The 144,179-nt window shown below is 47.2% G+C and overlaps 14 non-coding genes across 14 annotated transcripts; 12 read left to right on the top strand and 2 right to left on the bottom strand.

The window, feature by feature from the left end:
* The first annotated feature begins 43,663 nt into the window (after positions 1–43,663).
* On the top strand, positions 43,664–43,736 carry trnar-ccu (transfer RNA arginine (anticodon CCU)). Its single transcript has one exon. It is a non-coding gene; the product is annotated as a tRNA-Arg (tRNA).
* Positions 43,737–50,188: 6,452 nt separating this feature from the next.
* trnar-ccu (transfer RNA arginine (anticodon CCU)) lies at positions 50,189–50,261 on the top strand. The gene has a single exon. It is a non-coding gene; the product is annotated as a tRNA-Arg (tRNA).
* An 8,174-nt stretch (positions 50,262–58,435) lies between these two features.
* On the top strand, positions 58,436–58,508 carry trnar-ucu (transfer RNA arginine (anticodon UCU)). The gene has a single exon. It is a non-coding gene; the product is annotated as a tRNA-Arg (tRNA).
* Positions 58,509–68,326: 9,818 nt separating this feature from the next.
* trnar-ccu (transfer RNA arginine (anticodon CCU)) lies at positions 68,327–68,399 on the top strand. Its single transcript has one exon. It is a non-coding gene; the product is annotated as a tRNA-Arg (tRNA).
* A 4,426-nt stretch (positions 68,400–72,825) lies between these two features.
* trnar-ucu (transfer RNA arginine (anticodon UCU)) lies at positions 72,826–72,898 on the top strand. The gene has a single exon. It is a non-coding gene; the product is annotated as a tRNA-Arg (tRNA).
* A 5,427-nt stretch (positions 72,899–78,325) lies between these two features.
* On the top strand, positions 78,326–78,398 carry trnar-ccu (transfer RNA arginine (anticodon CCU)). Its single transcript has one exon. It is a non-coding gene; the product is annotated as a tRNA-Arg (tRNA).
* Positions 78,399–81,862: 3,464 nt separating this feature from the next.
* trnar-ccu (transfer RNA arginine (anticodon CCU)) lies at positions 81,863–81,935 on the bottom strand. The gene has a single exon. It is a non-coding gene; the product is annotated as a tRNA-Arg (tRNA).
* A 6,674-nt stretch (positions 81,936–88,609) lies between these two features.
* trnar-ccu (transfer RNA arginine (anticodon CCU)) lies at positions 88,610–88,682 on the bottom strand. Its single transcript has one exon. It is a non-coding gene; the product is annotated as a tRNA-Arg (tRNA).
* Positions 88,683–105,283: 16,601 nt separating this feature from the next.
* On the top strand, positions 105,284–105,356 carry trnar-ccu (transfer RNA arginine (anticodon CCU)). Its single transcript has one exon. It is a non-coding gene; the product is annotated as a tRNA-Arg (tRNA).
* A 5,343-nt stretch (positions 105,357–110,699) lies between these two features.
* On the top strand, positions 110,700–110,772 carry trnar-ucu (transfer RNA arginine (anticodon UCU)). Its single transcript has one exon. It is a non-coding gene; the product is annotated as a tRNA-Arg (tRNA).
* A 5,432-nt stretch (positions 110,773–116,204) lies between these two features.
* Positions 116,205–116,277, top strand: trnar-ccu (transfer RNA arginine (anticodon CCU)). The gene has a single exon. It is a non-coding gene; the product is annotated as a tRNA-Arg (tRNA).
* An 8,944-nt stretch (positions 116,278–125,221) lies between these two features.
* On the top strand, positions 125,222–125,294 carry trnar-ccu (transfer RNA arginine (anticodon CCU)). Its single transcript has one exon. It is a non-coding gene; the product is annotated as a tRNA-Arg (tRNA).
* A 12,609-nt stretch (positions 125,295–137,903) lies between these two features.
* On the top strand, positions 137,904–137,976 carry trnar-ccu (transfer RNA arginine (anticodon CCU)). The gene has a single exon. It is a non-coding gene; the product is annotated as a tRNA-Arg (tRNA).
* An 886-nt stretch (positions 137,977–138,862) lies between these two features.
* Positions 138,863–138,935, top strand: trnar-ucu (transfer RNA arginine (anticodon UCU)). Its single transcript has one exon. It is a non-coding gene; the product is annotated as a tRNA-Arg (tRNA).
* Positions 138,936–144,179: the final 5,244 nt, after the last annotated feature.

The following is a 144,179-nucleotide window of genomic DNA, read 5'->3' as shown; positions in this document are numbered from 1 at the left end:
ATCCTTGAGAGATACAAAGATTGTCTTGAAGACGTACACGGGGCAAAAAGTCTACCCCAAAGGAAAAATAAGGGTGAACGTTATATATAACGGCAAGGAAACACCAAAAATGGACCTATATGTATTGCCAGATGGAGGACCACCACTATTAGGATGTGAATGGATCCGGAAGTTACAGCTAGATTGGCATTCCATACAAGCACTGACTGTAGATGCCAAAAAGGATGATGACGTCACACCTGGACGACTGTCAAAAATGCTAACTGACTCACAAGAAGTGTTCCAGCAGGGACTTGGAACACTTAAAGGCATAACAGCGATGATCAAAATAGAGGAAAATGCAAGCCCAAAGTTTTTTAAGGCCAGACCGGTACCTTATGCGATCCGCCCAGCCGTCGAAGCAGAGCTGGAAGGTTTGGAACGTTCAGGAGTACTGTTCAAAGTGGACTGGAGCGAGTGGGCTACATCCATCGTTCCTGTAATGAAGAGGTCATTGAGTAATACGCCTGGGGAACCAAAGAAGGTTCGCATCTGTGGGGACTTTAAGGTGACAGTGAACCCAGTCCTTCACACTGTACAGTATCAGCTTCCGCGGATTGAAGATATTTTCGCCTCGCTATCAGGAGGGAAACGCTTCACTAAGATTGATCTGGCCCAGGCGTACCTGCAAATGGAGGTAGAAGAAGCCTCGAAACAGTACCTCACGATCAACACTCATAAAGGTCTCTACCAATACAACCAGCTGGTGTTCGGGGTAGCATCAGCTCCGGCTATTTGGCAAAGGGCAATGGAACAAGCCCTGCAAGGGATTCCAGGGACCCAGTGTTATTTGGACGACATCCTGGTCACGGGCGAAAATGACAGTGATCACCTCGCCAACCTGGAGCAGGTGCTCACTAGATTGAAGGAATATGGGCTCCGAGCTAATCACCACAAATGCGAGTTTTTCCAGAAGCAGATCTCGTATTGTGGCTGCGTTATTGATGAAGAGGTGTTACATAAGTCCCCTGAAAAGATTGAGGCAGTAGTCAAGGATCCAGCACCAGAAAATGTGTCACAACTGAGGTCGTTCCTCGGGCTGGTGAACTACTACCATAAGTTCTTGCCGAATTTTTCTACCGTACTACACCCACTGAACACCCTACTGCAAACGGGTGTACCATGGAAGTGGAGTGACGAATGTAAACGAGCTTTCCAGAAGAGCAAAGCATTGATCACATCAAAAGAGGTGTTGGCTCATTTCAACCCAGCACTACCAATTCGGTTGGCGTGTGATGCATCACCCTATGGCATTGGAGCGGTGCTGTCGCATAAATTCCCGGATGGCTCGGAGAGGCCAGTAGCCTTTGCGTCTCGGTCACTAACCTCAGCCGAGCGTAACTACGCCCAGATTGACAGGGAGGCCCTCAGCCTAGTGTGGGGAGTGAAAAAGTTCAATCACTATCTGCACGGGCAGAAGTGCACCTTGCTGACTGACCACCAACCACTTGTCTCCATCTTTAATCCAAAGAAGGGCGTTCCGGTGATGACTGCACAACGGCTACAAAGATGGTCCCTTTTTCTAGGGGCGCACCAATATGAAATCGAGTATAAAGGCACGAAACAGCATGGAAACGCTGATGGGCTATCACGCCTGCCACTGCCTACTGCGGAGGAAGCACCAGCAGTGGATCCTGCCGAAATATTTCATTCGACTATAATTGAATGCTTGCCAGTAACTAACGCTGGTATAGAGAAGGAGACCCGAAATGACCCGACACTGTCTCGGGTATATGATTTGATGGTGAAGGGATGGCCAGCACATGGCGACTCACTATTGCCAGCATTCTCATCCAGAAGAGAACAGCTGTCAGTATGCCAGGGGACCTTGATGTGTGGATCCCGAGTGGTAATTCCGCCCAGTTAAGGGAGAGAGTGCTCAATGAGCTTCACGAAGGTCATCTGGGAGGGGTGTGCACCTGGTAATAAACCCGAAGTACAGATTGCGTCTACCTCAGAAGCAGTGGTATTGGAAGCTGACGAACCAACCAATGAGAATGAGCCAGAATCGACTCCGTCGCAAGAACAGGATACTCGAGAAAGGCGCTATCCAGCCAGGATCAGGAAGCCTCCTCAAAGACTGAACTTATAAATGATTAGTTCAGTTGATGTATATAGTACAGAGAAAATTGTAATTGTAATTAGTTATTATTTAGTTGCTAAATGAATGTTAAGTACTGTTTATCTAAAAGGGGAGGAATTGTTGTGTATGTACCTTTAAGGGGAGAACTACTTTATACAGCTCCTGTATACTGTAGTACCGGCAGTGACCACACCTGTATATAAACCCTGAGTAGTGATCTGTAGAGTTAGTTCTAGAGTAACCCTCATTCAGTAAACACCTGTTGAATCGTTCCCTGCAGTCTGGTTGTCTAATTATTGAAGGACACAACATCAAGATACACGGATCTAACACTGGTCACCACACTTTAGGAAGCATGTGAAGGCCCTTGAGAGGGTGCAGAGGAGATTTACCAGAATGGATGGGGGATCTTAGCTATAAGGACAGGTTGGAGAAGCTGGATTTGTTTTCATTAGAGCAAAGGAGGTTGAGGGGTGATTTGATAGAGGTGTACAAGATTATGATGGGTTTGGATAGGCTAGTCGGGGAAAGGCTCTTCCCACTAGTTGATGGCACAAGGACTAGGGGACACAGATTTAAGGAATTGGGCAAGAGATACAGGGGGGATGTGAGACAAAACTTTTTTACACAGTGAATGGTGATGACCTGGAACTCGCGGCCGACGGAAGTGGCGGAAGTGGAGACACTCAATGTTTTCAAGGGGAGACTGGATAGGCAATTGAGGGAAATAAACTTGCAGGGCTATGGGAATAAAGCGGGGGAATGGGACTGACTGGATTGCTCTACAGAGAGCCGGCACGGACTGGATGGGCTGAATGGCCTCCCTCTGTGCCGTTATGACTCGATGACTCTACAACTCTATTCATGAAGCCCAGGATCCCGTAAGCTTTTTTAACTGCTCTCTCAACCTGCCCTGCCACCTTCAATGATTTGTGTACATACACCCCTAGTTCTGTCTGTTCATGCACCCACTTTAGGATTGTACCCTTTAGTTTATATTTCCTCTCTTCATTCCTTCTACCAAAATGTATCAGTTTTCTGCGTTAAATTTCATTTGTCACGTGTCCGCCCATTCCACCAGCCTGTCTATGTCCTCTTGAAGTCTATCACTATCCTCCTCACTGTTCACTGCACTTCCAAGTTTTGTAATTGTGTCCTGTACAAACTTTACTCTGGCTGTGCAGTTTGGGTTTGATTGATTACCTACCGTAGTATTCGGGCCACATGGGAAGAATGGGGTGAATCGATTCAGTAGCCTCCCAACAATGTGCATTTTAAATCCTAATCAAAGATTTTCTGTGTGCTGTGACAATAATTTGCCCTGTAAATAATGATTTGGCGGTCACAAACTGACCCTTAAGTCTCATGGTTTTCATCACTTTCTGTGCAGCCCCAGTGGCCTAATGGATAAGGCACTGGCCTTTTAAGTCAGGGGTTGTGGGTTCGAGTCCCATCTGGGGTGATGTATTTTTAAGATTGGCCCTATGATATAGCCGTCAAGGCCCAGAATGTCAATGCAGCCATCCAGAATAAACTCGTAGATGGTCAGGGCAGTTTTCGCAAGTTGATAGACATTCTGAAGGGATTTGGGAGGGCAGAGTTACCGAGAGGTTCGCTGGAGGTATTTCTGTGGAAATGTGGAGAAGTATTGTGTGGCCGAAAGCGCTGGTGAAGTTGGAGGCCACCATAAGATCCAGAAATGGACGTCGACCCAGGAGAGTGAATTTCTGACCAGGAACCCAGACAGCAGCAAAATGAACCAGTGGGACAGTCACAGACTCAGCAGGTGACAGCAGCGATGGGGGATGGGCTGTGAACTTGACAAAGTTACCTTCAAACTTAAGCAAGTGAATAGAAGATCTGAGTATTCCAGTGGAGTCCAGTGAAGCAGAGAAGGCCAGGAATTGGTAATCAAATTTGAGCAAAGTTCCAGGGCTCACTGATGAAAACATAAGAGCAGGCATGGTCGGAGAGTGGGCAGTGTGGCACGGTATCTCCCTAAACATCTCCGCCTTGCTACCTCTCTCTCCTCCTTTAAATGTTCCTTAAAACCTACCCCTTTGACCAAGGTTTAGGACACCTGTCCTAATATCTCGTTATGTAGCTCCGTGTCAAATTCTGTTTGATAATCGCTCCTGTGAAGCACCTTGAGACATTTTACTATGTTAACGGTGCTATAGGTACTTGAGGGAAATAAACTTGCAGGGCTATGGGAATAGAGCGGAGGAATGGGACTGACTGGATTGCTCTAAAGAGAGCTGGCATTGACTCGATGGGCCGAATGGCCTCCATCTCTACCGTTATGACTCGATGACTCTACGACTCTATTCATGAAGCCCAGGATGCCGTAAGCTTTTTTAACTGCTTTCTCAACCTGCCCTGCCGCCTTCAATGATTTGTGCACATATACCCCCAGGTCTCTCTGTTCATGCACCCCCTTTAGAACTGTACCCTTTAGTTTATATTTCCTCTCCTCATTCCTTCGAACAAAATGTATCAGTTCGCTCTTTTCTGCGTTAAATTTCATTTGCCACGTGTCCGCCCATTCCACCAGCCTGTCTATGTCCTCTTGAGGTCTATCACTATCCTCCTCACTGTTCACTGCACTTCCAAGTTTTGTGTCATCTGCAAATTTTGAAATTGTGTCCCGTACAAACTTTACTCTGGCAGTGCAGTTTGGGTTTGATTGATTACCTCCCGTAGTGTTCGGGCCACATGGGAAGAATGGGGTGAATCGATTCATTAGCCACCCAACAATGTGCATTTTAAATCCTAATAAAAGATTTTCTGTCTGCGGTGAGAATAATTTGCCCTGTAAATAATGATTTGGCGGTCACAAACTGCCCCTTAAGTCTCATGATTTTCATAATTTTTTTTGCGCAGCCCCTGTGGCCTGATGGATAAGGCACTGGCCTCCTTAAGCCAGGGATTGTGGGTTCGAGTCCCATCTGGGGTGATGTATTTTTAAAGAATGGCACTACGGTATAGCCGGCAAGGCCCAGAATGTCAATGCAACCATCCAGAATAAACTCGTAGTTGGTCAGGCAGTGTTCGGAAGTTGTTGGGCATTCTAACAGGAGTGGATTTAGGAGAGCTGGAGGTATTTCCGTGGAAATGCTGCAGAATTGCCGTAGGGCAGAAAGCACTGGTGAGGTTGGAGGCCACCATAAGATCTGGAAAGGGCCGAGAAATGGACGTCAGCCCAGGTGAGGGAATTTCTGGTCAAGACCCATGTAGTGTCCGGGTATTAATAATACTCGGACTGCAGGAGAACGATAAAACAGGTATTTACTGAACAGAGGGGAACTCAAGACTGAAATACAGAAGCCTGCTGTGGCTTTATATACAGGGGTGGCCACTGCCGGTACTGCAGTATAGAATCAGTTCTTCTCTTAAAGGTACATACACAACAATTCCTCCCCTTTTAGATAAACAGTACATAACATTCATTTAACAGCTAAATAATAACTAATTACTATTACAATTTTCTCTGTACTATATACATCAACTGAAATAATCATTTATAAGTTCAGCCTTTGAGGAGGCTTCCTGATCCTGACTGGATAGTGCCTTTCTCGAGTATCCTGTTCTTGCGGCGGAGTTGATTCTGGCTCATTGTCATTGGTTGGTTCGTCAGCTTCCAATATCACTGCTTCTGAGGTAGACGCAATCTGTACTTCGGGTTGATTACCAGGTGCAACTGCTCGTGGTATGGGTTTGGCTTGTTCCTGTGACTCTAGAATCTGGTCAGCATGGCGTCTCACGATGCTCTCTCCAACGTCCACTGTGTACATTAGTGGTCCCTGCTGTGTGTATATCGTTCCTGGCTGCCATTTTTCTGTTCGGTAGTCGCGGGTCAAGACTGGTTGCCCTATCTTGAAGCTCCTGGTTGGCTTCTCATTTATGTGCTGGAATTGCTTATCCTCAACATCTCGTCTTATGTTTGGTTTGAGCAAATCCAGGCGACATCTTAGCCTTCGGTTGAAGAACATTATGGCTGGAGCTTGGTTGGTGACTGCATGTGTCGCATTCCGGTAAGCAAACAAGAAATTATCCACCTTGTGTTGTAGTGGTATGTCGTCAGTATGCATTGCCTTTAAGGCCTTTTTAAAGGTCTGAACAAACCTCTCAGCCAATCCATTTGTGGCTGGATGATATGGGGCAGATGTGTAATGCTTCACCCCATTATTCCTCAGAAACCTCCGGAAATCCTCTGACACAAACTGTGTCCCATTGTCGGAGCAAATCTGTTCTGGCAAGCCATTCCTGGCGAAGATGGTCCGTAGGACTGCAATAGTTTTCTCCGTGGTGGTGGAGGACATTTTGATGACCTCTGGCCATTTCGAATGGGCGTCCACAGCGATTAGGAACATTGAGTCCATAAATGGACCAGCAAAATCAATGTGTACCCGTTGCCATGGAGATGAGGGCCACTCCCATGGATGTAGCAGGGCCTGTGGTGGAGCGTTTTGGACCTTCTGGCATCCTGCGCATCTCTTGGTCATATCCTCGATTTCTTTATCGATTCCCGGCCACCACACAAACGACCTGGCTAGGCTCTCATTTTTACCCCTCCCAGATGACCCTCATGAAGCTCATTGAGCACTCTATCTCTCAACTTGGGTGGAATTACCACTCGGGATCCACACATCAAGGTCCCCCGGCACACTGACAGCTGTTCTCTCCTTGGCGAGAATGCTGGCAACAGTGAGTCGCCATGTGCTGGCCATCGGTTCACCGTCAAATCATAAACCCGAGAGAGTGTCAGGTCATTTCGGGTTTCCGTCTCTATACTTGAGTTTGTAACAGGTAGACATTCGACTATGGTCGCATGGAATATCTCAACAGGGTCCACTGCAGGTGCTTCCTCTACCGTAGGCAATGGTAGGCGCGACAGCCCATCAGCGTTTCCATGCTGTTTCGTACCCTTGTACTCTATGTCGTACTGATGTGCCCCTAGAAATAGTGACCATCTTTGCAGCCGTTGCGCCGTCATCCCCGGAACGCCCTTCTTTGGGTTAAAAATGGAGGCCAGGGGCTGATGATCAGTCAGTAGGGTGAATTTCTGCCGGTGCAGATAGTGATTGAACTTCTTCACCCCCCCACACCAGGCTGAGGGCCTCCCTGTCAATCTGGGCGTAGTTACACTCGGCTGAGGTTAACGAGCGCGACGCAAAGACTATTGGCCTCTCTGAACCGTCAAGGAATTTGTGTGACAGCACCGCTCCGATGCCATAGGGAGACGCATCACACGCTAACCGAATCGGTAGTGTTGGATTGTAGTGGGCCAATACTTCTTTTGAAGTGATTAGGCAGTTACATTTCTGAAAGGCACGCTTACACTCATCACTCCATTTCCATGTTACTCGAGTTTGCAGCAGGGCGTTCAGTGGGTGCAGAATTGTAGATAAATTCGGCAAGAACTTATGGTAGTAGTTCACCAACCCGAGGAACGACCTCAGTTGCGACACATTTTCCGGTGCTGGAGCCTTGACTACAGCCTCAATAATGTCCGGCGACTTATGCAACCCTTCCTCATCAATCATGTGGCCACAATACGAGATTTGTCTCCTGAAGAACTCGCATTTGGGACGGTTGGCTCGTAGTCCATATTCCTGTAATCTTGTGAGCACCTGCTCCAGGTTGGCAAGGTGTTCACTGTCATTTTCGCCCGTAACCAGGATGTCGTCCAAATAACACTGGGTCCCTGGGATCCCTTGCAGGACTTGTTCCATCGCCCTCTGCCAAATAGCCGGGGCTGATGCTACCCCGAATACCAGTCGATTGTAATGGTAAAGGCCTTTGTGAGTGTTTATCGTGAGGTATTTCCTAGATGCTTCTTCCACCTCCATTTGTAGATACGCTTGGGCCAGATCAATCTTTGTAAAGCGTTTCCCTCCAGATAGTGAGGCAAAAATATCTTCCATCCGTGGAAGTGGATATTGTACTGTGTGCAGGACTGGGTTCACAGTTACCTTGAAGTCCCCACAGATGCGAACCTTCTTCGGTTCCCCAGGCGTGCTGCTCAATGATTTCTTCATTACAGGAATGATGGGTGTGGCCCACTCGCTCCAGTCCACCTTGGACAGCACACCCGAACGCTCCAGACTCTCCAGCTCTGCTTCAACGGCTGGGCGGATCGCGTAAGGTACCGGCCTGGCCTTAAAAAATTTTGGGTTTGCGTTATCTTCGATTTTTATCGTTGCCGTTACTCCTTTTAGAGTCCCAAGTCCTTGTTGGAACACCTCTTTCGCGTCAGTTAGAATTTTTGACAGTCGTCCAGGTGTGACGTCATCATCCTTTTTATCAGTCACAGTTAGCGCCTGAATGGAATGCCAATCCAATTGTATTTTGCGGATCCATTCACGTCCCAATAATGGTGGTCCTCCATCTGGTAGTATATATAGATACAGTTTCTGTGTTTCCTTGCCGTTGTATTCAACTGGCACCCTTATTTTTCCTCTGGGGTAGACTTTTTGCCCCGTGTATGTCTTCAATACAATGGACGTGTCCTTCAAGGGTATGTGTGAGAATAGCCGCTCATAGTCTCGTCGATTCATGACACTTAGGGCTGATCCTGTGCCCAATTCCATCTTTACTGGGAACCCTGCTATCATGAGGGTGACCCAAATGGTTCGGTGATCCTCCTTTGCGATCACGTTGTGTAACTTTAGACAACTTAGTCTCCTGCTCCCGGAGTCCTTATCACTCTCCTGATCTTCCGAACTACTGTCTGTCAATTTCTTTACTTTCTTGTACTTTTCCTTAATAGTTCTTGTAGTGTTGGTTTTCTTTCCCGACCTGCAGACTCTTGCTATGTGTCCCATTTTCCCACATTGCCTGCATACTTTGTTCTTAACCCAGCAGTCCTTCTGATCATGGGTTGTTCTGCCGCAGCGATAGCACTTTTCTGCTCCATAGCGCGGCATCCCTGTGGTTTCTGTTGCATTTCCGCAGCTCCCCGTGCTGCTGCTTCGTAGGATACTGCCACGCTGAAAGCCTGTTCTAGCGTCAGGTCCTTTTCCGAAAGTAGTCGTTTCTGGGTTCCTTCACTCTGGAGCCCGCAGACAAACTTATCCCGCAAGGTGTCTGCCAGTCCTGCTCCGAACTGGCAGTGCTTCGATAACTTGCGTAGTTCCGTAAGATAGTCAGCATTGTTCTCATCTTTGTGCTGGTTTCTTTTATGGAACTTGAATCTTTCTGCTATCAGCAGCGGTGTAGGGTTTAGGTCTTCCTGTAAGACATTAACAATCTCTTCAAAACTTTTCTCCATTGGTTTAGCTGGGGTAATTAAATTCCACAATAGGCCGTACGTTCTCGCGCCCATCAAATTTAATAATACCGACGCCTTCTTTCCATTGGCCACCTCATTGGCATTGCAGTACACTTCAATTCTTTCCACATACGTGGTCCAGTCTTCTACCTCGTTGTCGAAAGCAGTGATACTGCCACTCTTCGGCATCTTGGCTGATTTAAAATGGCGCCCCCCTGCGCTTTTCCTTCTTCCCCAATGGATTAAAATGGCGCCTCCTGCGCTTTTCCTTCTTCCCCTTGCTGCCACGCTGCTCCTAGCATTCTACAGGGTAATGGCGGCGACCCGCGGCTTCGGCGCATCTCACTTTTCCTTCCCCGCGTTCTATCCTCTCCACGCTGCCCTGTTCTTGAGCACCGACCATGCCCTGTGCGCTCCACCCTCTCTCTCTCTCTCTTCCTCCCGACGACGCTGCACGGCCCCTTTGCAGAGCCGCTCGATCGAGCCCGAGCCCGCCGCAGTCCGGAAGGGTCAGCGCACTACCTGTTACCAGCACGACTTGCTGGAACAACTCGACTGGGGAGCCAGGCCCAGCTCTCCACAGCCTCCCCTGCAACTCTCCGATGGATCCCTGGCCGGTTGCCCGCGGTCGACGCCCGCCGTTCTGACTTCGACCTCCAAGAAGCTTCTCTTCAGGGAAAAGATCCCCGTGAGGTGATGCAGTACTGCAGGTGAGTTCAAACCTGCCTGTCGCCAGTGTAGTGTCCGAGGATCAATAATACTCAGACTGCAGGGGAACAATAAAACAGGTATTTATTGAACAGAGAGTAATTCAAGACTGAAATACAGAAGCCTGCTATGGCTTTATATACAGGGGTGGTCACTGCCGGTACTGCAGTATAGAATCAGTTCTTCTCTTAAAGGCACATACACAACACCAACAACCAAAACGCTACGCAAGATAAGGTATCCTGGGGTTGGGGTAATATATTAGCATGGATAGAGGAGTGGCTAACAGACAGAAAACAGCGGGTAGGGATAACGGGTCATTTTCCAGTTGGCAGGCTGTAACTAGTGGGGTGCTTGGGCCTCAGCTATTTACAATCTATATTAATGACTTAGATGAAGGGACCGAGTACAATGTATCCAGATTTGTGACGATACAAAGCTAGGTGGAAAAGTAAGCTGTGAGGAGGGCACAAAGTGTCAGCAAAGGGATCTAGACAGGTTAAGTGAGTGGGCAATAAGGTGGCAAATAGAGAATAATGTGAGGAAAGGTGAGGTTATTCACTTTGTTAGGAAGAATAGAAAAGCAGAATATTTTTTAAATGGTGAGAAACTATTAAATGTTGGTGTTCAGAGAGATTTAGGTGTCCTTGTACAGGAAACACAGAGAGTTAGCATGCAGGTACAGCAAGCAATTAGGAAGGGAAATGGCATGTTGGCCTTTATTGCAAGGGTGTTGGAGCTCAAGAGTAAGGAAGTCTTACTACAATTGTACAGGGCTTTGGTGAGACCACACCTGGAGTACTGCGCACAGTTCTGGTCTCCTTATCTAAGGAAGGATGTACTTGCCTTAGAGGCAGTGCAACGAAGGTTCACTAGATTGATTCCTGGGATGAGAGGGCTGTCCTATGATGAGAGATTGTGTAGAATGGGCCGATACTCTCTGGAGTTTAGAAGAATGAGAGGTGGTCTCATTGAAACATATAAGATTCTGAGGGGGATTGACAGGGTAGATGCTGCGAGGTTGCTTCCCCCGGCTGGAGTGTCTAGAACCAGGGGTCACAATCTCAGGATAAGGGGTCGGCCATTTAAGACTGAGATGAGGAGGAATTTCTTCACTCAGAGGGTTGTGAATCTTTGGAATTCTCCACCCCAAAGGGCTGTGGATGCTGAGTCGTGGAGTATATTCAAGGCTGAGATAGACAGATATTTGGACTCTAGGGGGAACAAGGGATATGGGGTCGGGCGGGAAAGTGGAGTTGAGGTTGAAGATCTATCATGATCTTATTGAATGGCAGAGCAGGCTCGAAGGGCTGTATGGTCGACTCCTGCTCCTACTTCTTATGGTGATGGACATTGAAGTCCACCTGATGGCATGAGAGTTCATGGGGTCAGCGTTGAGGACTCCCAGGGCCACTCACTCCTGTCTGTGTACCACTGGGCCGCCACCTCTGGTGGGTCTGTCCTGCTTGTGGGAGGGGACATACCCAGGGATGGTGATGGAGGAGTCTGGGACCTTGGCTGATAGGTATGATCCTGTGTGGTTGCATTCTAGCCCAAGCTACAAGTTTAAAATTACCTGGGCCCACTGACCAACCGCCTCTTTGTTTACATCAGTCAGCCCTGGAAATTTCCACGGAAATACCTCCAGCATACCTGTTGGTCACTCAGATAAGCAGATATTAGGGCAGGTGTCCCAAACCTTGGTCAACAAGGTAGGATTTATGGAGCATCTCAATGGAGGAGAGAGAAACTTTAGGACAGAGATGAGGAGGAATTTCTTCACCCAGAGTGGTGAACCTGTGGAATTCTCTACCACAGAAGGCAGAAGAGGCCAATTCATTAAATATATTCAAGAAGGAGTTAGATATATTTCTTAAGGCTAAAGGGATCAAGGGATATGGGGAGAAACCAGGGACAGGGTACTGAATTTGGATGATCAGCCATGATCTCATTGAATGGTGGAGCAGTCTCGAGGGGCCGAATGTCCTACTCCTGCTCCTATCTTCTATGTATCTATGTATCTATGAGAGAGGTAGTGAGGCGGAGATGTTTAGGGAGATACCGTGCCCACTGTTCATTCCCCAACCCTGCCCGCACTTTGGTTTCATCAGTGAGCTCTGGAACTTTGCTCAAATTTGATTCCCAATTCCTGGCCTTCTCTGCCATCAATACTATGCTACTCCACTAGACTAACTAGTGGGGGGGAGGTTCCTAGAGAGCAAATAATAAAAATGACAACAGAGAAGGTCATAGACTTAGGTAGCAGTGGGTAAATTAAAAACCAGAGCGTGCCAGGAAGGGGCAGAAGGTATGGAGTAAAAGGTAAAGTAATAAAAAGGGCAAAAGCAGGAACTAAGTGTCACAAAACATCTTTGAAAGTTCTCTATCTGAATGCACGTAGCATTCGTAACAAAATAGACGAGTTAATGGCACAAATAACTGCATATGGGTATGATCTTGTGGCCATTACAGAAACATGGCTGCAGGGTGACAATGCCTGGGAATTAAACATACCAGGTTATTTAACGATCAGGAAGGACAGGCAGGAAGGAAGGGGAGGTGGGGTGGCTATGTTAATAAAGGAAGGAATCACTGTAATACAGCGAAATGATATTGGGTCAAAAGATCAGGATAATGAAACAGTTTGGGTGGAGGTAAGGAATAATAAGGGGAAAAAAACACTAGTGGGCGTAGTCTATAGGCCTCCGAACAGTGGCAACTCTGTTGGACGGAGTATCAATCAGGAAATAGTTGAGGCTTGTAATAAGGGAACACCTATAATTATGGGGGATTTTAACTATCATATTAATTGGACAAATCAAATTGGGCAGGGCAGCCTTGAGGATGAGTTCATTGAGTGTATTAGGGATGGGTTTCTTGAGCAGTATGTAACTGAACCGACCAGGGGGCAAGCAACCTTAGATCTGGTCCTGTGTAACGAGACGGGATTAATTAAAAATGTCCTAGTAAAGGATCCCCTTGGAATGAGTGACCATAACATGGTTGAATTCCATATTCAATTAGAGGGTGAGAAGGTTGGATCTCAAACAAGCGTGCTAAGCTTGAATAAAGGAGACTATGAAGGTATGAGAGTGGAATTGAGTAGAGTGGATTGGGAAAATAGATTAAAGGGTAAGACGATACATGATCAGTGGTGTACATTTAAGGAGTTATTTTACAACTTCCAAAAAAAATATATTCCACTGAGAAGAAAAGGGTGTAAAAGAAAAGACAGCCATCCGTGGCTAAGTAAAGAAATTAAGGATAGTATTCGACTAAAAACAAGGGCATATAAGGTAGCCAAATCTAGTGGGAGGATAGAGGATTGGGAAAACTTTAAAAGACAGCAAAAAATAACAAAAAGATTGATTAAGAAACGGAAGATAGATTATGAAAGTAAATTAGCAAAAAATATAAAAACAGATAGTAAGAGTTTTTATAGTTATATAAAAAGAAAAAGGGTGGCTAAAGTAAATGTTGGTCCCTTAGAGGATGAGACCGGGAAATTAATGGTGGGAAATATGGAGATGGCAAAAACACTGAATGAATATTTTATATCAGTCTTTATAGTAGAAGACACTAAGAATATCCCAACACTGGACAAACAGGGGGGCGATGGGGGGGAGGAGATAAACACGATCAAAATCACTAAGGAAGTGGTACTCGGTAAAATAATGGGACTCAAGGCAGATAAATCGCCTGGACCTGATGGCTTACATCCTAGGGTCTTGAGGGAAGTGGCGGTAGGGATTGTGGATGCATTGGTAATAATTTTCCAAAACACTCTGGACTCAGCAAAGGCCCCGGCAGACTGGAAAACTGCTAATGTAACACCCTTATTTAAAAAGGGCAGTAGACAGAAGGCTGGAAACTATAGACCGGTTAGCCTAATATCTGTGGTAGGTAAAATTTTGGAGTCCATTATTAAGGAGAAAGTAACAGGACATTTGGATAATCATAATTTAATAGGACAAAGTCAGCATGGTTTTATGAAGGGGAAGTCATGTTTGACAAATTTGCTGGAGTTCTTTGAGGAAGTAACGTATCGGGTGGATAAAGGGGAACCAGTGGACATAGTGTACTTAGACTTCCAAAAGGCATTTGACAAGGTGCCACACAAAAGATTATTGCTTAAGATAAAAAATCACGGGATTGGGGGTAATATTCTGGCATGGATAGAGGGTTGGCTATCTAACAGAAGGCAGAGAGTTGGGATAAATGGTTCATTCTCAGACTGGCAATCAGTAACTAGTGGTGTTCTGCAGGGGTCAGTGCTGGGTCCCCAACTCTTTACAATCTATATTAACGATTTGGAAGAGGGGACCGAGTGTAACATATCAAAGTTTGCAGATGATACTAAAATGGGAGGGAAAGTAATGAGTGAGGAGGACATAAAAAACTTGCAAGTGGACGTAGACAGGCTAAGTAAGTGGGCAGAGATTTGGCAGATGGAATACAATACTGGAAAGTGTGAGGTTATGCACTTTGGCAGGAAAAATCGTAGAGCAAGTTATTATCTTAATGGCAAGAAACTGGAAAGTACTGAAGTACAAAGGGATCTGGGGGTCCTGGTGCACGAAACTCAAAAAGTTAGTATGCAGGTGCAGCAAGTGATTAAGAAGGCCAATGGAATGTTGGCTTTCATTGCTAGGGGGATAGAATATAAAAATAGGGAGGTATTGCTGCAGTTGTACAAGGTATTGGTGAGACCGCACCTGGAATATTGTGTACAGTTTTGGTGTCCATACTTAAGAAAGGACATACTTGCTCTCGAATCAGTACAAAGAAGGTTCACTCGGTTAGTCCCGGGGATGAGGGGATGGACATATGAGGAGAGGTTGAGTAGATTGGGACTCTACTCATTGGAGTTCAGAAGAATGAGAGGCGATCTTATTGAAACATATAAGATTGTGAAGGGGTTGGATCGGGTGGATGCAGCGAAGATGTTCCCGATGATGGGTGAAACTAGAACTTAGAATAAGGGGCTGCTCTTTCAAAACTGAGATGAGGAGGAACTGCTTCGCTCAGAGGGTGGTAGGTCGATGCAATATGCTGCCCCAAAAAGCTGTAGAAGCTACATCATTACATAAATTTAAAACAGAAATAGACAGTTTCCTAGAAGTAAAGGGAATTAAGGGTTACGGGGAGCGGGCAGGAATTTGGACATGAGTCTAGGTTCGGATCGGTCATGGCCCTGTGGGTAGCGGTGTGGGCCCAGGGGCCGTGTCGCCTGATCCTGCTCCTATTTCGTGTGTCTAATTCTGTTAGATTCAGGAGATGGTTCTGTGATAGTGGATTGGCGGTTAGGATCAGATCAGCCATGATCTTATTGAATGGCGGAGCAGGCTCGAGGGGCCGATTGGCCTACTCCTGCTCCTATTTCTTATGTTCTTATGTTCTTATGTAGACTCCACTGGAATGCACTGTAAGACTCAGCTGCTGTGACTCTGATCTTCTATTCAGTTGCTGCAGTTTGAGGGTAACTTTGTCCAGTTTACAGCCCATCCCCCATCGCTGCTCTTACCTGCTGAGTCTGTGACTGTCCCACTGGTTTATTTTGCTGCTGTCTGGTCCTGACCAGAAATTCCCTCTCCTGGGCCGACGTCCACTTCTCCACCGTTTCCGGATCTTATGGTGGCCTCCAACTTCACCAGTGTTTTCTGCCCCACGACAATTCTCCACATTTCCCACTGTGATTATTTGCACGAACACCTTTCCGGCCTTCTGCGCACATGCGCCGTATACCGGAGCCGTGCATGTGCGCCCGATCCCTGCCTGCACAGGTGCGCTGTATCCCGGAGCCTTTCCTGTGCAGCATCCAACGGTTGTGGCCTGCACCGTGGGCCCGGCGTCCCTCGGCTCCGTGCGGAGAAGACTACTCAGGGGAGCCGCTGGTGGCCGGGGGAGAGGGGGGTGGGGAAAATCGAGGATCCAAAGGGGAGAGAGAGAATCGATGGGGGTGTTATGTATTGTGTGTTCTCCTTCCACCTGTGGTGGCGCTGTCACAGGAGATAAATGGCTGGGTGTTCTCGGTTAAGTTTTGCTCTCTTTGTTCGGAACTTTCCAGAACTTCCTTTCCTTCCAATAAAGCACTTCATGTTTGAATCTCTGAGTTCTGAGTCCTAAATTGTGTCTAGGTAGAAAGGTACCGACACAACAAGTGGCGACGAGGATCGGATGAATCTGTGTTGTGGGAACTTTCTTGTTTTCGACTACAAAACACTCGGAACAGAGACGGGTGCAGTGAGTAAACAGAAATTTTAATTTGAAATGTGAGATGGCTACTATCTTAGGAAACATCGGTGATTTTGATGAAAATGTGGAATAATGGAGCGCATATACGGAACGTTTTGACTATTTTTTATTGGCGAATGCGGTGGCAAATGAAAAGGTCATGCCTACCTTTTTGAGTGTAATCGGGCTGAAGACATTCAATTTTCTTCGCAGCCTCGTGCAGCCAGATAAGCCAGGAACTAAAACATATAAGGAACCAGTGGAAATTCTTGGAGCACATTTTTCACCAAAACCTCTGGTTATTGCTGAGAGATTTAGATTTCACAAACGGAATCAAGAAGAGGAGGAATCAGTGACGATGTTTATTGCTGCTTTAAAAAGGTTATCAGAACACTGTGAGTTCAAGGAGGTGCTGAAGGACACCATTAGAGACAGACTCGTGTGTGGTCTGCAAAATGCAGCCACACAGAAGCGCCTTCTTACTGAGGACAACCTTACTCTTGAAAAGGCCATTGAAGTTAGTGTCTCCATGGAGATGGCGGAAAAGGAGGCTCACCAGTTGAGTTCAACAGGGAGAGTTCACAAGGTGTCGTCTGAGCTTAAAGGTGCGCGGAACGGCACATGTTACCATTGTGGGAAAACGGGCCATCACGCTAATGACTGCTGGTGTACGGAGGTGGAATGCTGAAATTGTGGCAAAAAGGTTCACATTGAACGCACCTGTCGAGGTAAAAAAAGAACAGACAGAGCTGGGAAGCATGGAAGCAAAATGTCTGTATTTGGACAAGAGAGGAAAAAGAGTGTTCATTCAGTGCAGTATGATGGAACAAGCAAAACAGAGGGGAGCGACACCTCTGAGGAGGAAGAGGTGCACATACTGACGGTTGCAGGTGATTCAAATGGCTACTGGGTGTCACCACTGGTGGAGGGACAATCAGTGCGGATGGAAGTGGACACAGGCGCGGCTGTGTCCCTTGTTTCGGACACTGTCTACAACAAAATGCTAAAGCGTCTTACCCTTCAGCCAACAAAAATTGTGCTAAAGACGTATACCGGCGAACCTGTGGCCATGAGGGGCGCCATTGAGGTGACAGTTAAATTCAACGGACAGACTGCAAAACTGCCACTATATGTGGTAAAGGGAAATTACCCATCGCTACTGGGACGTGCGTGGCTAGAGAAAATCACGCTGGACTGGCCTGCAGTCCGCATGATGTCAAAAGGGGAGTCAGGTCTGTCTGCAGTGTTAAACAAACATGCAGAACTCTTCAATGGGGAACTTGGGAGCATGAAAAAGATCAGCGTGAGACTGGACATTAAACCTGACAGCAAGCCGAAGTTTCACAAAGCCCGACCTGCACCCTATGCAATTAGGCCAAAAGTTGAGGCCTTAGTCGAGAATGGAGTCCTGGAGCCTGTGAGCGTGAGCAAATGGGCCACACCCATTGTTCCTGTCCTGAAAAAGGATGGATCTGTTCGAATCTGCGGGGATTTTAAAGTGACTATTAACCCGGTGCTGTCTGCAGAACAGTACCCTCTTCCCCTCATTGAGGATCTTTTTACGGTCCTGGCTGGAGGGCAAAAGTTCAGCAAAATAGGCTTATGCCAGGCTTATCTACAAATGCATGTCGATGACAAATCAAAGGAGCTGCTGACAGTTGTGACACACAAGGGGCTATACAGGTACTGCCGCCTTCCGTTTGGAATTACGTCGGCCCCTGCTCTATTCCAAAGGGCATTGGATCAGATTTTGAGTGGACTACCAGGAGTCCAGTGCTACCTGGACGACATCCTTGTCACTGGGACAAATGAGGAGGATCATCTTCTGAACTTGGATGCGACACTACAACGACTGAAAGAGTACGGACTCAGAGTTCGTAAAGACAAATGTGAATTCTTTCAGTCTTCAGTTGAGTACCTGGGGCATGTGATTGACGCTACTGGCCTGCATAAGGTGCCATCAAAGGTGAAGGCGATCGTGGAGGCCCCCAGCACCCCAGAATGTGAGCCAGTTAAGTTCATTTCTGGGGCTACTTAACTACTATGGGGAGTTTATTCCAGACTTAGCAACATTGCTGAAGCCGTTACATCAGTTGCTATGTCAAGGCAAAACATGGAAATGGACTGAACTGTGCAACGAAGCTTTTGCCCAAGCAAAGAAAGCATTGCTGAATTCGGAGGTCCTGACACACTTCGACCCAAAGTTACCCATGCAGCTAGCATGTGATGCATCACCATATGGTGTGGGAGCAGTCATATCCCACATCATGCCTTCGGGTGAAGAGAAACCTATCGCCTTCGCATCACGCACCTTGAACAAGGCCGAGAGTAACTATGCGCAGATCGAGCGCGAGGCCTTGGGAATCGTTTTTGGAATTCGAAAATTTCATCAGTACCTGTTTGGGAGAAGGTTCACACTCCTGACGGACCACCATCCATTGACTTCAATCTTCGGGCCCCACACCGGAATTCCGTCTCTCGCTGCAAGCAGGATGCAAAGGTGGGCTTTACTGTTGTCAGGACACACATACGACATCAAATATCGCAAATCAGACTTGCACGGCAACGCAGATGGTCTCTTGAGGCTACCCTTGCCTGTTACTCCCCCAGAGCCTCGTCAGATAGACATCTTCTACTTTAGACAAGTGGAGGGAACACCTGTCAGTGCAGTTCAGGTGCGAAGGTACACCCGCAACGATCCAGTCCTGTCTGAGGTAATGGACGATGTCATTCGAGGGAGAGCTATAGGATATCCTCCTAGTTTGAATCCTTACGTTTCAAAAAGAAATGAGCTCTCCGTCCAGGCAGGTTGTCTTCTTTGGGGACGCCGTGTCATCATTCCGCCACCTCTGAGGGAACCTATACTGCAACAACTTCATACAGGCCACAGTGGAATGGTTCGGATGAAGGAAATGGCAAGAAGCTACTTCTGGTGGCCAGGTCTCAATGGGAATATTGAGGAGAAAGCCAAAACATGTTCCCCATGTCAAAGGGTCCGGAATGTTCCACAGCTGGCAACCCTACACCCCTGGGATTGGCCTGCAGAAGTGTGGCAGCGAGTACATGTGGACTTCGCCGGTCCTTTCAAAGAGAAGATGTTTATGGTGGGTGTAGATGCTCGTAGTAAGTGGCCTGAGGTCGCTGTGATGAGGTCTACCACGGCAGAGAAAACAATTGAGAAACTTGGTGAGATGTTCAGCCGTTATGGCTCACCGGAACAACTCGTAAGTGACAACGGTCCACAATTTGTATCACAGGAGTTTGCAACCTTCCTGCATGTGAATGGTGTCCAACACATCAGGTCTGCACCCTATCATCCCTCTACTAATGGCCAGGCAAAAAGGTTCATGCAAACTTTGAAGCACGCCTTGAAGGCATCGCAAGGTCAGGGCTCAATCCACCAACGTCTGAACAGCTTCCTGTTGCCCTACAGGAACGAGCCGCATGCCACAACCAAAACTTCCCCCGCTTCGCTCATGATGAAGACGCAGTTGCGGACAAGTTTTGATTTACTCAAACCTCCAAGGGCAGAGCAGGTTGTCCATCATCAACAACAAGCTCAAGTTGAAAAGAGAGAGAAAAGAGCCAAGGAGAGACGGTTTCATCCGGGAGAGCACGTCCTAGCTCGAAACTACAACACTGGACCGAAATGGGTTCCTGCTACGGTGATCGCGCCGACGGGCCCTGTGTTTTACACGGTTGAGGCTGCTGAGGACGTCGTCTGGAGAAGACACACAGATCAACTGTTGCTAGGAGCAGAGACAGCCACAGAGGCTCCAACGGCTGGTTGGCCTGAACTGTTTCCGGATGATACCGCAAACCAGCATCCTTTGCCACAGTGCTCTTCTCCAACACAGGAAGTCAAAGAGACTGTTCCACCTGTGCAAACTCCTGACTTTCAACTGACACAGGCACCTTCTCCATCTCGGCCTGTGTCAATGCCTACTGCTGTGGAAGCCAGCGATGACCGCCGGTATCCTGTCAAGGAGCGGCGGCCTCCAAGACGCTTGGATCTGTAGGCTTAGTGACTTACCCACAAGACTGGGGCAGAATAAACCCCAGGGTAAAGTCAGGGTTTGAGGCAGTCTACCTCTACCCTAGGTTAGTTGAGTGTATTGAAAGTAACTTACTTGTTGAGGAATAATGTGGACCTTCCATTTAAGAGGGGAGGAAATGTTATGTATTGTGTGTTCTCCTCCCACCTGTGGTGGCGCTGTCACAGGAGATAAATGGTTGGGTGTTCTCGGTTAAGTTTAGCTCTCTTTGTTCGGAACTTTCCAGAACTTCCTTTCCTTCCAATAAAGCACTTCATGTTTGAATCTCTGAGTTCTGAGTCCTAAATTGTGTCTAGGTAGAAAGGTACCGACACAACAGGGAGGAGAGAGAGATGGGATGGAGAGGCGAAGTGAGAGAGGGTCGAAGGGGGAAGAGAGAGAAGAGATTGGAGGAGAGAGAGAGAGAAGGGAGGAGAGAGAGAGAGGAGATCGGATGGGGAAAGAGAGGAGAGGGAGAGAGAGAGAGGAGTCTGGAGAGAGAGAGGAGATCGGAGGCAGAGAGAGAGAGAAAAGAGAGAGAGGAGATCGGAGAGAGAGAGAGAGATCAGAGAGAGAGAGGGGAGAAGAGAGAGGAGATCAGATGGGGAAAGAAAGGAGGGGGAGGGAGAAGAGGGGAGAGAGAGAAAGGAGGAGGAGATAGAGAGGAGAAGAGAGAGAGATCGGAGAGAGAGAGGAGATCAGATGGGGAAAGAGAGGAGGGGGAGAGAGAGGATGGGGAATGAGAGAGAGGAGATTGGAGGGGGGAGAGAGGAGATTGGAGAGAGGGAGAGATCAGAGAGAGAGGAGGAGGAGAGAGCGAGGAGATCAGATGAGGAAAGAGGAGGGGGAGAGAGAGCAGGGGGAGTGAGAGAGAGGAGATTGGAGGGGGGAGACAGGAGATCGGAGAGAGGGAGAGATCAGAGAGAGAGGAGGAGGAGAGAGAGAGGAGATCAGATGAGGAAAGAGAGGAGGGGGAGAGAGCAGGGGGAGTGAGAGAGAGGAGGGGAGAGCGAGGAGATCGGTGGGGGGAGAGAGGAGGGGGAGAGAGAGGACGGGGAGTGAGAGAGAGGAGATTGGAGGGGGTAGAGGAGATCAGAGAGAGGGAGAGATCAGAGAGAGAGAGGAGGAGGAGAGTGAGGAGATCAGATGGGGAAAGAGAGGAGGGTGAGAGAGCAGGGGGAGTGAGAGAGAGGAGATTGGAGGGGAGAGAGAGGAGATCGGAAAGGGGGAGAGATCAGAGAGAGAGGAGGAGGAGAGAGAGAGGAGATCAGATGAGGAAAGAGAGGAGGGGGAGAGAGCAGGGGGAGTGTGAGCGAGGAGGGGAGAGCGAGGAGATCGGTGGGGGAGAGAGAGGAGGGGAGAGAGAGAGGAGGGGGAGAGAGAGAGGAGATTGGAGGGGGGAGAGAGGAGGGGGAGAGAGAGAGAGGAGATTGGAGGGGAGAGAGAGGAGATCGGAGGGGGGAGAGAGGGAGATCGGAGGGAAAAGGGTAAGGAGATTGGAGGGGGAGAGAGAAGATCGGAGGGGGAGAGAGGAGATTGGAGGGGGGAGAGAGGGAGATCGGAGGGGGGAGAGAGGGAGATCGGAGGGAAAAGGGTAAGGAGATTGGAGGGGGAGAGAGAAGATCGGAGGGGGAGAGAGGAGATCGGAGGGGGGAGAGAGGAAATCGGAGGGGGGAGAGAGGGAGATCGGAAGGTTAGAGGAGATCGGTGGGGGAGAGAGAGGAGGGGAGAGAGAGAGGAGGGGGAGAGAGAGAGAGGAGATTGGAGGGGAGAGAGAGGAGATCGGAGGGGGGAGAGAGGGAGATCGGAGGGAAAAGGGTAAGGAGATCGGAGGGGGAGAGAGGAGATCGGAGGGGGGAGAGAGGGAGATCGGAGGGGGGAGAGAGGGAGATCGGAGGGGGGAGAGAGGGAGGTCGGAGGGAAAAGGGTAAGGAGATCGGAGGGGGGAGAGAGGAGATCGGAGGGGGGAGAGAGGAGATCGGAGGGGGGAGAGAGGGAGATCGGAAGGTTAGAGGAGATCGGAGGGGGGAGAGAGGAGATCGGTGAGAGAGAGAAGATCAGGGAGAGAGAGGACGAGGAGAAAGAGAGGAGGGGGAGGAGGGAGAGGAGATCGGAGGGGGAGAGAGGAGATCGGAGGGGGAGAGAGGGAGATCGGAAGGGGAGAGGATCTAATGGGGGGAAAGAAGGTCAGGAACTCGGAGGGGGGCAAAGAGCACGGAGAGCAGAGTGGGGATGGGGGAGGAACGTGATCCCGGTCGAAGTCCGGAAGTCCTGACACTGTCATTCCCTGAAATGAATATTTATTTGTACTGATACACAAATTAGCATTGATCCATTTGTCCTTTGTACCTTACCCAAACTTTACTCTGGCTGTGCAGTTTGGGTTTGATTGATTACCTACCGTAGTATTCGGGCCACATGGGAAGAATGGGGTGAATCGATTCATTAGCCACCCAACAATGTGCATTTTAAATCCTAATCAAAGATTTTCAGTCTGCGGTGAGAATAATTTGCCCTGTCAATAATGATTTGGCGGTCAGAAACTGACCCTTAAGGCTCATGATTTTCATCACATTTCGTGCAGGCCTAGTGGCCTAATGGATAAGGCACTGGTCTTCTAAACCAAAGAGCGTGGGTTCGAGTCCCATCTGGGGTGATGTATTTTTAAGATTGGCACTACGGTAGAGCTGTCAAGGCCCAGAATGTCAATACAACCATCCAGAATAAACTTGCAGATGGTCAGGGCAGTGTTCGCAATTTGATGGGCATTCTAACGGGAGTGGATTTGGGAGAGCTGGAGGTATTTCTGTGGAAATGCTGTAGAATTGCCGTGGGGCACAAAGCATTGGTGAGGTTGGAGGCCACCATAAGATCTGGAAACAGCCAAGAAATGGACGTTGGCCCAGGAGTGGGAATTTCTGGTCAAAGACCCAGACAGCAGCAAAATAAACCAGTGGGACAGTCACAGACTCAGCATCGATTAGGGATGGGATGTAAACTAGATCAAAGTTACCTTCAAACTGAAACAACTGAATAGAAGATCAGAGTCACAGCAGCTGAGTTTCACAGTGTATTCCAGTGGAGCCCAGTGGAGTAGTGTAGTATTGATGGCGGAGAAGGCCAGGAATTGTGAATCAAATTTGAGCAAAGTTTCAGGGCTCACTGATGAAAACAAAGAGCGGGCAGGGTCGGGGAATGGACAGTGGGCACGGTATCTCCCTAAACATCTCCGACTCGCTGCCTCTCTCTCCTCCTTTAAATGTTCCTTAAAACCTACCTCTTTGACCAAGGTTCAGGACTCCTGTCCTAATATCTCCTTATGTGGCTCGGTGTCAAATTCTGTTTGATAATCGCTCCTGTGAAGCACCTTGGGATATTTTACGATGTTAACGGCGCTATATAAATGCAAGTTGTTGTTGTAGGTGGCTCTGGTATGGCGCGAGCAGTGACAGATACGATGGGTGAAAATAGCTTCCATCTCTGCTTAACTTTCAAAGACTCTGAAACTGAGGCAGATGTCACATTTCGGAGCGGTCAATTGCCCTCAGGCGGGTTACATTGTGTATTCAGCCCCAGTGGCCTAATGGATAAGGCACTGGCTTTCTAAGCCAGGGATTGTGGGTTTGAATCCCAGATGGGGTGATGTGTTTTTAATGATTGACACAACGGCGATTTAGGCGGGGCAAGTGGTGGAAGGTGCTGCCAGGCGGGGAGGCTGCATTAAGGAGGATTGTATTATCACCTGTAGCCAAGATTCCATCAAGGCCGTAAGGTCAATGCAATCATCCACAATAAGGAGGGAGAGAGAAGACAGGCCAGTTAGCCTGACATCAGTCATTGGGCAAATGTTGGAATCCATTATTAAGGGAGTGGTAACAATGCAATTAGAAAATCATATGATTAGGTTTTTGTGAAAGGAAATTGTGTTTAACAAATTTATTGGAGTATTTTGAGGATGTAACTAGCAGGGTAGATAAATGGGAACCAGTGGATGTTGTATATTTGGATTTCCAAAAGGCATTCAATAAGATGCCACGTAAAAGGTTTTATTTTTATTTGTTCCTAGGATGTGGGCGTCGCTGGCAAGGCCAGCATTTATTGCCCATCCCTAATTGCCCTTGAGAAGGTGGTGGTGAGCTGCTGCCCTGAGGAACTCCTGTAGCGATGTCCTGGAGCTGAGGTGATTGACCTCCAACAACCACAACGCTACGCAAGATAAGGTATCCTGGGGTTGGGGTAATATATTAGCATGGATAGAGGAGTGGCTAACAGATAGAAAACAGCGGGTAGGGATAAACGGGTCATTTTCCGGTTGGCAGGCTGTAGCTAGTGGGGTGCTTGGGCCTCAGCTATTTACAATCTATATTAATGACTTAGATGAAGGGACCGAGTACAATGTATCCAGATTTGCTGACGATACAAAGCTAGGTGGAAAAGTAAGTTGTGAGGAGGACACAAAAAGCCTGCAAAGGGATCTAGACAGGTTAAGTGAGTGGGCAATAAGGTGGGAAATGGAGAATAATGTGAGGAAAGGTGAGGTTATTCACTTTGTTAGGAAGAATAGAAAAACAGAATATTTTTTAAATGGTGAGAAACTATTAAATGTTGGTGTTCAGAGAGATTTAGGTGTCCTCGTACAGGAAACACAGAGAGTTAGCATGCAGGTACAGCAAGCAATTAGGAAGGGAAATGGCATGTTGGCCTTTATTGCAAGGGTGTTGGAGAACAAGAGTAAGGAAGTCTTACTACAATTGTACAGGACTTTGGTGAGACCACACCTGGAGTACTGTGCACAGTTCTGGTCTCCTTATCAGAGAAAGGACATACATGCCTTATGATGCAGTGCAACGAAGGTTCACTAGATTGATTCCTGGGATGAGAGGGCTGTCCTATGATGAGAGATTGTGTAGAATGGGCCTATACTCTCTGGAGTTTAGAAGAATGAGAGGTGATCTCATTGAAACATATAAGATTCTGAGTGGGATTGACAGGGTAGATGCTGAGAGGTTGTTTCCCCTGGCTGGAGAGTCTAGAACCAGGGGTCACAATCTCAGGATAAGGGGTCGTGCATTTAAGACTGAGATGAGGAGGAATTTCTTCAGTCAGAGGGTTGTGAATGTTTGGAATTCTCTGCCCCAAAGGATGCTGAGTCGTGGAGTATATTCAAGGCTGCGATTGATAGATATTTGGACTCTAGGGGGAACAAGGGATATCGGTTCGGGCGGGAAAGTGGAGTTGAGGTCGAAAATCAGCCATGATCTTATTGAATGGCGGAGCAGGCTCGAAGGGCTGTATGGCCGACTCCTGCTCCTACTTCTTATGTTCTTATGGTGATGGACATTGAAGTCCACCTGATGGTATGAGAGTTCATGGGGTCAGGAGTCAGCGTTGAGGACTCCCAGGGCCACTCCCTCCTGTCTGTATACCACTGGGCCGTCACCTCTGCTGGGTCTGTCCTGCTTGTGGGACGTGACATACCCAGGGATGGTGATGGAGGAGTCTGGGACCTTGGCTGATAGGTATGATCCTGTGTGGTTGCATTCTAGCCAAGCTACAAGTTTGAAGTTAGCTGGGCCCACTGCCCAACCGCCTCTTTGTTTACATCAGTCAGCCCTGGAAATTTCCACAGAAATACCTCCAGCAAACCTCTTGGTTACTCGGCCCTCCCAAATCCCTGCTCCCACTTCCTCGAAATGTTGATCCACTTGTCCACAAGGCCCTTACCACCCTTGAGCTTATTGCGGATGATTGCATTGACATCATGGCCTTGACGGAAACTTGGCTCACAAGTTACGATTAATGCAGCCTCCCCGCCTGGCTGTGCTTTCCATCACTTGCCCCGTCTAATCCGCCATAATAAATCATTAAAAACACATCACCCCAGATGAGACTCAAATGCACAATCCCTGGCTTAGGAGGCCAGTGCCTTATCCATTAGGCCACTGGGGCAGAATACAAACAGCACCACACCTGAGGACAATTGACCGCTCTGAAATTCCTCACATTTCCCAAATCCTGAAAAGTTAAGCATAGAGGGAAGCTATTTTCACCCATCATATCTGCCGCTGCTCACGTGCCATGCCAGAGCCATCTACAGCAACAACTTGCATTTATATAGCGTCTGTAAAGTAGTAAAACGTCCCAAGGGGCTCACAGGAGCGATTATCAGACAGAATTTGACACCGAGCCACATAAGGAGATACTAGGACAGGTGACCAAAAGCTTATCATAGAATGGTTACAGCACAGAAGGAGGCCATTCGGCCCATCGAGCCCATGCCGGCTCTCTGCAATACCACTTCAGCTAGTCCCACTGTCTCTGCCCCTTCCCCGTAGCCCTGCAAATGTTTTTCCTGCAGGTACTTATCCAATTCCCCTTTGAAAGCCGTGATTGAATCTGCCTCCACCAGCCTTCCAGGCAGTGTATTCCAGATCCTAACCACTCGCTGAGTGAACAAGTTATTCCACACGTCGCCTTTGATTGTTCCGCCAATCATCTTAAATCTGTGTCCTCTGGTTCTCGACCTTTCCGCCAATGGGAACAGTTTCTCTCTATCTACTCTGTCCAGGCCCCTCATGATTTTGAACACCTCTATCAAATCTACTCTCAATCCTCTCTGCTTTATGGAAAACAACCCCAGCTTCTCCAGTCTATCGACATAACTAAAGTCCCTCATCCCTGGAATCATTCTCGTAAATCTTTTCTGCACTCTCTCTAAGGCCTTCACATCCTTCCTAAAGTGCGGTGCTCATAATTGGACACAATACTGCAGTTGGGGTCGAACCAGTGTTTTATAAAGGTTCATCATAATTTCCACGATTTTCTACTCTATACCTCGGTGGCAGGACATATTGAGAGAGTGGTTAACAAAGCATATGGGATCTTGGGCTTCATAAATAGAGGCTTTAGGTTTTGAGTACAAAAGTAGAGAAGTTATGCTGAACCTTTATAAAGCGCTGGTTGGACCACAACTGGAGTATTGCATCCAGTTCTGGTCACCACACTTTAGGAAGGATGTGAAGGCCCTTGAGAGGGTGCAGAGGAGATTTACCAGAATGGTTCCGTGGATGGGGGATCTTAGCTATAAGGACAGGTTGGAGAAGCTGGATTTATTTTCATTAGAGCAAAGGAGGTTGAGGGGTGATTTGATAGAGGTGTACAAGATTATGACGGGTTTGGATAGGCTAGACGGGGAAAGGCTCTTCCCACTAGTTGATGGCACAAGGACTAGGGGACACAGATTGAAGGAATTGGGCAAGAGATACAGGGGGATGTGAGACAAAACTTTTTTACACAGTGAATGGTGATGACCTGGAACTCGCTGCCGACGGAAGTGGCGGAAGTGGAGACACTCAATGTTTTCAAGGGGAGGCTGGATAGGCACTTGAGGGAAATAAACTTGCAGGGCTATGGGAATAAAGCGGGGGAATGGGACTGACTGGATTGCTCTAAAGAGAGCCGGCACGGACTGGATGGGCCGAATGGCCTCCCTCTGTGCCGTTATGACTCTATGACTCTACAACTCTATTCATGAAGCCCAGGATCCCGTAAGCTTTTTTAACTGCTTTCTCAACCTGCCCTGCCTCCTTCAATGAGTTGTGTACATACAGCCCTAGTTCTGTCTGTTCATGCACCCACTTTAGAATTGTACCCTTTAGTTTATATTTCCTCTCTTCATTCCTTCTACCAAAATGTATCAGTTTTCTGTGTTAAATTTCATTTGTCACGTGGCCGCCCATTCCACCAGCCTGTCTATGTCCTCTTGAAGTCCATCACTATCCTCCTCACTGTTCACTGCACTTCCAAGTTTTGTGTCATTTGCAAAGTTTGAAATTGTGTCCTGTACAAAGTTTACTCTGGCTGTGCAGTTTGGGTTTGATTGATTACCTACCGTAGTATTCGGGCCACATGGGAAGAATGGGGTGAATCGATTCATTAGCCACCCAACAGTGTGCATTTTAAATCCTAATCAAAGATTTTCTGTGTGCTGTGAGAATAATTTGCCCTGTAAATAATGATTTGGCGGTCACAAACTGACCCTTAAGTCTCATGATTTTCATTACTTTATGTGCAACCCCAGTGGCCTAATGGATAAGGCACTGGCCTTCTCAGTCAGGCATTGTGGGTTCGAGTCCCATCTGGGGTGATGTTTTTTTAAAGATTGGCACGATGATATAGCCGTCAAGGCCCAGAATTTCAATGCAGCCATCCAGAATAAACTCGTAGATGGTCAGGGCAGTGTTCGCAAGTTCATAGACATTCTGAAGGGATTTGGGAGGGCAGAGTAACCGAGAGGTATGCTGGAGGTATTTCTGTGGAAATGTGGAGAAGTGTTGTGTGGCAGAAAGCACTGGTGAAGTTGGAGGCCACCATAAGATCCAGAAATGGACGTCGGCCCAGGAGAGTGAATTTCTGACCAGGAACCCAGACAGCAGCAAAATAAACCAGTGGGACAGTCACAGACTCAGCAGGTGACAGCAGCGATGGGGGATGGGCTGTAAACTAGACAAAGTTACCTTCAAACTTAAGCAAGTGAATAGAAGATCTGAGTAGTCCAGTGGAGCAGTGTAGTATTGATGGCAGAGAAGGCCAGGAATTGGGAATCAAATTTGAGCAAATTTCCAGGGCTCACTGATGAAAGCAAAGACCAGGCCGGGTCAGGGAATGAACACTGGGCACGGTATCTCCCTAAACATCTCCACCTCGCTACCTCTCTCTCCTCCTTTAAATGTTCCTCCAAACCTACCTCTTTGACCAAGGTTTAGGGCACCTGACCTAATCTCTCCTTATGTGGCTCGGTGTCAAATTTTGTTTGATACTGGCTCCTGTGAAGCAACTTGGGATATTTTACTAGGTTAAAGGTGCTATATGTTATGTTCATTAATAACTAGTCGTTTTTATTAAGAACTGCTAGCTTTTGCTAGACACTTTATTGAGCACATGTGGACTAGGCACAGTATCTGTAGAGGCCTCCATCTTGACTGCTGCCTTGTGGGTAGCCTAGTGCATCATGGGTAGCCCACTCTTATATACATACAGCACCACCTAGTGTACCATTCCAGAATGACAGGTCACTGATCATTACATCCCCCTTTCTTTGAGGTTAAACAAAATCAGTATCAATCAATATCAATCAATAACAACATAAACATCTTCAACAGTCAATGCATTTTCAATGTAGTTTTCTTTGTACTCAAAAATTAAGTCTATCAGGCTTTTTTACTTCACGTGTGGATCTTCTCAGCACAGGTAAGTCTGATGTGTTTTCATGAGAGCCTGTATGTGTATTTATGTTTGATTGTTCTGGTGGTGAGTGACAAGATTCCGTTGTGGCATTGTCATCGATTTGCTCTTCGATAGTCTCTTGTTTTTTTGGAGGGAACGGCGGTTCCTCCTGAGAATCTGTCCTTCCTCAGTTCTAACAGTGTAGGACCTTGGTCCTACTTCCTCAAGAACTGTAGCTTCCCTGTTCCATGCATCTGGATCCTCAATCCTGACAACATCATCCCTTGTCAATGGTTTCAGAGTTTTGAATGACTTTTCATAGTGTGATTTCTGCTTCAGCTTTAACAGTTGAAGTCTCTGTCTCAGTTCCTTACTCTGCTTTTCTTTTGCACAGCAGGGTAGCGTGGTACGCAACTTGCGACCCATTAGGAGTTCAGCAGGTGAAGAACCAGAGTCTAAAGGTGAGGCTCGGTAGCTCAGCAGGGCGAGATAAGGATCAGACTTGCTTTCTGTCGCTTTCTTCAGTAGCTGCTTGAGAACTTGAACACCTTTTTCTGCCTTACCATTCGACTGAGCATACAAAGGACTGGATGTGATGTGTTGAAAGTCATAATGTGCTGCAAACTGTTGCCACTCCTTACAGTTGAAGCACGGACCATTGTCGCTAACGGCAATCCTGGGAATTCCATGTCTGGCGAAGATGGATTTCACATGCATTATGACACTGCTTGCTGTGGTGCTTGAGAGCAGCGCCATCTCAGGATAGTTAGAATAGTAGTCAATCGCTATTAGATAGTCTTTACCATTTAAATGAAAAGGTCCATACCAACCTTTTGCCATGGTGCTGTTGGTATGTCAGCTACTATCATTGGTTCCTTTGCTTGTTTGTTTTGGTGTTTCTGACATGTCTCACATTTGCCTATCATGTTCTCAATGTCCTTATTTATGCCAGGCCAATAAACAGAGTCTCTTGCTCTCCTTTTGCATTTTTCAATTCCGAGGTGTCCCTCATGAATCCTTTTGAGCATGTCTTGATGTAGAGCCTGTGGAATGACTATTCTGTTCTGTTTTAGTAATAGTCCACTTGCGACACTCAATTCTGACCTTATGTGAAAATATTTTGGACAGGAACCTTTTGGCCAACCATGATGAATGTTCTCTATTACTGTTTGCAATACTGTATCTTTTACTGTTTCTTCTGCTATTTGCTTTGATTTTGCGTCTGACACGGGCAGCGCAGCAGTGACCATACTCACATGAACATCCACGTCTTTTTCAGTAGAGCTCACATGACTCATTGTGGGTGCTCGGGATAGTGCATCTGCTAACACTATGTATTTGCCTGGTGTGTAGATCAGTTCAAAGTCATATCCTTGCAGCTTCATCATGAGTCGTTGAATCCTTGGAGACATCTCATTCAGGTTCTTTTTTATGATGGCAACCAGTGGGCTGTGGTCTGTCTCAACTGTGAAGGTGGGAAGTCCATATATGTAGCCATGAAACTTTTCTAGTCCAACTACCAAGCCTAGACATTCCTTTTCAATCTGGGCGTATCGACACTCAGTATCAGTCATAGACCTGGAGGCATAGGCAACAGGCTTCCAATCTTCACCCTCTGCTTGTAGCAAGACCGCACCTAGGCCATCTTTTGATGCATCCGTTGACACTTTGATTCTTTTTGTTGGGTCAAAGAAGGTGAGTACAGGTGTGGTTGTCAGCACTGTTTTGAGGTTTATCCACTCTTGTTCATGTCTTTCTGTCCATGCGAACTCATTTGTTTTACATAGCAGGTCTCGCAGACAGGCTGTCTTGGCTGACAAGTTAGGAATGAACTTTCCAATGAAGTTTATCATCCCCATGATGCGTAGCACTCCTTTTTCATCAGTGGGTCGGGGCATTTTGAGTATGGCGTTTACTTTTTCCATATCTGGCTCTATTCCTTTACCAGATAGATTATCTCCTAGGAAAGTGACTTCCTGGACGCCAAACTGACACTTGGCTTTGTTGAGCTTCAGTCCATTCCGGCGTATGCTCTGCAACACTTTAGTCAGTCTCTCATTGTGTTCTTTCAGTGTGGAGCCCCAGATGATGATATCATCAACATAGACCCGAACTCCTTCCAGACCTTCAATTATGTGTTCCATCGCTCTATGAAAGATTTCAGATGCAGATATTATCCCGAAAGGCATTCTGAGGAAACAATACCTGCCAAATGGTGTCTTGAAGGTACAGTATTTGGTGCTCTCTTCATCCAGTTTTAGTTGCCAAAATCCTTGTGATGCATTGAGCTTTGAAAAGTATCTGGCACCTGACATTTCACTGGTGATTTCTTCTCGCTTGGGAATCTGGTAGTGTTCACCTTTTAGGTTTGCATTTAAGTCATTTGGCTCCATGCATATTCTTAGATCATTGTTCTTTTTCTTTACACATACCATGGAGTTAACCCAGTCTGTTGGCTCTTCGACTTTCCTGATGACTCCTAGTGTGGTCAGTCTGTCCAGTTCATTCTTGAGCCAGTCACGCAGGGGTGCTGGAACTCTTCGTGGAGCATGTACCACTGGCTGAGCATCCTCCTTTAGCTGGATCTTGTAAGTGAATGGTAGAACTCCAAATCCTTTGAACACATCCTGGAAATTATTTACTACAGAATCCACTGAGTCATCTGGTTTGCTTATGGCACAGTTTATACGGTATACTCTCTTGACCAGTTCTAAGTCCTCACAAGCTTTGTCACCCAGTAGTGAATCAAGTCCTTCAGCCACAACAGAAAACATGAGATGATGCACTTTGTCTTTGACTGTCACTTTAAGTCCGCATACACCTAAGCTATCTATTTTCTGTCCATTATAGTCCTTCAGTAGTACTGACTTTTTCTGTATTTTGGGCTTTTCTTTCATGTTTTTAATGTCACTCATAGTGATTACATTTGCTTTTGCCCCAGTGTCCAGTTTCAATGTAACTAATGCTCCATTTATCTGCAGTGGGATCATCCATTTGTCCTCTTTTACTGCATTAATTTTATATTCAGCATTGTCCATATCTGAGGGCTGCACATTTTCTGTATCATTTTTGACATTGTCACATGACACCATTCATACAAAAAATGTCTCACTTAAATCAGTGTCATCAATCACATTAACTCGTTGCCCTTTCTTTGTTTTCAGTTTTGAAAAGCATTGTACGGCAAAGTGATTCTTTCCATTACACTTTGTGCACATTTTTCCAAACGCTGGGCATTTTCTTAACTGGTGTTTGTAACCACAGCGTTTACAATTAAAAATTTAATCCTCCGATTGCTTTTCATTTCTGTTCTGCCCACGTTTCTTCCCCGTGTAGGACACAGCACCGACAGCAGCATTATCACTCATTACAATCGCATCATTATTGATTTCACTGAAAGTCTTCGCGTGCTTTCGAGCTAGCTCGCTGGCTTGGCATATTTTCACAGCAATTTCCAATGTTAGTTCGGTTTCTCTCAACAGACGTCCCCTGGCCTTTTTTATCATGAATACCAAACACAATCTGATCACGAATCATGGATGCTTTCAGCTCAGAGAAATTACATGTCTGTGCTTTCAGTTTCAGATCAGTTATAAAGCTATCAAAAGTCTCATTTTGCTGCTGTGTCTGAGAACAGAAGATGTACCTCTCATAGGTTTCATTCTTTTTGGGAGAACAATGTGTATCAAACTTCTTTAGCACATCGTCTAATTTTCCTCTGTTCTCCTCTGGATTAAATACAAATGTATTAAATATCTCTATCGCCTGTGGACCTGCAACCGTGAGCAGCAACGCTATTTTCCTTGCGTCTGGCTTCGTACCGAATCCGATGGCAGCAATGTAGAGTTCGAATTGTTGTTTAAAAGTCTGCCAATTGTAGTCGATATTTCCTGTGAGTTTCAAACGCTCTGGTGGCTTCAAATTCTCCATGTCGCGTTGCACAATATTCAGCAGATCTTACCAATCCTGGTACTGTTGTGGTTCGAGTAAATCGCCACTAAATAAAAGAGTTTAACTTCGACGAACTATAAATAAGTTGTTTATTTACCAGAACAGGATAATTACAGCAGGTAAGGTAGCAGGTAAGATGGCTGACTGCAGGAGCACCATGTTGTAGGTCTTGTCCCAGCGGGGACTCCACAAGGACTAAGTTCCCAGTCCCGTCGGGAGCGTCATGACCTCATTACGCTCTGCTCTATATTCCCGCGCTTTGGGCGTCACGTGACCGCATCGTGACGTCAGCACGTTCGCGTGCGTTTAGGCGGTCACGCGACCTGCGCCGTTGCATCGGTACATCTCCCCGGTACGGAGGCTGGCCTTTGAGGCCGAGGTTGCAAAGCTGGACTATGCCAGTACTTGCCGCGGGAGTGGAGAATCGCTTCGCTCCCGCCTGCTGGCCGATGCGGCCGAAGTCGCGGTTGGCCGGGCTGTGCCCGCGGCCGTCTAGGAAACCCGAGTCGGGCCGGTGGCCGACGCGCATGCGTCACGTGATGTGTGACGTCAGCGCGTTAGGTCGCCTCTTAAAGGGTCAACGGCCTAACAGGTAAGTTAAAGAGGCAACAGCCCCAACTGGTAAGTTATACAAATAAGTAAGTTAAGTACATACAGTTAAGTAAGTTATACATACATAAGTAAGTTAAGTTAAAGGGAATTATGTATCTCAATGTAAAGGACAACCAATGGGACCACCACAGTACCATGTTATGTTCATTAATAACTAGTCGTTTTTATTAAGAACAGCTAGCTTTTGCTAGACACTTTATTGAGCACATGTGGACTAGGCACAGTATCTGTAGAGGCCTCCATCTTGACTGCTGCCTTGTGGGTAGCCTAGTGCATCGTGGGTAGCCCACTCTTATATACGTACAGCACCACCTAGTGTACCATTCCAGAATGACAGGTTACTGATCATTACACTATATAAATGCAAGTTGCCGTTGTCGAGGGCTCTGGTATGGCGCGAGCAGTGACAGATATGATGGGTGAAAATAGCTCCTATCTGTGCTTAACTTTCGAAGACTCTGAAACTGTGAGGGAGATGTCACATTTCGGAGTGGTCAATTGTCCTCAGGCGGGTTACATTGTGTATTCAGCCCCAGTGGCCTAATGGATAAGGCACTGGCTTCTTAAGTCAGGGATTGTGGGTTCGATCCCTATCTGCGGTGATGTGTTTTCTAATGATTGATATAACGGTGGTTTAGGTGGGGCGAGTGGTGGAAGGTGCTGCCAGGCGGGGAGGCTGCATTAAGGAGGATTGTATTATCACCTGTCAGCCAAGAATCCATTACAGCCATAAGGTCAATGTAATCATCCACAATAAGGAGGGAGAGAGAAGATGGGCCAGTTAGCTTGACATCAGTCCTGGTTTTGGGAGATGCTGCCGAAGAAGCCTTGGCAAGTTATTGCTGTGCATCTTGTAGATGGCACACGGTGTGCCGGTGGTGGAGGGAGTGAATGTTCAAGATGGTGGATGGGGTGCCAATCAAGCAGGCTGCTTTGTCCTGGGTGGTGTCAATCTTCTTGAGTGTTGTTGGAGCTGTACTCATCCAGGCCAGTGCAGAGTATTCCATCACACTCCTGACTTGTAGATGGTGGAAAGGCTTTGGGGAGTCAGGAGGTGAGACACTCACCGCCGAATTCGGCGATGGTAATGCTGTTGAATATCAAGGGGTGGTGGTTGGACTCTCGTAAGTTGGAGATATTCGAGAATCAGAGGGCACAGATTTAAGGTGATTGGCAAAAGAACCAAAGACGACATAAGAACATAAGAAATAGGAGCAGGAGTAGGCCACACGGCCCCTCGGGCCTGCTCGGCCATTCAATAGGATCATGGCTGATCTGAATCTAGACCCACGTCCACTTCCCTGCCCTCTCCCCGTAACCCCTAATTCCCTTATCTGCTAGGAAAATGTCTATCTCCATTTTAAATGTATTTAATGTTGCAGCTTCCACAGCTCTCTGGGGTAGCAAATTCCATAGATTTACTACCCTCTGAGTAAAGAAGTTTCTCCTCATCTCAGTTTTGAAAGGGCAGCCCCTTATTCCAAGATTATGCCCCCTAGTTCTAGTCTCACCCATCAGTGGAAAAAACTTTTTTACGCAGCGAATGGTTGAGATCTGGAATGCGCTGCCTGAAAGGGTGGTGGAGGCAGACTCAATCTTAACTTTCAACAGGGAGTTGGATAAGTATCTCAAGGAAAGAAAATTGTCGGGCTACAGGGAAAGGGCAGGGGAGTGGGACTAGCTGAGAGCCGACGTGGGCCGAATGGCCTTCTTTTGTGCTGTAACCATTCTATGATTCTATGATAGTCACTGCCTGGTACTTGTGTGGTGCCAATGTTACTTGCCACTTATCAGCCCAAGCCTGACTGTCATCCAGGTCTTGCTGTATGTGGACATGGACTGCCTCATTATCTGAGGAGTTGTGCATGGAACTGAACACTGTGCAATCATCAGCGAACATCCCCACTTCTGACCTTATGATGGAGGGAAGGTCATTGATGAAACAGCTGCAGATGGTTGGACCTAGGACACTGCCCTGAGGAACTCCTGCAGCGATGTCCTGGGGCTGAGGTGATTGACCTCCAACAACCACAATCCAGAGTAACTGAGAAGTACGCTGGATGTATTTCCGTGGAAATGTTGGAGAATTGTTGTGTGGCAGAAAGCGGTGGTGAAGTTGGAGGCCAGCATAAGATGCGGAAACGGTGGAGAAGTGGACGTTGGCCCAGGAGAGTGAATTTCTGGCCAGGACCCAGACAGCAGCAAAATAAACCAGTGGGACAGTCACAGACTCAGCAGGAAACAGCAGCGATGGGGGATGGGCTGTAAACTGGACAAAGTTACCTTCAAACTGCAGCAACTGAATAGAAGATCAGAGTCACAGCAGCTGAGTTTTACAGTGTATTCCAGTGGAGCCCAGTGGAGTAGTGTAGTATTGATGGCAGAGAAGGCCAGGAATTGTGAATCAAATTTGAGCAAAGTTCCAGGGCTCACTGATGAAAACAAAGAGCGGGCAGGGTCGGGGAATGGACAGTGGGCACGGTATCTCCCTAAACATCTCCGCCTCGCTGCCTCTCTCCTCCTTTAAATGTTCCTTAAAACCTACCACTTTGACCAAGGTTTAGGGCACCTGTCCTAATATCTCCTTATGTGGCTCGGTGTCAAATTCTATTTGATAATCGCTCCTGTGAAGCGCCTTGGGACATCTTACTATGTTAACGGCGTTATATAAATGCAAGTTGTTGTTGTAGGTGGCTCTGGTATGGCGCGAGCAGTGACAAATATGATGGGTGAAAATAGCTCCCATCTCTGCTGAACTTTCGAAGATTCTGAAACTGAGGCAGATGTCACATTTCGGAGCGGTCAATTGCCCTCAGGCGGGTTACATTCTGTATTCAGCCCCAGTGGCCTAATGGATAAGGCACTGGCCTCCTAAGCCAAGGAGTGTGGGTGCGAGTCGCATTTGGGGTGATGTGTTTTTAATGATTGACACAACGGTGGTTTAGGCGGGGCAAGTGGTGGAAGGTGCTGCCAGGCGGGGAGGATGCATTAAGGAGGATTGTATTATCACCTGTAGCCAAGATTCCATCAAGGCCGTAAGGTCAATGCAATCATCGACAATAAGGAGGGAGAGAGAAGACAGGCCAGTTAGCCTGACATCAGTCATTGGGCAAATGTTCGAATCCATTATTAAGGGAGTGGTAACAATGCACTCAGAAAATCATATGATTAGGTTTTTGTGAAAGGGAAATTGTGTTTAACATTTTGAGGATGTAACTAGCAGGTTAGATAAATGGGAACCAGTGGATGTCGTATATTTGGATTTCCAAAAGGCATTCAATAAGGTGCCATGTAAAAGGTTTTATTTTTATTTGTTCCTGGGATGTGGGCATCGTTGGCAAGGCCAGCATTTGTTGCCCTTCCCTAATTGCCCTTGAGAAGGTGGTGGTGAGCCGCTGCCCTGAGGAACTCCTGCAGCGATGTCCAGGGGCTGAGGTGATTGACCTCCAACAACCACAACACTGCGCAAGATAAGGTATCCTGGGGTTGGGGTAATATATTAGCATGGATAGAGGAGTGGCTAACAGATAGAAAACAGCGGGTAGGGATAAACGGGTCATTTTCCGGTTGGCAGGCTGTAACTAGTGGGGTGCTTGGGCCTCAGCTATTTACAATCTATATTAATGACTTAGATGAAGGGACCGAGTACAATGTATCTAGATTTGCTGACGATACAAAGCTAGGTGGAAAAGTAAGCTGTGAGGAGGACACAAAGAGCCTGCAAAGTGATCTAGACAGATTAAGTGAGTGGGCAATAAGGTGGGAGATAGAGAATAATGTGAGGAAAGGTGAGGTTATTCACTTTGTTAGGAAGAATAGAAAAACAGAATATTTTTTAAATGGTGAGAAACTATTAAATGTTGGTGTTCAGAGAGATTTAGGTGTCCTCGTACAGGAAACACAGAGAGTTAGCATGCAGGTACAGCAAGCAATTAGGAAGGCAAATGGCATGTTGGCCTTTATTGCAAGGGTGTTGGAACACAAGAGTAAGGAAGTCTTACTACAATTGTACAGGGCTTTGGTGAGGCCACACCTGGAGCACTGGGCACAGTTTTGGTCTCCTTATTTAAGGAAGGATATACAGGCCTTAGAGGCGGTGCAACGAAGGTTCACTAGATTGATTCCTGGGATGAGAGGACTGTCCTATGAGGAGAGATTGTGTAGAATGGGCCGATACTCTCTGGAGTTTAGAAGAATGAGAGGTGATCTCATTGAAATATATAAGATTCTGAGTGGGATTGACAGGGTAGATGCTGAGAGATTGTTTCCCCTGGCTGGAGTGTCTAGAACCAGGGGTCACAGTCTCAGGATAAGGGGTCGTGCATTTAAGACTGAGATGAGGAGGAATTTCTTCACTCAGATTGTTGTGAATCTTTGGAATTCTCCACCCCAAAGGGCTGTGGATGCTGAGTCGTGGAGTATATTCAAGGCTAAGATAGATAGATATTTGGACTCTAGGGGGAACAAGGGATATGGGGTCGGGCGGAAAAGTGGAGTTGAGGTCGAAGATCAGTCATGATCTTATTGAACAGCGGAGCAGGCTCGAAGGGCTGTATGGTCGACTCCTGCTCCTACTTCTTATGTTCTTATGGTGATGGACATTGAAGTCCACCTGATGGCATGAGAGTTCATGGGGTCAGGAGTCAGCGTTGAGGACTCCCAGGGCCACTCCCTCCTGTCTGTGTACCACTGGGCCGCCACCTCTGGTGGGTCTGTCCTGCTTGTGGGACGGGACATACCCAGGGATGGTGATGGAGGAGTCTGGGACCTTGGCTGATAGGTATGATCCTGTGTGGTTGCATTCTAGCCCAAGCTACAAGTTTAAAGTTACCTGGGCCCACAGCCCAACTGCCTCTTTGTTTACATCAGTCAGCCCTGGAAATTTCCACGGAAATACCTCCAGCATACCTCTCGGTCACTCAGATAAGCAGATATTAGGGCAGGTGTCCCAAACCTTGGTCAACGAGGTAGGATTTAAGGAGCATCTGAATGGAGGAGAGAGAAACTTTAGGACAGAGATGAGGAGGAATTTCTTCACCCAGAGAGTGGTGAACCTGGGGAATTCTCTACCAGAGAAGGCAGTAGAGGCCAATTCATTAAATATAATCAAGAAGGAGTTAGATATATTTCTTAAGGCTAAAGGGATCAAGGGATATGGGGAGAAACCAGGGACAGGGTACTGAATTTGGATGATCAGCCATGATCTCATTGAATGGTGGAGCAGGCTCGAGGGGCCGAATGTCCTACTCCTGCTCCTATCTTCTATGTATCTACGTATCTATGAGAGAGGTAATGAGGCGGAGATGTTTAGGGAGATATCGTGCCCACTGTCCATTCCCCGACCCTGCCCGCACTTTGGTTTCATCAGTGAGCCCTGGAACTTTGCTCAGATTTGATTCCCAATTCCTGGCCTTCTCTGCCATCAATACTACACTACTCCACTGGACTCCACTGGAATACACTGTAAGACTCAGCTGCTGTGACTCTGATCTTCTATTCAGTTGCTGCAGTTTGAAGGTAACTTTGTCCAGTTTACAGCCCATCCCCCATCGCTGCTGTTACCTGCTGAGTCTGTGACTGTCCCACTGGTTCATTTTGCTGCTGTCTGGGTCCTGACCAGAAATTCCCTCTCCTGGGCCGACATCCATTTCTCCACTGTTTCCGGATCTTATGGTGGCCTCCAACCTCACCAGTGCTTTCTGCCCCATGGCAATTCTCCACTTTTCCCGCTGTGATTATTTGCACGAACACGTTTGTGGCCTTCTGCGCACGTGCGCCGTAGACCGGAGCCGTGCATGTGTGCCCGATCTCCGTCTGCGCAGGTGCGCTGTATCCCGGAGCCTCACCTGTGCAGCACCCAACGGTTGTGGCCTGCACCGTGGGCCCGGCGTCCCTCGGCTCCGTGCGGAGAAGACCACTCAGGGGAGCCGCTGGTGGCCGGGGAAGAGGGGGATGGGGAAAATCGAGGATCCAAAGGGGAGAGAGAGAATCAACGGGGGGAGAGAGAGATGGGATGGAGGTGCAAAGTGAGAGAGGATCGAAGGGGGAAGAGAGAGAAGAGATTGGAGAAGAAAGAGAGAGAGAAGGGAGGAGAGAGAGAGAGGAGATCGGATGGGGAAAGAGAGGAGAGGGAGAGAGGGAGAGGGGGCTGGAGAGAGAGAGAGATCAGAGAGAGAGAGGGGAGAAGAGAGGAGATTGGGGAGAGAGAGGAGATCAAATGGGGAAAGAAAGGAGGGGGAGAGAGAGAATGGGGAGTGAGAGAGAGGAGATTGGAGGGGGGAGAGAGGAGATCGGAAAGAGAGAAAGGAGGAGGAGATAGAGAGGAGAAGAGAGAGAGATCGGAGAGAGAGAGGAGATCAGATGGGGAAAGAGAGGAGGGGGAGAGAGAGAATGGGGAGTGAGAGAGAGGAGATTGGAGGGGGGAGAGAGGAGATCGGAGAGAGGGAGAGATCAGAGAGAGAGGAGGAGGAGAGAGAGGAGATCAGATGGGGAAAGAGAGGAGGGGGAGAGAGAGGACGGGGAGTGAGAGAGAGGAGATTGGAGGGGGGAGAGAGGAGATTGGAGAGAGGGAGAGATCAGAGAGAGAGGAGGAGGAGAGAGAGAGGAGATCAGATGAGGAAAGAGAGGAGGGGAGAGAGCAGGGGGAGTGAGAGAGAGGAGGGGAGAGCAAGGAGATCGGTGGGGGAGAGAGAGGAGGGGAGAGAGAGAGGAGGGTGAGAGAGAGAGGAGATCGGAGGGGGGAGAGAGGAGGGGAGAGAGAGAGAGGAGTTCGGAGGGAGAATGGGGAGGAGCTCGGAGGGGGAAGGAAGAGAGGAGATTGGAGGGGAGAGAGAGGAGATCGGAGGGGGAGAGAGGAGATCGGAGGGAGGAGAGAGGGAGATCGGAGGGGGAGAGAGGAGATCGGAGGGGGGAGAGAGGAGATTGGAGGGGGGAGAGAGGGAGATCGGAAGGGGAGAGGAGATCGGAGGGGGAGAGAGGTGATTGGAGGGGGGAGAGAGGGAGATCGGAGGGGGGAGTGAGGAGATTGGAGCGGGGAGAGAGGGAGATCGGAAGGGGAGAGGATCTAACGGGGGGAGAGAAGTTCAGGAACTCGGAGGGGGGTAAAGAGCACGGAGAGCACAGTGGGGATGGGGGAGGAACGTGATCCTGGTCTAAATCCGGAAGTCCTGACACTGTCATTCCCTGAAATGAATATTTATTTGTACTGATACACAAATTAGCATTGACCCATTTGTTCTTTGTACCTTACCTCAAACTTTACTCTGGCTGTGCACAGTTTGGGTTTGATTGATTATCTACTGTGCTGTTCGGGCCACATGGGGAGAATGGGGTGAATCGATTCAGTCCCCACCCAACAATGTGCATTTTAAATCCGAATCAAAGATTTTCTGTCTGCGTTGGGAATAGTTTGCCAGGTAAATGTAAATGCCACGACTGGAGAATTTTAGCTGTGAGGAAAGATTGGATCGGCTGGGGTTGTTTCCTTTGGAACAGAGGAGGCTGAGGGGAGATTTAATTGAGGTGTATAAAATTATGAGGGGCCCAGATAGGGTGGATAGGAAGGATCTATTTCCCTCAGCAGAGAGGTCAATATCCAGGGGTCATAGAATTAAAGTAATTGGTAGAGGGGATTAGAGGAGATCTGAGGGAAATTTCTTCACCCAGAGGGTGGTGGGGTCTGGAACTCACTGTCTGAAAGGGTGGTAGAGGCAGAAACCCTCATCACATTAAAAAAGTACTTGGATGTACACTTGAAGTGCCGTAACCTACAGGGCTACGGACCAAGAGCTGGAAAGTGGGATTAGGCTGGATAGCTCTTTGTTGGCCGGCGCGGACACGATGGGCCAAAATGGCCTCCTTCTTTGCTTTAAATTTCTATGATTCTAAATAATGATTTGGACGTCACAAAATGGCCCTTAAGTCTCACGATTTTCAGCAAGTTAATTGTAGCCCCAGTGGCCTAATGGATAAGGCACTGGCTTCCTAAATCAGGGATTGTGTGTTTGAATCCCATCTGGGGTGATGTGTTTTTAAAGATTGCCAGGGGCGAAAGGTGCAGCCAGGGGGGATTTTATCGGCACCTGTCAGCCAAGTTTCGGTCAATATCATAATATCAGTGTAATCGTCCAGAATAAGCTCGTAGATGGTAAGAGCCTAGTTTGCAAGTTGATGGGCGTTCTAAAGTGAGTGAGGATTTGGGAGGGCAGAGCAACCCAGAGTTACGCTGCAGCTATTACTGTGGAAATGTGGAGAATTGCCATGGGGCAAGAAAGCACTGGTGAAGTTGGAGGCCACCATAAGACCCAGAAACAGTGGAGAAATGGATGTCGGCCCAGGAGAGTGAATTTCTGGCCAGGACCCAGACAGCAGCAAAATAAACCAGTGGGACAGTCACAGACTCAGCAGGTAACAGCAGCGATGGGGGATGGGCTGTGAACTGGACAAAGTTACCTTCAAACTGCAGCAACTGAATAGAAGATCAGAGTCACAGCAGCTGAGTCTCACAGTGGAGTACTGATGGTGGAGAAGGACATGAATTGTGAATCAAATTTGAGCAAAGTTCCAGAGCTCACTGATGAAAACAAAGAGCGGGCAGGGTTGGGGAATGGGCAGTGGGTACGGTATCTCCCTAAACATCTCCTCCTCGCTACCTCTCTCTCCTCCTTTAAATGTTCCTTAAAACCTACCCCTTTGACCAAGGTTTAGGACTCCTGTCCTAATATCTCCTTATGTGGCTCGGTGTCAAATTCTGTTTGATAATCGCTCCTGTGAAGCACCTTGGGACATTTTACTATGTTAACGGTGCTATAGGTACTTGAGGGAAATAAACTTGCAGGGCTATGGGAATAGAGCGGAGCAATGGGACTGACTGGATTGCTCTAAAGAGAGCTGGCATTGACTCGATGGGCCGAATGGCCTCCCTCTGTGCCGTTATGACTCTATGACTCTACGACTCTATTCATGAAGCCCAGGATCCCGTAAGCTTTTTTAACTGCTTTCTCAAGCTGCCCTGCCACCTTCAATGATTTGTGCACATATACCCCTAGTTCTGTCTGTTCATGCACCCCCTTTAGGATTGTACCCTTTAGTTTATATTTCCTCTCTTCATTCCTTCTGCCAAAATGTATCAGTTTTCTGCGTTAAATTTCATTTGTCACGTGGCCGCCCATTCCACCAGCCTGTTTATGTCCTCTTGAAGTCTATCGCTATCCTCCTCACTGTTCACTGCACTTCCAAGTTTTGTGTCATCTGCAAATTTTGAAATTGTGTCCTGTACAAACTTTACTCTGGCTGTGCAGTTTGGGTTTGATTGATTACCTACTATAGTGTTCGGGCCACATGGGGAGAATGGGGTGAATCGATTCATTAGCCTCCCAACAATGTGCATTTTAAATCCTAATCAAAGATTTTCAGTCTGCAGTGAGAATAATTTGCCGTGTAAATAATGATTTGGCGGTCACAAACTGACCCTTAAGACTCATGATTTTCAGCATTTTCTGTATAGCCCCAGTGGCCTAATGGATAAGGCACTGGCCTCCTAAGCCAGGGATTGTGGGTTCGAATCCCATCTGGGGTGATGTGTTTTTAAAGATTGGCACTACGGTATAGCTGTCAAGGCCCAGAATGTCAATGCAACCATCCAGAATAAATTCGCAGTTGGTCAGGGCAGTGTTCGGAAGTTGTTGGGCATTCTAACGGGAGTGGATTCGGGAGAGCTGGAGGTATGTCTGTGGAAATGCTGCAGAATTGCCATGGGGCAGAAAGCACTGGTGAGGTTGGAGGCCATTGTAAAGTCTGTGTGTTATATGGCGAATTAATACACAGACTACAAGAGTAACTTTAACAGGACTTTACTATTCGAAGGTCAGGGCGAATCTGCCCAATAAATCCTTACACAGCACTTGTATACCGGTGTGGTCACCACCGGTATTACAGTATACAGTAGTCAAGATAAAGTAGTGCAACCCTTAAAATAGTTCTCTTAAAGGTGGAACGTTACATACACTACAATCCTCCCTTTTTAGGTTAACAGTATATATATATTCCCATTAATATAACATCATAACATATATACAACTTTATGTAAAACAGTTCACAGATTCAGTCTCTCTGGAGGCTTCCTGACTCTGTCCGGATAACGCCTTGGTGGTGTAGTAGTTTTCGGTGGTGTAGTAGGTTCTTCTGGCAAGGTCGATTCTGCTTGAAGGACAGTGTCAGGTTCATCTGATTCCAGTATTACCGGATCGGAGGTAGATGCTCTGGGTATCTCTGCTTCAACATTAGGCGTATAGAGTTGTGGAGTAGGTTGGCCCTTTGTGGATGACTCTATGATCTGGTCAACATGGCGCCTTATTATGCTTTCACCAATGTCCACGGTATACATCAGTGGCCCTAGCCTTTTTCCAATAGTTCCAGGCTGCCATTTCTCGGTACGATAGTCCCGGGCCAAAACTTGTTGACCTATCTGGAAGGTTCTAGTTGGCCTTTCATTCATGCCTTGAAATTGTCGGTTCTCTACGTCCCTTCTGACGTTTGGCTGAATCAAATCTTAGTCTTCTATTGAAAAACATCATGGCGGGAGTTTGGTTTGTGACCGCATGTGTTGCATTCCTGTACGCCAACAAGAAGTTATCTACCTTATGTTGTAGATTTATGTCTTCATTACCCATGGCCTTTATGGCCTTCTTGAAGGTCTGGACAAACCTTTCAGCTAATCCATTGGTGGCAGGATGGTATGGGGCGGACGTGTAGTGCTTAACCCCATTGCTTTTTAAGAAGTTCCTGAATTCTTCGGACACAAATTGCGGTCCATTATCAGAACAGATCTGTTCCGGCAGCCCATTCCTGGCAAATATGGTCCTTAATACTGTGATGGTTTTTTCCGTGGTGGTGGAGGACATCTTTATTACCTCCGGCCACTTGGAGTGTGCATCCACCGCGATTAAAAACATTGAGTCCATAAATGGACCAGCAAAGTCGATATGTACCCTTTGCCATGGAGATGAGGGCCACTCCCATGGATGCAGAGGAGCTTGTGGTGGGGCGTTTTGGACTTTCTGGCATCCTAGACAGCTCTTGGTTATTTTTTCAATGTCTCCCTCAATACCTGGCCACCACACAAACGCTCTGGCTAGGTTCTTCATTTTCACTCCACCCAGATGCCCCTCATGAAGCTCCTTTAGCACTTTATGCTGGAGTTTGGGTGGAATCACCACTCTGGATCCACACATCAAGGTTCCTCGGCACACTGACAGCTGTTCTCTTCTTTGCGAAAATGCTGGCAACATTGGTTCGCCATGTGCTGGCCATCCCTCCACCGTTAAATCGTAGACTCGTGAGAGAGTCGGGTCATTTCTTGTTTCCTTTTCGATCATAGAATTTGTTACTGGTAGACATTCCACTATGGTTGAGTGGAACATCTCCACTGGGTCCACTGTAGTCGCCTCTTCTACCACTGGCAACGGTAAGCGCGATAACCCATCAGCATTTCCATGCTGTTTGGACCTTTTGTATTCGATGTCATATTGGTGTGCCCCTAGTAACACGGACCACCTCTGTAGCCTTTGTGCTGTCATAGTGGAAACGGCCTTGTTAGGGTTGAATATGGATACCAACGGCTGGTGGTCTGTCAGCAATGTAAACTTCTTGCCCTGCAGGTAATGATTGAATTTCTTTACTCCCCACACAAGGCTGAGAGCCTCCCTATCTATCTGAGCATAATTGCACTCAGCGGAGGTCAATGATCGGGATGCAAATGCGACTGGCCTTTCCGAGCCATTTGGCAACTTGTGTGAGAGTACTGCTCCAATACCATAAGGGGAAGCATCACAAGCTACATGAAGAGGTAGCGTTGGATTGAAGTGAGCCAACACTTCCTCAGAGGTGATCAATGCCTTGCTTTTGCGAAAGGCCTTCTTACAGTCCTCGCTCCACTTCCATGGTACTTCTTTCCGCAACAGAGCATTCAGCGGGTGCAGCACCGTGGATAGATTTGGCAGAAACTTATGGTAATCGTTAATCAACCCCAGAAACGACCTCAACTGTGATACATTTTCCGGAGCGGGGGCCTTCACGACAGCTTCGATCTTTTCAGGTGACTTGTGCAGGCCCTCTTGGTCAATGACATGACCACAGTACGAGATCCGTTTCTGGAAGAACTCACATTTCTGGCGGTTAGCTCGAAGGCCATATTCCTTCAACCTGGAGAGCACCAGTTTCAAATTTGTGAGGTGTTCCTCCTCGTCCTCTCCCGTAATCAGGATATCGTCCAAGTAACACTGAGTGCTTGGAATACCCTGTAAGACCTGCTCCATGGCCCTCTGCCAAATTGCTGGATCCGAAGCCACTCCAAAAACCAGTCTATTATATCGATACAAGCCTCTGTGCGTGTTGATTGTGAGATACTGGCGCGACTCTTCCTCGACTTCCATCTGTAAGTATGCTTGCGCCAGGTCTATCTTGGTGAAGTGTTTCCCGCCAGACAATGAAGCAAAGATATCCTCAAACCGCGGAAGCGGGTATTGTACCGTGTGAAGCACCGGATTAACTGTGATCTTGAAGCCTCCGCAGATGCGGACCTTTCCCGGTCCCCCTGGCTTGTTACTCGACGAAGGCTTCATGACGGGAACAATGGGCGTGGCCCACTCACTCCAGTCCACCTTAGACAGTACCCCTGAACGTTCAAGCTCTTCCAGTTCTGCCTCCACAGCAGGTCGTATCGCGTAAGGTACCGATCTGGCTTTGAAAAATTTTGGGCTTGCATGTTCTGCAATCTTGATTTTTGCCTTAATTCCTCTCAGTATTCCCAGTCCCTGCTGGAATGCCTCTTTAGCCTCGTCCAATATTCTGGACAATCGTTCAGGTTTGACATCTTTCTTTCTGGAATCTACCGTCATTGTGTTTAGGGAGTGCCAGTCTATCTTTATTTTCCTGATCCACTCCCGCCCCAGAAGTGGTGGACCTCCCTCGGGTAGTACATATATGTCCATTCCTTGGTGTTCTTTGCCCTTGTGTCTCACCTTGACTTTTATCTTTCCGATGGGGTATACTTTATGCCCCGTGTATGTCTGCAATACTATCTCCGTATCCCGTAGGGGAATATGTTTGAATAACTTTTTGTAATCTTGCTTATTCATGACCGTCAACGCCGATCCGGTGTCCACTTCCATCTTCACTTGGACTTTTGCAATCTGTAGTGTGACCCAGATAGTTTGTCGGTCAGTTTCCTTACTCACATTGTGAATCCTCAGACTACCCAGTTCCTTGCTGTTGGAATCTGAATCCGAATTCTGTTCATCTGAACTCTTCACAGTCACCTTATGTACCTTTCTGTACTTCTTCTGCGGTGACTTATTGTTGCTGGTCTTCTTTCCTGACCGGCATACTTTAGCTATGTGACCAAGCTTGCCACATTTTCTACATTCCTGGTTTTTAAACCAGCATTGGTTCTGGTTGTGTGTTGTCTTCCCACAACGATAACATTTCGTTGTACCCGAAGTCATTTGATCCACGCTGAGTACCGCTGTCTTCAGCTGCATCTCCGCCGTGCCTCTCGCTGCGGCTTCGTGCGATGCTGCAATAAGGACAGCCTGATCAAGTGTAAGATCATTCTCTTCGAGCAGTCGCTTTTGTGTTTCTTCCTTCGACATCCCACACACGAACTTGTCTCTCAGTGCCTCTGTCAGATTTTCCCCAAACTGACAGTATTTTGCTAGCCTACGCAGTTCAACCAAGTACTCCACGTTGCTTCCCTCTTTTAGTTGCGTTCTCACGTAAAATTTAGATCATTCCGCTAACATCAGCGGTGTGGGGTTCAAATGATCCTTCAGGACAGCAACAATATTAGCGAAAGACTGATCCGCCGGTTTAGCTGGTGATAGAAGATGCTTCAATAGCCCGTATGTCTTCGCACCCATTGAGTTTAGTAAGGTTAGAGCTTTATCATAATTTGCTATCTTATTGACCTTACAATATATCTCGATGCGTTCTACATACGTGGCCCAATCTTCCACATCAGAATCGAAATCGTTGATGTTACCACGCTTAGGCATCTTCACAATCTTTCTGAGAACAACAACGAAATTTTTCTTTACTTTTTAACTTTTTTTTTCAAAAATGGCGGTTTCCCGCGCTTATCTTCTTCCCCGCCTCCGAGGATGGCGGTTTCCCACGCTTGTCTTCCTCTGGCGGGGGGTAAGCTTTGCCCTCGGGCGACGACCGCTGACTTTCGGGTTTCGCAGCCTGCGCGCCGGCTTCAGTTTATTCTGAAGCTCTCCCGCTCGCTCGGGCTCTGTCTCTCCCTCAGCGGCTTTCAATCGCGCCTCCCCAGCCCTCTCGCAGTCCGGTCCTTTCCTCCCCCGGCTGTGGCTGAGTTCTCCGCGGTTTTATTTATTTATTTCTTCCCGCGCCTTACGATCCCGGTCGCAGCGCTTCGCGGCCGCGGTAGCTGCCCGGCCTTTTTCGCCGGTCGCGGTCGAGCTGTCTCCCGACGCTGTTGCGTCTCCCAGCCCGCTTGTAGCCCGGTCTCTCACAACGGCTGCGTTCCCGCTTGTAGCCCGGTCTCTCACACCGGCTGCGTTCCCACTTGTACCGCGGCTTCCGTGCCCTACGAGAAGCAAGTCGGCCACGTTGACTGTGAGTAGGGGGGAAATAAAAAGAAACGGAGGATAAGGGCGGTGAACTCGACCACGGTCGGGGGAAAGGAGCCGGACAGAAGTCGGGGCCAGTGACGCTGAGACTGGGGCACAGTCTCAGCGTCACTGGCCCCGACTTCTGTCCGGCTCCTTTCCCCCGACCGTGGTCGAGTTCACCGCCCTTATCCTCCGTTTCTTTTTATTTCCCCCCTACTCACAGTCAACGTGGCCGACTTGCTTCTCGTGGCTGATCGGCTCACTCACCACCGTGACAGAAGGGACGATCACTGCCTGTTGCTGATGGAAGGCTTCATGTCTGAATTCTTCCTTCTTCCTTGCTCTGCAGACTCGAGTCTTCTCTCAGCAGAACGACGAGGGCGGATGCCTCTTCTCGACGCTCGTTAACTGCTTCGGATGTATCGCTGCCGCAGGGTAAGATCGAACTCGTCGCCACTGTAAAGTCTGTGTGTTATATGGCGAATTAATACACAGACTACAAGAGTAACTTTAACAGGACTTTACTATTCGAAGGTCAGGGCGAATCTGCCCAATAAATCCTTACACAGCACTTATATACCGGTGTGGTCACCACCGGTATTACAGTATACAGTAGCCAAGATAAAGTAGTGCAACCCTTAAAATAGTTCTCTTAAAGGTGGAACGTTACATACACTACAGCCACCATAAGATCTGGAAACAGCCAAGAAATGGATGTCGGCCCAGGAGAGGGAATTTCTGGTCAGAACCCAGACAGCAGCAAAATAAACCAGTGGGACAGTCACAGACTCAGCAGGTAACAGCAGTGATGGGGGATGGGCTGTAAACTGGACAAAGTTACCTTCAAACTGCAGCAACTGAATAGAAGATCAGAGTCACAGCAGCTGAGTCTTACAGTGTATTCCAGTGGAGTCCAGTGGAGTGGTGTAGTATTGATGGGAGAGAAGGCCAGGAATTGGGAATCAAATTTGAGCAAAGTTCCAGGGCTCACTGATGAAAACAAAGAGCGGGCAGGGTAGGGGAATGGGCAGTGGGCACGGTATCTCCCTAAACATCTCCGCCTCGCTGCCTCTCTCTCCTCCTTTAAATGTTCCTTAAAACCTACCTCTTTGACCAAGGTTTAGGACTCCTGTCCTAATATCTCCTTATGTGGCTCGGTGTCAAATTCTGTTTGATAATCACTCCTGTGAAGCACCTTGGGATATTTTACTATGTTAACGGCGCTATATAAATGCAAGTTGTTGTTGTAGGTGGCTCTGGTACGGCGCGAGCAGTGACAGATATGATGGGTGAAAATAGCTTCCATCTCTGCTGAACCTTCAAAGACTCTGAAAATGTGAGGCAGATGTCACATTTCGGAGCGGCCAATTGTCCTCAGGCAGGTTACATTGTGTATTCAGCCCCAGTGGCCTAATGGATAAGGCACTGGCCTCCTAAGCCAGGGATTGTGGGTTCGAGTCCCATCTGGGGTGATGTGTTTTTAATGATTGACACAACAGCAGTTTAGACGGGGCAAGTGGTGAAAGGTGCTGCCAGGCGGGGAGGCTGCATTAAGGAGGATTGTATTATCACCTGTAGCCAAGATTCCATCAAGGCCGTAAGGTCAATGCAATCATCCACAATAAGGAGGGAGAGAGAAGACAGGCCAGTTAGCCTGACATCAGTCATCGGGAAAATGTTGGAATCCATTATTAAGGAAGTGGTAACAATGCACTCAGAAAATCATATGATTAGGTTTTTGTGAAAGGGAAATTGTGTTTAACAAATTTATTGGAGTATTTTGAGGATGTAACTAGCAGGGTAGATTAATGGGAAACAGTGGATGTTGTATATTTGGATTTCCAAAAGGCATTCAATAAGGTGCCATGTAAAAGGTTTTATTTTTATTTGTTCCTGGGATGTGGGCGTCGCTGGCAAGGCCAGCATTTATTGCCCATCCCTAATTGCCCTTGAGAAGGTGGTGGTGAGCCACTGCCCTGAGGAACTCCTGCAGTGATGTCCTGGGGCTGAGGTGATTGACCTCCAACATCCACAATGCTACGCAAGATAAGGTATCCTGGGGTTGGGGTAATATATTAGCATGGATAGAGGAGTGGCTAACAGACAGAAAACAGCGGGTAGGGATAAACGGGTCATTTTCCGATTGGCAGGCTGTAACTAGTGGGGTGCTTGGGCCTCAGCTATTTACAATCTATATTAATGACTTAGATGAAGGGGCCGAGGACAATCTATCCAGATTTGCTGACGATACAAATCTAGGTGGAAAAGTAAGCTGTGAGGAGGACACAAAGAGCCTGCAAAGGGATCTAGACAGATTAAGTGAGTGGACAATAAGGTGGCAAATAGAGAATAATGTGAGGAAAGGTGAGGTTATTCACTTTGTTAGGAAGTATAGAAAAGCAGAATATTTTTTAAATGGTAAGAAACTATTAAATGTTGGTGTTCAGAGAGATTTCGGTGTCCTCGTAAAGGAAACACAGACAGTTAGCATGCAGGTACAGCAAGCAATTAGAAATGGGAATAGCATTGTAATGAAATCTGTTTGTCTTGATCCTGTATTCGTTTTGCACTCATGTATATTACCCTCCCCCACTGTGTATAGTTTCACTTCCTCTTTCCCGACTAACCTGGGAGGTTCCAGGTCTTGGCTCTTGGCTCCGCCCCTGAATTCTCTTACATAAACATCCCAGGATCTGTATGACTCATTCCTGTGAACCCGTCGGCGTATTGAGATGTTAGCTCTGATCTTAGTGATTAAAAGCCAACTTGTTTAAGTCTATAACTTCTTGTTTTGTGGTTATTGAAGGCCCATCAATTTTAATCACTAAGATAATCACCATGCTACTTCTGCGGCCAGGCCAAGCACCCCAGACAACGATGCCCAGCGAAGGACGCTACATGCTTGAAATGTAAGAAAAAGGGGCATTTTAGCAAAGTCTGCAGGGGGAATCCGATTTCCAACTCCGTCACCGCCTCGTGCGTGCCATGCGGGCCGCCATCTTGGGATCCGCCATCTTTTCCCGACTCATCGGCTGCCCAGGGCCCAACAGTGGCTTCGATCACGGTGGATCAATCCAGGCCACACCCGTTGACAAAATCCATGATGGACATACAGGTAAACGGGAATTTAAGGAAATGTTTAATTGACTGTGGGAGTACCGAGAGTTTTGTCCACCCTAGCCTGGTACAGCGGCACTCATTAACGGTAACCCCTACACGGAGCAGAATTGCTATGGCTGCTAAGTCCCACACTTCAGACATTTTGGGCTACTGTGTGGTAACACTGACTGTAAAAGGCACGGACTACAAGGATTTTAAACTCCTCGTGATGCCAGAACTCTGTGTTAATGTAATCTTGGGCCTGGGCTTCCAGTGCCACCATGAAAGTGTCACGCTAGCATATGGCGGGTCCCAGCCGCCACTCACAGTCTGTGGCCTATCAATCTTAAAAATCAGCCCGCCCTCTTTATTCGCTAATCTCGCTCCGAACTGTAGGCCCATAGCGACCAAAAGTAGACGGTATAGTCTGGAAGACAGACACTTTATCAAGGCGGAAGTGGACAGACTCCTGCGGGAAGGCATTATTGAATGCAGTACCAGCCCGTGGCGTGCCCAAGTAGTCATAGTTAAAAATAGCGAAAAGAAATGGATGGTAATTGACTACAGCCAGACTGTTAATATTTATACCCAGCTGGACGCCTACCCTTTACCCCGCATATCAGAAATGGTCAACCAGATTGCGCAATACCGAGTCTTCTCGACTATCGACCTCAAATCCGCGTATCACCAGCTCCCCATTAGAACGGAGGACCGCCCATACACTGCCTTCAAGGCGAACGGGCGCCTCTACCATTTTCTCAGAGTGCCCTTCGGGGTAACAAATGGGGTCTCAGTCTTCCAACGTGAGATGGACCGCATGGTTGACGAGAATAAACTACAAGCTACCTACCCCTATCTGGACAATGTCACTATCTGCGGGCACAACCAGCAAGACCACGATCGAAATCTTGCGAGTTTTTTAAAAACTGCCCTAAAGCTGAATCTAACCTACAACGAAGACAAATGTGTCTTCAACACAGCCCGTCTCTGTATCCTCGGCTGTGTGGTGGAAGATGGGGTAATTGGACCGGACCCTGACCGATTACGCCCCCTAAAGGAACTGCCCCTGCCACACAATCCCAAAGCTTTAAAAAGGTGCCTGGGATTTTTTTCGGATTATGCCCAATGGGTGCCCAATTACTCTGATAAGGCCCGACCCCTCATTAAATCGACGTCCTTCCCACTATCAGCTGAAGCTCGGGAGGCTTTCACTAGTATTAAACAGGACATTGAAAGGGCTGCAGTGTGTGCAGTGGACGAATGCATTCCCTTTCAAGTTGAAAGCGATGCATCAGACTTTGCCTTAGCTGCGACCCTCAATCAGGCTGGGAGACCTGTGGCCTTCTTCTCCCGAACCCTTCAGGGACCTGAAATCAGGCACTCTTCTGTCGAGAAGGAGGCACAGGCTATAGTGGAGGCAGTGCGGCACTGGAGACACTACCTAGCCGGCAAACGTTTCACCCTGCTCACCGACCAGCGGTCGGTGGCTTTCATGTTTAATAACAAACAAAGGGGGAAAATCAAGAATGACAAAATACTCAGGTGGAGGATCGAACTATCCACGTTTGACTATGATATTATGTACAGGCCGGGAGTCCTTAATGAACCCCCAGACGCCCTATCGCGGGGAATGTGTGCCAGCATTCATACGGACAAATTACAGGGTCTCCACAACGACCTCTGTCACCCAGGGGTCACCCGACTATACCATTTTATAAAGTCCCGCAATCTGCCCCACTCCATCGAGGAGGTCAGGGCAATGACCAGAGCCTGCCGCATCTGTGCAGAATGCAAGCCTCGTTTCTACAGGCCTGACCGTGCACACCTTATCAAAGCCACACGGCCATTCGAGCGCCTAAGTCTGGACTTCAAGGGACCCCTTCCCTCTGCCGACCGTAACGTATACTTCCTCAATATCATTGATGAATATTCCCGCTTCCCCTTCGCCATTCCCTGCCCAGACATGACCAGTGCCACGGTCATCAAGTGTCTCTGTAATCTATTCTGCATGTTTGGCATGCCGAATTACATACACAGCGATAGGGGGACGTCATTCATGAGAGACGAGCTGCACCAGTTCTTGCTCTCGAAGGGAATAGCCACTAGCAGAACCACTAGCTACAACCCCCGGGGTAATGGGCAAGTGGAAAGGGAGAATGCGACTGTTTGGAAGGCTGTCACGTTAGCCTTAAAGTCAAAAGGCCTTCCGACCTCCCGCTGGCAGGAAGTCCTCCCAGACGTGCTCCACTCCATAAGGTCTCTGTTATGTACTGCCACTAACGCTACCCCTCACGAAAAGATGTTCGTTTTCCCCCGGAAATCCACCTCGGGCATATCTCTACCCACGCGGCTGACGTCTCCGGGGACAGTACTATTGCGGAAGCACGTGAGAGGCCATAAAACGGACCCCCTTGTGGAAAAGGTACAGCTCCTCCATGCAAACCCTCAGTACGCCTATATCGAATACTCTGACAGGCGAGAGGACACTGTTTCCATAAAAGACCTCGCTCCCTCGGGGAGCGGAGAGAACGATGGGAGACTACCCGATGAAGACCGACACTACAAAGAGACAGGACGCCCAGAGGTATCAATACCCAACTTTAACCTGGAGGACACTGCAGATAACCTGCAAGACACTGCAGAGGCCCGGACAGCGGAGGAACCAGAATCCACTCCGCTAGAGGCACCCCAACCGGCTTTGCGCCGATCACTGAGAACTGCAAAACCTCCTGACAGACTCACTTATACCAACTTTTAAGAAACATCACCCCGATGGACTAAGTCTATAGAAGGGGTGAATGTAATGAAATCTGTTTGTCTTGATCCTGTATTCATTTTGCACTCATGTATATTACCCTCCCCCACTGTGTATAGTTTCACTTCCTCTTTCCCGACTAATCTGGGAGGTTCCAGGTCTTGGCTCTTGGCTCCGCCCCTGACTTCTCTTACATAAAGATCCCAGGATCTGTATGACTCATTCCTGTGAACCAGTCGGCGTGTTGAGATGTTAGCCCTGATCTTAGTGATTAAAAGCCAACTTGTTTAAGTCTATAACTTCTAGTTTTGTGGTTATTGAAGGCCCATCAATAATATGTTGCTGTTCGAAGAGATTTAGGTGTCCTCGTACAGGAAACACAGAGAGTTAGCATGCAGGTACAGCAAGCAATTAGGAAGGGAAATGGCATGTTGGCCTTTATTGCAAGGGTGTTGGAGCACAAGAGTAAGGAAGTCTTACTACAATTGTACAAGGCTTTGGTGAGACCACACCTGGAGTACTGTGCACAGTTTTGGTCTCCTTATCTAAGGAAGGATATACTTGCCTTAGAGGCGGTGCAACGAAGGTTCACTAGGTTGATTCCTGGGATGAGAGGGCTGTCCTATGATGAGAGATTGAGTAGAATGGGCCCATACTCTCTGGAGTTTAGAAGAATGAGAGGTGGTCTCATTGAAACATATAAGATTCAGAGTGGGATTGACAGGGTAGATGCTGAGAGGTTGTTTCCCCTGGCTGGAGAGTCTAGAACTAGGGGTCACAATCCCAGGATAAGGGGTCGGCCATTTAAGACTGAGATGAGGAGGAATTTCTTCACTCAGAGGGTTGTGAATGTTTGGAATTCTCTGCCCCGAAAGATGCTGAGTCGTGGAGCATATTCAAGGCTGAGATAGATAGATATTTGGACTTTAGGGGGAACAAGGGATATCGGCTCGGGTGGGAAAGTGGAGTTGAGGTCGAAGATCAGTCATGATCTTATTGAATGGCGGAGCAGGCTCGAAGGGCTGTATGGTCGACTCCTGCTCCTACTTCTTATGTTCTTATGGTGATGGACATTGAAGTCCACCTGATGGCATGAGAGTTCATGGGGTCCGGAGTCAGCGTTGAGGACTCCCAGGGCCACTTCCTCCTGTCTGTGGACCACTGGGCCGCCACCTCTGGTGGGTCTGTCCTGCTTGTGGGACGGGACATACCCAGGGATGGTGATGGAGGAGTCTGGGACCTTGGCTGATAGGTATGATCCTGTGTGGTTGCATTCTAGCCCAAGCCACAAGTTTAAAGTTACCTGGGCCCAGTGACCATCCACCTCTTTGTTTACATCAGTGAGCCCTGGAAACTTCCACGGAAATACCTCCATCAAACCTCTTGGTCACTCGGCCCTCCCAAATCCCTGCTCCCACTTCCTCGAATTGTCAATACACTTGTCCACAAGGCCCTTACCACCCTTGAGCTTATTGCGGATGATTGCATTGACATCACGGCCTTGACGGAAACTTGGCTCACAAGTTACGATTAATGCAGCCTCCCCGCCTGGCTGTGCTTTCCATCACTTGCCCCGTCTAATCCGCCATAGTGTCAATCATTAAAAACACATCACCCCAGATGAGACTCAAACACACAATCCCTGGTTTAGGAGGCCAGTGCCTTATCCATTAGGCCACTGGGGTTGAATACAAACAGCACCCCACCTGAGGACAATTGACCGCTCTGAAATTCCTCACATTTCCCAAATCTTGGAAAGTTAAGCATAGAGGGAAGCTATTTTCACCCATCATATCCGCCGCTGCTCATGTGCCGTGCCAGAGCCATCTGCAGCAACAACTTGCATTTATATAGCGTCTGTAAAGTAGTAAAACATCCCAAGGGGCTCACAGGAGCGATTATCAGACAGAATTTGACACCGAGCCACATAAGGAGGTACTAGGACAGGTGACCAAAAGCTTATCATAGAATGGTTACAGCACAGAAGGAGGCCATTCGGCCCGTCGAGCCCGTGCCGGCTCTCTGCAATACCACTTCAGCTAGTCCCACTGTTCCTGCCCCTTCCCCGTAGCCCTGCAAATGTTTTTCCTGCAGGTACTTATCCAATTCCCCTTTGAAAGCCGTGATTGAATCTGTCTCCACCAGCCTTCCAGGCAGTGCATTCCAGATCCTAACCACTCGCTGAGTGAACAAATTATTCCACACGTCGCCTTTGGTTCTTTTGCCAATCATCTTAAATCTGTGTCCTCTGGTTCTCGATTCTTCCGCCAATAGGAACAGTTTCTCTCTATCTACTCTGTCCAGACCCCTCATGATTTTGAATACCTCTATCAAATCTACTCTCAATCCTCTCTGCTCTATGGAGAACAACCCCAGCTTCTCCAGTCTATCCACGTAACTAAAGTCCCTCATCCCTGGAATCATTCTCGTAAATCTTTTCTGCACTCTCTCTAAGGCCTTCACATCCTTCCTAAAGTGCGGTGCTCATAATTGGACACAATACTCCAGTTTGGGTCGAACCAGTGTTTTATAAAGGTTCATCATAATTTCCACAATTTTCTACTCTATACCTCGGTGGCAGGACATATTGAGAGAGTGGTTAACAAAGCATATGGGATCTTGGGCTTCATAAATAGAGGTTTTAGGTTTTGAGTACAAAAGTAGAGAAGTTATGCTGAACCTTTATAAAGCGCTGGTTGGACCACAACTGGAGTATTGCATCCAGTTCTGGTCACCACAATTTAGGAAGGATGTGAAGGCCCTTGAGAGGGTGCAGAGGAGATTTACCAGAATGGTTCCGTGGATCGGGGATCTTAGCTATAAGTACAGGTTGGAGAAGCTGGATTTATTTTCATTAGAGCAAAGGAGGTTGAGGGGTGATTTGATAGAGGTGTACAAGATTATGACGGGTTTGGATAGGCTAGACGGGGAAAGGCTCTTCCCACTAGTTGATGGCACAAGGACCAGGGGACACAGATTGAAGGAATTGGGCAAGAGCTACAGGGGGGATGTGAGAAAAAACTTTTTTACACAGTGAATGGTGATGACCTGGAACTCGCTGCCGACGGAAGTGGCGGAAGTGGAGACACTCAATGTTTTCAAGGGGAGACTGGATAGGCACTTGAGGGAAATAAACTTGCAGGGCTATGGGAATAAAGCGGGGGAATGGGACTGACTGGATTGCTCTACAGAGAGCCGGCACGGACTGGATGGGCTGAATGGCCTCCCTCTGTGCAGTTATGACTCTATGACTCTACAACTCTATTCATGAAACCCAGGATCCCGTAAGCTTTTTTAACTGCTTTCTCAACCTGCCCTGCCACCTTCAATGATTTGTGCACATACACACCTAGTTCTCTCTGTTCATGCACCCCCTTTAGGATTGTACCCTTTAGTTTATATTTCCTCTCTTCATTCCTTCCACCAAAATGTATCAGTTTTCTGCGTTAAATTTCATTTGTCACGTGGCCGCCCATTCCACCAGCCTGTCTATGTCCTCTTGAAGTCTATCACTATCCTCCTCACTGTTCACTGCACTTCCAAGTTTTGTAATTGTGTCCTGTACAAACTTTACTCTGGCTGTGCAGTTTGGGTTTGATTGATTACCTACCGTAGTGTTCAGGCCACATGGGAAGAATGGGGTGAATTGATTTATTAGTCACCCAAAATTGTGCATTTTAAATCCTAATCAAAGATTTTCTGTGTGCTGTGAGAATAATTTGCCCTGTAAATAATGATTTGGCGGTCACAAACTGATCATTAAGTCTCATGATTTTCATTGCTTTCTGTGCAACCCCAGTGGCCTAATGGATAAGGCACTGGCCTTCTAAGTCAGGGATCGTGGGTTCGAGTCCCATCTGGGGTGATGTATTTTTAAGATTGGCACTATGATTTTGTCGTCAAGGCCCAGAATGTCAATGCAGCCGTCCAGAATAAACTCGTAGATGGTCAGGGCAGTGTTCGCAAGTTGATAGACATTCTGAAGGGATTTGGGAGGGCAGAGTAACCGAGAGGTACGCTGGAGATATTTCTATGGAAATGTGGAGAAGTGTTGTGTGGCAGAAAGCACTGGTGAAGTTGGAGGCCACCATAAGATCCAGAAATGGACGTCGGCCCAGGAGAGTGAATTTCTGGTCAGGACCCAGACAGCAGCAAAATAAACCAGTGGGACAGTCACAGACTCAGCAGGAAACAGCAGCGATGGGGGATGGGCTGTAAACTAGACAAAGTTACCTTCAAACTGCAGCAACTGAATAGAAGATCAGAGTCACAGCAGCTGAGTCTTACAGTGTATTCCAGTGGAGTTTCCTAATATTGATGGCAGAGAAGGCCAGGAATTGGGAATCAAATTTGAGCAAAGTTCCAGGGCTCTCTGGTGAAAACAAAGAGCGGGCAGGGTCGGGGAATGGACAGTGGGCACGGTATCTCCCTAAACATCTCCGCCTCGCTACCTCTCTCTCCTCCTTTAAATGTTCCTTAAAACCTACCTCTTTGACCAAGGTTTAGGACACCTGGCCTAATATCTCCTTATGTGGCTCGGTGTCAAATTCTGTTTGATAATCGCTCCTGTGTAGCACCTTGGGACATTTTACTATGTTAACGGCGCTATATAAATGCAAGTTGTTGTTGTAGGTGGCTCTGGTATGGCGCGAGCAGTGACAGATATGATGGGTGAAAATAGCTCCCATCTTTGCTGAACTTTCAAAGACCCTGAAACTGCTAGGCAGATGTCACATTTCGGAGCGGTCAATTGCCCTCAGGCGGGTTACATTGTGCATTCAGCCCCAGTGGCCTAATGGATAAGGCACTGGCCTCCTAAGTCCAGGGATTGTGTGTTTGAATCCCATCTGGGGTGATGTGTTTTTAATGATTGACACAACAGCGGTTTAGGTGGGGCAAGTGGTGGAAGGTGCTGCCAGGCGGGGAGGCTGCATTAAGGAGGATTGTATTATCACCTGTAGCCAAGATTCCATCAAGGCCGTAAGGTCAATGCAATCATCCACAATAAGGAGGGAGAGAGAAGACAGGCCAGTTAGCCTGACATCAGTCATCGGGAAAATGTTGGAATCCATTATTAAGGGAGTGGTGACAATGCACTCAGAAAATCATATGATTAGGTTTTTGTGAAATGGAAATTGTGTTTAACAAATTTATTGGAGCATTTTGAGGATGTAACTAGCAGGGTAGATACATGGGAACCAGTGGATGTCGAATATTTGGATTTCCAAAAGGCATTCAATAAGGTGCTATGTAAAAGACTTTTAAAAATTTGTTCCTGGGATGTGGGCGTCGCTGGCAAGGCCAGCATTTATTGCCCATCCCTAGTTGCCCTTGAGAAGGTGGTGGTGAGCCGCCTTCTTGAACCACTGCAGTCTGTGTGGTGAAGGTAGTCCCACAGTGCTGTTAGGGAGGGAGTTCCAGGATTTTGACCCAGCGATGATGAAGGAACGACGATATATTTCCAAGTCAGGATGGTGTATAACTTGGAGGGGAATTTGCAGGTGATGGTGCTCCCATGCGCCTGCTGCCCTTGTCCTTCTAGGTGGTAGAGATCGCGATTTTGGGAGGTGCTGCCGAAGAAGCCTTGGCGAGTTGCTGCAGTGCATCTTGTAGATGGTACACACTGCAGCCACGGTACGCTGGTGGTGGAGGAAGTGCATATTTAAGATGGTGGCTGGGGTGCCGATCAAGCGGGCTGCTTTGTCCTGGGTGGTGTCGAGCTTCTTGAGTGTTGTTGGAGCTGTACTCATCCAGGCAAGTGCCGAGTATTCCATCGCACTCCCTGACTTGTGCCTTGTAGATGGTGGAAAGGCTTTGGGGAGTCAGGAGGCGAGACACTCGCCGCAGAATTCGGCGATGGTAAGGCAATTGAATATCAAGGGGCGGTTGTTAGACTCTCGTAAGTTGGAGATAGTCGAGAATCAGAGGGCACCAATTTAAGGTGATTGGCAAAAGAACCAAAGGTGACGTAAGAAAAAACTTTTTTACGCAGTGAATGGTTAAGATCTGGAATGCGCTGCCTGAAAGGGTGGTGGAGGCAGACTCAATCTTATCTTTCAAAAGGGAGTTGGATAAGTATCTGAAGGAAAAAAATTCCAGGGTTACAGGGAAAGGGCAGGGGAGTGGGACCAGCTGAGAGCCGGCACGGGCTCGACGGCACGAATGGCCTTCTTTCGTGCTGTAACCATTCTATGATGCTATGATAGTCATTGCCTGGTACTGTGCCTGGCGGGAATGTTACTTGCCGCTTATCAGCCCAAGCCTGACTGTCACCCAGGTCTTGCTGTATGCGGACATGGACTGCCTCATTATCTGAGGAGTTGCGAATGGAACTGAATACTGTGCAATCATCAGCGAACATCCCCACTTCTGACCTTATGATGGAGGGAAGGTCATTGATGAAGCAGCTGCAGATGGTTGGGCCTGGGACACTGCCCTGAGGAACTCCTGCAGCGATGTCCTGGGGCTGAGGTGATTGACCTCCAACAACCACAACGCTACGCAAGGTAAGGTATCCTGGGGTTGGGGTAATATATTAGCATGGATTGAGGAGTGGCTAACAGACAGAAAACCGAGAATAAGGAAAACGGGTCATTTTCCGGTTGGCAGGCTGCAACTAGTGGGGTGCTTGGGCCTCAGCTATTTACAATCTATATTAATGACTTAGATGAAGGGACCAAGTACAATGTATCCAGATTTGCTGACGATATAAAGCTAGGTGCAAAAGTAAGCTGTGAGGAGGACACAAAGAGCCTGCAAAGGGATCTAGACAGGTTAAGTGAGTGGGCAATAAGGTGGCAAATAAAGAATAATGTGAGGAAAGGTGAGGTTATTCACTTTGTTAGGAAGAATAGAAAAACAGAATATTTTTTAAATGGTGAGAAACTATTAAATGTTGGTGTTCAGAGAGATTTAGGTGTCCTCGTACAGGAAACACAGAGAGTTAGCATGCAGGTACAGCAAGCAATTAGGAAGGCAAATGGCATGTTGGCCTTTATTGCAAGGGTGTTGGAGAACAAGAGTAAGGAAGTCTTACTACAATTGTACAGGGCTTTGGTGAGACCACACCTGGAGTACTGGGCACAGTTTTTGTCTCCTTATCTGAGAAAGGACTTACATGCCTTAGAGGCGGTGCAACGAAGGTTCACCAGATTGATTCCTGGGATGAGAGGGCTGTCCTATGATGAGAGATTGTGTAGAATGGGCCTATGCTCTCTGGAGTTTAGAAGAATGAGAGGTGGTCTCATTGAAACATACAAGATTCTGAGGGGGATTGACAGAGTAGATGCTGAGAGGTTGTTTCCCCTGGCTGGAGAGTCTAGAACCAGGGGGCATAGTATCAGGATAAGTGGTTGGTCATTTAAGCCTGAGACGAGGAGGAATTTCTTCACTCAGAGGGTTGTGAATCTTTGGCATTCTCCACCCCAAAGGGCTGTGGATGCTGAGTCGTGGAGTATATTCAAGGCTGAGATAGATAGATATTTGGACTCTAAGGGGAACAAGGGAATATGGGGTCGGGCGGGAAAGTGGAGTTGAGGTTGAAGATCAGCCATGATCTTATTGAATGGCGGAGCAGGCTCGAAGGGCTGTATGGTCGACTCCTGCTCCTACTTCTTATGTTCTTATGGCGATGGGCATTGAAGTCCACCTGATGGTATGAGAGTTCATGGGGTCCGGAGTCAGCGTTGAGGACTCCCAGGGCCACTCCCTCCTGTCTGTGTACCACTGGGCCGCCACCTCTGGTGGGTCTGTCCTGCTTGTGGGACGGGACATACCCAGGGATGGTGATGGAGGAGTCTGGGACCTTGGCTGATAGGTATGATCCTGTGTGGTTGCATTCTAGCCCAAGGTACAAGTTTAAAGTTACCTGGGCCCACTGACCATCCACCTCTTTGTTTACATCATTCAGCCCTGGAAATTTCCACAGAAATACCTCCAGCATACCTCTCGGCTACTCGGATAAGCAGATATTAGGACAGGTGCCCTAAACCTTGGTCAAAGAGGTAGGTTTTAAGGAACATTTAAAGGAGGAGAGAGAGGCAGCGAGGCGGAGATGTTTAGGGAGATACCGTGCCCACTGCCCATTCCCCGACACTCCCCGCTCTTTGTTTTCATCAGTGAGCCCTGGAACGTTGCTCAAATTTGACTTCCCAATTCCTGGCCTTCTCTGCCATCAATACTACACTACTCCACTGGACTCCACTGGAATACACTGTAAGACTCAGCTGCTGTGATTCTGATCTTCTATTCAGTTGCTGCAGTTTGAGGGTAACTTTGTCCAGTTTACAGCCCATTCCCCATCGCTGCTGTTACCTGCTGATTCTGTGACTGTCCCACTGGTTTCCTTCTTCTTAGGCAGTCCCTCGGAACCGAGGATGACTTGCTTCCACATTAAAAATGAGTTCTCAGGTGACTGATGAGTCCAATGCGGGACCTACACACTCTGTCACAGGTGGGGCAGACAGTGGTTGAAGGGGCGGGTGGGTGGGGTGCTTGGGTTGACGTGCGCTCCTTGTGCTGCCTGCGCTTCACTTCCGCTTGCTCCCGGCGACGAGACTCGTGGTGTTCGGCGCCTTCCCGGATGCTTCTCCTCCACTTTGTGCGGTCTTGGGCCAGGGATTCCCAGGTGTCGGTGGGGATGTTACACTTATTCAAGGAGGCTTTACGGGTGTCCTTGAAGCGTTTCCTCTGCCCACCTGGGGCTCTCTTGTCGTGCCGGAGCTCCGAGTAGAGCATTTGTTTTGGAAGTCTCGTATCGGGCATGCGGACAATGTGGCCCGTCCATCAAGGCTGATCGAGCGTGGTCAGAGCTTCGATGCTGGGGATGTTGGCCTGAGCAAGAACACTGACGTTGGTGCGCCTATACTGCCAATGGATTTGCGGGTCCTTGCAGTTTATTATACCCCACTGGTTTATTTTGCTGCTGTCTGGGTCCTAACCAGTAATTCCCTCTCCTGGGCCGACATCCATTTCTCCACCGTTTCCGGATCTTATGGTGGCCTCCAACTTCACCAGTGCTTTCTGCCCCACAACAATTCTCCACATTACCCGCTGTAATTATTTGCACGAACACCTTTGCGGTCTTCTGCACGCATGCGCAGTATACCGGAGCTGTGCAGGCGCGCCCGATCCACATCTGCGCAGGCGCGCTGTATCCTGGAGCCTCACCTGTGCAGCACCCAACGGTTGTGGCCTGCACTGTGGGCCCGGCGTTCCTCGGCTCCGTGCGGAGAAGATCACTCAGGGGAGCCGCTGGTGGCCGGGGAAGAGGGGGGCGGGGAAGAGCGAGGTTCGAAAGGGGAGAGAGAGAATCGACAGGGGGGGAGAGAGATGGGATGGAGAGGCGAAGTGAGAGAGGTTCGAAGGGGGAAGAGAGAGAAGAGATTGGAGAAGAGAGAGAGAGAAGGGAGGAGACAGAGCGAGGAGTTCGGATGAGGAAAGAGAGGAGGGGGAGAGAGAGAGGAGGGGGAGGAGAGAGTGGAGATTGGAGGGGGGAGAGAGGAGATTGGAGAGAGAGAGAAATCAGAGAGAGAGAGGGGGTGGAGGGGCGAAGTGAGAGAGGATCGAAGAGGGAAGAGAGAGAGGAGATTGGAGTAGAGAGAGAGAGAAGGGAGGAGAGAGATAGTAGATCGGATGGGGAAAGAGAGGGGAGAGAGAGGAGAGGGAGTGAGAGAGAGGAGACTGGAGAGAGAGGAGATCGGAGAGAGAGAGGAGAAGAGAGAGAGAGAGAAGGGAGGAGAGAGAGAGACGAGATCGGAGAGAGAGAGGAGAAGAGAGAGAGAGAAGGGAGGAGAGAGAGAGAGGAGATTGGATGGGGATAGAGTGGAAAGGGAGAGAGAGCAGGGGGAGTCAGGGAGAGGAGACTGGTGGGGGAGAGAGAGGAGATCGGAGGGAGAAGTGGGGAGGAGATCGGAGGGGGGAGTGAGGAGATTGGAGGGGGGAGAGAGGGAGATCGGAAGGGGAGAGGATCTAACGGGGGGAGAGAAGTTCAGGAACTCGGAGGGGGGTAAAGAGCACGGAGAGCACAGTGGGGATGGGGGAGGAACGTGATCCCGGTCTAAATCCGGAAGTCCTGACACTGTCATTCCCTGAAATGAATATTTATTTGTACTGATACACAAATTAGCATTGATCCATTTGTTCTTTGTACCTTACCTCAAACTTTACTCTGGCTGTGCGCAGTTTGGGTTTGATTGATTATCTACTGTGCTGTTCGGGCCACATGGGGAGAATGGGGTGAATCGATTCAGTCCCCACCCAACAATGTGCATTTTAAATCCCAATGAAAGATTTTCTGTCTGCGTTGGGAATAGTTTGCCAGGTAAATGTAAATGCCACGACTGGAGAATTTTAGCTGTGAGGAAAGATTGGATCGGCTGGGTTTGTTTCCTTTGGAACAGAGGAGGCTGAGGGGAGATTTAATTGAGGTGTATAAAATTATGAGGGGCCTAGATAGAGTGGATAGGAAGGATCTAATTCCCTTAGCAGAGAGGTCAATAACCAGGGGTCATAGATTTAAAGTAATTGGTAGAGGGGATTAGAGGAGATTTGAGGGGAAATTTCTTCACCCAGAGGGTGGTGGGGTCTGGAACTCACTGCCTGAAAGGGTGGTAGAGGCAGAAACCTCATCACATTTAAACAGTACTTGGATGTACACTTGAAGTGCCGTAACCTACAGGGCTACGGACCAAGAGCTGGAAAGTAGGATTAGGCTGGATAGCTCTTTGTTGGCCGGCGCGGACACGATGGGCCGAAATGACCTCCTTGCTTGCTGTAAATTTCTATGATTCTAAATAATGATTTGGACGTCACAAAATGGCCCTTAAGTCTCACGATTTTCAGCAAGTTAATTGCAGCCCCAGTGGCCTAATGGATAAGGCACTGGCCTTCTAAGCCAGGGATTGTGGGTTTGAATTCCATCTGGGGTGATGTGTTTTTAAAGATTGCCAGGGGCGAAAGGTGCAGTTGGGGGAGTTTTCATAGGCACCTTTCAGCCAAGTTTCGGTCAATGTCATAATATCAGTGCAATCGTCCAGAATAAGTTTGTAGATGGTAAGGGCCTCGTTTACAAGTTGATGGGTGTTCTAAAGTGAGTGAGGATTTGGGAGGGCAGAGTAACCCAGAGATACGCTGGAGCGATTACCGTGGAAATGTGGAGATTTGCTGTGGGGCAGAAAGCGATGGTGAAGTTGGAGGCCACCATAAGACCCAGAAACGGTGGAGAAATGGACGTCGGCCCAGGAGAGTGAATTTATGGTCAGGACCCAGACAGCAGCAAAATAAACCAGTGGGACAGTCACAGACACAGCAGCGATGGGGGATGGGCTGTAAACTGGACAAAGTTACTCTCAAACTGCAGCAACTGAATAGGAGATCAGAGTCACAGCAGCTGAGTCTTACAGTGTATTCCAGTGGAGTATTGATGGCGGAGAAGGCCATGAATTGTGAATCAAATTTGAGCAAAGTTCCAGAGCTCACTGATGAAAACAAAGAGCGGGCAGGGTCGGGGAATGGACAGTGGGCACGGTATCTCCCTAAACATCTCCGCCTCGCTGCCTCTCTCTCCTCCTTTAAATGTTCCTTAAAACCTACCTCTTTGACCAAGGTTTAGGGCTCCTGTCCTAATATCTCCTTATGTGGCTCGGTGTCAAATTCTGTTTGATAATCGCTCCTGTGAAGCACCTTGGGACATTTTACTATGTTAACGGTGCTATAGGTACTTGAGGGAAATAAACTTGCAGGGCTATGGGAATAGAGCGGAGGAATGGGACTGACTGGATTGCTCTAAAGAGAGCTGGCATTGACTTGATGGGCCGAATGGCCTCCATCTCTGCCGTTATGACTCGATGACTCTACAACTCTATTCGTGAAGCCCAGGATCCCGTAAGCTTTTTTAACTGCTTTCTCAACCTGCCCTGCCACCTTCAATGATTTGTGCACATATACCCCCAGGTCTCTCTGTTCATGCACCCCCTTTAGGATTGTACCCTTTTAGTTTATATTTCCTCTCCTTATTCCTTCGAACAAAATGTATCAGTTCACTCTTTTCTGCATTAAATTTCATCTGCCATGTGTCCGCCCATTCCACCAGCCTGTCTATGTCCTCTTTCTTATGTTCATTAATAAATAGACATTCTTATTATGAACACAGCTAGCTTTTGCTAGCTACTTTTATTGAGCACATGTGGACTTGTACAGCATCTTGTAGAGGCTTCCATCTTGCCTGCTGCCTTGTGGGTAGCCTAGCCTCATGGGTAATGTAGTCTTAATATAATATATAGCTGGGTAGTGTAGTCTTATGCATACAGCTATATACAGCTCTACTGCTCCACCTAGTGTCCACCACAGAATGACATGTTATTGATCACTACACTCTTGAAGTCTATCACTATCCTCCTCACTGTTCACTGCACTTCCAAGTTTTGTGTCATCTGCAAATTTTGAAATTGTGTCCTGTACAAACTTTACTCTGGCTGTGCAGTTTGGGTTTGATTGATTACCTACCGTAGTGTTCAGGCCACATGGGGAGAATGGGGTGAATCGATTCATTAGCCACCCAACAATGTGCATTTTAAATCCTAATCAAAGATTTTCAGTCTGCGGTGAGAATAATTTGCCCTGTAAATAATGATTTGGCGGTCACAAACTGACCCTTAAGACTCATGATTTTCATCACTTTCTATACAGCCCCAGTGGCCTAATGGATAAGGCACTGGCCTCCTAAGCCAGGGATTGTGAGCTCGAGTCCCATCTGGGGTGATGTATTTTTAAAGATTGGCACTACGGTATCGCCGTCAAGGCCCAGAATGTCAATGCAACCATCCAGAATAAACTCGTAGATGGTCAGGGCCGTGTTCAGAAGTTGATGGGCATTCTAACGGGAGTGGATTTGGGAGAGCTGGAGGTATTTCCGTGGGAATGCTGTAGAATTGCTGTGGGGCAGAAAGCGGTGGTGAGGTTGGAGGCCGCCATAAGATCTGGAAACGGTGGAGAAATGGACGTCGACCCAGGAGAGGGAATTTCTGGTCAGGACCCAGACAGCAGCAAAATAAACCAGTGGGACAGTCACAGACTCAGCAGGCAACAGCAGTGATGGGGGATGGGCTGTAAACTGGACAAAGTTACCTTCAAACTGCAGCAACTGAATAGAAGATCAGAGTCACAGCAGCTGAGTCTTACAGTGTATTCCAGTGGAGCCCAGTGGAGCAGTGTAGTATTGATGGCAGAGAAGGCCAGGAATTGGGAATCAAATTTGAGCAAAGCTCCAAGGCTCACTGATGAAAGCAAAGACCCGGCCGGGTCGGGGAATGGACAGTGGGCACGGTATCTCCCTAAACATCTCCGCCTGGCTACCTCTCTCTCCTCCTTTAAATGTTCCTCCAAACCTACCCCTTTGACCAAGGTTTAGGGCACCTGTCCTAATATCTCCTTATGTGGCTCGGTGTCAAATTTTGTTTGATAATCGCTCCTGTGAAGCACCTTGGGATATTTTACTATGTTAACGGCGCTATATAAATACAAGTTGTTGTTGTAGGTGGCTCTGATATGGCGCGAGCAGTGACAGATATGATGGGTGAAAATAGCTTCCATCTCTGCTGAACTTTCAAAGACTCTGAAAATGTGAGGCAGATGTCACATTTCGGAGCGGTCAATTGCCCTCAGGCGGGTTACATTGTGTATTCAGCCCCAGTGGCCTAATGGATAAGGCACTGGCCTCCTAAGTCAGGGATTGTGGGTTCGAGTCCCATCTGGGGTGTTGTGTTTTTAATGATTGACACAACGGTGGTTGAGGCGGGGCAAGTGGTGGAAGGTGCTGCCAGGCGGGGAGGATGCATTAAGGAGGATTGTATTATCACCTGTAGCCAAGATTCCATCAAGACCGTAAGGTCAATGCAATCATCCACAATAAGGAGGGAGAGAGAAGACAGGCCAGTTAGCCTGACATTACTCATCGGGAAAATGCTGGAATCCATTATTGAGGAAGTGGTAACAATGCACTTAGAAAATCATATGATTAGGTTTTTGTGAAAGGAAATTGTGTTTAACAAATTTATTGGAGTATTTGGAGGATGTAACTAGCAGGGTAGATAAATGGGAACCAGTGGATGTCGTATATTTGAATTTCCAAAAGGCATTCAATAAGGTGCCACGTAAAAGGTTTTATTTTTATTTGTTCCTGGGATGTGGGCGTCGTTGGCAAGGCCAGCATTTATTGCCCATCCCTAATTGCCCTTGAGAAGGTGGTGGTGAGCCGCTGCCCTGAGGAACTCCTGCAGCGATGTCCTGGGGCTGAGGTGATTGACCTTCAACAACCACAACGCTACGCAAGATAAGGTATCCTGGGGTCGGGGTAATACATTAGCATGGATAGAGGAGTGGCTAACAGACAGAAAACAGCAGGTAGGGATAAACGGGTCATTTTCCGGTTGGCAGGCTGTAACTAGTGGGGTGCTTGGGCCTCAGCTATTTACAATCTATATTAATGACTTAGATGAAGGGACCGAGGACAATGTATCCAGATTTGATGACGATACAAAGCTAGGTGGAAAAGTAAGGTGTGAGGAGGACACAAAGAGCCTGCAAAGGGATATAGACAGGTTAAGTGAGTGGGCAATAAGGAGGGAGATAGAGAATAATGTGAAGAAATGCGAGATTATTCACTTTGTTAGGAAGAATAGAAAAGCAGAATATTTTTTAAATGGTGAGAAACTATTAAATGTTGGTGTTCAGAGAGATTTAGGTGTCCTCATACAGGAAACACAGAGAGTTAGCATGCAGGTACAGCAAGCAATTAGGAAGGCAAATGGCATGTTGGCCTTTATTGCAAGGGCGTTGGAGCACAAGAGTAAGGAAGTCTTACTACAATTGTACAGGGCTTTGGTGAGACCACACCTGGAGTACTGCGCACAGTTTTGGTCTCCTTATCAGAGAAAGGACATACATGCCTTATGATGCAGTGCAATGAAGATTCACTAGATTGATTCCTGGGATGAGAGGATTGTCCTATAATGAGAGATTGTGTAGAATGGGCCTATACTCCCTGGAGTTCAGAAGAATGAAACATATAAGATTCAGAGTGGGATTGACAGGCTGGATGCTGAGAGGTTGTTTCCCCTGGGTTGAGTGTCTAGAACCAGGGGTCACAGTCTCAGGATAAGGGGTCGTGCATTTAAGACTGAGATGAGGAGGAATTTCTTCACTCAGAGGGTTGTGAATGTTTGGAATTCTCCACCCCAAAGGGCTGTGGATGCTGAGTCGTGGAGTATATTCAAGGCTGAGATAGATAGATATTTGGACTCTAGGGGGAACAAGGGATATGGGGTCGGGCGGGAAAGTGGAGTTGAGGTCGAAGATCAGTCATGATCTTATTGAATGGCGGAGCAGGCTGGAAGGGCTGTATGGTTGACTCCTGCTCCTACTTCTTATGTTCTTATGGCGATGGACATTGAAGTCCACCTGATGGTATGAGAGTTCATGGGGTCAGGAGTCAGCGTTGAGGACTCCCAGGGCCACTCCCTCCTGTCTGTGTACCACTGGGCCGCCACCTCTGGTGGGTCTGTCCTGCTTGTGGGACGGGACATACCCAGGGATGGTGATGGAGGAGTCTGGGACGTTGGCTGATAGGTATGAACCTGTGTGGTTACATTCTAGCCCAAGCTACAAGTTTAAAGTTACCTGGGCCCACTGACCATCCACCTCTTTGTTTACGTCAGTCAGCCCTGGAAATTTCCACGGAAATACCTCCATAAACCCTCTTGGTCACTCGGCCCTCCCAAATCCCTACTCCCGCTTCCTCGAATTGTCAATACACTTGTCCACAAGACCCTTACCACCCTTAAGCTTATTGCGGATGGTTGCATTGACATCACAGCCTTGACGGAAACTTGGCTCACAAGTTACAATTAATGCAGCCTCCCCGCCTGGCTGTACTTTCCACCACTTGCCCCGTCTAATCCGCCATAGTGTCAATCATTAAAAACGCATCACCCCAGATGAGACTCAAACACATAATCCCTGGCTTAGGAGGTCAGTGCCTTATCCATTAGGCCACTGGGGCTAAATACAAACAGCACCCCACCTGAGGACAATTGACCACTCTGAAATTCCTCACATTTCCCAAATCCTGGAAAGTTAAGCACTGAGGGAGGCTATTTTCACCCATCATATCCGCCGCTGCTCACGTGCCGTGCCAGAGTCATCTGCAGCAACAACTTGCATTTATATAGCGTCTGTAAAGTAGTAAAACGTCCCAAGGCGGTTCACAGGAGCGATTATCATACAGAATTTGACACCGAGTCACATAAGGAGATACTAGGACAGGTGACCCAAAGCTTATCATAGATTGGGCACAGCACAGAAGGAGGCCATTCGGCCCATCGAGCCCGTGCCGGCTCTCTGCAATACCACTTCAGCTAGTCCCACTGTCTCTGCCCCTTCCCCGTAGCCCTGCAAATGTTTTTCCTGCAGGTACTTATCCAATTCCCCTTTGAAAGCCGTGATTGAATCTGCCTCCACCAGCCTTCCAGGCAGTGCATTCCAGATCCTAACCACTCGCTGAGTAAAAAAGTTTTTCCACACGTCGCCTTTGGTTCTTCCACCAATCATCTTAAATCTGTGTCCTCTGGTTCTTGACCCTTCTGCCAATAGGAACAGTTTCTCTCTATCTACTCTGTCCAGACCCCTCATGATTTTGAACACCTCTATTAAATCTACTCTCAATCCTCTCTGCTCTATGGAGAACAAACCCAGCTTCTCCAGTCTATCCACGTAACTAAACTCCCTCATCCCTGGAATCATTCTCGTAAATCTTTTCTGCACTCTCTCTAAGACCTTCACATCCTTCCTAAAGTGCGGTGCTCATAATTGGACACAATACTCCAGTTGGGGTCGAACCAGTGTTTTATACAGGTTCATCATAATTTCCACGATTTTCTACTCTATACCTCGGTGGCAGGACATATTGAGAGAGTGGTTAACAAAGCATATGGGATCTTGGGCTTCATAAATAGAGGCTTTAGGTTTTGAGTACAAAAGTAGAGAAGTTATGCTGAACCTTTATAAAGCGCTGGTTGGACCACAACTGGAGTATTGCATCCAGTTCTGGTCACCACACTTTAGGAAGGATGTGAAGGACCTTGAGAGGGTGCAGAGGAGATTTACCAGAATGGTTCCGTGGATGGGGGATCTTAGCTATAAGGACAGTTTGGAGAAGCTGGATTTGTTTTCGTTAGAGCAAAGGAGGTTGAGGGGTGATTTGATAGAGGTGTACAAGATTATGACGGGTTTGGATAGGCTAGACGGGGAATGGCTCCTCCCACTAGTTGATGGCACAAGGACTAGGGGACACAGATTGAAGGAATTGGGCAAGAGATACAGGGGGGATGTGAGAAAAACTTTTTTACACAGTGAATGGTGATGACCTGGAACTCGCTGCTGATGGAAGTGGTGGAAGTGGAGACACTCAATGTTTTCAAGGGGAGACTGGATAGGCACTTGAGGGAAATAAACTTGCAGGGCTATGGGAATAAAGCGGGGGAATGGGACTGACTGGATTGCTCTAAGGAGAGTCGGCATGGACTGGATGGGCTGAATGACCTCCCTCTGTGCCGTTATGACTCGATGACTCTACAAATCTATTCATGAAGCCCAGGATCCCATAAGCTTTTTTAACTGCTTTCTCAACCTGCCCTGCCACCTTCAATGAGTTGTGTACATACACCCCTAGTTCTGTCTGTTCATGCACCCCCTTTAGGATTGTACCCTTTAGTTTATATTTCCTCTCTTCATTCCTTCTACCAAACTGTATCAGTTTTCTGCATTAAATTTCATTTGTCACGTGTCCCCCCATTCCACCAGCCTGTCTATGTCCTCTTGAAGTCTATCACTATCCTCCTCACTGTTCACTGCACTTCCAAGTTTTGTGCCATTTGCAAAGTTTGAAATTGTGTCCTGTACAAACTTTACTCTGGCTGTGCAGTTTGGGTTTGATTGGTTACCTACCGTAGTATTTGGGCCACATGGGCAGAATGGGGTGAATCGATTCATTAGCCACCCAACAATGTGCATTTTAAATCCTAATCAAAGATTTTCTGTCTGCGGTGAGAATAATTTGCCCTGTAAATAATAATTTGGCGGTCACAAACTGACCCTTAAGTCTCATGATTTTCATTGCTTTATGTATAACCCCAGTGGCCTAATGGATAAGGCACTGGCCTTCTAAGTCAGGGATTGTGGGTTCGAGTCCCATCTGGGGTGATGTATTTTTAAGATTAGCACTATTGTAGTGTCCGTGTGTTGATAGAGACACTGAAGACAGGAGTTGGTTCATCGGTGTTTACTAAGCAAAGTCTGGCGGGGGGTTCTAACGGATATACAGGCTTATGTAGCCCGAGTGGCCATTACCGGCATTACAGCACACCTGGGGCTCTTAAAGGCACATACACTACAATTCCTCCACTTTTAGTTAACCAGTGCATCATATTTTAAGTAATTATTAATTACATGTTATAAGAAAAATAATCTACACATTGCTGCAGTTAATCAAATATAAGTCAGTCTCTCAGGAGGCTTCGTGACTCGGTCCGGATAACGCCTCGGTGGTGTCGTAGTTTCTGGTGGTGTAGTAGGTTCTTTTGGCAAGGCTGATTCGGCTTGAATGCCAGTGTCGGGTTCATCGGGTTCCAGTATCACCGGATCGGAGGTAGATATGGGTATCTCTACTTCATTGTTAGACGTATAGAGTTGTGGTGTAGGTTGTCCCTTTTCGGATGAGTCTATGATTTGGTCAGCATGGCGCCTTATTATGCTTTCTCCGATGTCCACGGTATACATCAGTGGTCCTAGTCGTGTGCAGATAGTTCCAGGCTGCCATTTCTCGGTACGGTAGTCCCGGGCTAAAACTTGTTGACCTATCTGGAAGGTTCTAGTTGGCCTTTCATTCATGCCTTGAAACTGCCGGTTCTCCACGTCCCTTCTGATGTTGGGCTTGACCAAATCCAGTCGGCATCTTAGGTTTCTATTGAAGAACATCATGGCGGGAGTTTGGTTGGTAACTATATGTGTTGCATTCCTGTATGCGAATAAGAAGTTATCCACCTTTTGTTGAAGTTTTATGTCTTCATTACCCATGGCCTTTATGGCCTTCTTGAAGGTCTGGACAAGCCTTTCAGCCAATCCATTGGTGGCGGGATGGTATGGGGTGGACGTGTAGTGCTTAACCCCATTGTTTTTTAAGAACTTCCTGAATTCTTCGGACACAAATTGCGGTCCATTATCAGAACAGATCTGTTCCGGCAGCCCATTCCTGGCAAATATGGTCCTTAATACTGTGATGGTTTTTCCCGTGGTGGTGGAGGACATCTTTATTACCTCCGGCCACTTGGAGTGTGCATCAACCGCGATTAAGAACATTGAGTCCATAAATGGACCAGCAAAGTCGATGTGTACCCTTTGCCAGGGAGATGAGGGCCACTCTCATGGATGTAGAGGGGCTTGTGGTGGAGCGTTTTGGACCTTCTGGCATCCTAGGCAGCTCTTGGTCATTTCTTCGATGTCTCCATCGATACCTGGCCACCATACAAACGCCCTGGCTAGGTTCTTCATTTTCACTCCACCCAGATGCCCCTCGTGAAGCTCCTTTAGCACTTTATCCTGGCGTTTGGGTGGAATCACCACTCTGGATCCGCACATCAAGGTCCCTCGGCACACTGACAGCTGTTCTCTTCTTTGCGAGAATGCTGGCAACAGTGGTTCGCCATGTGCCGGCCATCCCTTCACTGTTAAATCGTACACCCGTGAGAGAGTCGGGTCATTTCTCGTCTCCCTTTCAATGGCAGAATTTGTTACTGGTAGTCATTCCACTATGGTAGAGTGGAACATCTCCACTGGGTCTACTGTAGGTGCCTCTTCTATCGTTGGCAACGGTAGGCGCGATAAACCGTCAGCATTCCCATGCTGTTTTGTTCCTTTGTATTCTATGTTGTATTGGTGTGCCCCTAGAAAAAGGGACCACCTCTGTAGCCTTTGCGCTGTCATAATGGGAACACCCTTTTTAGGGTTGAATATGGAGATGAGGTGTTGATGATCAGTCAACAAGGTAAATTTTTGTCCGTGTAAGTAATGGTTGAATTTCTTCACTCCCCATATCAGGCTGAGTGCCTCCCTGTCGATTTGGGCATAGTTACGCTCAGCTGAGTTTAATGAGCATGACGCAAAAGCTATCGGCCGTTCTGAGCCATCAGGGAATTTATGCGATAATACTGCTCCTATGCCGTAAGGGGATGCATCGCACGCCAGTCTGATTGGCAGTGATGGGTTGTAATGTGCCAAAACTTCTTCGGATGTGATTAAGTCTTTGCATTTATGAAAGGCACGTTTACAGTCTTCGTTCCATTTCCAAATCACTCCTGTTTGTAGCAGTTCATTAAGAGGGTGTAGAAGAGTTGATAAGTTCGGTAAAAATTTATGACAGTAATTTATTAATCCCAGGAACGACCTTAATTGTGAAACATTTTCAGGTGCTGGGGCTTTTATGACCGCTTCAATTTTTTCAGGTGACTTATGCAACCCTTCCTTATTAATTATGTGGCCACAATATGATATTTGATTTTGGAAAAATTCGCACTTGGGGCGATTTGCTCGTAGGCCCCGTTCTCTCAGCCTAGTGAGCACCTGCTCCAAATTGGCAAGGTGCTCGTTGTCGTTTTCTCCTGTTACAAGGATGTCGTCTAGGTAGCATTGAATACCCGGAATCCCTTGGAGGACTTGCTCCATAGCTCTTTGCCAGATAGCTGGAGCGGATGCTACACCGAAAACCAGTCGATTGTACTGGTATAGACCTTTGTGTGTATTTATCGTGAGATATTTTTTAGAGGCCTCTTCAACCTCCATCTGTAGATATGCCTGTGCCAAGTCAATTTTGGTGAAACGTTTCCCTCCAGATAGTGAGGCGAAAATATCTTCTATCCTCGGAAGAGGATACTGTACTGTGTGAGGGACTGGGTTCAAAGTCACCTTGAAGTCTCCACAGATGCGAATTTTTCTCTGTTCTTCAGATTTATCATTATTCAATGCTTTCTTCATGACTGGAACGATGGGTGTTGCCCACTCGCTCCAATCTATTTTGGATAATACGCCTGCCTTTTCCAAATTCCCCAGCTCTGCCTCGACTGCTGGATGAATAGCGTATGGCACCGGTCTTGCCTTAAAAAACTTGGGAATTGCTGCATCTTCCACTTTTATTGAGGCGGTGATGCCTTTCAAGGTTCCTAGTTTCTCTTGAAACACTTCTTTGGCGTTGGCCAAGATGTCTTTTAATCGTTCAGGCATGATGTCATCATCGTTTTTTTCCTTACTGGTCACCGTCAGTGCCTGAATGGAGTGCCAGTCTAAACGTATCTTTCTGATCCATTCACGTCCCAACAACGATGGACCACCATCTTGTAGAATGTATAAATACAACTTTTGTATTTCTTTGCCGTTGTATACAACAGGCACCCTTATTTTTCCTTTGGGGTATACTTTCTGCCCCGTATATGTTTTTAAGATAATGGATGTGTCTTTTAAAGGTATATGCGGAAATAGCCTCTCGTAATCCTGTCGATTTATTACAGTTAGAGCTGATCCTGTGTCTAGTTCCATTTTAACTGGGGACCCTGCTATCGTGAGGGTAACCCAAATGATTTGGTAATCATCTTTGGCAAGTACATTATGTAATTTGAGACAGCTTAGTCTCTTGTTTTCGGAGTCGCTATCGCTTTTCTGGTCTTCGGAGCTACTGTCCGTCATCATTTGTACCTTTCTGTACTTTTCTTTATTGATTTTTTTTTTTCTGTCTGTGGATTTATTTTGTCCAGATCGGCATACCTGTGCAATGTGTCCAATCTTTCCGCATTGCCTGCATGCTTTGTCCTTGAACCAGCAGTCCCTCTGGTTATGGGTGGATCTGCCGCAGCGATAACATCTTTTGAAACCCTGTGTCATTTCATGGGTGCCGAAGTCCTGTGTCTCTTGTTGTATCTCTGCAGCTCCTCTTGCTGCTGCTTCGTATGATACAGCCATACTGAAAGCCTTGTCCAGTGTTAAATCTTTTTCACAAAGCAGCCTTTTTTGTGTTCCTTCACTTAAGAGACCGCAGACGAATTTGTCTCGAAGGTAATCTGCTAGTCCTGCCCCGAATTGGCAGTACTTTGATAGCTTTCTTAATTCGGTGAGGTAATCAGCGTTACTTTCATTCTTGTGTTGATTTCTCTTGGAGAATTTGAATCATTCCGCTATCAGCAGCGGTGTTGGGTTTAAGTGCTCCTGCAGGGTATCAACAATTTCTTTAAAATTCTTGTCCTTTGGTTTGGCTGGAGTGATTAAATTTCATAACAGCCCGCATGCCTTTGCGCCCATTAGGTTCAGCAGTACTGAAGCTTTTTTTTTCATCTTCTATTCCATTTGCAGTGCAATATACCTCTACTCTTTCCACATATGTGGTCCAATCCTCTATTTCGCTATCAAAAGCATCAATATTGCCAGACTTAGGCATCTTAGAAAAGATATGGCGCTTCCCACGCTTTTCTTTCTGTTCTGCAGAAAAGATATGGCGCTTCCCGTGCTTTCCCGCCGCTGCTGCCGATGACAACGCTGTTTCCCGCGGTTTCCTTTCTTTTTTAAAAATTTATTCACAGTTGGAGACTCGTTCCCGCCGGACTTTCTCTCCAGGTCTGAACGCCGACCTGCTTGCAGCGCCGGCCGTCTCCCGAGTGCTCCCTCCCAGTCCGTTATTGCTTGCCTCCGATTTCGCTGCCTGCCTTATCTGTAGAGCCAGCCGCTGGAGCCCCAGCCTGACGCCCAGGAAGGATTAGCGCAGTACCTGCCACCAGCTTGGCCAGCTGGTGAAACCACAGCTTCTCTCACGTTCTTGAGTCTTCTGGACGCCCGAGGAATCGATGTTCTTGAGGTGCTGCCGAATTGCAGGTAAGTCCGTTTCCACTTCGTCGCCACTGTTGTGTGTGTGTTGATAGAGACACTGAAGACAGGAGTTGGTTCATAGCTGTTTACTAAGCAAAGTCTGGCGGGGGGGTTCTAATGGATATACACAATATACAGGCTTATATAGCCCGAGTGGCCATTACCGGCATTACAGCACACCTGGGGCTCTTAAAGGCACATACACTACAACTATGATATAGCCGTCAAGGCCCAGAATGTCAATGCAGCCATCCAGAATAAACTGGTAGATGGTCAGGGCAGTGTTCGCAAGTTGATAGACATTCTGAAGGGATTTGGGAGGGCGGAGTAACCGAGAGGTACGCTGGAGGTATTTCTGTGGAAATGTGGAGAAATGCTGTGTGGCAGAAAGCACTGGTGAAGTTGGAGGCCACCATAAGATCCAGAAATGGACGTCGGCCCAGGAGAGTGAATTTCTGACCAGGAACCCAGACAGCAGCAAAATAAACCAGTGGGACAGTCACAGACACAGCAGCGATGGGGGATGGGGGATGGGCTGTAAACTAGACAAAGTTACTGTCAAACTGCAGCAACTGAATAGAAGATCAGAGTCACAGCAGCTGATGTGCATTTTAAATCCTAATCAAAGATTTTCTGTCTGCGGTGAGAATAATTTGCCCTGTAAATAATGATTTGGCGGTCACAAACTGACCCTTAAGTCTCATGATTTTCATTCCTTTGTATACAGCCCCAGTGGCCTAATGGATAAGGCACTGGCCTCCTAAGCCAGGCATTGTGGGTTCGAGTCCCATCTGGGGTGATGTATTTTTAAGATTGGCACTATGGTATTGCCGTCAAGGCCCAGAATGTCAATGCAACCATCCAGAATAAACTTGCAGATGGTCAGGGCAGTGTTTGCAAGTTGACAGACATTCTGAAGGGATTTGGGAGGGCAGAATAACCGAGAGGTACGCTGGAGGTGTTAATGTGGAGAAGTGTTGTGTGGCAGAAAGCACTGGTGAAGTTGGAGGCCACCATAAGATCCAGAAATGGACATCGGCCCAGGAGAGTGAATTTCTGACCAGGAACCCAGACAGCAGCAAAATAAACCAGTGGGACAGTCACAGACACAGCAGCGATGGGGGATGGGCTGTAAACTAGACAAAGTTACTGTCAAACTGCAGCAACTGAATAGAAGATCTGAGTAGTCGAGTGGAGCAGTGTAGTATTGATGGCAGAGAAGGCCAGGAATTGGGAATCAAATTTGAGCAAAGTTCCAGGGCTCACTGATGAAAGCAAAGACCAGGCCGGGTCGCGGAATGGACACTGGGCACGGTATCTCCCTAAACATCTCCGCCTCACTACCCACTCCTTCTTTAAATGTTCCTCCAAACCTACCTCTTTGACCAAGGTTTAGGGCACCTGACCTAATCTCTCCTTATGTGGCTCGGTGTCAAATTTTGTTTGATAATGGCTCCTGTGAAGCACCTTGGGATATTTTACTAGGTTAAAGGTGCTATATGCTATGTTCATTAATAACTAGTCGTTTTTATTAAGAACAGCTAGCTTTTGCTAGACACTTTATTGAGCACATGTGGACTAGGCACAGTATCTGTAGAGGCCTCCATCTTGACTGCTGCCTTGTGGGTAGCCTAGTGCATCGTGGGTAGCCCACTCTTATATACATACAGCACCACCTAGTGTACCATTCCAGAATGACAGGTCACTGATCATTACATCCCCCTTTCTTTGAGGTTAAACAAAATCAGTATCAATCAATATCAATCAATAACAACATAAACATCTTCAACAGTCAATGCATTTTCAATGTAGTTTTCTTTGTACTCAAAGATTAAGTCTATCAGGCTTTTTTACTGGTGCTGCACCCGCTGAATGCTCTGTTGCGGAAAGAAGTGCCATGGAAGTGGAGCGAGGACTGTAAGAAGGCCTTTCGCAAAAGCAAGGCATTGATCACCTCTGAGGAAGTGTTGGCTCACTTCAATCCAACGCTACCTCTTCGTCTAGCTTGTGATGCTTCCCCTTATGGTATTGGAGCAGTACTCTCACACAAGTTGCCAAATGGCTCGGAAAGGCCAGTCGCATTTGCATCCCGATCATTGACCTCCGCTGAGCGCAATTATGCTCAGATAGATAGGGAGGCTCTCAGCCTTGTGTGGGGAGTAAAGAAATTCAATCATTACCTGCAGGGCAAGAAGTTTACATTGCTGACAGACCACCAGCCGTTGGTATCCATATTCAACCCTAACAAGGCCGTTTCCACTATGACAGCGCAAAGGCTACAGAGGTGGTCCGTGTTACTAGGGGCACACCAATATGACATCGAATACAAAAGGTCCAAACAGCATGGAAATGCTGATGGGTTATCGCGCTTACCGTTGCCAGTGGTAGAAGAGGCGAATACAGTGGACCCAGTGGAGATGTTCCACTCAACCATAGTGGAATGTCTACCAGTAACAAATTCTATGATCGAAAAGGAAACAAGAAATGACCCGACTCTCTCGCGAGTCTATGATTTAATGGTGGAGGGATGGCCAGCACATGGCGAACCAATGTTGCCAGCATTTTCGCAAAGAAGAGAACAGCTGTCAGTGTGCCGAGGAACCTTGATGTGTGGATCTAGAGTGGTGATTCCACCCAAACTCCAGCATAAAGTGCTAAAGGAGCTTCATGAGGGGCATCTGGGTGGAGTGAAAATGAAGAACCTAGCCAGAGCGTTTGTGTGGTGGCCAGGTATTGATGGAGACATCGAAGAAATAACCAAGAGCTGTCTAGGATGCCAGAAGGCCCAAAACGCCCCACCACAAGCTCCTCTGCATCCATGGGAGTGGCCCTCATCTCCATGGCAAAGGGTACATATCGACTTTGCTGGTCCATTTATGGACTCAATGTTTTTAATCGCGGTGGATGCACACTCCAAGTGGCCGGAGGTAATAAAGATGTCCTCCACCACCACGGAAAAAACCATCACAGTATTAAGGACCATATTTGCCAGGAATGGGCTGCCGGAACAGATCTGTTCTGATAATGGACCGCAATTTGTGTCCGAAGAATTCAGGAAGTTCTTAAAAAGCAATGGGGTTAAGCACTACACGTCCGCCCCATACCATCCCGCCACCAATGGATTAGCTGAAAGGTTTGTCCAGACCTTCAAGAAGGCCATAAAGGCCATGGGTAATGAAGACATAAATCTACAACATAAGGTAGATAACTTCTTGTTGGCGTACAGGAATGCAACACATGCGGTCACAAACCAAACTCCCGCCATGATGTTTTTCAATAGAAGACTAAGATGCCGGCTGGATTTGATTAAGCCAAACGTCAGAAGGGACGTAGAGAACCGGCAATTTCAAGGCATGAATGAAAGGCCAACTAGAACCTTCCAGATAGGTCAACAAGTTTTGGCCCGGGACTATCGTACCGAGAAATGGCAGCCTGGAACTATTGGAAAAAGGCTAGGACCGCTGATGTATACCGTGGACATTGGTGAAAGCATAATAAGGCGCCATGTTGACCAGATCATAGAGTCATCCACAAAGGGCCAACCTACTCCACAACTCTATACGCCTAATGTTGAAGCAGAGATACCCAGAGCATCTACCTCCGATCCGGTAATACTGGAATCAGATGAACCTGACACTGTCCTTCAAGCAGAATCGACCTTGCCAGAAGAACCTACTACACCACCGAAAACTACTACACCACCAAGGCGTTATCCGGACAGAGTCAGGAAGCCTCCAGAGAGACTGAATCTGTGAACTGTTTTACATAAAGTTGTATATATGTTATGATGTTATATTAATGGGAATATATATATACTGTTAACCTAAAAAGGGAGTAGTGTATGTAACGTTCCACCTTTAAGAGAACTATTTTAAGGGTTGCACTACTTTATCTTGGCTACTGTATACTGTAATACCGGTGGTGACCACGGTATATAAGTGCTGTGTAAGGATTTATTGGGCAGATTCGCCCTGACCTTCGAATAGTAAAGTCCTGTTAAAGTTACTCTTGTAGTCTGTGTATTAATTCGCCATATAACACACAGACTTTTCAGTGGCCTCCAACCTCACCAGTGCTTTCTGCCCCATGGCAATTCTGCAGCATTTCCACAGACATACCTCCAGCTCTCCCGAATCCACTCCCGTTAGAATGCCCAACAACTTCCGAACACTGCCCTGACCAACTGCGAATTTATTTTGGATGGTTGCATTGACATTCTGGGCCTTGACGGCTATACCGTAGTGCCAATCTTTAAAAACACATCACCCCAGATGGGATTCGAACCCACAATCTCTGGCTTAGGAGGCCAGTGCCTTATCCATTAGGCCACTGAGGCTGTACAGCAAATGCTGAAAATCATGAGTCTTAAGGGTCAGTTTGTGACCGCCAAATCATTATTTACAGGGCAAATTATTCTCACTGCAGACTGAAAATCTTTGATTAGGATTTAAAATGCACATTGTTGGGAGGCTAATGAATCGATTCACCCCATTCTCCCCATGTGGCCCGAACACTATGGTAGGTAATCAATCAAACCCAAACTGCACAGCCAGAGTAAAGTTTGTACAGGACACAATTTCAAAATTTGCAGATGACACAAAACTTGGAAGTGCAGTGAACAGTGAGGAGGATAGTGATAGACTTCAAGAGGACATAGACAGGCTGGTGGAATGGGCGGACATGTGGCAAATGAAATTTAACGCAGAAAAGAGCGAACTGATACATTTTGTTCGAAGGAATGAGGAGAGTAAATATAAACTAAAGGTTACAATTCTAAAGGGGGTGCATGAACAGAGAGACCTGGGGGTATATGTGCACAAATCATTGAAGGTGGCAGGGCAGGTTGAGAAAGCAGTTAAAAAAGCTTACGGGATCCTGGACTTCATGAATAGAGTCGTAGAGTCATAGAGTCATAATGGCAGAGATGGAGGCCATTCGGCCCATCGAGTCAATGCCAGCTCTCTTTAGAGCAATCCAGTCAGTCCCATTGCTCCGCTCTATTCCCATAGCCCTGCAAGTTTATTTCCCTCAAGTACCTATAGCACCGTTAACATAGTAAAATGTCCCAAGGTGCTTCACAGGAGCGATTATCAAACAGAATTTGACACCGAGCCACATCAAGGAGATATTAGGACAGGTGCCCTAAACCTTGGTCAAAAGGGTAGGTTTTAAGGAACATTTAAAGGAGGAGAGAGAGGCAGCCAGGCGGAGATGTTTAGGGAGATACCGTGCCCACTGTCCATTCCCCAACCCTGCCCGCTCTTTGTTTTCATCAGTGAGCTCTGGAACTTTGCTCAAATTTGATTCACAATTCATGGCCTTCTCCGCCATCAATACTCCACTGGAATACACTGTAAGACTCAGCTGCTGTGACTCTGATCTTCTATTCAGTTGCTGCAGTTTGAAGGTAACTTTGTTCAGTTTACAGCCCATCCCCCATCGTTGCTGTTACCTGCTGAGTCTGTGACTGTCCCACTAGTTTATTTTGCTGCTGTTCTGGGTCCTGGCCAGAAATTCACTCTCCTGGGCCGACGTCCATTTCTCCACTGTTTCTGGGTCTTATGGTGGCCTCCAACTTCACCAGTGCTTTCTTGCCCCACGGCAATTCTCCACATTTCCACAGTAATAGCTCCAGCGTAACTCTGGGTTGCTCTGCCCTCCCAAATCCTCACTCACTTTAGAACGCCCATCAACTTGCAAACTAGGCTCTTTACATCTACGAGCTTATTCTGGACGATTACACTGATATTATGATATTGACCGAAACTTGGCTGACAGGTGCCGATAAAATCCCCCCCGGCTGCACCTTTCGCCCCTGGCAATCTTTAAAAACACATCACCCCAGATGGGATTCAAACACACAATCCCTGATTTAGGAAGCCAGTGCCTTATCCATTAGGCCACTGGGGCTACAATTAACTTGCTGAAAATCGTGAGACGTAAGGGCCATTTTGTGACGTCCAAATCATTATTTAGAATCATAGAATCATAGAAATTTAAAGCAAAGAAGGAGGCCATTTTGGCCCATCGTGTCCGCGCCGGCCAACAAAGAGCTATCCAGCCTAATCCCACTTTCCAGCTCTTGGTCCGTAGCCCTGTAGGTTACGGCACTTCAAGTACTTTTTAAATGTGATGAGGGTTTCTGCCTCCACCACCCTTTCAGACAGTGAGTTCCAGACCCCACCACCCTCTGGGTGAAGAAATTTCCCCTCAGATCTCCTCTAATCCCCTCTACCAATTACTTTAAATCTATGACCCCTGGTTATTGACCTCTCTGCTAAGGGAATTAGATCCTTCCTATCCACTCTATCTAGGCCCCTCATAATTTTATACACCTCAATTAAATCTCCCCTCAGCCTCCTCTGTTCCAAAGGAAACAACCCCAGCCGATCCAATCTTTCCTCACAGCTAAAATTCTCCAGTCGTGGCATTTACATTTACCTGGCAAACTATTCCCAACGCAGACAGAAAATCTTTGATTGGGATTTAAAATGCACATTGTTGGGTGGGGACTGAATCGATTCACCCCATTCTCCCCATGTGGCCCGAACAGCACAGTAGATAATCAATCAAACCCAAACTGTGCACAGCCAGAGTAAAGTTTGAGGTAAGGTACAAAGAACAAATGGATCAATGCTAATTTGTGTATCAGTACAAATAAATATTCATTTCAGGGAATGACAGTGTCATGACCTCCGGATTTAGACCGGGATCACGTTCCTCCCCCATCCCCACTGTGCTCTCCGTGCTCTTTACCCCCCTCCAAGTTCCTGACCTTCTCTCCCCCCGTTAAGTCCTCTTCCCTTCCGATCTCCCTCTCTCCCCGCTCCAATCTCCTCTCCCCCCTCCGATCTCCTCTCCCCTTCCGATCTCCTCACCCCCCTCCAATCACCTCTCTCCCCCTCCGATCTCCTCTCCCCCTCCGATCTCCCTCTCTCCCCCCTCCAATCTCCTCTCTCCCCCTCCGATCTCCTCTCCCCTTCCGATCTCCCTCTCTCCCCCCTCCAATCTCCTCACTCCCCCTCCGATCTCCTCTCTCCCCTTCCGATCTCCCTCTCTCCCCCCTCCAATCTCATCTCTCCCCCCTCCGATCTCCTCTCCCCCTCCGATCTCCCTCTCTCCCCCCTCCAATCTCCTCTCTCCCCCCTCCGATCTCCTCTCTCCCCCTCCGATCTCCCTCTCTCCTCCCTCCGATCTCGTCTCTCCCCCCTCCGATCTCCTCTCTCTCCCCTCCAATCTCCTCTCTTCCTTCCCCCTCCGAGCTCCTCCCCATTCTCCCTCCGAACTCCTCTCTCTCTCTCCCCTCCTCTCTCCCCCCTCTGATCTCCTCTCTCTCTCCCCCTCCTCTCTCTCTCCCCTCCTCTCTCTCCCCCACCGATCTCCTTGCTCTCCCCTCCTCTCTCTCACTCCCCGTCCTCTCTCTCCCCCTCCTCTCTTTCCCCATCTGATCTCCTCTCTCTCCTCCTCCTCTCTCTCTGATCTCTCCCTCTCTCCGATCTCCTCTCTCCCCCCTCCAATCTCCTCTCTCTCACTCCCCATTCTCTCTCTCCTCCTCCTCTCTTTCCCCATCTGATCTCCTCCCTCTCTCCGATCTCTCTCTCTTCTCCTCTCTATCTCCTCCTCCTTTCTCTCTTTCCGATCTCCTCTCTCCCCCCTCCAATCTCCTCTCTCTCACTCCCCATTCTCTCTCTCCCCCTCCTTTCTTTCCCCATTTGATCTCCTCTCTCTCCCCAATCTCCTCTCTTCTCCCCTCTCTCTCTCTGATCTCTCTCTCTCTCCAGCCTCCTCTCCCTCTCTCCCTCTCCTCTCTTTCCCCATCCGATCTCCTCTCTCTCTCTCCTCCCTTCTCTCTCTCTTTCTTCTCCAATCTCTTCTCTCTCTTCCCCCTTCGATCCTCTCTCACTTCGCCTCTCCATCCCCTCTCTCTCTCCCCCCGTTGATTCTCTCTCTCCCCTTTGGATCCTCGATTTTCCCCACCCCCCTCTTCCCCGGCCACCAGCGGCTCCCCTGAGTGGTCTTCTCCGCACGGAGCCGAGGGACGCCGGGCCCACGGTGCAGGCCACAACCGTTGGGTGCTGCACAGGTGAGGCTCCGGGATACAGCGCACCTGCGCAGACGGAGATCGGGTGCACATGCACGGCTCCGGTCTACGGCGCACATGCGCAGAAGGCCACAAACGTGTTCGTGCAAATAATCACAGCGGGAAATGTGGAGAATTGCCATGGGGCAGAAAGCACTGGTGAAGTTGGAGGCCACTATAAGATCCGGAAACAGTGGAGAAATGGATGTCGGCCCAGGAGAGGGAATTACTGGTCAGGACCCAGACAGCAGCAAAATAAACCAGTGGGACAGTCACAGACTCAGCAGGTAACAGCAGCGATGGGGGATGGGCTGTAAACTGGACAAAGTTACCTTCAAACTGCAGCAACTGAATAGAAGATCAGAGTCACAGCAGCTGAGTCTTACAGTGTATTCCAGTGGAGCCCAGTGGAGCAGTGTAGTATTGATGGCAGAGAAGGCCAGGAATTGGGAATCAAATTTGAGCAAAGTTCCAGGGCTCACTGATGAAACCAAAGTGCGGGCAGGGTCGGGGAATGAACAGTGGGCACGATATCTCCCTAAACATCTCCGCCTCACTACCTCTCTCATAGATACATAGATACATAGAAGATAGGAGCAGGAGTAGGACATTCGGCCCCTCGAGCCTGCTACACCATTCAATGAGATCATGGCTGATCATCCAAATTCAGTACCCTGTCCCTGGTTTCTCCCCATATCCCTTGATCCCTTTAGCCTTAAGAAATATATCTAACTCCTTCTTGAATATATTTAATGAATTGGCCTCTACTGCCTTCTCTGGTAGAGAATTCCACAGGTTCACCACTCTGGGTGAAGAAATTCCTCCTCATCTCTGTCCTAAAGTTTCTCTCCCCTCCATTCAGATGCTCCTTAAATCCTACCTCATTGACCAAGGTTTGGGACACCTGCCCTAATATCTGCTTATCTGAGTGACCAAGAGGTATGCTGGAGGTATTTCTGTGGAAATTTCCAGGGCTGACTGATGTAAACAAAGAGGCAGTTGGGCTGTGGGCCCAGGTAACTTTAAACTTGTAGCTTGGGCTAGAATGCAACCACACAGGATCATACCTATCAGCGAAGGTGCCAGACTCCTCCATCACCATCCCTGGGTATGTCCCGTTCCACAAGCAGGACAGACCCACCAGAGGTGGCGGCCCAGTGGTACACAGACAGGAGGGAGTGGCCCTGGGAGTCCTCAACGCTGACTCCTGACCCCATGAACTCTCATGCCATCAGGTGGACTTCAATGTCCATCACCATAAGAACATAAGAAGTAGGAGCAGGAGTCGACCATACAGCCCTTCGAGCCTGCTCCGCTGTTCAATAAGATCATGACTGATCTTCGACCTCAACTCCACTTTCCCGCCCGACCCCATATCCCTTGTTCCCCCTAGAGTCCAGATATCTATCTATCTCAGCCTTGAATATACTCCACGAATCAGCATCCTTCGGGGTGGAGAATTCCAAAGATTCACAACCCTCTGAGTGAAGAAATTCCTCCTCATCTCAGTCTGAAATGCACGACCCCTTATCCTGAGACTGTGACCCCTGGTTCTAGACACTCCAGCCAGGGGAAACAACATCTCAGCATCTACCCTGTCAATCCCACTCAGAATCTTATATATTTCAATGAGATCACCTCTCATTCTTCTAAACTCCAGAGAGTATAGGCCCATTCTACACAATCTCTCCTCATAGGACAGCCCTCTCATCTCAGGAATCAATCTAGTGAATCTTCATTGCACTGCATCATAAGGCATGTATGTCCTTTCTCTGATAAGGAGACCAAAACTGTGCCCAGTACTCCAGGTGTGGTCTCACCAAAGCCCTGTACAATTGTAGTAAGACTTCCTTACTCTTGTGCACCAACACCCTTGCAATAAAGGCCAACATGCCATTTGCCTTCCTAATTGCTTGCTGTACCTGCATGCTAACTCTCTGTGTTTCCTGTACGAGGACACCTAAATCTCTCTGAACACCAACATTTAATAGTTTCTCACCATTTAAAAAATATTCTGCTTTTCTATTCTTCCTACCAAAGTGAATAACCTCACCTTTCCTCACATTATTCTCTATCTCCCTCCTTATTGCCCACTCACTTAACCTGTCTAGATCCCTTTGCAGGCTCTTTGTGTCCTCCTCACAGCTTACTTTTCCACCTAGCTTTGTATCGTCAGCAAATCTGGATACATTGTACTCGGTCCCTTCATCTAAGTCATTAATATAGATTGTGAATAGCTGAGGCCCAAGCACCCCACTAGTTACAGCCTGCCAACCGGAAAATGACCCGTTTATCCCTGCCCGCTGTTTTCTGTCTGTTAGCCACTCCTCTATCCATGCTAATATATTACCCCCAACCCCAGGATACCTTATCTTGCGTAGTGTTGTGGTTGTTGGAGGTCAATCACCTCAGCCCCAGGACATCGCTGCAGGAGTTCCTCAGGGCAGCGGCTCACCACCACTTTCTCAAGGGCAATTAGGGATGGGCAATAAATGCTGGCCTTGCCAACGACGCCCACGTCCCACGAACAAATAAAAATAAAACCTTTTACATGGCACCTTATTGAATGCCTTTTGGAAATCCAAATATACGACATCCACTGGTTCCCATTTATCTACCCTACTAGTAACATCCTCAAAATGTTAAACACAATTTCCCTTTCACAAAAACCTAATCATATGATTTTCTGAGTGCATTGTTACCACTCCCTTAATAATGGATTCCAACATTTTCCCGATGACTGATGTCAGGCAAACTGGCCTGTCTTCTCTCTCCCTCCTTATTGTGGATGATTGCATTGACCTTACGGCCTTGACGGAATCTTGGCAACAGGTGATAATACAATTTCCTTAATGCAGCCTCCCCGCCTGGCAGCACCTTCCACCACTTGCCCCGCCTAAACCACCGTTGTGTCAATCATTAAAACACGTCACCCCAAATGGGACTCGCACCCACAATCCCTGGCTTAGGAGGCCAGTGCCTTATCCATTAGGCCACTGGGGCTGAATACACAATGTAACCCGCCTGAGGGCAATTGACCGCTCCGAAATTTGACATCTGCCTCAGTTTCAGAATCTTCGAAAGTTCAGCAGAGATGGGAGCTATTTTCACACATCATATGGGACAGCACGGTGGCATAGTGGTTAGCACTGTTGCCTCACAGCACCAGAGACCCGGGTTCGAATCCGGCCTCGGGCGACCGTCTGTGTGGAGTTTGCACATTCTCCCTGTGTTTGCGTGGGTTTTCTCCGGGTGCTCCGGTTTCCTCCCACAGTCCAAAGATGTGCAGGTTAGGTTGATTGGCTATGATAAATTGACCCTTAGTGTTAGGGGGATTAAATACGTGGGGTCACAGGGATAGGGTGGGATATGTGTCAGTGCAGGCTTGATGGGCCGAAATGGCCTCTATCTGCACTGTGGGGTTTCTGTGATTCTGTGATATCTGTCACTGCTTGCGCCATAGCAGAGCCACCTACAACAACAACTTGCATTTATATAACGCCGTTAACATAGTAAAATGTCCCAAGGCGCTTCACAGGAGCGATTATCAAATAGAATTTGACACCGAGCCACATAAGGAGATATTAGGACAGGAGCCCTAAACCTTGGTCAAAGAGGTAGGTTTTAAGGAACATTTAAAGGAGGAGAGAGAGGCAGCGAGGCGGAGATGTTTAGGGAGATACCGTGCCCACTGTCCATTCCCCGACCCTGCCCGCTCTTTGTTTTCATCAGTGAGCCCTGAAACTTTGCTCAAATTTGATTCCCAATTCCTGGCCTTCTCTGCCATCAATACTACACTACTCCACTGGGCTCCACTGGAATACACTGTAAGACTCAGCTGCTGTGACTCTGATCTTCTATTCAGTTGCTGCAGTTTGAAGGTAACTTTGTCTAGTTTACAGCCCATCCCCCATCGCTGCTGTTTCCTGCTGAGTCTGTGACTGTCCCACTGGTTTATTTTGCTGCTGTCTGGGTCCTGGCCAGAAATTCACTCTCCTGGGCCAACGTCCATTTCTCCACCGTTTCCGCATCTTATGGTGGCCTCCAACTTCACCACCGCTTTCTGCTCCACAACAATTCTCCAACTTTTCCACGGAAATACATCCAGCGTACCTCTCAGTTACTCTGGATTGTGGTTGTTGGAGGTCAATCACCTCAGCCCCAGGACATTGCTGCAGGCGTTCCTCAGGGCAGTGTCCTAGCTCCAACCATCTGCAGCTGCTTCATCAATGACCTTCCCTCCATCATAAGGTCAGAAGTGGGGATGTTCACTGATGATTGCACAGTGTTCAGTTCCATTCACAACTCCTCAGATAATGAGGCAGTCCATGTCCGCATACAGCAAGACCTGGATGACAGTCAGGCTTGGGCTGATAAGTGGCAAGTAACATTGGCACCACACAAGTACCAGGCAGTGACTATCATAGAATCAGAGAATGGTTACAGCACAAAAGAAGGCCATTCGGCCCGTGCCGGCTCTCAGCTAGTCCCACTCCCCTGCCCTTTCCCTGTCGCCCTACAATTTTCTTTCCTTGAGATACTTATCCAACTCCCTGTTGAACGTTAAGATTGAGTCTGCATCCACCACCCTTTCAGGCAGCGCATTCCAGATCTTAACCATTCGCTGCGTAAAAAGGTTTTTTCCACTGATGGGTGAGACTAGAACTAGGGGGCATAATCTTAGAATAAGGGGCTGCCCTTTCAAAACTGAGATGAGGAGAAACTTCTTTACTCAGAGGGTAGTAAATCTATGGAATTTGCTACCCCAGAGAGCTGTGGAAGCTGCAACATTAAATACATTTAAAATGGAGATAGACATTTTCCTAGCAGATACGGGAATTAGGGGTTACGGGGAGAGGGCAGGGAAATGGATGTGAGTCTAGATTCAGATCAGCCATGATCCTATTGAATGGCCGAGCAGTCGTATGGCCTACTCCTGCTCCTATTTCTTATGTTCTTATGTCACCTTTGGTTCTTTTGCCAATCACCTTAAATCTGTGCCCTCTGATTCTCAAATATCTCCAACTTACCAGAGTCTAACCACCACCCCTTGATATTCAACAGCATTACCATCGCCGAATTCTGCGGTGAGTGTCTCACCTCCTGACTCCCCAAAGTCTTTCCACCATCTACAAGACAGGAGTGTGATGGAATACTCTGCACTGGCCTGGATGAGTACAGCTCCAACAACACTCAAGAAGATTGACACCACCCAGGACAAAGCAGCCCGCTTGATTGGCACCCCATCCACCATCTTGAACATTCACTCCCTCCACCACCGGCATGCCGTGTGCCATCTACAAGATGCACAGCAATAACTTGCCAAGACTTCTTCGGCAGCATCTCCCAAAGCCAGGACTGATGTCAGGCTAACTGGCCCGTCTTCTCTCTAACTCCTTATTGTGGATGATTACATTGAGGATGATTACATTGACCTTATGGCTGTAATGGATTCTTGGCTGACAGGTGATAATAGAATCCTCCTTAATGCAGCCTCCCCGCCAGGCAGCACCTTCCACCACTCGCCCCACCTAAACCACCGTTTTATCAATCATTAAAAAACACATCCCCGCAGATAGGAATCGAACCCACAATCCCTGGTTTAAGAGGCCAGTGCTTTATCCATTAGTCCACTGGGGCTGAATACACAATGTAACCCGCCTGAGGACAATTGACCACTCCGAAATGTGACATCTCCCTCACAGTTTCAGAGTCTTTGAAAGTTAAGCACAGATAGGAGCTATTTTCACCCATCATATCTGTCACTGCTCGCGCCATACCAGAGCCCTCTACAACGACAACTTGCATTTATATAGTGTAATGATCAGTAACCTGTCATTCTGGAATGGTACACTAGGTGGTGCTGTATTTATATAAGAGTGGGCCACCCACGATGCACTAGGCTACCCACAAGGCAGCAGTCAAGATGGAGGCCTCTACAGATACTGTGCCTAGTCCACATGTGCTCAATAAAGTGTCTAGCAAAAGCTAGCTGTTCTTAATAAAAACGACTAGTTATTAATGAACATAACATGGTACCAGGATTGGTAAGATCTGCTGAATATTGTGCAACGCGACATGGAGAATTTGAAGCCACCAGAGCGTTTGAAACTCACAGGAAATATCGACTACAATTGGCAGACTTTTAAACAACAATTCGAACTCTACATTGCTGCCATCAGATTCGGTACGAAGCCAGATGCAAGGAAAATAGCGTTGCTGCTCACGGTTGCAGGTCCACAGGTGATAGCGATATTAAATACATTTGCATTTAATCCAGAGGAGAACAGAGGAAAATTAGATGATGTGCTAAAGAAGTTTGATACACATTGTTCTCCCAAAAAGAATGAAACCTATGAAAGGTACATCTTCTGTTCTCAGACACAGCAGCAAAATGAGACTTTTGATAGCTTTATAACTGATCTGAAACTGAAAGCACAGACATGTAATTTCTCTGAGCTGAAAGCATCCATGATTCGTGACCAGATTATGTTTGATATTCATGATAAGAAAAGTCAGGGAACGTCTGTTGAGAGAAACAGAACTAACATTGGAAATTGCTGTGAAAATATGCCAAGCCAGCGAGCTAGCTCGAAAGCACGCAAAGGCTTTCAGTGAAATCAATAATGATGCGATTGTAATGAGTGATAATGCTGCTGTCGGTGCTGTGTCCTACAAGGGGAAGAAACGTGGGCAGAACAGAAATGAAAAGCAATCGGTGGATGAAATTTTTAATTGTAAACGCTGTGGTTACAAACACCAGTTAAGAAAATGCCCAGCATTTGGAAAAATGTGCACAAAGTGTAATGGAAAGAATCACTTTGCCAAACAATGCTTTTCAAAACTAAAAACAAAGAAAGGGCAACGAGTTAATGTGATTGAGGACACTGATTTAAGTGAGACATTTTTTGTATGAATGGTGTCATGTGACAATGTCAAAAATGATACAGAAAATGTGCAGCCCTCAGATATGGACAATGCTGAACATAAAATTAATGCAGTAAAAGAGGACAAATGGATGATCCCACTGCAGATGAATGGAGCATTAGTTACATTGAAACTGGACACTGGGGCAAAAGCAAATTTAATCAGTATGAGTGACATTAAAAACATGAAAGAAAAGCCCAAAATACAGGAAAAAGTCAGTACTACTGAAGGACTATAATGGACAGAAAATAGATAGCTTATGTGTATGCAGACTTAAAGTGACAGTCAAAGACAAAGTGCATCATCTCATGTTTTCTGTTGTGGCTGAAGGACTTGATTCATTACTGGGTGACAAAGCTTGTGAGGACTTAGAACTGGTCAAGAGAGTATACCGTATAAACTGTGCCATAAGCAGACCAGATGACTCAGTGGATTCTGTAGTAAATAATTTCCAGGATGTGTTCAAAGGATTTGGAGTTCTACCATTCACTTACAAGATCCAGCTAAAGGAGGATGCTCAGCCAGTGGTACATGCTCCACGAAGAGTTCCAGCACCCCTGCGTGACCGGCTCAAGAATGAACTGGACAGAATGACCACACTAGGAGTCATCAGGAAAGTCGAAGAGCCAACAGACTGGGTTAACTCCATGGTATGTGTAAAGAAAAAGAACAATGATCTAAGAATATGCATGGATCCAAAGGACTTAAATGCAAACATAAAACGTGAACACTACCAGATTCCCAAGCGAGAAGTAATCACCAGTGAAATGTCAGGTGCCAGATACTTTACAAAGCTCGATGCATGGTTTTGGCAACTAAAACTGGATGAAGAGAGCACCAAATACTGTACCTTCAACACACCATTTGGCAGGTATTGCTTCCTCAGAATGCCTTTCGGGATAATATCTGCATCTGAAATCTTTCATAGAGCGATGGAACACATAATTGAAGGTCTGGAAGGAGTTCAGGCCTATGTTGATGATATCATCATCTGGGGCTCCACACTGAAAGAACACAATGAGAGACTGACTAAAGTGCTACAGAGCATACGCCGGAATGGACTGAAGCTCAACAACCCAAGTGTCAGTTTGGTGTCTAAGCTATGGTACTTATTGACGGTGGAGGATATTCCTGAGTGGGCAGAAAAGTCCATCCGAGAGGCTTGTGTGAGGTTTTTATGGGAAGGGAAACCAGCCTTGGTGGCCTACAATACCATCATTGGACGGAGAAATCAGGGAGGACTCAACTTCCCAGATATTGATTTGAAGAAAAAATCCTTTAGAATCAAATGGGTGAAGAGATTTCTTCAGAAGTCAAATTCAAGTTTTTGGAAGAGTTGTTTTGAGCATTTTTTAAAACAAAGTGGGATAGGAGGGCAGGGGATATTGTATATGGAATACAATAATATGTTTTTGAAATCGATTAAGCTCCTCCCTAGATTTTATAAGGGGGTGGTAGAGACTTGGGCTCAATTTTTAAAAAGTGTGCGGTTTATGCCTAAGGGGGCTGAGGAATTTTTAGAGCAGCCCTTATTTTTGAACAGGTGGGTCAACATCGAAGGAGAGGTTTTATTTAATCAAGCTTTTATAAAAGCTGGGATTATATCGGTGAAAGATGTATTATACGAGGTGATTCCAGGTTGGTTGCCGGAAGCGATTGTGAGGGACATGGTGTGGGAGGAGGATCAGGAGGTAGAAGGAAAAGCAATAGGAATCATGTATGAGAAGATTGTGAGGGCAATGCCACAGGATTGGATGGAAGAAATAAATGCGGAAATCTCCAAAGGAAGTAAAATGCGTCCTGCTTTTCCAAGCTTCGTACTGGAGAAAGGAGGAGAGTTAGTCCAATTTGACAACTGTAATACTCGAGATTTCTATGAGGTATTTAGAGAATGGAGATTCAAGACACCTGCTGGTCAGGAGTTTTGGCAGAGTATATACCCACTGCTGGACTTTAACAGGATTTGGAAAGGAGTGTGGGCGAATTTTAAATGCCCAGAATGGATTGAGCTGGATTTCAAATTGGCTCACAACCGGATTTTTACCATGACGGTCTTGTGCAAGATTGGACGTGTGGAGGCGGCAACTTGCCCAATGTGTGGGACACAGGATGAGACTCTGTCCCATTTACTGGTGTTATGTCCGCAGTTAAATGACTTTAAGTACTATGTTCAACAGTTGTGTGAAGCTTTTTTGCTGGGTGGGGACTGAATGGCAAGAAGGGGAATCCCGTGGGACTCAATTTTGAGATGGGGATTGCAGGAGAGTCTGCCCGAGTCTAGCGGAACGGCAATTAATTTAATGTTCAGTTTGGCTAGATTCGTGATTGTGCAAAGAAGGAATGCTCTGTTTTGTAAGGGGCGGAGAATCAATCTAAAAGAGTATTTTAAATATAAGCTAAAAGACCATTATAAGGCTCTGTGGATGTTTTATTCAGAAAGGAATTTAAGGACAGTATTTTACAACCAATTTTTAAAGCACAATCGATTAATATATGTTGCAGGTGACAAATTAAACTTCAGGTTTTGATGTTAAAATGTGGTGGCGGAATGGCGGTGTAGGGTGGTGGAATTGATTTGTATCATACGATGTAATGATCACGATGTTGTAAATGTTCTTAATGTTCAGTAAAGTATATTAATTAAAAAAAAATTAAAAAAAATGGATAAGGCACTGGCTTTCTAAGCCAGGGATTGTGGGTTCAAGTCCCATCTGGGGTGATGTGTTTTTAATGATTGACACAACGGCAGTTTAGGCGGGGCAAGTGGTGGAAGGTGCTGCCAGGCGGGGAGGCTGCATTAAGGAGGATTGTATTATCACCTGTAGCCAAGATTCCATCAAGGCCGTAAGGTCAGTGCAATCATCCACAATAAGGAGGGAGAGAGAAGACAGGCCAGTTAGCCTGACATCAGTCATCGGGAAAATGTTGGAATCCCTTATTGAGGAAGTGGTAACAATGCAATTAGAAAATCATATGATTAGGTTTTTGTGAAAGAGAAATTGTGTTTAACAAATTTATTGGAGTATTTGGAGGATGTAACTAGCAGGGTAGATAAATGGGAATCAGTGGATGTTGTATATTTGGATTTCCAAAAGGCATTCAATAAGGTGCCACATAAAAGGTTTTATTTTTATTTGTTCCTGGGACGTGGGCGTCGCTGGCAAGGCCAGTGTAAAGTCTGTGGGTTGTGCAGTTAATAAATACACAGACTCCAGAAGTAACAAACAAACAGGTCTTTACTATTCGAAGGTCCGGGCGAATCTGCCCCAGCAATCATGCCACAACACTTATATACTGGTGTGGTCACTATCGGTATTACAGTATACAGAAGCCAAACAAATAGTGCCACCCGAAAGTAGTCCTCTTAAAGGTGAACGGTTACATTCAGTAGTTCCCTTAAAGGTAGACGGGTACATACACTACAATCCTCCCTTTTTAGCTTATTACTTACTAAGTCCATAGTGAACATACATTCTAACATATATACAGGTTTATGTAAGACAGTTCATAGATTCAGTCTTTCCGGGGGTTTCCGGATTCTGTCAGGATAACGCCGCAGTGGTGTCGTCATTTCAGGCGGGCTAGGAGGTGCTTCTGGCATGGTCGATTCGGCTTGAAAAGCCGTGTCAGGTTCAGCAGACTCCAGTATCACTAGATCGGAAGTAGGTGTTCTGGGTATCTCAGTTTCAACATCACCCGGATAAGGTGGTGAAGTCGGTGGCCTATTTGTGGCGGACCCTATGATTTGGTCAACATGGCGCCTTATTATATTGTCTCCAATGTCCACGGTGTACATCAATGGCCCCAGCCTTTTCCCAATAGTTCCAGGCTGCCATTTCTCAGTACGGTAGTCCCGGGCCAAAACTCGTTGACCGATCTGGAAAGATCTAGTGACCCTGTCGTTCGTGCCCTGGAATTGCCGGTTCTCTACGTCTCTTCTGACGTTTGGTTTTAGTAAATCCAGCCGGCATCTTAGGCGTCTATTACAGAACATCATTGCGGGAGTTTGATTTGTGACCGCATGTGTCGCATTTCGGTATGCCAACAAAAAGCTATCCACCTTATGTTGCAGACTTATATTTTCATTACTCATGGCCTTTACGGCCTTCTTGAAGGTCTGGACAAACCTTTCAGCCAATCCATTTGAGGCGGGATGGTATGGGGCTGACGTGTAATGTTTAACCCCATTGCTCTTTAAGAATTTCTTGAATTCTTCGGACACAAATTGTGGTCCATTATCAGAACAGATCTGTTCCGGCAGGCCATTCCGAGCAAACATAGTCCTTAACACTGCGATGGTTTTTTCCGTGGTGGTGGTGGTCATCTTAATTACTTCCGGCCACTTGGAGTGGGCATCCACCGCTATTAGAAACATCGAGTCCATAAATGGACCAGCAAAGTCGATGTGTACTCTTTGCCAAGGCGATGAGGGCCACTCCCATGGATGCAGAGGAGCCTGGGGTGGCGCGTTCTGAACCCTCTGACATCCTAGGCAGTTCTTCGTGATCTCCTCTATGTCTCTATCAATGCCTGGCCACCACACAAACGCTCTTGCTAGATTTTTCATCTTTACTCCCCCCAGATGTCCTTCGTGCAGCTCCTTTGGCACCTTCTTTTGGAGTTTGGGTGGAATCACCACTCTAGATCCACACATCAGGGTTCCTCGACACACTGACAGTTGTTCTTTCCTCTGTGCAAATGCTTGCAGTGTTGGTTCGCTCTGTGCTGGCCATCCCTCCACCGTTACATCATAGACTCGTGAAAGAGTCGGGTCATTCCTTGTCTCATTCTCAATCATTGAGTTTGTTATCGGTAGACACTCCACTATGGATGAGTGGAACAACTCTACTGGGTCCACTATACTCGCTTCTTCTACCATCGGCAATGGCAAGCGTGACAACCCATCAGCATTTCCATGCTGTTTAGACCTTTTGTACTCAATTTCGTATTGGTGTGCCCCAAGTAACACGGACCACCTTTGTAACCTTTGTGCTGTCATGGTGGAAACGGCCTTATTTGGGTTGAATATGGACACCAACGGCTGGTGGTCTGTCAGCAATGTGAACTTTTTACATTGTAGCTAATGGTTGAATTTCTTCACGCCCCACACAAGACTGAGGGCCTCCCTATCTATTTGGGCGTAATTTCGCTCCGCGGGTGTCAATGATCGGGACGCGAAAGCCACTGGCCTTTCCGAGCCATTTGGTAGCCTATGCGAGAGTACTGCCCCAATTCCGTACGGGGAAGCATCGCAAGCTAGACGAAGGGGTAATGCTGGGTTGAAATGAGCCAACACTTCTTCAGAGGTAATCAACTCCTTGCTTCTGCGAAAAGCCTTTTTGCATTCCTCACTCCACTTCCATGGTGTTTCTTTCCGCAACAGGTCATTCAGCGGATGCAGTACCGTGGATAAATTTGGCAGAAACTTGTGATAGTAATTAATCAACCCCAAGAATGATCTTAACTGTGATACGTTTCCTGGGGCGGGGGCCTTCACAACCGCTTCTATCTTTTCGGGTGACTTATGCAGTCCCTCTCGGTCAATGACATGACCGCAGTATGAGATCCGTTTTTGGAAGAACTCACACTTCTTGCGATTAACCCGAAGGCCATACTCCTTCAACCTGGTGAATACCAGTTTCAAATTCGTGAGGTGTTCTTCCTCATCTTTTCCCGTGATTAAAATGTCATCTAAGTAGCACTGCGTGCTTGGAATTCCTTGTAACACCTGTTCCATGGCCCTCTGCCAAATTGCTGGCGCCGAAGCTACCCCAAAGACCAGTCTATTGTAGCAATACAAGCCTCTGTGAGTGTTGATGGTGAGGTACTGGCGTGACTCTTCCTCGACCTCCATCTGTAGATATGCTTGAGCCAGATCTATTTTCGTGAAATGTTTCCCTCCAGCCAACGAAGCAAAGATATCTTCAATCCGCGGAAGCGGGTATTGTACCGTGTGAAGCACCGGATTCACAGTAATCTTGAAATCTCCGCAGATACGGACCTTCCCCGGTCCCCCAGGCTTATTACTCGGTGAGGACTTCATGACGGGAACAATGGGCGTGGCCCACTCACTCCAGTCCACTTTTGACAGAACCCCTGATCGTTCAAGTTCTTCCAGTTCTGCCTCCACAGCTGGTCGTATTGCGTAAGGAACTGATCTGGCCTTAAAAAACTTTGGGCTTGCATTTTCTGCAATCTTAACCTTTGCTTTAATACCTCGCAGCGTTCCCAGTCCTTGCTGGAATACCTCCTTAGCTTCGTCCAATATTCTGGACAACCGTTCAGGTTTGACATCCTCTTTTTCGGAATCCACCGTCATGGTGTTTAGGGACTGCCAGTCCAATTTTATTTTTCGGATCCACTCCCGTCCCAGAAGTGGTGGTCCTCCCTCAGGCAATACATACAGGTCCAACCGGTGATGATCTTTATCCTTGTATCTCACCTTGACTTCTATCATTCCGATGGGGAATACTTTGTGCCCCGTGTATGTCTGTAGTACTAGTTCCGTATCCCGTAGTGGAATATGCTTGAAAAATTTCTTATAGTCATGCTTATTCATGACCGTCAACGCCGATCCGGTGTCCACTTCCATTTTTACTTGGACCTTTGCAATCTGTAGCGTTATCCAGATAGTTTGTCGGTCAGCTTCATTGCTCACGTTGTGAATTCTCAGACTGTCCAGTCCTTTGCATTTGGAGTGTGAGACCGACTTCTGTTCCCTCAGACTCTTCTTAGTCACCTCTTGTACCTTTCCGTACCATTTTTGTGGTGACTTCTTATTGTTGTACGTTGCTCCTGACTGGCATACCTTAGCTATGTGCCCGATCTTGCCACATTTCCTGCATTCTTGGTTTTTACCCCAGCATTGATTCTGGTCGTGTGTTGTCTTCCCACAACGGTAGCATTTTGTTGTGCTCGAAGTAATTTGGTCCACCCCTAGTGCCGCCGCCTTTAGCTGCATTTCCGCTGTTCCTTTCGCTGCGGCTTCATGCGATGCAGCTATGAGGACAGCCCTGTCCAGTGTGAGGTCATTTTCTTCCAGTAGTCGCTTCTGCGTTCCTTCTTTGGACAATCCGCATACGAACTTGTCACGCAGTGCCTCTGTCAGATTCCCTCCAAACTGGCAGTATTTCGCTATCCTACGCAGTTCGACCAAGTATTCCGCATTGCTTTCATCTTTCCTCTGCGTTCTTGCGTAGAATTTGAATCGTTCAGCCAGCATCAACGGTGTGGGGTTCAAGTGATCCTTCAGCACTGCTACAATATCATCGAAAGTCTGATCTGCCAGTTTAGCTGGTGAGAGAAGATTCTTCAACACCCCGAATGTTTTCGCACCCATCATGTTAAGTAAGGTTAAAGCTTTTTCCTCCTTAGCTATTTTGTTAGCCTTACAATGTATCTCAATACGTTCTACGTACGTGGCCCAGTTTTCTATCTCCGTATTGAACTCGTTGATGTCCGCCCGCTTAGGCATCTTTCTTTCCTTGGGTACAACACAAGTATTTCTTCAAGTATTCTTATTTATTTGTTTATTTCTAAGATGGCGGTTTTCCCGCGAAAATGGCGGTTTCCCGCTCTTTCCTTCTCGCCCCGCCCACTTCAATCGTCTTCCCCGCCTAATGGCGGCTTCCCGCGTTTCTTCCCTGGTGGAAGGGGTACGCTTTCCCCACAGCGGACAGGTTCAGCCGCTGGGCTGCCTTCCGCACAGCTCCCCTTACTCGGCTCTGTCTTTTCCTCCCGCCCGCACGGCTCTACCGGCGCTGGGTACACCCCGTTAACGGAGGACAGTTCAGCCGCTGGACTGGCTCTCGCGCAGTCTCTCACCCCGTTTTCGGCTGTGTCTCTCTCCCACTCCCGCACGTTCGGTTTTGCCGGCTCTGAGTACCCTGTTGGTGGAGAACAGCTCAGCCGCTGGACTGGCTCCTCACAGTCTCTCGCTCCGCACCCGGCTCTCACCCGCACGGTTCCCGTTCGCCTCCCCAGCCCTCTCGCAGACCGGCTTTTCCCTCCCCGGCTGCGGCTGGGTTTCTCTTCCCGCGCCTACTCGCAGGCTCAGCGCTTCGTGGCTGCGGTCGCTGCCCGGAGTTTTCCCGCCGATCGCGGTCCGGCTGTCACCCGACGCCGTTGGACCCGACTTTTGGCCGGCACAGCTCCCCCTCGAACGAGGTCGAGTGCTCTGCCCTTATCCTCCGGATACTTCTACACCTTCCCCTACTCACAGTTTCGTCGGCCGCCTTGTTTCTTGCTGGTCGGCTCACTCCGCACCGTGGCAGAAGGGTAGTCAGTGCCTGTTGCTGATACAGCTTTTGTTGTTAGTGTTCCTGCTTTCTGTTGTTGCAGCCTCGTGTTTTCTTTTGGTAGCACGACGAGGGCGGTTGTCTCTCTTCGACGCTCTTCGTTGCTTTTGGTAGTCTTGCCGCAGGGTACGATCGAACTCGTCGCCACTGTAAAGTCTGTGGGTTGTGCAGTTAATAAATACACAGACTCCAGAAGTAACAAACAAACAGGTCTTTACTATTCGAAGGTCCGGGCGAATCTGCCCCAGCAATCATGCCACAACACTTATATACTTGTGTGGTCACTATCGGTATTACAGTATACAGAAGCCAAACAAATAGTGCCACCCGAAAGTAGTCCTCTTAAAGGTGAACGGTTACATTCAATAGTTCCCTTAAAGGTAGACGGGTACATACACTACAGCCAGCATTTATTGCCCATCCCTAATTGCCCTTGAGAAGGTGGTGGTGAGCTGCTGCCCTGAGGAACTCCTGCAGCGATGTCCTGGGGCTGAGGTGATTGACCTCCAACAACCACAACGCTACGCAAGATAAGGTATCCTGGGGTTGGGGGTAATATATTAGCATTGATAGAGGAGTGGCTAACAGACAGAAAACAGCGGGTAGGGATAAACGGGTCATTTTCCGGTTGGCAGGCTGTAACTAGTGGGGTGCTTGGGCCTCAGCTATTTACAATCTATATTAATGACTTAGATGAAGGGACCGAGGACAATGTATCCAGATTTGCTGACGATACAAAGCTAGGTGGAAAAGTAAGCTGTGAGGAGGACACAAAGAGCCTGCAAAGGGATCTAGACAGATTAAGTGAGTGGGCAATAAGGCGGGAGATAGAGAATAATGTGAGGAAAGGTGAGGTTATTCACTTTGTTCGGAAGAATAGAAAAACAGAATATTTTTTAAATGGTGAGAAACTATTAAATGTTGGTGTTCAGAGAGATTTAGGTGTCCTCGTACAGGAAACACAGAGAGTTAGCATGCAGGTACAGCAAGCAATTAGGAAGGCAAATGGCATGTTGGCCTTTATTGCAAGGGTGTTGGAGCTCAAGAGTAAGGAAGTCTTACTACAATTGTACAGGGCTTTGGTGAGACCACACCTGGAGTACTGGGCACAGTTCTGGTCTCCTTATCAGAGAAAGGACATACATGCCTTATGATGCAGTGCAATGAAGATTCACTCGATTGATTCCTGGGATGAGAGGACTGTCCTATAATGAGAGATTGTGTAGAATGGGCCTATACTCCCTGGAGTTCAGAAGAATGAAACACATAAGATTCAGAGTGGGATTGACAGGGTCGATGCTGAGAGGTTGTTTCCCCTGGGTTGAGAGTCTAGAACTAAGGGTCACAGTCTCAGGATAAGGGGTCGTGCATTTAAGACTGAGATGAGGAGGAATTTCTTCACTCAGAGGGTTGTGAATCTTTGGAATTCTCCACCCCAAAGGGCTGTGGATGCTGAGTCGTGGAGTATATTCAAGGCTGCGATAGATAGATATTTGTACTCTAGGGGGAACAAGGGATATGGGGTCGGGCGGGAAAGTGGAGTTGAGGTCGAAGATCAGCCATGATCTTATTGAATGGCGGAGCAGGCTCGAAGGGCTGTATGGTCGACTCCTGCTCCTACTTCTTATGTTCTTATGGCGATGGACATTGAAGTCCACCTGATGGCATGAGAGTTCATGGGGTCAGGAGTCAGCGTTTAGGACTCCCAGGGCCACTCCCTCCTGTCTGTGCACCACTGGGCCGCCACCTCTGCTGGGTCTGTCCTGCTTGTGGGACGGGACATACACAGGGATGGTGATGGAGGAGTCTGGGACCTTGGCTGATAGGTATGATCCTGTGTGGTTGCATTCTAGCCCAAGCTACAAGTTTAAAGTTACCTGGGCCCACTGACCACCCACCTCTTTGTTTACGTCAGTCAGCCCTGGAAATTTCCACGGTAATACCTCCATAAACCCTCTTGGTCACTCGGCCCTCCCAAATCCCTACTCCAGCTTCCTCGAATTGTCAATACACTTGTCCACAAGGCCCTTACCACCCTTGAGCTTATTGCGGATGGTTGCATTGACATCACAGCCTTGACGGAAACTTGGCTCACAAGTTACAATTAATGCAGCCTCCCCGCCTGGCTGTACTTTCCACCACTTGCCCCGTCTAATCCGCCATAGTGTCAATCATTAAAAACGCATCACCCCAGATGAGACTCAAACACATAATCCCTGACTTAGGAGGTCAGTGCCTTATCCATTAGGCCACTGGGGCTGAATACTAACAGCACCCCACCTGAGGACAATTGACCGCTCTGAAATTCCCCACATTTCCCAAATCCTGGAAAGTTAAGCACTGAGGGAAGCTATTTTCACCCATCATATCTGCCGCTGCTCACGTGCCGTGCCAGAGCCATCTGCAGCAACAACTTGCATTTTATAGCGTCTGTAAAGTAGTAAAACGTCCCAAGGGGTTCACAGGAGCGATTATCAAAGAGAATTTGACACCGAGCCACATAAATAGATACTAGGACAGGTGACCCAAAGCTTATCATAGAATGGCTACAGCACAGAAGGAGGCCATTCGGCCCGTCGAGCCCGTGCCGGCTCTCTGCAATACCACTTCAGCTAGTCCCACTGTCTCTGCCCCTTCCCCGTAGCCCTGCAAATGTTTTTCCTGCAGGTACTTATCCAATTCCCCTTTGAAAGCCGTGATTGAATCTGCCTCCACCAGCCTTCCAGGCAGTGCATTCCAGATCCTAACCGCTCGCTGAGTAAAAAAGTTTTTCCACACGTCACCTTTGGTTGTTCCACCAATCATCTTAAATTTGTCCTCTGGTTGTCGACCCTTCCGCCAATAGGAACAGTTTCTCTCTATCTACTCTGTCCAGACCCCTCATGATTTTGAACACCTCTCTCAAATCTACTCTCAATCCTCTCTGCTCTAAGGAGAACAACCCCAGCTTCTCCAGTCTATCCACGTAACTAAAGTCCCTCTTCCCTGGAATCATTCTCGTAAATCTTTTCTGCACTCTCTCTAAGGCCTTCACATCCTTCCTAAAGTGCGGTGCTCATAATTGGACACAATACTCCAGTTGGGGTCGAACCAGTGTTTTATAAAGGTTCTTCATAATTTCCACGATTTTCTACTCTATACCTCGATGGCAGGACATATTGAGAGAGTGGTTAACAAAGCATATGGGATCTTGGGCTTCATAAATAGAGGCTTTAGGTTTTGAGTACAAAAGTAGAGAAGTTATGCTGAACCTTTATAAAGCGCTGGTTGGGCCACAACTGGAGTATTGCATCCAGTTCTGGTCACCACAATTTAGGAAGGATGTGAAGGCCCTTGAGAGAGTGCAGAGGAGATTTACCAGAATGGTTCCGTGGATGGGGGATCTTAGCTATAAGGACAGGTTGGAGAAGCTGGATTTATTTTCATTGGAGCAAAGGAGGTTGAGGGGTGATTTGATAGAGGTGTACAAGATTATGACGGGTTTGGATAGGCTAGACGGGGAAAGGCTCTTCCCACTAGTTGATGGCACAAGGACCAGGGGACACAGATTGAAGGAATTGGGCAAGAGATACAGGGGGGATGTGAGAAAAACTTTTTTACACAGTGAATGGTGATGACCTGGAACTCGCTGCCGACGGAAGTGGTGGAAGTGGAGACACTCAATGTTTTCAAGGGGAGACTGGATAGGCACTTGAGGGAAATAAACTTGCAGGGCTATGGGAATAAAGCGGGGGAATGGGACTGACTGGATTGCTCTAAAGAGAGCCGGCACGGACTGGATGGGCTGAATGGCCTCCCTCTGTGCCGTTATGACTCGATGACTCGACAACTCTATTCATGAAGCCCAGGATCCCGTAAGCTTTTTTAACTGCTTTCTCAACCTGCCCTGCCACCTTCAATGATTTGTGTACATCCACCCCTAGTTCTGTCTGTTCATGCACCCCCTTTAGAATTGTACCCTTTAGTTTATATTTCCTCTCTTCATTCCTTCTAGCAAAATGTATCAGTTTTCTGCGTTAACTTTCATTTGTCACATGTCTGCCCATTCCACCAGCCTGTCTATGTCCTCTTGAAGTCTATCACTATCCTCCTCACTGTTCACTGCACTTCCAAGTTTTGTGTCATCTGCAAAGTTTGAAATTGTGTCCTGTACAAACTTTACTCTGGCTGTGCAGTTTGGGTTTGACTGATTACCTACCGTCGTATTCGGGCCACATGGGAAGAATGGGGTGAATCGATTCATTAGCCACACAACAATGTGCATTTTAAATCCTAATCAAAGATTTTCTGTCTGCGGTGAGAATAATTTTCCCTGTAAGTAATGATTTGGCGGTCACAAACTGACCCTTAAGTCTCATGATTTTCATTGCCTTGCATACAGCCCCAGTGGCCTAATGGATAAGGCACTGGCCTCCTAAGCCAGGGATTGTGGGTTCGAGTCCCATCTGGGGTGATATGTTTTTAAGATTGGCACTATGGTATAGCCGTCAAGGCCCAGAATGTCAATGCAACCATCCAGAATAAACTCCGAGATGGTCAGGGCAGTGTTCGCAAGTTGATAAATATTCTGAAGAGATTTGGGAGGGCAGAGTAACCGAGAGGTACGCTGGAGGTGTTAATGTGGAGAAGTGTTGTGTGGCAGAAAGCAGTGGTGAAGTTGGAGGCCACCATAAGATCCAGAAATGGACGTCGGCCCAGGAGAGTGAATTTCTGGTCAGGACCCAGACAGCAGCAAAATAAACCAGTGGGACAGACACAGCAGCGATGGGGGATGGGCTGCAAACTGGACAAAGTTACCTTCAAACTTAAGCAACTGAATCGAAGATCAGAGTCACAGCAGCTGAGTTGTCCAGTGGAGCAGTTTAGTATTGATGGCAGAGAAGGCTAGGAATTGGGAATCAAATTTGAGCAAAGTTCCAGGGCTCACTGCTGAAAACAAAGAGTGGGCAGGGTCGGGGAATGGACAGTGGGCACGGTATCTCCCTAAACATCGCTGCCTCTCTCTCCTCCTTTCAATGTTCCTTAAAACCTACCTCTTTGACCAAGGTTCAGGACTCCTGTCCTAATATCTCCTTATGTGGCTCGGTGTCAAATTTTGTTTGATAATCGCTCCTGTGAAGTACCTTGGGATATTTTACTAGGTTAAAGGTGCTGTATAAATGCAAGTTGTTGTTGTCGGTGGCTCTGGTATGGCGCGAGCAGTGACAGATATGATGGGTGAAAATAGCTCCCATCTCTGCTGAACTTTCGAAGACTCTGAAACTGAGGCAGATGTCACATTTCGGAGCGGTCAATTGCCCTCAGGCGGGTTATCTTCTGTATTCAGCCCCAGTGGCCCAATAGGTAAGGCACTGACTTCCTAAGCCAGGGATTGTGGGTTCGAGTCTTATCTGGGGTGATGTGTTTTTAATGATTGACACAACGGCAGTTTAGGCGGGGCAAGTGGTGGAAGGTGCTGCCAGGCGGGGAGGCTGCATTAAGGAGGATTGTATTATCACCTGTAGCCAAGATTCCAACAAGGCCGTAAGGTCAATGCAATCATCCACAAGAAGGAGGGAGAGAGAAGACAGGCCAGTTAGCCTGACATCAGTCATCGGGAAAATGTTGGAATCCATTATTGAGGAAGTGGTAACAATGCACTTAGAAAATCATATGATTAGGTTTTTGTGAAAGGGAAATTGTGTTTAACAAATTTATTGGAGTATTTTGAGGATGTAACTAGCAGGGTAGATAAATGGGAACCAGTGGATGTTGTATATTTGCATTTCCAAAAGGCATTCAATCAGGTGCAACGTAAAATGTTTTATTTTGATTTCTTCCTGGGATGTGGGCGTCGTTGGCAAGGCCAGCATTTATTACCCATCCCTAATTGCCCTTGAGAAGGTGGTGGTGAGCCGCTGCCCTGAGGAACTCCTGCAGCGATGTCCTGGGGCTGAGGTGATTGACCTCCAACAACCACAACACTGCGCAAGATAAGGTATCCTGGGGTTGGGGTAATATATTAGCATGGATAGAGGAGTGGCTAACAGACAGAAAACAGCGGGTAGGGATAAACGGGTCATTTTCTGGTTGGCAGGCTGTAACTAGTGGGGTGCTTGGGCCTCAGCTATTTACAATCTATATTAATGACTTAGATGAAGGGACCGAGGACAATGTATCCAGATTTGCTGACGATACAAAGCTGGGTGGAAAAGTAAGCTGTGAGGAGGACACAAGGAGCCTGCAAAGGGATCTAGACAGATTAAGTGAGTGGGCAATAAGGAGGGAGATAGAGAATAATGTGAGGAAAGGTGAGGTTATTCACTTTGTTAGGAAGAATAGAAAAACAGAATATTTTTTAAATGGTGAGAAACTATTAAATGTTGGTGTTCAGAGAGATTTAGGTGTCCTCGTACAGGAAACACAGAGAGTTAGCATGCAGGTACAGCAAGCAATTAGGAAGGCAAATGGCATGTTGGCCTTTATTGCAAGGGTGTTGGAGCACAAGAGTAAGGAAGTCTTACTACAATTGTACAGGGCTTTGGTGAGACCACACCTGGAGTACTGGGCACAGTTTTAGTCTCCTTACCTAAGGAAGGATATAATTGCCTTAGAGGCGGTGCAACGAAGGTTCACTAGATTGATTCCTGGGATGAGAGGGCTGTCCTATGATGAGAGATTGTGTAGAATGGGCCTATACTCTCTGGAGTTTAGAAGAATGAGAGGTGATCTCACTGAAACATATAAGATTCTGAGTGGGATTGACAGGGTAGATGCTGAGAGGTTGTTTCCCCTGGCTGGAGAGTCTAGAACCAGGGGTCACAATCCCAGGATAAGGGGTCGACCATTTAAGACTGAGATGAGGAGGAATTTCTTTACTCAGAGGGTTGTGAATGTTTGGAATTCTCTGCCCCGAAAGATGCTGAGTCGTGGACTATATTCAAGGCTGCGATAGATACATATTTGGACTCTCGGGGGAACAAGGGATATGGGGTCCGGCGGGAAAGTGGAGTTGAGGTCGAAGATCAGCCATGATCTTATTGAATGGCGGAGCAGGCTCGAAGGGCTGTATGGCCAACTCCTGCTCCTACTTCTTATGTTCTTATGGCGATGGACATTGAAGTCCATCTGATGGTATGAGAGTTCATGGGGTCCGGAGTCAGCGTTGAGGACTCCCAGGGCCACTCCCTCCTGTCTGTGTACCACTGGGCCGCCACCTCTGCTGGGTCTGTCCTGCTTGTGGGACGGGACATACCCAGGGATGGTGATGGAGGAGTCTGGGACCTTGGCTGATAGGTACGATCCTGTGTGGTTGCATTCTAGCCCAAGCTACAAGTTTAAAGTTACCTGGGCCCACTGACCATCCACCTCTTTGTTTACATCAGTCAGCCCTGGAAATTTCCACAGAAATACCTGCAGCAAACTTCTTGGTTACTCGGCCCTCCCAAATTCCTGCTCCCACTTCCTCGAAATGTTGATCCACTTGTCCACAAGGCCTTTACCACCCTTGAGCTTATTGCGGATGATTGCATTGACACCACGGCCTTGACGGAAACTTGGCTCACAAGTTACGATTAATGCAGCCTCCCCGCCTGGCTGTACTTTCCACCACTTGCCCCGTCTAATCCGCCATAGTGTCAATCATTAAAAACACATCACCCCAGATGAGACTCAAACACACAATCCCTGGCTTCGGAGGTCAGTGCCTTATCCATTAGGCCACTGGGGCAGAATACAAACAGCACCCCACCTGAGGACAATTGACCGCTCTGAAATTCCTCACATTTCCCTAATCCTGGAAAGTTAAGCATAGAGGGAAGCTATTTTCACCCATCATATCAGCCGCTGCTCACGTGCCGTGCCAGAGCCATCTACAGCAACAACTTGCATTTATATAGCGTCTGTTAAGTAGTAAAACGCCCCAAGGGGCTCACAGGAGCGATTATCAGACAGAATTTGACACCGAGCCACATAAGGAGATACTAGGACAGGTGACCAAAAGGTTATCATAGAATGGTTACAGCACTGAAGGAGGCCATTCGGCCCGTCGAGCCCGTGCCGGCTCTCTGCAATACCACTTCAGCTAGTCCCACTGTCCCTGCCCCTTCCCCGTAGCCCTGCAAATGTTTTTCCTGCAGGTACTTATCCAATTCCCCTTTGAAAGCCGTGATTGAATCTGCCTCCACCAACCTGAGTGAACAAGTTATTCCACACGTCGCCTTTGACTGTTCCGCCAATCATTTTAAATCTGTGTCCTCTGGTTCTCGACCCTTCCACCAATGGGAACAGTTTCTCTCTATCTACTCTGTCCAGACCCCTCATGATTTTGAACACCTCTATCAAATCTCCTCTCAATCTTCTCTGCTCTATGGAAAACAACCCCAGCTTCTCCAGTCTATCGACATAACTAAAGTCCCTCATCCCTGGAATCATTCTCGTAAATCTTTTCTGCACCCTCTCTAAGGCCTTCACATCCTTCCTAAAGTGCGATGCCCAGAATTGGACACAATACTCCAGTTGGGGTCGAACCAGTGTTTTATAAAGGTTCATCATAATTTCCACGATTTTCTACTCTATACCTCGGTGGCAGGACATATTGAGAGAGTGGTTAACAAAGCATACGGGATCTTGGGCTTCATAAATAGAGGTTTTAGGTTTTAAGTACAAAAGTAGAGAAGTTATGCTGAACCTTTATAAAGCGCTGGTTGGACCACAACTGGAGTATTGCATCCAGTTCTGGTCACCACAATTTAGGAAGGATGTGAAGGCCGTTGAGAGGGTGCAGAGGAGATTTACGAGAATGGTTCCGTGGATGGGGGATCTTAGCTATAAGGACAGGTTGGAGAAGCTGGATTTGTTTTCGTTAGAGCAAAGGAGGTTGAGGGGTGATTTGATAGAGGTGTACAAGATTATGACGGGTTTGGATAGGCTAGACGGGGAAAGGCTGTTCCTACTACTTGATGGTACAAGGACTAGGGGGCACACATTTAAGGAATTGGGCAAGAGATACAGGGGGTGTGTGAGAAAAACTTTTTTACACAGTGAATGGTGATGACCTGGAACTTGCTGCCGACGGAAGTGGTGGAAGTGGAGACACTCAATGTTTTCAAGGGGAGGCTGGATAGGCACTTGAGGGAAATAAACTTGCAGGGCTATGGGAATAAAGCGGGGGAATGGGACTGACTGGATTGCTCTAAAGAGAGCCGGCACAGACTGGATGGGCTGAATGGCCTCCCTCTGTGCCGTTATGACTCTATGACTCTACAACTCTATTCATGAAGCCCAGGATCCCGTAAGCTTTTTTAACTGCTTTCTCAACCTGCCCTGCCACCTTCAATGAGTTGTGTACATACACCCCTAGTTTTGTCTGTTTATGCACCCCTTTAGGATTGTACCCTTTCGTATATATTTCCTCTCTTCATTCCTTCTACCAAAATGTATCAGTTTTCTGCGTTACATTTCATTTGTCACATGTCCGCCCATTCCACCAGCCTGTCTATGTCCTCTTGAAGTCGATCACTATCCTCCTCACTGTTCACTGCACTTCCAAGTTTTGTGTCATTTGCAAAGTTTGAAATTGTGTCCTGTACAAACTTTACTCTGGCTGTGCAGTTTGGGTTTGATTGATTACCTACCGTAGTATTCGGGCCACATGGGAAGAATGTGGTGAATCGATTCATTAGCCACCCAACAATGTGCATTTTAAATCCTAATCAAAGATTTTCTGTCTGCGGTGAGAATAATTTGCCCTGTAAATAATAATTTGGCGTTCACAAACTGACCCTTAAGTCTCATGATTTTCATTGCTTTATGTATAACCCCAGTGGCCTAATGGATAAGGCACTGGCCTTCTATGTCAGGGATTGTGGGTTCGAGTCCCATCTGGGGTGATGTATTTTTAAGATTGGTACTATTGTAGTGTCCGTGTGTTGATAGAGACACTGAAGACAGGAGTTGGTTCATCGGTGTTTACTAAGCAAAGTCTGGGGGGGGGGTTCTAACGAACATACAGGCTTATATAGCCCGAGTGGCCATTACCAGCATTACAGCACACCTGGGGCTCTCAAAGGCACATACACTACAATTCCTCCCCTTTTAGTTAACCAGTACATCATATTTTAAGTAATTATTAATTACATGTTATAAGAAAAATAATCTACACATTGCTGCAGTTAATCAAATATAAGTCAGTCTCTCAGGAGGCTTCGTGACTCGGTCCGGATAACGCCTCGGTGGTGTAGTAGTTTCTGGTGGTGTAGTAGGTTCTTTTGGCAAGGCTGATTCGGCTTGAATGCCAGTGTCGGGTTCATCGGGTTCCAGTATCACCGGATCGGAGGTAGATATGGGTATCTCTACTTCATCGTTAGACGTATAGAGTTGTGGTGTAGGTTGTCCCTTTTCGGATGAGTCTATGATTTGGTCAGCATGGCGCCTTATTATGCTTTCTCCAATGTCCACGGTATACATCAGTGGTCCTAGTCGTGTGCAGATAGTTCCAGGCTGCCATTTCTCGGTACGGTAGTCCCGGGCTAAAACTTGTTGACCTATCTGGAAGGTTCTAGTTGGCCTTTCATTCATGCCTTGAAACTGCCGGTTCTCCACGTCCCTTCTGATGTTGGGCTTGACCAAATCCAGCCGGCATCTTAGGTTTCTATTGAAGAACATCATGGCGGGAGTTTGGTTGGTAACCATATGTGTTGCATTCCTGTATGCGAATAAGAAGTTATCCACCTTGTGTTGAAGTTTTATGTCTTCATTACCCATGGCCTTTATGGCCTTCTTGAAGGTCTGGACAAACCTTTCAGCCAATCCATTGGTGGCGGGATGGTATGGGGCGGACGTGTAGTGCTTAACCCCATTGTTTTTCAGAATTTCCTGAATTCTTCGGACACAAATTGCGGTCCATTATCAGAACAGATCTGTTCCGGCAGCCCATTCCTGGCAAATATGGTCCTTAATACTGTGATGGTTTTTTCCGTGGTGGTGGAGGACATCTTTATTACCTCCGGCCACTTGGAGTGTGCATCAACCGCGATTAAGAACATTGAGTCCATAAATGGACCAGCAAAGTCGATGTGTACCCTTTGCCAGGGAGATGAGGGCCACTCCCATGGATGTAGAGGGGCTTGTGGTGGAGCGTTTTGGGCCTTCTGGCATCCTAGGCAGCTCTTGGTCATTTCTTCGATGTCTCCATCGATACCTGGCCACCATACAAACGCCCTGGCTAGGTTCTTCATTTTCACTCCACCCAGATGCCCCTCGTGAAGCTCCTTTAGCACTTTATCCTGGAGTTTGGGTGGAATCACCACTCTGGATCCACACATCAAGGTTCCTCGGCACACTGACAGCTGTTCTCTTCTTTGCGAGAATGCTGGCAACAGTGGTTCGCCATGTGCCGGCCATCCCTTCACTGTTAAATCGTAGACCCGTGAGAGAGTCGGGTCATTTCTCGTCTCCCTTTCAATGGCAGAATTTGTTACTGGTAGACATTCCACAATGGTAGAGTGGAACATCTCCACTGGGGCTACTGTAGGTGTCTCTTCTACCGTTGGCAACGGTAGGCGCGATAAACCGTCAGCATTCCCATGCTGTTTTGATCCTTTGTATTCTATGTTGTATTGGTGTGCCCCTAGATAAAGGGACCACCTCTGTAGCCTTTGCGCTGTCATAATGGGAACACCCTTTTTAGGGTTGAATATGGAGATGAGGGGTTGATGATCAGTCAACAAGGTAAATTTTTGTCCGTGTAAGTAATGGTTGAATTTCTTCACTCCCCATATCAGGCTGAGTGCCCCCCTGTCGATTTGGGCATAGTTACGCTCAGCTGAGTTTAATGAGCATGACACAAAAGCTATCGGCCGTTCTGAGCCATCAGGGAATTTATGCGATAATACTGCTCCTATGCCGTAAGGGGATGCATCGCACGCCAGTCTGATTGGCAGTGATGGGTTGTAATGAGCCAAAACTTCTTCGGATGTGATTAAGCCTTTGCATTTATGGAAGGCACGTTTACAGTCTTCGTTCCATTTCCAAATCACTCCTGTTTGTAGCAGTTCATTAAGAGGGTGTAGAAGAGTTGATAAGTTCGGTAAAAATTTATGATAGTAATTTATTAATCCCAGGAACGACCTTAATTGTGAAACATTTTCAGGTGCTGGGGCTTTTATGACCGCTTCAATTTTTTCAGGTGACTTATGCAACCCTTCCTTATTAATTATGTGGCCACAATATGATATTTGATTTTGGAAAAATTCGCACTTGGGGTGATTTGCTCGTAGGCCCCGTTCTCTCAGCCTAGTGAGCACCTGCTCCAAATTGGCAAGGTGCTCGTTGTCGTTTTCTCCTGTTACAAGGATGTCGTCTAGGTAGCATTGAGTACCCGGAATCCCTTGGAGGACTTGCTCCATAGCTCTTTGCCAGATAGCTGGAGCGGATGCTACACCGAAAACCAGTCGATTGTACTGGTATAGACCTTTGTGTGTATTTATCGTGAGATATTTTTTAGAGGCCTCTTCAACCTCCATCTGTAGATATGCCTGTGCCAAGTCAATTTTGGTGAAACGTTTCCCTCCGGATAGTGAGGTGAAAATATCTTCCCTCCTCAGAAGAGGATACTGTACTGTGTGAAGGACCGGGTTTACAGTCACCTTGAAGTCTCCACAGATGCGAATTTTTCTCTGTTCTTCAGATTTATCATTATTCAATGCTTTCTTCATGGCTGGAATGATGGGTGTTGCCCACTTGCTCCAATCTATTTTGGATAATATGCCTGCCTTTTCCAAATTCCCCAGCTCTGCCTCGACTGCTGGACGAATTGCGTATGGCACCGGTCTTGCCTTAAAAAACTTGGGAATTGCTGCATCTTCCACTTTTATTGAGGCGGTGATGCCTTTCAAGGTTCCTAGTTTCTCTTGAAACACTTCTTTGGCGTTGGCCAAGGTGTCTTTTAATCGTTTAGGTATGATGTCATCACTGTTTTTTTCCTTACTGGTCACCGTCAGTGCCTGAATGGAGTGCCAGTCTAAACGTATCTCTCTGATCCATTCACGTCCCAACAACGGTGGACCACCATCTTGTAGAATGTATAAATACAACTTTTGTATTTCTTTGCCGTTGTATACAACAGGCACCCTTATTTTTCCTTTGGGGTATACTTTCTGCCCCGTATATGTTTTTAAGATAATGGATGCGTCTTTTAAAGGTATATGCGGAAATAGCCTCTCGTAATCCTGTCGATTTATTACGGTTAGAGCTGATCCTGTATCTAGTTCCATTTTAACTGGGGACCCTGCTATCGTGAGGGTAACCCAAATGGTTTGGTAATCATCTTTGGCAAGTACATTATGTAATTTGAGACAGCTTAGTCTCTTGTTTTCAGAGTCACTATCGCTTTTCTGGTCTTCGGAGCTGCTGTCCGTCATCATTTGTACCTTTCTGTACTTTTCTTTATTGATTTTTTTTTTTCTGTCTGTGGATTTATTTTGTCCAGATCGGCATACCTGTGCAATGTGTCCAACCTTTCCGCATTGCCTGCATGCTTTGTCCTTGAACCAGCAGTCCCTCTGGTTATGGGTGGATCTGCCGCAGCGATAACATCTTTCGAAACCCTGTGTCATTTCATGGGTGCCGAAGTCCTGTGTCTTTTGTTGTATCTCTGCAGCTCCTCTTGCTGCTGCTTCGTATGATACAGCCATACTGAAAGCCTTGTCCAGTGTTAAATCTTTTTCACAAAGCAGCCTTTTTTGTGTTCCTTCACTTAAGAGACCGCAGACGAATTTGTCTCGAAGATAATCTGCTAGTCCTGCCCCGAATTGGCAGTACTTTGATAGCTTTCTTAATTCGGTGAGGTAATCAGCGTTACTTTCATTCTTGTGTTGATTTCTCTTGGAGAATTTGAATCATTCCGCTATCAGCAGCGGTGTTGGGTTTAAGTGCTCCTGCAGGGTATCAACAATTTCTTTAAAATTCTTGTCCTTTGGTTTGGCTGGAGTGATTACATTTCGTAACAGCCCGCATGCCTTTGCGCCCATTAGGTTCAGCAGTACTGAAGCTTTTTCTTTCATCTTCTATTCCATTTGCAGTGCAATATACCTCTACTCTTTCCACATATGTGGTCCAATCCTCTATTTCGCTATCAAAAGCATCAATATTGCCAGACTTAGGCATCTTAGAAAAGATATGGCGCTTCCCACGCTTTTCTTTCTGTTCTGCAGAAAAGATATGGCGCTTCCCGCGCTTTCCCGCCGCTGCTGCCGATGACAACGCTGTTTCCCGCGGTTTCCGTTCTCTTTTTAAAATTTATTCACAGTTGGAGACTCGTTCCCGCCGGGCTTTCTCTCCAGGTCTGAACGCCGACCTGCTTGCAGCGCCGGCCGTCTCCCGAGTGCTCCCTCCCAGTCCGTTATTGCTTGCCTCCGATTTCGCTGCCTGTCTTATCTGTAGAGCCAGCCGCTGGAGCCCCAGCCTGACGCCCAGGAAGGATTAGCGCAGTACCTGCCACCAGCTTGGCCAGCTGGTGAAACCACAGCTTCTCTCACTTTCTTGAGTCTTCTGGACGCCCGAGGAATCGATGTTCTTGAGGTGCTGCCGAATTGCAGGTAAGTCCGTTTCCACTTCGTCGCCACTGTAGTGTCCGTGTGTTGATAGAGACACTGAAGACAGGAGTTGGTTCATAGCTGTTTACTAAGCAAAGTCTGGGGGGGGGGTTCTAACGGATATACACAATATACAGGCTTATATAGCCCGAGTGGCCATTACCGGCATTACAGCACACCTGGGGCTCTTAAAAGCACATACACTACAACTATGATATAGCCGTCAAGGCCCAGAATGTCAATGCAGCCATCCAGAATAAACTGGTAGATGGTCAGGGCAGTGTTCGCAAGTTGATAGACATTCTGAAGGGATTTGGGAGGGCGGAGTAACTGAGAGGTACGCTGGAGGTATTTCTGTGGAAATGTGGAGAAATGCTGTGTGGCAGAAAGCACTGGTGAAGTTGGAGGCCACCATAAGATCCAGAAATGGACGTCGGCCCAGGAGAGTGAATTTCTGACCAGGAACCCAGACAGCAGCAAAATAAACCAGTGGGACAGTCACAGACTCAGCAGGTAACAGCAGCGATGGGGGATGGGCTGCAAACTAGACAAAGTTACCTTCAAACTGCAGCAACTGAATAGAAGATCAGAGTCACAGCAGCTGATGTGCATTTTAAATCCTAATCAAAGATTTTCTGTCTGCGGTGAGAATAATTTGCCCTGTAAATAATGATTTGGCGGTCACAAACTGACCCTTAAGTCTCATGATTTTCATTCCTTTGTATACAGCCCCAGTGGCCTAATGGATAAGGCACTGGCCTCCTAAGCCAGGGATTGTGGGTTCGAGTCCCATCTGGGGTGATGTATTTTTAAGATTGGCACTATGATATTGCCGTCAAGGCCCAGAATGTCAATGCAACCATCCAGAATAAACTTGTAGATGGTCAGGGCAGTGTTTGCAAGTTGACAGACATTCTGAAGGGATTTGGGAGGGCAGAATAACCGAGAGGTACGCTGGAGGTGTTAATGTGGAGAAGTGTTGTGTGGCAGAAAGCACTGGTGAAGTTGGAGGCCACCATAAGATCCAGAAATGGACATCGGCCCAGGAGAGTGAATTTCTGACCAGGAACCCAGACAGCAGCAAAATAAACCAGTGGGACAGTCACAGACACAGCAGCGATGGGGGATGGGCTGTAAACTAGACAAAGTTACCGTCAAACTGCAGCAACTGAATAGAAGATCTGAGTAGTCGAGTGGAGCAGTGTAGTATTGATGGCAGAGAAAGGCCAGGAATTGGGAATCAAATTTGAGCAAAGTTCCAGGGCTCACTGATGAAAGCAAAGACCAGGCCGGGTCGCGAAATGGACACTGGGCACGGTATCTCCCGAAACATCTCCGCCTCGCTACCTCTCACTCCTTCTTTAAATGTTCCTCCAAACCTACCTCTTTGACCAAGGTTTAGGGCACCTGACCTAATCTCTCCTTATGTGGCTCGGTGTCAAATTTTGTTTGATAATGGCTCCTGTGAAGCACCTTGGGATATTTTACTAGGTTAAAGGTGCTATAATGTTATGTTCATTAATAACTAGTCATTTTTATTAAGAACAGCTAGCTTTTGCTAGACACTTTATTGAGCACATGTGGACTAGGCACAGTATCTGTAGAGGCCTCCATCTTGACTGCTGCCTTGTGGGTAGCCTAGTGCATTGTGGATAGCCCACTCTTATATACATACAGCACCACCTAGTGTACCATTCCAGAATGACAGGTCACTGATCATTACATCCCCCTTTCTTTGAGGTTAAACAAAATCAGTATCAATCAATATCAATCAATAACAACATAAACATCTTCAACAGTCAATGCATTTTCAATGTAGTTTTCTTTGTACTCAAAGATTAAGTCTATCAGGCTTTTTTACTTCACGTGTGGATCTTCTCAGCACAGGTAAGTCTGATGTGTTTTCATGAGAGCCTGTATGTGTATTTGTGTTTGATTGTTCTGGTGGTGAGTGACAAGATTCAGTTGTGGCATTGTCATCGATTTGCTCTTCGATAGTCTCTTGTGTTTTTAGGAGGGAACGGCGGTTCCTCCTGAGAATCTGTCCTTCCTCAGTTCTAACAGCGTATGACCTTGGTCCTACTTCCTCAAGAACTGTAGCTTTCCTGTTCCATGCATCTGGATCCTCAATCCTGACAACATCATCCCTTGTCAATGGTTTCAGAGTTTTGAATGACTTTTCAAAGTGTGATTTCTGTTTCAGCTTTAACAGTTGAAGTCTCTGTCTCAGTTCCTTACTCTGCTTTTCTTTTGCACAGCAGGGTAGCGTGGTACGCAACTTGCGACCCATTAGGAGCTCAGCAGGTGAAGAACCAGAGTCTAAAGGTGAGGCTCGGTAGCTCAGCAGGGCGAGATAAGGATCAGACTTGCTTTCTGTCGCTTTCTTCAGCAGCTGCTTGAGAACTTCAACACCTTTCTCTGCCTTACCATTCGACTGAGCATAGAAAGGACTGGATGTGATGTGTTGAAAGTCATAATGTGCTGCAAACTGTTGCCACTCCTTACAGTTGAAGCACGGACCATTGTCGCTAACGGCAATCCTGGGAATTCTATGTCTGGCGAAGATGGATTTCACATGCATTATGACACTGCTTGCTGTGGTGCTTGAGAGCAGCGCCATCTCAGGATAGTTAGAATAGTAGTCAATCACTATTAGATAGTCTTTACCATTTAAATGAAAAAGGTCCATACCAACTTTTTGCCATGGTGCTGTTGGTATGTCAGCTACTATCATTGGTTCCTTTGCTTGTTTGTTTTGGTGTTTCTGACATGTCTCACATTTGCCTATCATGTTCTCAATGTCCTTATTTATGCCAGGCCAATAAACAGTGTCTCTTGCTCTCCTTTTGCATTTTTCAATTACGAGGTGTCCCTCATGAATACTTTTGAGCATGCCTTGACGTAGAGCCTGTGGAATGACTATTCTGTTCTGTTTTAGTAATAGTCCACTTGCGACACTTAACTCTGACCTGATGTGATAGTACTTTGGACAGGAACCTTTTGGCCAACCATGATGAATGTTCTCTATTACTGTTTGTAATACTGTATCTTTTACTGTTTCTTCTGCTATTTGCTTTGATTTTGTGTCTGACACGGGCAGCGCAGCAGTGACCATACTCACATGAACATCCACGTCTTCTTCAGTACAGCTCACATGACTCATTGTGGGTGCTCGGGATAGTGCATCTGCTAACGCTATGTATTTGCCTGGTGTGTAGATCAGTTCAAAGTCATATCTTTGCAGCTTCATCATGAGTCGTTGAATCCTTGGAGACATCTCATTCAGGTTCTTTTTTATGATGGCAACCAATGGGCTGTGGTCTGTCTCAACTGTGAAGGTGGGAAGTCCATATATGTAGCCATGAAACTTTTCTAGTCCAACTACCAAGCCTAGACATTCCTTTTCAATCTGGGCGTATCGACACTCAGTATCAGTCATAGACCTGGAGGCATAGGCAACAGGCTTCCAATCTTCACCCTCTGCTTGTAGCAAGACCGCACCTAGGCCATCTTTTGATGCATCCGTTGACACTTTGATTCTTTTTGTTGGGTCAAAGAAGGTGAGTACAGGTGTGGTTGTCAGCACTGTTTTGAGGTTTATCCACTCTTGTTCATGTCTTTCTGTCCATGCGAACTCATTTGTTTTACGTAGCAGGTCTCGCAGACAGGCTGTCTTGGCTGACAAGTTAGGAATGAACTTTCCAATGAAGTTTATCATCCCCATGATGCATAGCACTCCTTTTTCGTCAGTGGGTCGGGGCATTTTGAGTATGGCGTTTGCTTTTTCCATATCTGGCTCTATTCCTTTACCAGATAGATTATCTCCTAGGAAAGTGACTTCCTGGACACCAAACTGACACTTGGCTTTGTTGAGCTTCAGTCCATTCCGGCGTATGCTCTGTAGCACTTTATTCAGTCTCTCATTGTGTTCTTTCAGTGTGGAGCCCCAGATGATGATATCATCAACATAGACCCGAACTCCTTCCAGACCTTCAATTATGTGTTCTATCGCTCTATGAAAGATTTCAGATGCAGATATTATCCCAAAAGGCATTCTGAGGAAACAATACCTGCCAAATGGTGTGTTGAAGGTACAGTATTTGGTGCTCTCTTCATCCAGTTTTAGTTGCCAAAATCCTTGTGATGCATCGAGCTTTGTAAAGTATCTGGCACCTGACATTTCACTGGTGATTTCTTCTCGCTTGGGAATCTGGTAGTGTTCACGTTTTATGTTTGCATTTAAGTCCTTTGGATCCATGCATATTCTTAGATCATTGTTCTTTTTCTTTGCACATACCATGGAGTTAACCCAGTCTGTTGGCTCTTCGACTTTCCTGATGACTCCTAGTGTGGTCATTCTGTCCAGTTCATTCTTGAGCCGGTCACGCAGGGGTGCTGGAACTCTTCGTGGAGCATGTACCACTGGCTGAGCATCTTCCTTTAGCTGGATCTTGTAAGTGAATGGTAGAACTCCAAATCCTTTGAACACATCCTGGAAATTATTTACTACAGAATCCACTGAGTCATCTGGTCTGCTTATGGCACAGTTTATACGGTATACTCTCTTGACCAGCTCTAAGTCCTCACAAGCTTTGTCACCCAGTAGTGAATGAAGTCCTTCATCCACAACAGAAAACATGAGATGATGCACTTTGTCTTTGACTGTCACTTTATGTCTGCATGCACCTAAGCTATCTATTTTCTGTCCATTATAGTCCTTCAGTAGTACTGACTTTTTCTGTATTTTGGGCTTTTCTTTCATGTTTTTAATGTCACTCATACTGATTAAATTTGCTTTTGCCCCAGTGTCCAGTTTCAATGTAACTAATGCTCCATTTATCTACAGTCGGATCATCCATTTGTCCTCTTTTACTGCATTAATTTTATGTTCAGCATTGTCCATATCTGAGGGCTGCACATTTTCTGTATCATTTTTGACATTGTCACATGACACTATTCATACAAAAAATGTCTCACTTAAATCAGTGTCCTCAATCACATTAACTCGTTGCCCTTTCTTTGTTTTTAGTTTTGAAAAGCATTGTTTGGCAAAGTGATTCTTTCCATTACACTTTGTGCACATTTTTCCAAACGCTGGGCATTTTCTTAACTGGTGTTTGTAACCATAGCGTTTACAATTAAAAATTTAATCCTCCGATTGCTTTTCATTTCTGTTCTGCCCACGTTTCTTCCCCTTGTAGGACACAGCACCGACAGCAGCATTATCACTCATTACAATCGCATCATTATTGATTTCACTGAAAGTCTTCGCATGCTTTCGAGCTAGCTCGCTGGCGTGGCATATTTTCACAGCAATTTCCAATGTTAGTTCGGTTTCTCTCAACAGACGTTCCCTGACCTTTTTTTTATCATGAATACCAAACATGATGGAACAGGGGATGTACCAGAGGACTGAAGAACAGCCAATGTAGTACCATTATACAAGAAGGGTAGCAGAGATAAACCAGGGAATTACAGGCCAGTGAGCCTAACATCTGTGGTAGGGAAATTATTGGAAAAAATTCTGAGGGACAAAATTAGTCTCCACTTGGAGAGGCAAGGATTAATCGGGGATAGTCAGCATGGCTTTGTCAAGGGTAAATCATGTCTGACAAATCTGATTGAATTTTTCGAGGGGGTGACTAGGGGGGTGGATGAGGGAAATGCTGTGGATGTGGTTTACATGGACTTCAGTAAAGCTTTTGACAAAGTCCCGCATAGGAGACTGGTCAAGAAGGTAAGAGCCCATGGGATCCAGGGTGCCTTGGCGCGTTGGATCCTAAACTGGCTGAGTGGCAGGAGGCAGAGGGTGATGGTCGAAGGTTGCTTTTGTGACTGGAAGCCTGTGTCCAGTGGGGTACCTCAGGGATCGGTGCTGGGTCCCTTGTTGTTTGTGATCTACATAAATGATTTGGATGAGAATGTAAAAGGTATGATCAGTAAGTTCACAGATGCCACGAAAATTGGTGGGGTGGTAAATTGCGAGGAGGAAAGCCTCAGGCTACAGGACGATATAAACGGGTTGGTCAGATGGGCAGAAAAGTGGCAAATGGAATTTAACCCTGAAAAGTGCGAGGTGATGCATTTTGGACGGACAAATAAGGCAAGGGAATACACAATGAGTGGTAGGACCCTAGGAAGTACAGAGGGTCAGAGGGACCTTGGTGTACATGTACATAGATCCCTGAAGGCAGCGGAACAGGTAGATAAGGTGGTTAAAAAGGCATATGGGATACTTGCCTTCATTAGCCGAGGCATAGAATATAAGAGTAGGGAGGTTATGATGGTACTGTACAAAACGCTGGTGAGGCCACAGCTGGAGTACTGTGTGCAGTTCTGGTCGCCTCACTATAGGAAGGATGTGATTGCTTTGGAGAGGGTGCAGAGAAGATTCACCAGGTTGTTACCTGGGATGGAGCGCCTCAGCTATGAAGAAAGACTAAACAGGCTGGGGTTGTTTTCCTTGGAGCAAAGAAGGCTGAGGGGGGACCTGATTGAGGTGTACAAAATGATGAGGGGCATAGATAGGGTAGATAAAGAGGAACTTTTCCCCTTAGTAGGGGGGTCAATAACAAGGGGGCATAGATTCAGGGTAAGGGGCAGGAGATTTAGAGGGGATTTGAGGAGGAACTTTTTCACCCAGAGGGTGGTTGGAATCTGGAACTCACTGCCTGAAAGGGTGGTAGAGGCAGGAACCCTCACAACATTCAAGAAGCATTTGGATGGGCACTTGAAATGCCATTGCATACAAGGCTATGGACCAAATGCTGGAAAATGGGATTAGACTGGACAGGGATGGATGGGCGGCGCAGAGACGATGGGCCGAAGGGCCTCTTTCTGTGCTGTAAAACTCTATGACTCTATGACTCTATGACACAATCTGGTCACGAATCATGGATGCTTTCAGCTCAGAGAAATTACATGTCTGTGCTTTCAGTTTCAGATCAGTTATAAAGCTATCAAAAGTCTCATTTTGCTGCTGTGTCTGAGAACAGAAGATGTACCTCTCATAGGTTTCATTCTTTTTGGGACAACAATGTGTATCAAACTTCTTTAGCACATCGTCTAATTTTCCTCTGTTCTCCTCTGGATTAAATACAAATGTATTAAATATCTCTATCGCCTGTGGACCTGCAACCATGAGCAGCAACGCTATTTTCCTTGCATCTGGCTTCGTACCGAATCCGATGGGAGCAATGTAGAGTTCGAATTGTTGTTTAAAAGTCTGCCAATTGTAGTCGATATTTCCTGTGAGTTTCAAACGCTCTGGTGGCTTCAAATTCTCCATGTCGCGTTGCACAATATTCAGCAGATCTTACCAATCCTGGTACCATGTTATGTTCATTAATAACGAGTCATTTTTATTAAGAACAGCTAGCTTTTGCTAGACACTTTATTCAGTACATGTGGACTAGGCACAGTATCTGTAGAGGCCTCCATCTTGACTGCTGCCTTGTGGGTAGCCTAGTGCATCATGGGTAGCCCACTCTTATATACATACAGCACCACCTAGTGTACCATTCCAGAATGACAGCTTACTGATCATTACACTATATAAATGCAAGTTGTCATTGTAGAGGGCTCTGGTATGGCATGAGCAGTGACAGATATGATGGGTGAAAATAGCTCCTATCTGTGCTTAACTTTCGAAGACTCTGAAACTGTGAGGGAGATGTCACATTTCGGAGTGGTCAATTGTCCTCAGGCGGGTTACATTGTGTATTCAGCCCCAGTGGCCTAATGGATAAGGCACTGGCCTCTTAAGCCAGGGATTGTGGGTTCGATCCCTATCTGCGGTGATGTGTTCTCTAATGATTGATAAAACGGTGGTTTAGGTGGGGCGAGTGGTGGAAGGTGCTGCCAGGCGGGGAGACTGCATTAAAGAGGATTGTATTATCACCTGTCAGCCAAGAATCCATTACAGCCATATGGTCAATGTAATCATCCACAATAAGGAGGGAGAGAGAAGACGGGCCAGTTAGCCTGACATCAGCCCTGGCTTTGGGAGAAGCGGCCGAAGAAGCCTTGGCAAGTTATTGCTGTGCATCTTGTAGATGGCACACGGTGTGCCGGTGGTAGAGGGAGTGAATGTTCAAGATGGTGGATGGGGTGCCAATCAAGCGGGCTGCTTTGTCCTGGGTGGTGTCAATCTTCTTGAGTGTTGTTGGAGCTGTACTCATCCAGGCCAGTGCAGAGTATTCCATCACACTCCTGACTTGTGCCTTGTAGATGGTGGAAAGGCTTTGGGGAGTCAGGAGGTGAGACACTCACTGCAGAATTCGGCGATGGTAATGCTGTTGAATATCAAGGGGTGGTGGTTAGACTCTCGTAAGTTGGAGATATTCAAGAATCAGAGGGCACAGATTTAAGGTGATTGGCAAAAGAACCAAAGGCGACATAAGAACATAAGAAATAGGAGCAGGAGTAGGCCACACGGCTGCTCGACCATTCAATAGGATCATGGCTGATCTGAATCTAGACTCACATCCACTTCCCTGCCCTCTCCCCGTAACCCCTAATTCCCTTATCTGCTAGGAAAATGTCTATCTCCATTTTAAATGTATTTAATGTTGCAGCTTCCACAGCTCTCTGGGGTAGCAAATTCCATAGATTTACTACCCTCTGAGTAAAGAAGTTTCTCCTCATCTCAGTTTTGAAAGGGCAGCCCCTTATTCTAAGATTATGCCCCCTAGTTCTAGTCTCACCCATCAGTGGAAAAAACGTTTTTACGCAGCGAATGGTTAAGATCTGGAATGCGCTGCCTGAAAGGGTGGTGGAGGCAGACTCAATCTTAACTTTCAACAGGGAGTTGGATAAGTATCTCAAGGAAAGAAAATGATGGAGGGAAGGTCATTGATGAAGCAGCTGCAGATGGTTGGACCTAGGACACTGCCCTGAGGAACTCCTGCAGCAATGTCCTGGGGCTGAGGTGATTGACCTCCAACAATCACAATCCAGAGTAACTGAGAGGTACGCTGGATGTATTTCCGTGGAAATGTTGGAGAATCGTTGTGGGGCAGAAAGCGGTGGTGAAGTTGGAGGCCAGCATAAGATGCGGAAACAGTGGAGAAATGTACGTTGGCCCAGGAGAGTGAATTTCTGGCCAGGACCCAGACAGCAGCAAAATAAACCAGTGGGACAGTCACAGACTCAGCAGGAAACAGCAGCGATGGTTGATGGGCTGTAAACTGGACAAAGTTACCTTCAAACTGCAGCAACTGAGTAGAAGATCAGAGTCACAGCAGCTGAGTCTTACAGTGTATTCCAGTGGAGTAGTGTAGTATTGATGGCAGAGAAGGCCAGGAATTGGGAATCAAATTTGAGCAAAGTTTCAGGGCTCACTGATGAAAACAAAGAGCGGGCAGGGTCGGGGAATGGAAAGTGGGCACGGTATCTCCCTAAACATCTCCGCCTCGCTGCCTCTCTCTCCTCCTTTAAACGTTCCTTAAAACCTACCCCTTTGACCAAGGTTTAGGACTCCTGTCCTAATATCTCATGTGGCTCGGTGTCAAATTCTATTTGATAATCGCTCCTGTGAAGCGCCTTGGGACATTTTACTATGTTAACGGCGTTATATAAATGCAAGTTGTTGTTGTAGGTGGCTCTGGTATGGCGCGAGCAGTGACAGATTTGATGGGTGAAAATAGCTCCCATCTCTGCTGAACTTTCGAAGACTCTGAAACGGAGGCAGATGTCACATTTCAGAGCGGTCAATTGCCCTCAGGCGGGTTACATTTTGTATTCAGCTCCAGTGGCCTAATGGATAAGGCACTGGCCTCCTAAGCCAGGGATTGTGGGTTTGAGTCCCATCTGGGGTGATGTGTTTTTAATGATTGACACAACAGCGGTTTAGGTGGGGCAAGTGGTGGAAGGTGCTGCCAGGCGGGGAGGATGCATTAAGGAGGATTGTATTATCACCTGTAGCCAAGATTCCATCAAGGCCGTAAGGTCAATGCAATCATCCACAATAAGGAGGGAGAGAGAAGACAGGCCAGTTAGCCTGACATCAGTCATCGGGAAAATGTTGGAATCCATTATTAAGGGAGTGGTAACAATGCACTCAGAAAATCATATGATTAGGTTTTTGTGAAAGGGAAATTGTGTTTAACACATTTATTGGAGTATTTTGAGGGTGTAACTTGCGGGGTAGATAAATGGGAACCAGTGGATGTCGTATATTTGGATTTCCAAAAGGCATTCAATCAGGTGCCATGTGAATGGTTTTATTTTTATTTGTTCCTGGGATGTGGGCGTCGTTGGCAAGGCCAGCATTTATTGCCCATCCCTAATTGCCCTTGAGAAGGTGGTGGTGAGCCGCTGCCCTGAGGAACTCCTGCAGCAATGTCCTGGGGCTGAGATGATTGACCTCCAACAACCACAACGCTACGCAAGATAAGGTATCCTGGGGTTGGGGTAATATATTAGCATGGATAGAGGAGTGGCTAACAGATAGAAAACAGCGGGTAGGGATAAACGGGTCATTTTCCGGTTGGCAGGCTGTAGCTAGTGGGGTGCTTGGGCCTCAGCTATTTACAATCTATATTAATGACTTAGATGAAGGGACCGAGGACAATGTATCCAGATTTGCTGACGATACAAAGCTAGGTGGAAAAGTAAGCTGTGAGGAGGACACAAAGAGCCTGCAAAGGGATCTAGACAGGTTAAGTGAGTGGGCAATAAGGAGGGAGATAGAGAATAATGTGAAGAAATGCGAGGTTATTCACTTTGGTAGGAAGAATAAAAAAAGAATATTTTTTAAATGGTGAGAAACTATTAAATGTTGGTGTTCAGAGAGATTTAGGTGTCCTCGTTGTAAGCGGTTTTTGATCCTTGCCCAATTGCTAGATGGACGGTTCGAATCGCCCCCGCCTTACGAAAGTTCTATACTCGGGAATTATTATTCAGAGTGTAAATGGAATAAGTCACGGACAGGAATGCTTCGGTGAAAAATCAAACTTATATTTATTTGGTCTAACATACATTGGATAAAACATGCACTACTAAATGAAATCACTATCTCTGTGGAGAATAGAATCCAGATTACAAACAACATACATACAGTACACAACTGGGGCCTATAACAAGCAATAATTCCCTTGTTGCTATGGTGGACTCTAACTCCACCCCTACCAACGAATTACCCAGTCGCATAAACCCCTTCGCCTGGCTGAACGAAATGAAGCTCCCATCCTTGGAATAGCCCAAAAGCTTCACTTCTGAGGAAAACCCTGAGCCCCTTTCACCTCACCCAGCTTGCCTGGGATATCTGGTTACCGGCTTAGGTCACTCGAGACTATGCTTACCACCACACACAGTTGGTCTCGATCGCTTCGCTCAGTGGCTTCTTCCTCTGGTACTTCTTGCTAGGTCGATCTTGGTGGAGCGAGGAAGTGAGAGAGAGAGAGAAAGAATGGTGGAAAAGGATCTATCTTTATAGGAGTCTTGCTACCCCCCTATCTTTCCCGCCAATCTTTAAAATCCTTTTGTTTCTAAGCACCCCGGTGCTTAATCAGTGATGGGTCATCATCGGACCCATGAGTATTCTGTGATTGGATTAATGGCCCTAAATCTGGGACATATCTTTCGGCCTTTGTGTTGGGAAAAACAGGCTCCTCTTCAGCTGGCTGAGGCCAGTGGGTTCATTGTTCTGCTTCTCTTCTGAGATGGAGGTGAGAAGTGCTTTTGCATATGTAGCCTGGCGAAATGGAGCAGCACAGGACACGAACTTTCGTTTTTGGGGTTTTTTATTCTGTATTAATAACTTGGGTCTAGGTTTAGGATGAAATTGTAAATACATAAAACACAGTCGACAAAATACGGCAGTGGCTTGCTGCAAAACAGAACATGAGGCAAACCACAGATGAAGGCAGTTAATTAACTAACAATCATTATACAAAACAAAACATATCATACCATACATTCGTATGTCCCGTTATCACTTGTCACCTCTTACAAGCAAACAGAAAGTATTAAACTCATTCGAAACGTAGCCCCAAGGACTCAACAACAATTTTAACAAAGGTTAACACCAGCACATGGTGGGACAATCTACAAGCATCCCCGTGATATCGAGTGATTTGGGAAACAATATCACTTTAAAACTATGTCTGGCTGCACTAAATGCTGTTTTAGTTGTACTTTACGCAGACTAAGTTCATTTAAAAAGTCATATTCACCCCAACTCTCCTCAGAGCACACCCCCCACGCTGCATCGAGAAAATGGAGGCTGTGAAGAAAGGGGAGGTTCCTTTGGCATCACATGGCCCTTCCCATAAACCTTTTCTCCTTTTTTCAAATTCTAAAGGGGAAAATGAACCGCGCCATCTAGTGGACTTAAATATTCACTGCATTTTCCCACTTGGCTACATTCTCCCCTGCTTTAAAGTCAACGTCCTCGGTGACTTAGCACCCGTTTTTCACTTCTTTTACAGCTTCTCGAAAAAATGCAGTACCCAGACTCGATAAAACATGAGAGAACACCTCAGGACTGAGTGAGACTGCATTACAGGCTGACTGAGGCAAATGGTATGGGTTAGGGTTTACCCCAGCATTGGCTCTTTTAGTTCTGCGAGGAGCCGGAATGGGTACCTCAACCTCAGTCCCACACTCAGAAGGATCTGAATGCTCTGGCTCAGAAACAGCCTCTGATTCCTGTACATCTTGGGCGTTACCAACAGGATCATTGTTTACTTTTTCCTCCTGAGTTAACTCTGGATAGGTGACTTCCTCCACCACAACAAACTCAGTATCAGAGGGCTCTGGCAACGATTCTGTCAAAAGAGTGACAGGGGGTACGGTGACAGGGGACTTGGTTCTCGTCCGCCTAGGCTCAGGGACAGGGGTAACACATGGCCTAAGATTAACTCTATGGACCCTTTTTAAAGGACCGCCCTCTACAGGCTCAACTGCATGTGTAGTACCCTGTACCTCCACCACTCTGTACACAGTAGGACCCCATGCATCCTGAATTTTGTTCCTACCCAAAGGCCTGTGTCGTAAGTATACCAACTGACCCACCTCAATGGTTGGACAGTACACTTTGTCTTTGTTAAGTTCAATTCTTTGAGCTGATTTCTTTTCAGTGTACTCTCTTGCCCTTGCATGTGCCTCCTTCAAACGCTCTTGGTGGACAACCAACCACTCATGTTTCTTGTGTAACACTTGCTCCTGACCTAATAAAGCATCTACAGGAAGGTGTGGATGAACCCCGAAAAGCAGATAGTACGGTGAGTAGCCAGTCGTAGCATGGGGTGTTACATTGTAGGCATACACCAACTCAGATAAGTGCTCAGGCCAGCGGCGCTTCTTTTCTGGAGGCAGTGTACACAAAAGATCATGTAAAGATCTGTTGAATCTCTCACATTGAGCATTTCCTTCTGGGTGGTGTGGGGTAGTGCGGGTTTTCTTTACACCATAAAGCTTACACAGCTCGGCAATGATTTCACTCTCAAAATTTCGACCTCTGTCTGAATGCAATCTTTCTGGGACCCCATACTTCATGAACCACTCTTTGAGAAGGACTTTTGCCGTGGTATCAGCCTTTTGGTCCCGAGTAGGGAAGGCTTGTGTGAATTTAGTGAAAACATCGGTCACCACTAACACATTCTCACGACCATCGGAGGCCGGTTCCAGCATGGTGAAATCTACAGCAACTACTTCAAGGGGCCGGGAGGCTAGAAATGATTTCATAGGGGCATGTATCTTGGGGTGGGGCATTTTTGTCAAAACACACCTCTCGCATTTCTTGACCCACTGTTCCACATCCCCATACATCCCAACCCAAAAACATCTCTGTCTCAAAAGGTTCTGTGTGCGCTCTATTCCCTGATGGCCCATACGATCATGCACACCTTCAAGCACGACTTCTTTCAAACAAGAGGGCAGTAGTAGCTGGTGACACTCACCAACATGGACATCCTCGATTACACGGTACAACAAACCATCTTGCTCACAAATACGGGGCCACTGCTTTAACGTGGATAATACTAGCTTGGATAACTGCGACCTCTCCTTGTAAGTTGGCCTTCGCTGCTCACCCCAAAACTTCCTAAACACGCTGAGGGTGGGGTCTGTGTCTTGAAACTTACGTAGTTCCTCTTTAGAGTAACCGGGAAGTGTTGGTGTGTTACCCTGCAACTCACTACGCTCAGTACTTTCTTCTGCGTCCGAAACACGGATCTGTCTGACTTTACAGCACTTGACTCCTGCTGTCCCTAAGTCTGGTCCTAGAGCTGTTCCCTTGTGAGTGACATTACATATGGCCACACAACCATCATAGTCTGCATCCCCACTGTCTGACTCGGGCTCCCCTGCTAACGGCTGCCTAGAGAGGGCATCTGCTGCTGCATTACAGCGGCCTGGGCGGTACTTGACGTCAAAGTCAAAAACAGCTAACTGAGCCACCCATCTTTGCTCAACAGCACCTAACTTAGCTGTAGAAAGGTGACACAGGGGGTTGTTATCTGTTATGACAGTGAACTTGGAACCTAGAAGGTAACCTCGAAATTTCTCTGAAACAGCCCATTTGAGGGCGAGGAGCTCTAGTTTCATACTGCTGTAGTTTCTGTCATTTCTTTCAGCATTACGGAGCCTCCTACTGGCATATGCTATCACTCTCTTCCTATCTCCCTGCTGCTGGTGGAGGATGGCACCTAATCCTAGGTTACTGGCATCCGTCTCTACAATAAAAGGCTGAGTGAAATCTGCGTAACCTAACACTGGAGCACTGATCAGCTTTTCTTTCAGCTGTTCGAAAGCAGCTTGGCACGCAGCTGTCCATGAACCTTCAAACAACCGTTTTGCTTTTGCTGGGCTGTCTTCCCTAAGGCATGCATTGACTACGTCATGGAGAGGGCCAGCTCGTTTAGAAAAATCCTCAATGAACCTCCTGTAATAACTACAGAAACCAAGAAATGACCTCAGATCTTTGACTGTACTGGGGACCGGCCACTTCTTTACGGCGGCAATTTTCTCTGGATCTGTCCCTATACCCTCCCCTGAAATTTGATGCCCAAGGAACCTGACTTCCTGCTGCAGGAAGTGACACTTTTCAAGCTTTACTTTCAACCCTGTCTCTTTCAGTCGTCTTAGAGCTGTCTCAAGCCTCTCTAAATGGTCCGGGAAGGTCTGAGAGAACACAAGGATGTCATCTAAATACACTAATAGGATGTGGAACACTAAGTCGCTCATAGTCGCTTGCATAAGTCGTTGAAAAGTCGCAGGTCCATTACAGACACCAAAAGGCATTCTGAGGTACTCAAAAAGGCCAAAAGGAGTTGTAAAAGCAGTCTTAGGCCTGTCACTTTCACGAACAGCAACCTGGTGGTACCCACTTGCAAGATCAATGGTCGAGAAGAACTTTGCACCATGAAGGGCATCAAAACTCTCGTCAATGCGGGGCAAAGGAAATGCGTCACGTCTGGTTTTTGAGTTTAGTTTCCTAAAGTCAACACATAGTCGTATGTCTCCATCAGTCTTACGAACTACCACTATGGGTGAAGCGTATGAACTATTGCTCTCCTGGATGACACGCTTTCTTAAAAGCTTAGTGATGTGGTCCCTCACCTCTTTGTACAGTGTAGGTGGGATACGACGGTATGGCTCTGTAACTGGTGCGTCATCTACCAAGTTAATCTCATGCTCAACTTTATCAGTGTAGCCTAGGTCCTCATCCTTAAAAGCAAATACTTCCGAATACCTGGCTAAAAGTGCACCTAACTCTGCTTGTTGGCCCTGTGTGCCACCTATGTGTAGTTTGTCCAAAAGCAACTGAATGTCTTCGTCTGTCATCTGTCCTTCTTTTCTGCCAACAGTTACTTCCTCTGTGTCAGCGGAGATGCGTTGAAATCGCACCTCACAGGAGTCCTTGTCTACACACTCTGCCTGAGTCGGAATACCAAGCCTGGTCCTGGGGTTTAACCACACATCCTCCTCAGAGAAATTTACCACCTGCACTGGAAATAAATGTCCCTTTGATTCAACTAGAGTGGGGACAACTACCAGGCCACCTGGCAATGGTGTGTTACCTGGCTCCAACAGCATTTTAGTGCTGCCACCTGACTGAGTTTTAAGTCCCTTTACATAGACTGTAGCTATGGAAGACGCAGGCACATGTACAGCACCCCTACCAGCTACACGGACAGAAGATGACTTTGGAGTGATGTTACACTGTTGTACTTGCTGAAATGCTTCCCTCCAATCTGAATCCAACTTTCCCCTATAGTGTCAAACTCAGCATGAACTAGTTGTCTGCATCGGCTGATGATGTTCATACCAATAAGACCTGGTGCTGCAGGCTGTGACTGCTGATGCTCTTTGACTACCAGGAAACCACATTCGGGTAAGGTTATGCCCATAGTTTCAACGTCTAACTCAAGGTAGCCCAAGTAGGGAATGTCCAACCCGTTGGCGGCAGTGATCTTAAGCCACCCGGTTGTAGGCAGCATATCCTCATCCCTCCCAAGTAAGTGCTCTCTGAAAAAAACTTCAGTAATAGTGCTGACTTGGCTCCCGGTATCCAGTAAACAGTTAGCAGTAACCCCCCCAATCTTGAGATCTACTACTGGACATTTACCTACTGCACAGTCAAGAAATCTGTCACGAATACCAGTACTGTTCTGAGAGCCTGCAGGTTTTCCTCGCATTGCCCGGCTCATGGCAATCGAGGGAGTTAGTTTTCCTGCACCCCAGCCAGCATTGGTGGATGTGTTTGCTACCTCGTGCTTCTGAGGACACTGTTTGGCAATGTGCCCCGCCCCGTTGCACTTAAAGCAAATAGGCTGACCTTCATCAGTGAACTTTGGCTTGGCTCTAGGTTTCCCAACCTTGTCATTACCCGTGTCTTCCTTCTGTAGAGCAAGACCCCGTACTGCCTCTGTTAGTTCCCCGATAGCTTTACCCTGTTCCGCCACCACTTTAAGAACATCCTGTAAAGTGACAGCCTGGCTGCCTGGTACCCCAATGGCAGAACACTGAAGATCCCTCCCCGTACTGTCACACACTACATTCTTGCTCTTTGCAACTTTAGTGCTACAGGGCTGGTCTTCTAAGGACCATAAGACAGCTTCCTCACGTACATCGAACAGGGTAGACTGGGGGTTGTCTCGTACAAACTTGCGCAACTCTCTCCGGAGTGAGGGATCTCTAACACCATCAACAAATCTGTTTCTGACAACCCGTTTTGTGTCCGGCACAGCATCAGGTGATTGCTTCACCAAAGTTCTCATAATCTGAGAGAGTGCATGTGAGTATTCTCGGAAATCTTCACCCTCTTCTTGCTTGCGTCCATAGAAAGTTTCTAACAGCTGGGACTCACTGCGTTTTTCGGTGAAAGCCCCCCTTAGGTAACTGAACAGGTCACTGGGCTGCTTAGACTCTCCACCCAACCGTAACCTAATTTCCTGTAGGGCTGCCCCCCTCAACAAAGATCGAATGAAATCTACCTGCTCTGCAGGAGTCTGATCTCTAGCTCGTAGTACACTTTCAACCTCTTCAATGAACTCATCAACTGAACGACTATCTTTAGATACCTCACCACTGAATGGTTGGATCTGACGCTCTCTGGGTACATACACATATGACTTGGTTGCCCCATTACCTAGAGTGGCAATAATTGCCATTGCTTGGTCATGGTTTTTTTTCAACTCTGAAATCTGTGCCTTGAGTTGATCTATCTGGTTGCCCTCACCCACACTCGAGGTATTGTCCTCACCATCCGAATTGTGAGCTCCACCCGCCTCCTCAGGAGGGTCTAACATTTTGACTCAGTTCACAAGTCCCTGACAGTCACTGAATGGGATGGCCGCTGTGACGATTCTTCTCCAATGGTGTCCCTCCTCGGTGCCTTGATGGGTCCTCTCCCAGATTGGTCCTGGCACCCTCTGGATCCCGTCTGTCTGGTCTGGTCCTCCTTAGCAACCCCAGGCAGCACTCTCCGTCCGTCTCCAGGTCCACTTGGCACCACACCGCTCTTCCCCCACTGCCGTATTTTATGTAACTTTCCCAAACCTGAGAAACTCCAAGCTAACAGACCCCACTCCTGGTACCAAAATGTGTAGCCTGGCGAAATGGAGCAGCACAGGACACGAACTTTCGTTTTTGGGGTTTTTTATTCTGTATTAATAACTTGGGTCTAGGTTTAGGATGAAATTGTAAATACATAAAACACAGTCGACAAAATACGGCAGTGGCTTGCTGCAAAACAGAACATGAGGCAAACCACAGGTGAAGGCAGTTAATTAACTAACAATCATTATACAAAACAAAACATATCATACCATACATTCGTATGTCCCGTTATCACTTGTCACCTCTTACAAGCAAACAGAAAGTATTAAACTCGTTCGAAACATAGCCCCAAGGACTCAACAACAATTTTAACAAAGGTTAACACCAGCACATGGTGGGACAATCTACAAGCATCCCCGTGATATCGAGTGATTTGGGAAACGATATCACTTTAAAACTATGTCTGGCTGCACTAAATGCTGTTTTAGTTGTACTTTACGCAGACTAAGTTCATTTAAAAAGTCATATTCACCCCAACTCTCCTCAGAGCACACCCCCCACGCTGCATCTAGAAAATGGAGGCTGTGAAGAAAGGGGAGGTTCCTTTGGCATCACATGGCCCTTCCCATAAACCTTTTCTCCTTTTTTCAAATTCTAAAGGGGAAAATGAACCGCGCCATCTAGTGGACTTAAATATTCACTGCATTTTCCCACTTGGCTACACATATTAGAGTGGCTTTCTAATAAGTTCAAGTTCAATGGCCCCCTTCCTTTTTCCAGGACTGTCGGGCGAACCCATACATTTTGGATGACTGACAGTTCTTTTGTCACAGCCAACTGCCATGCGTTCTCTGGAGTTTTAACAAACCAGTCCTCCACGCACCTGCACAGGGCGATCCCACCACAGGGAAAACACCCTCAGCCCATAAAGTCCACAAAAATATTCTCGACTGAGTCCATTCTTCAAACAGAGACTTTGCGATCTCGTCATCGTACAGGAAACACAGACAGTTAGCATGCAGGTACAGCAAGCAATTAGGAAGGCAAATGGCATGTTGGCCTTTATTGCAAGGGAGTTGGAGCTCAAGAGTAAGGAAGTCTTACTACAATTGTACAGGGCTTTGGTGAGACCACACCTGGAGTGCTGTGCACAGTTCTGGTCTCCTTATCAGAGAAGGACATACATGCCTTAGATGCAGTGCAACGAAGGTTCACTAGATTGATTCCTGGGATGAGAGGACTGTCCTATGGTGAGAGATTGTGTAGAATGGGCCTATACTCCCTGGAGTTCAGAAGAATGAAACATATAAGATTCAGAGCGGGATTGACAGGGTAGATGCTGAGAGGCTGTTTCCTCTGGCTGGAGTGTCTAAAACTAGGGGATATAGTCTCAGGATAAGGGGTCGGCCATTTAAGACTGAGATGAGGAGGAATTTCTTCACTCAGACGGTTGTGAATCTTTGGAATTCTCCACCCCAAAGGGATGTGGATGCTGAGTCGTGGAGTATATTCAAGGCTGCGATAGATAGATATTTGGACTCTAAGGGGAACAAGGGAATATGGGCTTGGGCAGGAAAGTGGAGTTGAGGTCAAAGATCAGTCATGATCTTATTGAATGGCGGAACAGTCTCGAAGGGCTGTATGGCCAACTCCTGCTCCTACTTCTTATCTTCTGATTGTGATGGACATTGAAGTCCACCTGATGGCATGAGAGTTCATGGGGTCGGGAGTCAGCGTTGAGGATTCCCAGGGCCACTCCCTCCTGTCTGTGGACCACTGGGCCGCCACCTCTGGTGGGTCTGTCCTGCTTGTGGGACGGGACATACCCAGGGATGGTGATGGAGGAGTCTGGGAACTTGGCTGATAGGTATGATCCTGTGTGGTTGCATTCTAGCCCAAGCTACAAGTTTAAAGTTACCTGGTCCCACTGACCATCCACCTCTTTGTTTACATCAGTCAGCCCTGGAAATTTCCACAGAAATACCTCCAGCAAACCCCTTGGTCACTCAGCCCACCCAAATCCCTGCTCCCACTTCCTCAAATTGTCAATTCACTTGTCCACAAGGTCCTTACCACCCTTGAGCTTATTGCGGATGATTGCACTGACATCACAACCTTGACGGAAACTTGGCTCACAAGTTACGATTAATGCAGCCTCCCCGCCTGGCTGTACTTTCCACCACTTGCCCCGTCTAATCCGCCATAGTATCAATCATAAAAAACACATCACCCCAGATGAGACTCAAACACATAATCCCTGACTTAGGAGGTCAGTGCCTTATCCATTAGGCCACTGGGGCTGAATACTAACAGCACCCCACCTGAGGACAATTGACCGCTCTGAAATTCCCCACATTTCCCAAATCCTGGAAAGTTAAGCACTGAGGGAAGCTATTTTCACCCATCATATCTGCCGCTGCTCACGTGCCGTGCCAGAGCCATCTGCAGCAACAACTTGCATTTATATAGCGTCTGTAAAGTAGTAAAACGTCCCAAGGGGCTCACAGGAGCGATTATCAAAGAGAATTTGACACCGAGCCACATAAATAGATACTAGGACAGGTGACCAAACGCTTATCATAGAATGGTTACAGCACAGAAGGAGGCCATTCGGCCCATCGAGCCCGTGCCGGCTCTCTGCAATACCACTTCAGCTAGTCCCACTGTCTCTGCCCCTTCCCCGTAGCCCTGCAAATGTTTTTCCTGCAGGTACTTATCCAATTCCCCTTTGAAAGCCGTGATTGAATCTGCCTCCACCAGCCTTCCAGGCAGTGCATTCCAGATCCTAACCACTCGCTGAGTGAAAAAGTTATTCCACACGTCACCTTTGGTTGTTCCACCAATCATCTTAAATCTGTCCTCTGGTTCTCGACCCTTCCAGCAATAGGAACAGTTTCTCTCTATCTACTCTGTCCAGACCCCTCATGATTTTGAACACCTCTCTCAAATCTACTCTCAATCCTCTCTGCTCTAAGGAGAACAACCCCAGCTTCTCCAGTCTATCCACGTAACTAAAGTCCCTCTTCCCTGGAATCATTCTCGTAAATCTTTTCTGCACTCTCTCTAAGGCCTTCACATCCTTCCTAAAGTGCGGTGCTCATAATTGACACAATACTCCAGTTGGGGTCGAACCAGTGTTTTATACAGGTTCATCATAATTTCCACGATTTTCTACTCTATACCTCGGTGGCAGGACATATTGAGAGAGTGGTTAACAAAGCATATGGGATCTTGGGCTTCATAAATAGAGGTTTTAGGTTTTGAGTACAAAAGTAGAGAAGTTATGCTGAACCTTTATAAAGCGCTGGTTGGACCACAACTGGAGTATTGCATCCAGTTCTGGTCACCACAATTTAGGAAGGATGTGAAGGCCCTTGAGAGGGTGCAGAGGAGATTTACCAGAATGGTTCCGTGGATGGGGGATCTTAGCTATAAGGACAGGTTGGAGAAGCTGGATTTATTTTCATCAGAGCAAAGGAGGTTGAGGGGTGATTTGATAGAGGTGTACAAGATTATGACGGGTTTGGACAGGCTAGACGGGGAAAGGCTCTTCCCAATAGTTGATGGCACAAGGACTAGGGGACACAGATTGAAGGAATTGGGCAAGAGATACAGGGGGGATGTGAGAAAAACTTTTTTACACAGTGAATGGTGATGACCTGGAACTCGCTGCCGACGGAAGTGGCGGAAGTGGAGACACTCAATGTTTTCAAGGGGAGACTGGATAGGCACTTGAGGGAAATAAACTTGCAGGGCTATGGGAATAAAGCGTGGGAATGGGACTGACTGGATTGCTCTACAGAGAGACGGCACGGACTGGATGGGCCGAATGGCCTCCCTCTGTGCCGTTATGACTCGATGACTCTACAACTCTATTCATGAAGCCCAGGATCCCGTAAGCTTTTTTAACTGCTTTCTCAACCTGCCCTGCCACCTTCAATGATTTGTGTACATACACCCCTAGTTCTGTCTGTTCATGCACCCACTTTAGGATTGTACCCTTTAGTTTATATTTCCTTTCTTCATTCCTTCGACCAAAATGTATCAGTTTTCTGCGTTAACTTTCATTTGTCACGTGTCCGCCCATTCCACCAGCCTGTCTATGTCCTCTTGAAGTCTATCACTATCCTCCTCACTGTTCACTGCACTTCCAAGTTTTGTGTCATTTGCAAAGTTTGAAATTGTGTCCTGTACAAACTTTACTCTGGCTGTGCAGTTTGGGTTTGATTGATTACCTACCGTCGTATTCGGGCCACATGGGGAGAATGGGGTGAATCGATTCATTAGCCACCCAACAATGTGCATTTTAAATCCTAATCAAAGATTTTCTGTCTGCGGTGAGAATAATTTGCCCTGTAAATAATGATTTGGCAGTCACAAACTGACCCTTAAGTCTCATGATTTTCATTACTTTGTATACAGCCCCAGTGGCCTAATGGATAAGGCACTGGCCTCCTAAGCCAGGGATTGTGGGTTCGAGTCCCATCTGGGGTGATATATTTTTAAGATTGGCACTATGGTATAGCCGTCAAGGTCCAGAATGTCAATGCAACCATCCAGAATAAACTCGCAGATGGTCAGGGCAGTGCTCGCAAGTTGATAGACATTCTGAAGGGATTTGGGAGGGCAGAGTAACCGAGAGGTACGCTGGAGCTGTTAATGTGGAGAAGTGTTGTGTGGCAGAAAGCAGTGGTGAAGTTGGAGGCCACCATAAGATCCAGAAATGGACGTCGGCCCAGGAGAGTGAATTTCTGGTCAGGACCCGGACAGCAGCAAAATAAACGAGTGGGACAGTCACAGACACAGCAGCGATGGGGGATGGGCTGCAAACTGGACAAAGTTACCTTCAAACTTAAGCAACTGAATAGAAGATCAGAGTCACAGCAGCTGAGTCGTCCAGTGGAGCAGTTTAGTATTGATGGCAGAGAAGGCCAGGAATTGGGAATCAAATTTGAGCAAAGTTCCAGGGCTCACTGATGAAAACAAAGAGCGGGCAGGGTCGGGGAATGGGCAGTGGGCACGGTATCTCCCTAAACATCTCCGCCTCGCTGCCTCTCTCTCCTCCTTTAAATGTTCCTTAAAACCTACCCCTTTGACCAAGGTTTAGGACTCCTGTCCTAATATCTCCTTATGTGGCTCGGTGTCAAATTCTGTTTGATAATCGCTCCTGTGAAGCGCCTTGGAATATTTTACTACGTTAACGACGCTATATAAATGCAAGTTGTTGTTGTAGGTGGCTCTGGTATGGCGCGAGCAGTGACAGATATGATGGGTGATAATAGCTCCCATCTCTGCTGAACTTTCGAAGACTCTGAAACTGAGGCAGATGTCACATTTCGGAGCGGTCAATTGCCCTCAGGCGGGTTACCTTTTGTATTCAGCCCCAGTGGCCTAATGGATAAGGCACTGGCCTTCTAAGCCAGGGATTGTGGGTTCAAGTCCCATTTGGGGTAATGTGTTTTTAATGATTGAAACAATGGCGGTTTAGGCGGGGCAAGTGGTGGAAGGTGCTGCCAGGCGGGGAGGCTGCATTAAGGAGGATTGTATTATCACCTGTCGCCAAGATTCCAACAAGGCCGTAAGGTCAATGCAATCATCCACAATAAGGAGGGAGAGAGAAGACAGGCCAGTTAGCCTGACATCAGTCATCGGGAAAATGTTGGAATCCATTATTGAGGAAATGGTAACAATGCACTTAGAAAATCATATGATTAGGTTTTTGTGAAAGGGAAATTGTGTTTAACAAATTTATTGGAGTATTTTGAGGATGTAACTAGCAGGGTAGATAAATGGGAACCAGTGGATGTCGTATATTTGGATTTCCAAAAGGCATTCAATCAGGTGCCACGTAAAATGTTTTATTTTGATTTCTTCCTGGGATGTGGGCGTCGCTGGCAAGGCCAGCATTTATTGCCCATCCCTAATTGCCCTTGAGAAGGTGGTGGTGATACGCTGCCCTGAGGAACTCCTGCAGCGATGTCCTGGGGCTGAGGTGATTGACCTCCAACAACCACAACACTACGCAAGATAAGGTATCCTGGGGTTGGGGTAATATATTAGCGTGGATAGAGGAGTGGCTAACAGACAGAAAACAGCGGGTAGGGATAACCGGGTCATTTTCCGGTTGGCAGGCTGTAACTAGTGGGGTGCTTGGGCCTCAGCTATTTACAATCTATATTAATGCCTTAGATGAAGGGGCCGAGGACAATGTATCCAGATTTGCTGACGATACAAAGCTAGGTGGAAAAGTAAGCTGTGATGAGGACACAAAGAGCCTGCAAAGGGATCTGGACAGGTTAAGTGAGTGGACAATAAGGAGGGAGATAGAGAATAATGTGAGGAAAGGTGAGGTTATTCACTTTGTTAGGAAGAATAGAAAAACAGAATATTTTTTAAATGGTGAGAAACTATTAAATGTTGGTGTTCAGAGAGATTTAGGTGTCCTCGTACAGGAAACACAGAGAGTTAGCATGCAGGTACAGCAAGCAATTAGGAAGGCAAATGGCATGTTGGCCTTTATTGCAAGGGTGTTGGAGCACAAGAGTAAGGAAGTCTTACTACAATTGTACAGGGCTTTGGTGAGACCACACCTGGAGTACTGGGCACAGTTCTGGTCTCCTTATCTGAGAAAGGACATACATGCCTTAGAGGCGGTGCAACGAAGATTCACTAGATTGATTCCTGGGATGAGAGGACTGTCCTATGATGAGAGATTGTGTAGAATGGGCCTATACTCCCTGGAGTTTAGAAGAATGAGAGGTGGTCTCATTGAAACATATAAGATTCTGAGGGGGATTGACAGGGTAGATGCTGAGAGGTTGTTTCCCCTGGCTGGAGAGTCTAGAACTAGGGGTCACAATCTCAGGATAAGGGGTCGTGCATTTAAGACTGAGGTGAGGAGGAATTTCTTCACTCAGAGGGTTGTGAATCTTTGGAATTCTCCACCCCGAAGGATGCTGAGTCGTGGAGCATATTCAAGGCTGAGATAGATAGATATTTGGACTCTAGGGGGAACAAGGGATATGGGGTTGGGCGGAAAAGTGGAGTTGAGGTCGAAGATCAGTCATGATCTTATTGAATGGCGGAGCAGGCTCGAAGGGCTGTATGGTCGACTCCTGCTCCTACTTCTTATGTTCTTATGGTGATGGGCATTGAAGTCCACCTGATGGCATGAGAGTTCATGGGGTCAGGAGTCAGCGTTGAGGACTCCCAGGGCCACTCCCTCCTGTCTGTGTAGCACTGGGCCGCCACCTCTGGTGGGTCTGTCCTGCTTGTGGGATGGGACATACCCAGGGATGGTGATGGAGGAGTCTGGGACCTTGGCTGATAGGTATGATCCTGTGTGGTTGCATTCTAGCCCAAGCTACAAGTTTAAAGTTACCTGGGCCCTCTGCCCAACCGCCTCTTTGTTTACATCAGTCAGCCCTGGAAATTTGCACCGAAATACCTCCAGCAAACCTCTCGGCTACTCGGCCGTCCCAAATCCCTGCTCCCACTTCCTCGAAATGTTGATCCACTTGTCCACAAGGCCCTTACCACCCTTGAGCTTATTGCGGATGATTGCATTGACATCACGGCCTTGACGGAAACTTGGCTCACAAGTTACGATTAATGCAGCCTCCCCGCCTGGCTGTACTTTCCACCACTTGCCCCGTCTAGTTCGCCATAGTGTCAATCATTAAAAACGCATCACCCCAGATGAGACTCAAACGCACAATTCCTGGCTTCGGAGGCCAGTGCCTTATCCATTAGGCCACTGCGGCAGAATACAAACAGCACCCCACCTGAGGACAATTGACCGCTCTGAAATTTCTCACATTTCCCAAATCCTGGAAAATTAAGCACAGAGGGATACAATTTTCACCCATCATATCCGCCAGTGGTCACGTGCCGTGCCAGAGCCATCTACAGCAACAACTTACATTTATATAGCGTCTGTAAAGTAGTAAAACGTCCCAAGGGGCTCACAGGAGCGATTATCAGACAGAATTTGACACCAAGCCACATAAGGAGATACTAGGACAGGTGACCAAAGGCTTATCATAGAATGGTTACAGCACACAAGGAGGCCATTCGGCCCGTGCCAGCTCTCTGCAATACCACTTCAGCAAGTCCCACTGTCTCTGCCCCTTCCCCGTAGCCCTGCAAATGTTTTTCCTGCAGGTACTTATCCAATTCCCCTTTGAAAGCCGTGATTGAATCTGCCTCCACCAGCCTTCCAGGCAGTGCATTCCAGATCCTAACCACTCGCTGAGTAAACAAGTTATTCCACACGTCGCCTTTAGTTCTTCTGCCAACCACCTTAAATCTGTGTCCTCTGGTTCTCGACCCTTTCGCCAATATGAACAGTTTCTCTCTATCTACTCTGTCCAGACCCCTCATGATTTTGAACACCTCTATCAAATCTACTCTCAATACTCTCTGCTCTATGGAGAACAACCCCAGCTTCTCCAGTCTATCCACGTAACTAAAGTCCCTCATCCCTGGAATCATTCTCGTAAATCTTTTCTGCACCCTCTCTAAGGCCTTCACATCCTTCCTAAAGTGCAGTGCTCATAATTGGACACAATACTCCAGTTGAGGCTGAACAAGTGTTTTATACAGGTTGAGCATAATTTCCACGTTTTTGTACTCTATACCTCGGTGGCAGGACATATTGAGAGAGTGGTTAACAAAGCATATGGGATCTTGGGCTTCATAAATAGAGGTATTGAGTCCAACAGTAGAGAAGTTATGCTGAACCTTTAGAAAGCGCTGGTTGGACCACAACTGGAGTATTGCATCCAGTTCTGGTCACCATACTTTAGGAAGGATGTGAAGGCCCTTGAGAGGGTGCAGAGGAGATTTACCAGAATGGTTCCGGGGATGGGGGATCTTAGCTACAAGGACAGGTTGGAGAAGCTGGATTTGTTTTCATTAGAGCAAAGGAGGTTGAGGGGTGATTTGATAGAGGTGTACAAGATTATGACGGGTTTGGATAGGCTAGACGGGGAAAGGCTGTTCCCACTAGTTGATGGCACAAGGACCAGGGGACACAGATTTAAGGTTTTGGGCAAGAGATACAGGGGGGACGTGAGGAAAAACTTTCTTACACAGCGAGTGGTGAGGACCTGGAACTCACTGCCGACAGAAGTGGTGGAAGCGGAAACACTCAATGTTTTCAAGGGGAGACTGGATAGGTACTTGAGGGAAATAAACTTGCAGGGCTGCGGGGATGGAGCAGGGGAATGGGACTGACTGGATTGCTCTACAGAGAGCCGGCACGGACTGGATGGGCTGAATGGCCTCCCTCTGTGCCGTTATGACTCGATGACTCTACGACTCTATTCATGAAGCCCAGGATCCCGTAAGCTTTTTTAACTGCTTTCTCCACCTGCCCTGCCACCTTCAATGGTTTGTGTACATATACCCCCAGGTCTCTCTGTTCATGCACCCCCTTTAGAATTGTACCCTTTAGTTTATATTTACTCTCCTCATTCCTTCGAACAAAATGTATCAGTGTTGCGTTTGCAAAGATAATCCAGAGACCGTCAGTCGAGTTCAGTTCATGTTGCTTTTATCATGGCTGCCACACCCACACACTTCCAGGCACAAGGAATTGAATACCTATACACAATACAATGATAACAGCACTATCAAACTCCATGTGCTCAGGTGAAGGCAATCGAGTACCTATCACCAATGTCAGACATAACATTTCCTCCCCCCTCACAGAATTTCAAACATGAAATGTAGTGACAAAGTCCTGTAGGTGGCCAGGGCGAGAACGTGTACGAACAGGCCGAGGTGTTGACTGGTGAAGAGCAGGCCGAAGTGGGGACTGCTGAGGAGCAGGCTGAGGCACAACATCTGCTTGGGCGTTGGCTGGCTGAGTCACATGTGCATCCCGCGACTCTGGGGGTAAGGCTTCGGGGTTAGGTCCGTATAATCAATCATCAGGGGGTGCTGGCACCTTCCGAAGGCGGCTGGCCTGCCACCGAGAGCCGTCAGTGAGGCAGAAAGTGGCTGGTCCAAGTTGGCGGCTGATTTGGAGAGGGGAGGACCAGAATGACGCCATCTTATTATTGCGATGAGGCCTGCGGACTCTGACCCAATCGGAGACTGAGATGTTGGGCGCCTTGGCCCTCTTCGACTGGTCGAAGCGGAGTTTCATCTTCTCCTGCTGTCTAGTGACTGTGGCTTGAGCCGGTGGAGCAGGGCTCTGAGCTAGCGAGGGGCAGAGCCTGCCAAGGGGCAGCATGAGCTCACGGCCTAGCATGAGGGACGCGGGTGAGACCCCTGTAGTGGAATGCTGGGAGGCTCTGTAGTGCAGCAGTGTGTGGAGGAGGGCCTTGTCAAATGCACACCCCTGGGATAGGTGTGCTCTGAGGCCATTTTTCAGTGTCTGGTTAAAACGCTCCACCCCCCCATTTGACTCGGGGTGGTAGTACGCTGTGCGAATGTGACGGATGCCCTTGCTCTCAAGGTAAGAGGAGAGTTTCGAAGAGACCATTTGGGGGCCATTGTCTGTGGTGATGGCCTTTGGATGCCCCCAGCGGGAGAAGAGGGACTCAAGGATATCAATGATGACCCGAGAGGTGATGGAGCCCACGGCACTGACCTCTGGCCATTTTGAGTGCAGGTCATAGGTCACCACTAGGAACCGTTGATGGTGGGGGACACCATGGATCTTCCCGCAGACATCCAGCTGCAGGTGC

The sequence above is a fragment of the Somniosus microcephalus genome, chromosome 28, assembly GCF_052327205.1.
Source record: "Somniosus microcephalus isolate GS21.2 chromosome 28, FLI_Smic_1.0, whole genome shotgun sequence".
NCBI classification, from domain to species: Eukaryota; Metazoa; Chordata; class Chondrichthyes; order Squaliformes; family Somniosidae; genus Somniosus; species Somniosus microcephalus.
The sequence above is the reverse complement of the archived record's forward strand: the minus strand, read 5'-3'. Positions and strand labels throughout refer to the sequence as shown.